The sequence below is a fragment of the Mirounga angustirostris genome, unplaced genomic scaffold (genome assembly GCF_029215605.1).
Source record: "Mirounga angustirostris isolate CCGP_5_RB_7025 unplaced genomic scaffold, mMirAng1.0.hap1 SCAF_15, whole genome shotgun sequence".
NCBI classification, from domain to species: Eukaryota; Metazoa; Chordata; class Mammalia; order Carnivora; family Phocidae; genus Mirounga; species Mirounga angustirostris.
In genome coordinates this window covers 58,447,790-58,572,298 of record NW_026991723.1, presented here as the reverse complement: position 1 = coordinate 58,572,298, position 124,509 = coordinate 58,447,790, and the positions used below count along the sequence as shown (strand labels likewise).

The window sequence follows — 124,509 nt, the reverse complement described above, 5'->3', positions numbered from 1 at the left end:
GCACATAGGATACTTATACAAGTCCTATGAGTGGTGTTAGAAAAAATAACCATTTTGAGGCAAAATAAGTCCTTCTATTGGCAATTTCAACAAGTGATTCTGTGTAGTGTTACTAAACTTCTCAGTGGGTCTGAATGTGAATATTATTTGAAAACTTCCCAATAATGATTGCTGGCATTTCCAGGTGTTCAAGTATTCACTACAGGCTACAGTTCTTTGTTAATATTCAATAAAAGAGATGTAAAAAGAGTACGAGGTGATTGCTTTTGTAGAACACCCCAACATGAAATCAGAAACCGCACGAAAATCTGAATTGGCAAGAGCAATATTGAATTCAACAGCAAAATCAAGACTAAGGCAAGCAGACAAAATTGTCATTAAAAAAGGAAATGAGGGGTGCCTGCGTGGTGCAGTCGGTTAAGCATCTGACTCAATTTCGACTCAGGTCATGATCTCAGGGTCATGGGATCGAGCCCCGCATCAGGCTCCATGCTCAGGGCAGAATCTGCTTGGGTTTCTCTCTCCCTCTGCCCCTCCCCCTTGTGCTCTCTCTCTTTCTCTCTCTAAAATAAATAAATAAATCTTAAAAAAAAAAAGGAAATGAACTTCTCTGAAGCAACATGTACCCTAATGCTCAACTTTTTTTAAAAAAAGATTTATTTATTTATTTGAGAGAGAGAGACACAGCAAGAGAGGGAACACAAGCAGGGGCAGTGGGAGAGGGAGAAGCAGGCTTCCTGCCGAGCAGAGAGCCCGACGTGGGGCTCGATCCCAGGACCCTGGGATCATGACCTGAGCCGAAGGCAGACGCTTAACGACTGAGCCACCCAGGCACCCCCCTAATGCCCAACTTGAAGATGTTTGGGGCAGGCTCTCAATTCAACCAACATTAGTGCAAAATGAAAGAAAGTGTTCTACATCTGGAATGCTTGTTGCAAAGCAAATATCAAAACTATCAGATGGACTAATTCATGCTTTTTTTTTTAAGTTCATTTTGTAAATCATAACTTTTATATATCAAATATTTGCACTGTTCTTTCCATTTTAAGAGATTTTATCTGGCATCTATTTTGTGTTACCATTCCCTTCCTTTTATCATTTTCTATATCCAGAATCTGCATCAGGTAGAGATCCGTTTCACATGCTCTTTAAATAACCTTGTCACAGTATATTGGCTCATGAGGATAATAATAATATAAAACGGTATTATTTGCTGAAACCCTTAGTATCGTATGACCAGAAAAATTATTCACTGTTTATTATTATGGTCTCTCATTTAAAAGCATGTAAATAAGTATTATGAAAGATGCAAAATGATTTACAATGTCAGGAAGCTTGAGAATTCCCAGAAATTCCAATTTGTCATTCCCAGCTGTTGATATTAGTATCAGTTGGAAATTTGGAAACATTACTCCGGATCACTGATTTTCAAACTTTTTAAAGCAGCCAACCGTTAGTATCAAAGTTCACCTTGGAAACAGAGGACACAAAAGATATAAAAGGAAGCTCTGGCTGAAGGAGACAGAATTAGGAGCTGGGATTCTGTCCCCAACGTTGCAACCAAATTGCTGAGTGACTTGGGGCCCGGCACTTAAGTGTCTCTGTCTTGGTTTCCTCACTTTAAATTGCAACTGACGCTGCTCCTACCGGGCCCCTGGCTTATTGTGGGAGGCAGCTGAGACGTGGCTCAGAAGGACTTTGCAAACTCGGACGCCTCGGACAGGGTTAGGTGCCAGACAGATAACGGACGTCCACACACCTGATACAACTGTTGTAATGTGAGCCCAACGGGGAGAGCAAAGACTGGAACCCAAGACGCCATCCATCCTGGCCACTTTTCTAGACTCTCTGCCAGTGCCTGTCCCTTTTAAGAGCTGGAGCTTCAAGCTATAAACAAGACCTTGAGTGTAAAGTGGAATCATTCTACACCTAGTTGGAATCAGGCAGTAGAACACAGAAAATTGTACTCCTCACACAAAGTGATGGATTATAGAAAGGGGAGTGTGAATTGTGTGCAAGTTGCAAGTTCACCGAAATGGGAGTCAGGAAGTTGCATTTTAGTCTGGAACTGCTATAGAATGTAGAGGAATACGTCATTTCCCCTGCCCGAACTTCAGATCTTCAGAACTATTACATCTGTAAAAGGCCAGGGGGGCCTGGATGACTCCACATTTCCACAAGGATTCATGCTGCCCCATTCCCCAGCTGAGCTCACACAGAAACAGGAATCTGTTTTGTTCATTTGCGTCCGGAATGTTCTTGCTAAGTGGAGCTCTGGCATTCCTCAGCCCAGAGAGCTTTTTGCAAATAACAGCTATTTTCTAAACAGTAGCAGTAAAGTTTGCTTTTCTTAACCTTTGCACCATCTTTAAAAAAATATTGTTACATGTACTGAAAAGCAACACATGCTTGCTAAAATAAAGTCAAACAATGCAGAAGTACACAAAGTCAAAAGTAAGTTTCCTCCTCCCTGCAAGCCTATCCCCCAGTGGTAATCATATCCTTCCAGACTTTCCAGGTGTATATGTATACATATACACAAATGAGTAATTTAGGAGTTTTTTGGTTTTGCTTTGTTTTCTTAGGGAGAAGGACTGTTTATTTGCTCCCCCACCCTCACCCCGTTTCATGGGACCATTCTGTAACTTGCTGTTTTTTCTCTATTTATAGTGGGCAGTTTCCAAGTCAGTACATTTTTGTAGTGGTTATTATTCCATTTTGTGGATTTACCATAATAATTTCAATAGGGACACATATGTTTCCCTATTGTTGGATACTTTGGTCTTTACAATGTTTTCGCTATTCAAAACAATCCTCTAAAAAATAGTAATCCTGTAAGAACAGCCCTGGACATATATGTTTGCACACATGTGCGGGTATTTCCGTGTATTGGGATTGCAGGAGAAGCACATTGCCCAACGCCTACGAGAGCCTGACAACCCACAGTGCCACTCTTAGCCTGTTCCCAGCAGCATCTGTAAAGTGTGATTTCTACCTCCACGTCCCTCTCTGTAGGGTACTGCAATCCCCTGAGCCCGACAGCTTTCTTCAGCTCTTCAGATGCCACCTTACTCAGCCAGGACTGGGATTAGCTAGAGGAGCAAATTCTAGCCTAAGTCTTGGTGAGCAATGATGGTTAAGCCAAGGATACTTTGCTGTTGTAACCACAAACTCAGTGGCTTAAAACAACACATGTACTATAACAAATTTGTTATAGATAACAAATGTATTGTCTTACAGTTCTGGAGGTCAGAGTCCAAACTGGGACTCAGTGGGCTCGAGTCAAGGTGAAGGCAGGGCTGGGTTCCCATCTGCAAGCTCTTGGGGAGAATCTGTTTCCTTGCTTTTTCCTCTCCAGCTCCTAGAGGCTGCCCACATTCCTTGGCTGGTGGCCCCTTCTCTCTCCAAGTCTGTCGCTGACCTCTCTTGCTTCCCTCTTCCACATCTAAGAACCCTTTTGATTGTACTGGGCCCACCTGGATGATCCAGGCTAACCTTATTTTGGGGTCATTTGGTTTTCGACTGTGATTCCACCTGCAAGAGTAATTCCCCTTTGGATATAATATGACATATTCACAGGTCCTGGGGATTAGGAGGTGGACATCTTTGGGAGACCATTATTATGCCTAGCACAGATACCAAGAGCCTGAAGTTGAGAACAGAGCCCACATAGGAGACTTCTAAGGAGTTTAGATGTATGTCTGAGAAAGATTCTTCTCAGGGCCAGGTGGGCGGTGGTGGGGTAAGGACAGGGAGGTCAGTCGGAGGATATTACAGGGGTAAAGCTCACGCAAGGACAGCAACAATGAAGCTTTGTTCACATGTGGATTTCCCTGGATCTCTGACTTTGAGGAAAAAAGGGGTCTTTGCCATACCCAGTCCTAATGAGCAGCCCATGAAGCCTCACCCTGATAAACATCAAGAGCGGAACCTCAGCCGAGTGAGCCCACCACAGCCTCCCTGAAGCTTCGCACCTGCTGAGGAACAGGATTCTGTCCTGTTTTGTCTAGAGGATGTCTGAGAGCGGGAAGATCCTCTAAACCCAGCCGTCAGGAGGGGCTCGCCCCTGCCCTGCTTCTCCTCCACATTCTTGGCCCTGCAACCAGGGAGGTGTTTCTCTCTGGGACAGGCTGGATTCTGGAGTCAGTAGGCCATGAAACAACATGTTTTCCAGAAAAGTACCTTCCTTAAAGAAAACCACTCATTCCAAGGAGTAGAAAAGGGTCATTGTGCCTTGCCAGGCCCCCACTCTCCTCAGGACATGGCACAAAGCTCCTGTCCAGGGAAACACAGGGCACATCAGATCCCCAGGTGCTCTGGCCTTCCCTTCATTCTAAGATAGGAAACGGGTCTGCTGAGAGGTCGCTGGAGGCGGACCCCATTTATGGATGAAAAGGACAATTGAGCTTTGTGCCTGTAGGTTCTTACGACAGCAGGGCTGTAAGGCATTTAGTCCAAAGTGCCTCACAGTGAGCAGCTGGGTTCCTCAGCTACAAAATAGAGGGGATGGGTGGCTGTGAGCTCTGAGGAGAAGATCTATAGAAAGCATTTAGCTCTGTGCATAGGAGAAGTCTAATGAATAGGAACTGGTAACAGCAGGAGGACCGGGGAGAAGGCTGGATTTGGAAACCGGGTTCAAGGGAGGCTCCGCCCCAGATTTCTTGGGTGACCTTGAGCAGCCCCTTCCCTTGCTGCCCCCAGATAAACACTCCTGGCTCTGCTGGCATTCTAGTGTCTCTCTCCTGGCCGCCCCTTCCTCCCCAGCGAGGCAGGGGCGCTTGCGGCCGGCCTGTTCCAGAGCCCCCCCCTCTTCTCACGCAGCGGGCCGCGCTGGGCTGCAGGGCAGGAGCATCTGGGCACCACACAACACCCTCCTCACGCACATCACACACACACTCCCCCCTCACGCCACAGACCCCACGCATACTCTTGCACCCACACACTCCACATACATAAGGAAAGTAGGATTGTAGGAGCTGCTCATCCCTTCTCTGGGCCATCCCTCCAGACTTTCCTTAATCCCAGCTACCCCATACCCAGCTTCCAGCAGATGCTCCTGCTTCGCTGAGAAAACGGACCTTCCGGCGTGACATGCTCCTCTCTCTTCTGCCCCCGACAGGCAAGCACGCAGGCTTTACCTGCACCGCCGAACATCCTTCCCAGCAGCATTGCTGCACCCATACGCCACCATCCGGGCCTGACCCCCAGGCCCATCCTGGGGACCCCTCTGGGGTCTCTTCCTTGCTAGAGTACTGTTAGGGTCTCCCTCCCCAGTCCTCCTTGCTCAACACATGCTCAGCCTCCCTCCCGTTCCTAAAAATAATAATCACCTCTCCCTCAGCATGGTGCCGTTCTGGTCAAAGTACATGGCCCTTCTCCCCTTCAAATTATCTTCAACGGCAACCTCCCCTTCCTCAGCTCCCACTGATTCAACTGCCCTTGCACACACACACCCCCACACGCCCCCTTCACACACATGCTCGTGCACACCACCATAGGGCCACTCCCTTCACTCCACTCAAACTCTTCTCACCAAGGTCATTGTCAACCCTCATGTTGCAAAATCCAAGGTCTCTGCTCTGTGCTCACCGTCGCCAGCCCCCCTGATGCTTTCAACTGGCTGACTCGTCCTCTCTGAGAACCACTTTCTCCCTTGCAAGGTTGCCAGATAAAATATAGGGCACCAGTTAAAATAGACTCTCAGATAGACAACAAATAATGTTTTAGTATAAGTCTGTCCCAAATAGTGCATGGGACATACTTATATTAAATACTATTTTTTTTTGGTCTATCTGAAGTTAAAATAACTAGATGTCCTGCATTTTTATTTGCTAAATCTGGCAACCCTACTCCCTGCTTCTCTGTCCCATGTGCTCCCCACCCTCCTGTCTCTTCTTCAGCTGCTCCTCCTCAGCCTCCTCCTTCTGTCGGCCTGCTCCAGGGTGCTGGCCTTGCCTACCTTCCCTTCTCAAACTCCCTGATCTCTGGGGCAGCTTCTCCCACATCCTTGAGCCCAGCTCCACTTGAGGCTGGCCTTGCCCAGAGTCTCCAAAGACCTTCTCTCTAGCTCCTTTGTAGCAATAGCAGATTGCAATGCTGGTGTGTGTGTGTGCGCTTGGAAAGACTGCTTGTCCGGCCCAACAAGCAAGGCTGCCTCTTTGTTGCCTTCATCATCTATTGTCCAGAAACGTGCTGGCCAGATGTGGAAGCATCTGGAACCATTCCAGATGTGGAAGTAAGAAGTGCTTCCCTGGGGAGCTGGCTGTGGTCCAGCCTCATCTCCTCCCACTGAACTGCCTACTCCCTGCCCCCACATGTTCTCTGAATCACCACTCACGCTGCTCCCTCTGGAACACCCTCTCCCAAACTCTTCCTGCTGAAGTGCCCTCTTTTCTTCAGGTCTAGCTCAAGGGCCACCTCCTCCCCGGTTTCCTTGGGTCTCCCAGCTCTCCCTCCCCTGAGCACCTGAGTGTGTTATGTGCAGCCTTGTCCAGGTCACTAAATTGGGAGTTCACCAAGTGCTGGGACCATGTCTGGTTGACTCTCATGTTCCCTGGGCAGAGCCTGGTACACAGTCGGTGCTCAGTCAGTGTGTATTGATAGAGGAGTGAATGACTAAATAAGAGAACAGGTGACAGAATAAATGAACAAATGCTTGAGGAAAGAAGGAAGACTCGGTGAGTAGATGGATGGATAGATGGATGGATCGATGGATGGATGGATGAGTGGGTGAATGGGTGGATGGATGGATAGAAGGATGGATGGATGGATGGATGGATGAGCGGGTGAATGGGTGGGTGAGTGGATGAATGGATGGATGGATGGGCAGATAAGTGGGTGGATTAGCAAGTGAACAAATGAGGAAACCTCAGGACTTGACAGACTGCCCATCACCTACAGTGTGAGGTCAGGCTCCTTGCCATCACTTTGTTTTCAGAGTCATGTGATTCCAGCCTGCACACTCTGCTTCCACGGACCCAAGGAGGTTGTGACCATGCAGCACAGAGACAGAGCTCTAGGCCTGGGGTCCTGATACTTGGGTCCGGCTGAAAGGCACCTGACCTGGACTGGAGCTGACTTTGCTCTCCCCTCCCAGACCTTGCACTTCTTTTTTTTTTTTAAAGATTTTTATTTATTTATTTGAGACAGAGAGAATGAGATACAGAGAGCATGAGAGGGAGGAGGGTCAGAGGGAGAAGCAGACTCCCTGCCGAGCAGGGAGCCCGATGCGGGACTCGATCCCGGGACTCCAGGATCATGACCTGAGCCGAAGGCAGTCGCTTAACCAACTGAGCCACCCAGGCGCCCCAGACCTTGCACTTCTATCTCTGCCCATCTGGAGCTTCCATGCCCAGGTATTTCTTTGTGTCTAGACATGCTCCCCTACCTCTGATGTCTGGGCACCCCTGAGAACAGGTCCCTGCTGAGTTCTGAGAAAGGCACCACCCAGGACCCCTTCAAGGAAGGACTTCAGGGGCAGCCTCAGCTGCAGAGCTGCTTTGCCAGAGGTCAGACCTTGGGGGACAGGGAACGGGGGTGGGCCGCACTCAGAGACTGAGCAAAGGTAGGAGGTGGGTATTAAGGGTCTGCATCATAATCTGATTTGCTCTTCATCTAATCCTGCTTTCTCCTCGTTCCGCTCACAGATGTTGACCCCTATAAACATCTTGCACCCCAAACTTTGTCTCAGTGATCATTTGTGGAGAATGCAACCTGCAACCGTTTCCTTCCACGTGCATCTAGGAAAGCCCTGTTTGGGGGCTTTCAGGTCCAGAGTGACCACAACAAGCTCCCAGGAACTCCTGTCCCTGGGCCGTGCCTCTCCCTTCCCCATGCTCCCCTACTCCATCCCTCTCTGCCAGCCTGACACTCTCCCTGGCCCCTTCCCCCCTCTCCACCTCTGCAGCCGCAAGCCTCTCTCTGAGAGTCCTTCCTGTGGCCAAGATGGCCTGTCTGGGTACCCGTAGAGGCCAGACCCCTGGCAGGGTCAGTTTTGCCCCCTACAATAGGCGGGTCCTAGGAGAGCCATCCATTCAGGGCTGAATGGAGACATATGAGCCAGGAGACCCAGAAGTTTGCACCCTTCAAACTATATTCTAAATATGGCACAGGAGGGGCACCTGGGTGGCTCAGTCGTTAAGCGCCTGCCTTTGGCTCAGGTCATGATCCCAGGGTCCTGGGATCAAGCCCCGCATCGGGCTCCCTGCTCGGCGGGAAGCCTGCTTCTCCCTCTCCCACTCCCCCTGCTTGTGTTCCCTCTCTCACTGTGTCTCTCTCTGTCAAATAAATAAATAAAATCTTTTAAAAAATTAAAAAATTAAAAGAAATAAATATGGCACAGGATTTATTTCCTGGTACAGAAAAAAAAATCAGATTTTCTATTAATAAAAACTGAGCATCTCTTTATTTGTGACAAAAACAAGAGCTTTGTTACATGCTCTCGATGTAACATAACATTTTAACTTATTTGGAATTATCTTTCAGTTCATGATTTTTCTATCATTCCCAAGTGACGCAATTCACTCACATTCTCTAAGAACAGAAGTGACCTATAAGAATATAGTAATAAAGTCTCATTCAAAATATGTTTCAAAGTCTTCTTTCTTGGCTTTCCCGTTAATCAAACAGCTTGTACTTTCTGTGACTATTTTTTTTTTCTCTTCTGTTTCCTTTTGTAGTTTTCAGCCCTGGTTCTTGAGAGACCTATATAAGGATATACATTTTCAATTATAAAATAAATGGCTTGTTCCCAAGGAAGCAGCCCTTTGGTTGCAGAATTGCAGGTCTGATTTCAGGCAACCGGTAGAGGACAGGTCTCAGGGTTGGATTCTGTGCTATGTGCCCTTGCAAGGAACCGAACCCATCAGAGGGGCAGATAAAAATGTAAAAATGTCCACTCGAGGGCGCTGTTTCTTCTGGTGGCAATAGAACCAGTTGTTCGGGCACGCTGGGCTAACCTGAGTGAACTAGCCCTCTGTTCCCAGTCAGCTCCGGTGATATTGCAGTCCCCGGTAAATCAGAAGAGCTGGTCTCCGTGCCATCTGACAGTGCCCAGTCAGTCACTCACTCTTCAGGCCTCTCCTAGGCCCCAGCCTGTGGGCAGGGTCCAGCTGAACTCTCAGGGCTCGGAGCTGAATTCCACCTGGTCCCAGCCCTGCGGATCTCCCAGGCTGGCGGGCACAGCAAGCTGGGCTGGGACGGGGAGTTCGCCCAAAGCAGACTTGGAGGAGTGGGACACCAGGGAAGGCTTACTGAGGGGTGAGTGGGTCTGACCCACCAGCAGAACAAATCCTGCGGACTGTGAGGCCTCACATGAAGGTCCAGAAGTCCCGGGCACCCGCCGCCGCCGGCTGGGCATGGTGACCCGGCCCCGTGAAGAGAGAAGCCTCCTGGCGAAACGTGGCCACTGTGAAGCTGCGGCCAGGGCCCCCCTGAGGATCCTGGGTCCTCGAGTCACAGCTGAAGCAGCAGAGGAGGCAGGTGATGGCTACGGTGACCACGAACAGCACGGCCACCATGCCAATCACTGCTGTTTCCATGGCCCTGCGTGGCAGCTGACCTGCTGAGCAACCGGGGCCAAGTCTTAGAGCCTCAGCTCCCCACCCAAAACAGGGGGCTCTGGGGGGTAGCAGGCGCCCCGCTCTTCCAGCCACACTCCTTGTGGGCTCCTAGCAGATGCCGGTCTGAGGCCCTGGGTCACGGCCCCACCAGGCCAGTGGGCACTCCGCATTGCGCCATCAGACCTCAGCTGCTCTCTGTTACTGTTTTCTAAGCCTCTGGCCAGGATCCCAAGAGCCGTGGTCAACTCCACTGGCAGCTTCTGGAAGAAGAGCTGTCCTGAAAGATGTGAGCTCAAGACTCCCTGGACTCGGAGGGGCTGAGGAAGAGGGAGCAGAAGACTTTGCTCAGAGAGAACCTTGCCAACCCGGCCCTCCGGTGCCGCCTACCCATTTCGAGAGAGTTTGTCTGCTTGGACACAAGACAAAATACTCCCCCTCCTGGGGATCCAGGATGAGCCTGGGCTCCTCCCCTGGAAGAACCTTGGGCCAGTCCTTGAGTCAGCCTATCTGCTGCCTCCTGAGCTCCTGGCCGTGGGCAGGGGGCAGGAACGCAGGTGGGCAGGAAGGCAATGCCAGCCCTGGGCAAGGTCGGGCTGGGGCCACTGCAGGGGAACCACGAGGGCCATGGGGCCTTCGGCAGGGGCTGCGGTCCCTTTCACTCGGCCTCGTTTTCTACACAGGGCTGGGAGGGTGCTGTTTAGAGAGGGCAGGGTATGCTCCCGCCAGGACCTGAACCCCTTCAGCGACTTCCGACGGGGCTCCTTTGCCATGTGGTTCCCGTCCCCGAGAAGCCCTCTTCGGCATGGCCTCCCCCCAGCCCTCACACCTGCCACCCACGCTCAGGTGCTATGACAACTTACCCCGGGCTTCCCCGAGTGACAGCGCTGGCTGTACGCGGTGCCATGGCCTCCTGACCTGGGGGCCACCCCACGGGCCAGGCCATGGCCCACTCATCCCTAGGTGCTGCAGCCTTTGTCCTGCTTCGGACAAGGCTCCGAGATGTCTGAGTAGCTGTGAGCACTTCCTGAATTCCTTCCTCCAATTGTGAGTGTGGGCCCAGGACCTGCACAGCTGCCTGCCCCCTTGGTGACTGCACTTACCCCACCCCCACACACACCCGCGCCGTTCCAGCCCTGCGCAGTCGGGGCTCCACTTGGCCGCTCCGGGTGAGGCCGAGCCAGGCCAGGCCGCTGAGTAAGTCCGCCAGAAGGGCTGCATCCTCTCACTCAGTCGCGGCTCTTCCACACCTAACCCCCTGACACCACCCCACTTCCAGAAAGGAGGTTTTACCCAAACTATGAGGAATGGAGTGGAGAGAAACAATGCTCCCAGGTACCAGACACAGCCAGGCATTATCTCATATAATGGCTCCAGCAACCCCGGGAAGTGATACTGTCTCCATTTTACAGACAAAATGCATACAGTCGGAAGTTAAACGACCTGCCTGTAGCCTACTGCTAATTAGTCGTAGTGATAACAAGAGCACCAAATGGCTGAAGGGGTGGGGGGGCTTCCCTCCTTTCCCTCCTAGCTCAATGCTCTTCCCGGGTACCATGGGGAGTACAGGGCAATCACCTCTTTCTGCAGTTTTACTGATCGGAGTGCAAAGGCCCAGAGAGGGCAAAGGGCCAGCCTGACGTCACACAGCCTGGGTCCTTTGCAAGCTCTCCAAGGCCCCAGTGAATTTTCTTTAGTACCAGTTTTAGGAGGCTGCTTAAGCACAGAATGAGTGACTATTTGGACTACATGAAGCCTGTCAAATTCTCACACTTCCCTTTTCCAGCATGAGCTCAGGGCTCTTCCTCTGCATGAGCAGCCCCGGGCAAGCTGAGCCCGTGGCAGTAAGCTGGACACCTCCAATTACTAGTATTTTTTTTTTTTAAAGATTTTATTTATTTAAGAGAGAGAGAGCATGAGAAGGGGGAGGGTCAGAGGGAGAAGCAGACTCCCCGCCGAGCAGGGAGCCCGATGCGGGACTCGATCCCGGGACTCCAGGATCATGACCTGAGCCGAAGGTAGTCGCTTAACCAACTGAGCCACCCAGGCGCCCTCCAATTACTAGTATTAACCGGGGCAACCAGAGCAGAGCGAAGGAAACATGATGAGCCAATTCAGGAGGTAGAAGGCACCAGAAGAACTGGGTTTCAAGCTGTTATTTGTTCTCTGACTTCTGGTTTGCCTGTTCTTTGTGGATGCATAGAGTTGGAGGCCACCTATGGTAGATGTTCGCTTTTCAGCAGTTTTTTTTTTTTTTAAAGATTTTATTTATTTATTTGACAGAGAGATAGAGAGCGAGCACAAGTAGGCAGAGAGGCAGGCAGAGGGAGAGGGAGAAGCAGGCTTCCCGCCGAGCAGGGAGCCCGACGCGAGGCTCGATCCCAGGACCCTGAGATCATGACCTGAGCCGAAGGCAGCCGCTTAACCGACTGAGCCACCCAGGCGCCCCTTTTCAGCAGTTTTAAACTAGAACAAAGGGCGACTGCTCAGCCCTCTTATCTTCTGCCTTGTATCGGTTTCCTTATCTGATTCTGAGATTTGGGGGCCCTTCCTTGATTCATCAGTAAAATAGGCCTTCTGGTCCGTTCTCACAACAGGCATTCAGTATCTGAATGGACGCTGCGTGGCACCATGCGAGGGCCCTGGCTTATGTTGTGAGGACAGGTGCAGTCTGCTCTGAGGGCCCCGCGGGGTTTCACGTCACATGGGCAGTCTGCCACATGGAACGGCCAACACAGCATCTCAAGCCCAGGGCAAAAGGAGCAAGTCTGATAAAGATGGACGAAGGCAGATGCCTTCACCACGGTGCACGTTCAGTCCAGGATCCTTGCCCTCGACCATTCCCCCCGCAGCCCTGTCCTGTGACGAGTGGCAGCAGCAGGATCAGGCAAGTTGAAAAGATCAAGACAGCCACACCTGTTTGCCCACAGCTCAGAGACGTTTGTACTAAGGGATTTTTCTGGGTATCTTCTCTTCTTCTTGTGACTATTGTCATCCTGTGATATACAGCCCCTGCGCATGGACCCCAGATGCCATGGGACTCCCCAAGATAACTATCACTTAGATACGTATGTGTCCTCCCATATCCACCATCATCAACTGATCAGAAAAAGACCACATCCCACACTTTCCTTTACATTAGGAAAGGCAAAGATGGTGGCAGACATCCTAGAACAGAGAGAATAGCAGTCTCCCAGAGACTCCAGGCCACACTGAGGAGAAGCAGGCCATCCAAGTCTGACATGGGGCTCCACAGAGAGATGAGGGAGAGGAGACATCCAAGCCAGCAGGCCACACACATCCATCTGTTAAATGTTTCCCACTTCTCAGATCCCCAACACCAGGGATGGAATGGGAACCCGAGCCCCCTCAGCAAGGCCCCAGGAGCTCAGAGGCCTCATCCTCTCGGGGCCCTACTGCTATACTTGGTGTCCCACAAGCCCCAAATTTCTGGTAGGGGTTATTCCAATCATATTTACTTTTCCAGAGAGTATGAGGTTCCGATAATTTTTCCTGAGCATCTGTTGTGTTGGCTGGTTCTGCACTGGGGGCAGGGAGCCCTCAAAGGTTCTCAGACCTAGGAGGGCAGGGGTCCCTGAATCCTGCCATAAATCTCGGGGGAAGGAGACAATGTAATTGTGTTCCAACAGAAATACAAAAATAAATCTTGTAACAAATTGGAAACCTATAGGAGGGAGCAACAAATTCTTCTTGAGCAAAGACCCAGAGAGGGGAAGGTACGAGGTGTTTTCTGGGGCCAATGACGACGAAGCAGTATGGACAGGAGAAAAGGGGCAAGGGGCAGGAACCAGATCGGGGGCCTTGAATAGCCAACCGAGAGGCAGAGACTTTCCCCCTAGGGTGATGAGGCATTTCGGCAGATCCCTCAGGCCACGGAGAGATGCTTCAGAAAGGGCAGGGTTGGAGGTGGGCAGGAATCCAGGCTGGGGGGACAAGCTAGGGCAAACATGGGAATGCGGGATGGGAGGAGGATTTGAAGGACCCAGCAGAGATAAAATCAGCAATACATACTGACCCATGGCCCACTTTCCCAGCCCAGAAATCTAATGTGGTTGTCAGTGTGAATTCGCCTCCCTCTCCCCATCACACCCCCCAGGCCTCATGGAGAATCCACTGGGAAATAGAAAAGAAACAGGATGTTCTGTTCCAATGAGTCACCAGGCCTCTGACTTTCTGGCTTATTCTCGAGTCACCCCACCACCACCACCACCTCTCCTGGCCCCCAAGGATCTCCTCCCTCCACTTCCCACCCAAGCACAGGCTAAAGGCCTCAGAACAAGATTTCCTTCCTCCCTGTGGAATTCTGCCAGCTATTCATGGGATATTTGGAACATGTCTCCAGGCTTTGGCTAGAAGGAGTCTCCGCTATCTATCACATTTTAGGGAAGAGGAAACTCAGATCTCGAGGAGGCAAGCACTCTCCCAAGGCCACCCAGCACCACCTCCTCCAGTTTAAAGAATCTCTCCACCCCTCTGGTATACACAGGCACCCGTGAGCACGGGGAGCTGAAGACTCAAGGCTTGGATAAGAAACCCTGACCCAGTTACCAAGGAAATACTGAATTCAACACAGCCCACAGAGTGGGGCTTCTGCAGGTCCCAGAGCCCCGTCTGCCCTGGAGATGGGCTGGGAAAAGCGCTGGAGGCAGCGCCCTTGGGGGCCAGCCTGTGTGGCCTCATCCCCCTTCTCCCTGAGCCCCTGGACTGTCCCACAGAGGCCCAGAGCCCCCTGGTACACGGACAGCCCTCTCTGGGCAGGGCTGCGTGCAAACCCTAAATCCTCCCTCAGAGCCTGCGTCCCGAGCGTTCCTTCCCTGCTGCCCTCGGAGCACCTCAGGGCCGGCCACGGTGCCCTCCAGCCCACAGGCAGAGGGCGCCAGGGCCAGCATTCACTCCCCGGCCGAGAGGAAGGCCCCAGGGCAGTGCGGACACACGCCTGGCTGCTCCCTCTCCCACCTGAGTTACAATCAAGAGCCTCTTCACAAAAGCTTCTTAGCGGTTTTTATTTTCTTGCATCAAGGCACAAGTGAGTGGACCTTGCAGCCTCGCACTGCCTTCTCCAGATACGAGGGCGTTGCCGGCCCCCCCAGGAGCCCCCGGGCCATCGGAAGACAGCACTTCCAGGAGCGCGGCGCGTCGTCTGGGCGTCCACGTGCGCCGCCGTCCGCTGGGAGTTAAGTCACAAGGCGGCTCCATCCCCGAAGGGCCTCGCCTGCTCCCACCGCGTCACCCTTCGGTGTGCGCAGGGCCACCCCCGGTGCCCCTCGGTTCTCCGGGGCGTAGTGTGCGGAAGCAGCCCGGCGGGGCGGGCACAGTACCCGGCGTTTACCACCCAGAGGCGCCCCTCTGCACGGGAGCACGGGCGTCCACGAGTGCCCGCGACGGAAGGGCAGGCAGTGGGTGCCATTCACGGGCGTCAGCGGCGGCCTCGGGGTGCGTGGTGGTGCCGGCGGCCCGCATGGTGCGTGCCAGCCACGTGGCCAGGATGATGGACACAGTGAGGGCGGCCCCGGCGCGGGAAGAAGCAAGGCTGCGCCCACCGGACCCGGTCTGTCCTCGCAGCCGGGCGGTTCCTCTCCACATCGCGGTCCTGCCGGCCGCGGCACAGGCAGGCGGCCAGCAGCAGCGCCCGCGATCAAGCCCACGAGGCCTAGCATCCGGGGGGAGCTGGACGGTCCTTCCACTCGGCGCCTCCTTGCTGCTTCCTCCCCTTCGGCCGCCTCTGCTCAGCCCTCACGGTCCCTGGACCTTGTTGTCTCAGCTCCTGCGGGCTGGAGAGCAGCCAGGGAATGTGGGCGCAGCCTCTCTGGGCGGGAGCTGCCTGCCAAGCGCCAGGCCGGGCGACTGTTAACTCTGGGGAGGTCCATGGGGAGGCTGGGTGGGGACAGAGGCGCTGTCAGCCAGGGCTGTGGAAGGAAGAGCCCTGAGGTTGGGGTCAAGAAGTCCAGCCCCCCCATCTCTGCCACCTGGCCAAGTGACCAGGCCAGCCCCTTCCCCTCCCTGGCCTCAGCTCCCTCCACTCTTAGACAGTAGAACTTAGCGAGTAAGAATGTGGATTCTGGAACAACACAACTCACTAGCTCTGTGACTGTGCACGAGTTACTTAACTTCTCTGTGCCTCAATTTCCTCATCGGCAAAATGGCCAATAAGAGTACTTTCCCGCATACATAGGGTTTTCTAAGGATTCAAGGAGTTAAGATTTATAAAGCACTTAAACTAGTCCCTGACACACATTTGCCATCAATATTATTGCAGTGGAGTGTGGACCGGAGAGACCTCAGCATTTGAGAGTCTCTGGCTCCCTGTCCTGCCACCCGAGTCCTCCGGGACAGGGACAGGCCCTGTGGAATGAATTGTCCCATGCTTCAGGAGCTCAGTGAGGTACCAAGGGCAGATTTTCATCATTAGGGAAGCTGAATCCTGTCTCTAGGTCCTCGGTCCCACCTGGTCTGGGTGTTAGCCCATGCTCAGGAGGCAGGAAGGAGGCTCTGAGCTCAGAAAGGCCAGACCCTATCCCAGCCTCCCAGTTCCCTGTTCAACAGTCTCGACTGGCCATAAATGGCAGGCTTTTGGCTCCATCCCACACCTTCTGCACAGCAGGAGTGACATGCTATTCCTTCCTGGTGAAGAACTTACAGAGCAAGCAGGACCTGAGCAGTCAGACTCCCCTGCCCCTCCTAGTCCCGAATCCCCTCTGTGCATCCTAAACAAGCACTGTCCATCCAGCTCACATGCCTCAGGGCCGGGCACCCACTATCTCCCTGGGGAACCCTTCCTGCTGTGGGCTTGTCAGGCCGTCCTCAAAGCTCCTCTGCACACGCAGCTCTCCATCTCACTCCACAAGACCGCAGATGCCCAGGGGCCCTCCACAGTGAGGCCCCCCACCCTCCCTACCTTTCCCTGGTGCTGCTCATTGCCCTGCCCCCTGGAGGAATGTTTTCAGCAGCCAGCCTCCTTGTGTCCTTAGGCAAGCCCCTCCCCTGACCCAGCCCTGTTCCTCCTCTGGAAAAGTGGCAGGGCAAGAAGTGACTTCTGGGGACTTTTCCTCTCAGACCTCAATGAGATGAGCTCTCTCAGGGAGGCCCCAAACCTTCTCTGGATGAAAACGCCAAATGTTCCCTTCAACCAAATTGGACTCAGGGGCAGCAGCTCTAATGAATCCAGGGGCTTTCACCCTCAGAGGGTGAAACTTTTAATGATGCCGGAGTGAGAACTTCCTCCTATGGCCTCTGGGGCCCTGGGAACCCAGCTGCCTTCTCTCAGGGCCTGTTAAGGAGGGAAGTCTGCTGGAAAGAAGAGGAGAAAGGCAAACAGAACTTTCTCCTTCTTCTCTAAGGAGACTGCCATTCCACACCAGCCACGGGATGGGGGCAGGACCCTGCAAACTGCAGACATGCAGGGCTTCAGTCAACACAAAGGACCTCTGGGAATCACCCAGACCCAGCCGTCACTGAAGAGTTAGAGAAACTGAGGCCAGAGAAGAGAAGCAACTTGCTTAAGTTTTCCCAGCTTTGTGGGTTATTCTGTACAGCAGGTAATGAAGACAGCACTATTCCTGGAGTGAGGGGGGCATCCAGAGTGAGAGTCTGAGATCAGCTGGGGACTTTCTACAGAGATAACAGGGACATCGATGGCAGATGTGGACACTAGACGCTCCACCCCTCTCACACACATACACGTGACATTTGTTTTCTTAAGTGCAGAGTCACTTCCCATCTGGACAGAAGATAGGATCCCAGGGTGGGTATTTGATGAGACGCTTTGAGCACCTGGGGGAAGGTATAGAGACCACAGTCCTCTGGGACTGCAGAAGTGACTGAGACCTTCTTGGAGTCCTGACTGGCTAGATGACTTTAGAGGAATGTGTGGTTGTGTCAGAAAAGCTGTTCTGTAGCATTGTGATTGTATTTCTCCCATAGGGTTTGGTCTTCTGCACACTCCACAGGCTGCCTTCCTAGCTGAGGGACTGGAGTTTCAGACCATACAGCTGATAGGTCAGCCTTTTGGAGTTCCTATCATTTAGCTTCATGCCCATACTTTCCAGGGCGCAGACTTATGCATGCACTTACATGCCTGTGGGCCCTTGTAAACTGCTCTGTGGGTAAACTCCTGCACCAAGAATTGTGTGCGCACACACTCGTGCACATATGCACAAGTGCATACAAGTTCCATACAAGCTCACAAAATTGTGCTTGTTCTAGATACAAATGGTTCGTGGTTGTCCCACGATCCAACCGTTGTTTTCAGTAATTGGTGGCACCACCTAGTGGTGAAACTGTAAAAATCAGTTTCGTATTCTGACCTGCCAAAAATTAGTCTCCAGATCTTCGTTTATAGATCATAATTTGAACCCATGCACTTAAATCCTCTCTGTTACAAATTCTGGTCGGGAAAATTTAAGGGATTTCTACAAGATATAGTGCAAATTAAACCATATTGATGGATGCATTGACTAAGGAAGGGCGTCTCCGGGAGGTAGTAGAGGGTACGCCCCCCAGAGCCTCCCTAAGCCCTATGATAGACAGCCAGGACTAGGAATAAGGGTGAGGTGGGCACAGGCAGGAAACAAGTTGAGTGACTTTAGGAACACAAGTGTCTGCTCTCAGAGGAAAGGCCAAGACAGCCCATCTTTTGTTTTGCACAGAAAAGCAGGGATAATGATCAGCAGGTTCCTAACCTGGGTGCTCATGCCAGTTAGAGGAGGGAGATAGTCCTTTGCCTAACCTTGGGCTGCCTCCGTAAATATTGAAAAGAAGTTGCCCAGAACAGCAGCAAACTTCTCTCTTCTTCTCAGGAGTTCTTCCTGCTCTAATCATGGCGGAGTAGAGCACCACCCTACGCCCACTCCACTACACCATGAACAACCAGGTTTTCTTCTTTCTCCACTGTCTGAAGCCAACATGCTTGAAACTAAGCTACATAATTTTTATAGAACCATTTCTTTTTTTTTTTAAGATTTTATTTATTTATTTATTTATTTATTTATTTATTTATTTATTTGACAGAGAGAGACACAGAGAGAGAGGGAACACAAGCAGGGGGAGCGGGAGAGGGAGAAGCAGGCTTTCCGCTGAGCAGGGAGCCCCGATGCGGGGCTCGATCCCAGGACCCTGGCATCATGACCTGAGCTGAAGGCAGACGCTTAACGACGAAGCCACCCAGGCGCCCCTAGAACCATTTCAATTACAATACCAAACAAACATAGATCTAGGTCCCTCTTTAAAGTGAACAAATAGGGTGCCTGGGTGGCTCAGTTGGTTGGGCGACTGCCTTCGGCTCAGGTCATGATCCTGGAGTCCCAGGATTGAGTCCCGCATCGGGCTCCCTGCTCAGCAGGGAGTCTGCTTCTCCCTCTGACCCTCCCCCCTCTCATGCTCTCTCTCTCTATCTCATTCTCTCTCAAATAAATAAATTTTTTAAAAAAATCTTAAAAAAAAATATTTTAAAGTGAACAAATAGAGAAAAATTGCTAGACATATGTAAAAAGATATCAAGTATTGTACCTTATTACCAGGGTTACTAGAATCTAAAAAATGGAAAAATAGTAAAATCCCAAAATTTATTCTATTTAAATAATATTCAAAAGTCAATCCATACATGAATTTGAGGAAATTATGCAAAGCAGGAAATTTACTTTCAGATTAAAAATCAAATCAGGAAAGGCCACTTTGAGAACCTATCTCATAAGTCTGGAGGAAAAAAAGAATAGAGAGAGAGGGGAAATGCCCAGGAACTCAAATACGCTTATATAATAGACATTTTAGAAGTAGAGAGCAGAGCCCATGGAGAAATAATCATTAAAGAAATAAAGAAAATTTCCTGAGCTGAAGAATTGAGTGTTTAGATGAAAAGTCACACTGAGTACTAGGCAAACTATTTAGAGAGGCCAGAGCAGACCATCTAGGTATACCCAGGTGAAATTTTAACATTAAAAATATTATGTAAAAATATATAGAAAGGAACTCAAACGGTACAGCTATATAGAAACAGTCTGGCAGTTTCTTACAAAACTAAACACATTCTACTATATTATCCAGGAATCACACTTCTTGGTATTAACACAAGTAGTTTAAAACTTATGTTCACACAAAACCTGCACATAGATGTTTACAGCAGTTTTATTCTTAATTGCCAAAACTTAGAAGCAACCAAGATGCCCTTCCATAGGTGAATGAATAAATAAACCAAAGTACATTAAGACAATGGACTGTTTCTCAGCACTAAGAAGAAATGAGCTATCAAGGCATTAAAAAACATGGAGGAATCTTAAATGCATCTTAGTAAGAGACAGAATACAATCTGAAAAAGCTACATACTGTATGATTCCAACCATATGACATTCTGGAAAAGGCAAAACTCTGGGGACAAAAGAATCAGTGGTTGCCAGGGGCCAGAGATGAAAGAAGAATGAACAGGTGGGGCACAGAGGATTTTTAGGGCAGTGAAACTATTTCCCAGGACACTATCATGTTGGATACATGTCATTATACATTTGTCAAAGCCCTTACAGTGTACAACACAAGAGTTAACCCTAATGTAAACTATGTACTTTGGTTGACTCTGATGTATCAATGGAGGTTCATGGATTATAACAAAGGTACCGTCGTGGTGCCAGATGATAGCGGGGACAGGATGTACACGGGAAATCCCCAGGATGTACATGGGAAATCCCTGTACATTCCACTCAATTTTGCTGTGAAACTAAAACTGATCTAAAAAAATAGTCTATTCTAAAAAAGTAAAAGGATTAAGAAATGATCCTACAAACAACTGGAGCTGTTCAAACTATCTCAAAGAATAGAGAAAGGTAGGAACTTTCCTTTATTTTTTAATTTACAAAATTTATTTTCTAAAACTAGCATAACCCTGATACCAACCCTGACAACTATCGCATAAAAACACAACAGATATCAAAATTCTAAAAAATAAATAACATATTTATATCCCTAGCAGAACATTGAAAGACTAATAATGCTCCATAAACAAATATAGCTTATTCTAGGAATGTGAGGGTGGTTTGATACTTTTAGAAATCTATTGTTGTGATTAGTTATATACATAAGTAAAAAGAATAAGACCATATAATCACCTCAATGGGGGGCAGAAAGGCATTTGATAAAATTCATTATTCATTCCTGATAAATATACAAATGAACAAAAAAAAAATAAGTGCAGTATTAGAAGGATACTCTCTTCACGTGATTAAAAAGAAAAATATTTCAAACCAGTAGCCAACATCATGACTGTTGGTAAGAAAACATGTTCCCATGAAAACCAGGGATAAGTGAGAATGCTCACTCTTACCACTTTCACTTAGCACAGTTTAAAAAGAGCATAAAATAAAAGGTAAAAATAATGTATTATGTAATTACATATCTAGAAAGCTTAAGAGATTATGCTGAAAACTATTCACACTAATGAGTTTAATAAAGAAGATTATTTTTAAAAAATACAAAAAGTAGTGACTTTCCTACATAATGGTAATAATTAATTTAAAAACACAACAGAGCAAAAATATCATTGAAATTGGCAGCCAAAAATATAAAATCTCTAGGAATAAATTAAGCAAGAATACTAATGGTGGGGGCTAGCGGGGGTGGGGGAGACAACATTTTGCTCAGGAAGGAAATATGTGGGCTTCTTCCTTGGGGGCCCAGAGCATCTGTCTGGGGGAAGATTTGAATTATTACAGAAAGAATACAAAGAGAAGGAATGAATATGCAATCTTTGACATTCAGAGCAGGCCTCTTCCTTATAAGTCAAGCCATTGTCCTGAGAGTGTTTTTTGAAGTTGCCTTTCAGCACACTGAATCAAGAACCAAGCCCCCAGAGCTCCCCCATAATGCCCATAGTGCAGAAAGCTCCCCACTTTCCCCTGTGACCGCCGAGTAGCAGAGGTTTGAAGCTCTAAGGTAGAGGGGGGCCATGATAACCAGGGCCAGGGGAAGCCTAGTCTCTTCTGGCCCCAAGTGATGATGGAAAAGAGAAGAGAGACAGAAGAAAGAGACGTGAAGTATAAACTCCATTAGGCAGCCCCTAGGGAATTCCAAAAATAAGTGGCAAGACCGGGAAGATGGGGGTACACACTGACATTATGTGGATAAAAAATACAGTCTACAAAATCTGGGAACTCATAAAAATGTGACCTCAGTTGGCCATACAGGGCAGTTAGGGCTGGGAATGTTCTAGTTGTAACCTTATAAATGTATGCACAGATGGGAGCTGGAGAGCTATACCATGTGATATTAACAGTGCTTCTCACTGAGTGGTGGGGTTACCAGTGATTGAATTTTATTTTGGCAATCTATATTTTTAACATTTGACAACAAACACCTTATTTGTATATTAATGAATGCAACAAAAGTTGTAGCAGCTTTAGAAAAGATATTCAGGGGGCACCTGGGTGGTACAATCAGTTAAGCGACCAACTCTTGGTTTCCGCTCAAGTCGTGACCTCAGGGTCTTGACCCGTATCAGGTTCTGCGTTCAGCGTGGAGTTGTCTTGAGTTTCTCTCTCCCTCTCCTTTTGCCCCTTCCCCCGCCCCGTGCTCTCTAGCACTCGCTCGCGCTCCCTCTCTCCCTTAATTAAATAAATAAATATTCAGAAACCATGCCCACCCAAATAGAATAGCCCTGAATCCCAGCCAAGCCATCCACCTCATTCACCAAAGGTAAGAACAGCCAGACTCCAGAATCATAAACTCAACTGGTATCAGCTTAAAGAAGCCAAAAAATGTAAGAAGTATACCAGATTGGCTGTCCTCAGGAATGTGAGGGAGCTGATTAATCCAAGAGGACTGCTCTTCCCCAACCCTCCTGGATGGTGTGTCCATGGGCATTTAGCCACACATACTCAGGTAAACATAGTAAATTTTCTTGAGCCTCACTTTCCCCTAATGCACAATGAAGGAAAGACTGATGACAGATTAAATGTGTACAGTCTAAGTTGCCTTCCTTTCTGACTTTTCAAGTTTCTATAACTTTCTGAAACTACCATTAAAAGATAACTGGGATACTTAGAACTCTATTCATTTATTTAACTAATATCTATTTAACCAGGCCCTGCATTTGGTGCTAAGGCTAGGGAGAAGACACAGTCTTTGCCCTCCAGGAGCTTTTTACCTTGGATAGGAGACAGAATAGAAATGATTACAATGTGGGCGCCTGGGTGGCTCAGTTGGTTAAGTGACTGCCTTCGGCTCAGGTCATGATCCTGGAGTTCCTGGATCGAGTCCGCATCGGGCTCCCTGCTCGGCAGGGAGTCTGCTTCTCCCTCTGACCCTCCTCCCTCTCATGCTCTCTGTCTCTCATTCTCTGTCATAAATAAATAAAATCTTTTAAAAAATAAATAAATAAATAAATAAATAAATAAATAAATAAGAAATGATTACAATGTACCAGGTAAATTCTGGGACCTAAGTGTTCACAAGGCCCCAGCAAAGTGCAAAAGAGAGGGTTACTCATAAGCAATAAACTTCTCTCCCTTTTCTCCCCAACCTACTATTTTAATAATTGCTAGAATAATTACACTTTACAAATTGATCTCACTTAAACCTCCCACAACTCAATTATCCTCGTGTTACATATAGGCACACAGCTAGAGAGTGCCAGGGCCAGAATGGAGCCCGGGCCTGCCTGGCCACAAAGCCTACCTCTAACCTAGTGCTAGAATGAGAGAGGGAACTGAATGAGGCAAGAGCCACCCCCACCCCCCACCCCCCCCGCCCCTTGGAAAGAGAAGCTGTGTCTCTGGGAATCCACAGAGAGGAAAAAGAGACTATGGGAGGATAATGGAGAGAAAAAGAGAAGAGTCTTTCAAGACCTCTGCCCTGAAAATTTGAAAAACTCTGATTAGACTTGTGTAGAATAATGTTCAAAGAGATAACAGTTTCCTGAGTGTCTTTCCAACCTATCCTCCGCCAAAGAGAAAAGTCTTCTTATTTTTTTTTTATTTAAAGATTTTTATTTATTTATTTGGCAGAAAGAGACACAGCAAGAGAGGAAACACAAGCAGGGGGAGAGGGAGAGGGAGAAGTAGGCTTCCCGCGGAGGGCCCCCGGGGATCATGACCTGAACCAAAGGCAGATGCTTAACAACTGAGCCACCCAGGCACCCCAAGAAAAGTCTTCTTAAAGTAGAAAATAATCAAAAAATAAGACGGTATAGATGAATTCATATGTGATAATGCAAATAGCAAATGGTTAACAATTGTCGAAATTAGATTTTAAGTATGTGGCTATTCACACTACAATTTTTCCAGCCTTTCTATATGTTTGAAAATTTTCGCATACACACCCACCACCACCACCACCCACACACACGCACAATGTTGTAGGCAGGGGCAAATAAGCAATAGTTGGGCAGGGAAGTAAGAGAATAGAGTTTTCTAGTGCTGTCCCATATGGTAGCGTTAGCCACATGGCGACTGAGCACATGAAATGTGGCTAATCGGAGTTGAGGGGTTCTGTATATGTAATAGAGACTCCAGATTTCAAAACTTGTACACAAAAGAATGGAATATATCTCATTAATAATTTTTATCCTACTCACAGGTTGAAATGATAATTTTTTGGTTTTTGGATTAAATAAAATATATTATTTAAATTAATTTCACCTGCTTCTTTTTACTTTTTTAAAGTGGCTACACATGTAACTTACATGCACACACCCTGTATAGCATTTCTACTGAACAGTGTCACCTACAGCATCCAGTCACCACAGATCCTATTCCTTTGCTCATTCACACCTGCTCTGGACCAAGTCCTGTGCCAGGGCAGGCAGGGATGAATCACAGTCACAGCCTCAGACAGCTGAAGGTCTAGGTCCGGGAGACAAGCCAAGACAGAACTGAAGACATGATAGGATTTCAGCATCTAGGTAATCTCAGTGACTTTCTTGCTTGTGAGTGTCCATGTGGTACCTTTCTGATTAGACTGAGGGCAGAACTTTTCTAGAGCACATTTAGACATATGTGGGGGTGTTTGAAGAGGTCAGAACTGGGGGCCAGCATTTCACATGCAAGAGCCAGGGAAGGTAAGCATCCCACATTAAAGACAGTCCTACATGAGTAAGAATTATCCTGTCCAAAACTGCAATAGTGTACCTGTTGAGAAACCTAGTACAGGAAGAATGTCACACCTGTTTCTACCTGCTGGATAAGGACTCTGAGGCCTGTTCCCTAACCCACACAGAGGTAGCACCAATATTTCTATGCAGGCAAGAACAAGGAGCTTCCTGGGGTACTGAATCACATAACCCAATTCTATATCTCCTTAAAGGTAGGAAAACTACCCTGGGACAGTTAAGGACACCCAAGGGTTTGGCTCCCAGCGGGAAACCTGTCTGATTATGAAGACTGCCCAAGGCAGCGTTCAATTAGCCCAGCCTAATTAACCATCTGGGAGCCTATACCCAGAGCTCAGGGACCACTCTCCAGCATCAGGCTCCAAAATGCCACAGGAACAGCCCACTTCTGGAGGTGGTGACCAGTGAAAACGAGCCAACCCTTTGCTCTGATCTCAGGGGCTGGAGCTATGGGAGATGAGGAGTGTGGATGGGTGTCCTACATAACTTCAGCTAAAGGACAAGTCCTCAAACTCCACAGATCCCCAGAAGGCCTTAGGTGAGCTCCAGGTAAGGTGTAAGGACTCTGATAGGTGAGTATCACTGCTAGCCTGTGAAAGGATCAGCAATCCCTTCCTAGAACAAGGTGCAGGCAAGACATGATAAGTGCCTGCATCACAACAGTATCTGGGAGAAAAGCAGGTGGAACAGACTTAAAATATATTGTTGAGATGGCATTAAGAGGACTTTCTGACACATTTGATAAGGAGAATTAAGGGATCTGGAATGAACAACTAAATGATAGAATAGGCAGGAATAACTTCTCGAGAAACTTGTCAGTGAAGGGGAGAAGAGAGATGAGGCAGCAGCTGCAAGAGGAAATTACATCAAAGAAGGTTTTATTTTAAAGATGTAAGAAGATGGAGCCCTATATTCCATGGGAATCCCCAAGGGAGGGGAGTGACTCATGGAATGATATTCCTGTGGAGGAGAGAGGGATTAGGGTCAGGAATAGGGGTGGAGTGGGATATTTTGAGACTGACTCCCTGTTTCAGTTCCTGGTATCATGAGTCTCCAGCCAACTAGGTACTTGAAGTGACCTCCTTGGGCCTCATTCCTTTTCCTTCCTGCTCAGTTTTTTAAAAAATTAAGCTATATGCTATTTACTACAAAAGTTTTAAAAAAGGTGATAGAGGGGCGCCTGGGTGGCTCAGTTGGTTAAGCGACTGCCTTCGGCTCAGGTCATGATCTTGGAGTCCCGGGATCGAGTCCCGCATCGGGCTCCCTGCTCAGCAGGGAGTCTGCTTCTCCCTCTGACCCTCCCCCCTCTCATGTGCTCTCTCTCATTCTTTCTCTCTCAAATAAATAAATAAAATCTTTGGAAAAAAATAAATAAAAATAAAAAAGGTGATAGAGAAATTGAAAGCAGAAAGATAGAAAAGATATGTTAAGCAAATACTAGCAAAAGAAAGCTGGTATAATGATAAACAAAATAAATTTTAGGGCAAAAAAATTTTCTAGAGATAAAGAGGATCCATATATAAACATAAAATATCATTTTTCACCAGCAGGATATACCAATGATAGTGCTGTATGCTCCTAATAACATAGTATGAAAGTATATAAAACAAAAATTTCTAGAACTATAAGGAAAAACTGACAAATTCACAATAAAGAAAAGGATTCTAACACATATCTTTACATTATTGAGAGGTCAAGCAGACAAAACAATCAGTAAGAATTTAGATTTGAACAAAGTTAACTGTGAAGCTTGATAAAATGGACACATATAGAATCAATGCCCTCAGCGGAGAAGACACATTCTTTTCAAGCACACAGATACTATTGATGAAAAATTGCCAGAAAATAGGTCATAAAGCAAGTCTCAACAAATTTAAAAGATGGGTATCATACAGACCACAGTCTCTGACTACAATGAAGTTAAATTAGAAATCAAGCTGAGATAATCTTAAAGGTTTATCCAACAACCTCCATTTGTTTGGGAATTAAGAAATATACTTCTATAATAACTAAAAGGAATAATAGTGGAAATTACAAATTATTTAGAACAAGACAGATTTAGAAATAGAACATATTAAAATATGTGGAGTGAGGGGTGCCTGGGTGACTCAGTCAGTTAAGCGGCTGCCTTCGGCTCAGGTCATGATCCTGGGGTCCTGGGATGGAGCCCCACGTCTGGCTCCCTGCTCAGCAGAGAGCCTGCTTCTCCCTCTCCCTCTGCCTGCCACTCTGCCTACTTGTGCTCTCTCTCTATCTCTCTGTCAAATAAACAAATAAAATCTTTAAAAAAATAAAAATAAAAAAACAAAATATGTGGAGTGAAATTAAAAAAGCATTTTTATTAGAAAAAATAAAGTCTGAAATTTAATGAGCTTAAAAATTGAGAAAAAGAAAGCCAAGGTTAGCAGAAAAAGAGAAAATAATAAAGATTAGACCAGATATAAATCAAATAAGGAATAGAGAAACAATTGAAAAAAATCAACAAAATCAAGAGGTTTAAAAAAAAAATACAATTGGCAAATCCTGAGCTAGACTAATAGAAAAAAGAGCAAAGACTCAAATAAATAGAATCAGAAAGATGAGACACTACAACAAATGATTTTTTCTTTAATTAAGAAATTAAAAAGAACATAAGAATTACTATAAACAATTACATACCAACAAATTGCATAATTTAGAAATGGATAGATTCTTAGAAGAATGGATAAATTAGAAAGAAGAAATTTCTTCTAAATTCTTAGGAGAAATGGATAAATTCTTAGAAACCCACAACCTACCCAAACTGAATCAAGAAGAAATAAAAAGCCTGAACAGACCAATAACAAATAAAGAGATTGAATCAGTAACCAAAAACCTCCCATCAAAGACAGACTAGGACCAGATGGCTTCACAGGTGAATTCTACCAAACACCCAAAGAATTAAAACCAATCCTTCTTAAACTCTCCCAAAATATAGAACAAGAGGGAACACTTGCAAATTCATTTTATGAAGCTAGCATCACCCTGATACCAAATCCAAATAAAGCCGCCATGAGAAAAAACAAAAACTACAAGCCAATAACCCTGATGAACATAGATGCAAAAATCCTCAATAAAAATCCTAAAAAACTGAATTCAACATCACATTAAAAGGATTATATACTGCGACAAGGCAGATTTATTCCTGAAATGCAAGGATAGTTCAACATAAAAAAAATCAATGTCATACACTACATCAACAAAATAAAAGACAAACATCATCTCAGTTGATACAGGAGAAGCATTTGACAAAATTCAACACCCTTTCATTGTAAAAACTCTCAACAAAATAAAAACAGAAGGAAACTACTTCAACATAATAAAACTCATATATGAAAAAGCCACAGCAAACATCATACTCAGTTGTGAAAGACTGAAAGCCTTTCCTCTAAGATCAGAAACAAGGCAAGGATGACCCCCTTTCAGCATAGTACTGAAAGTTCCAGCCACAGCAATTAGGAAATAAAAGAAATAAAGGCATCTTTTTTTTTTAAGATTTTATTTATTTATTTGACATAGAGAGATACAGCAAGAGAGGGAACATAAGCAGGGAGAGTGGGAGAGAGAGAAGCATGTTTCCCGTAGAGCAGGGAGCCCGATGCGGGGCTCGATCCCAGTACCCTGGGATCATGACCTGAGCCAAAGGCAGACACTTAACTACTGAGCCACCCAGGTGCCCCAGAAATAAAGGCATCTTAATTGGAAAGCAAGAAGTGAAATTATCTCTATTGGCAGATATAATCTTATATTTAGAAAATCCTAAAGACTCCACAAAAAAGCCATTAGCACTATAAATGAACTCATCAACATAGCAGGATACTACACACAGAAGTCAACACACAAAAATCAGTTGCATTTCTTTTTTTTTTTTAAAGATTTTATTTATTTATTTATTTATTAGAGAGTGAGCGAGAGAGAAACAACATGAGAGAGGAGAGGGTCAGAGGGAGAAGCAGGCTCCCCGCTGAGCCGGGAGCCCGATGTGGGACTCGATCCCAGGACCCTGGGATCATGACCTGAGCCGAAGGCAGTCGCTTAACCAACTGAGCCACCCAGGCGCCCCTCAGTTGCATTTCTATACATGAACAATCTGAAAGGAAATCACAAAAACAAGTCCATTTACAACAGCATCATAAAGAATAAAATACTTAGGAATTAACTTAACCAAGGAAGTGAAAGACTTGTACAACAAAATCTACAAAAATTGCTGAAAGAAATTCAAACAGACATAAATAAATAGAAACACTTCCCATGTTCCTGGATTGGAAAACTTAACATACTTTAAATATCAAAACTACCCAGGGACGTCTGGGTGGCTCAGTCACTTAAGCATCTGCCTTCGGCTCAGGTCATGATCCCAGGGTCCTGGGATCGAGTCCCACATCAGGCTCCTTGCCCCATGGGGAGCCTGCTTCTCCCTCTGCCTGTTCTGCCTGTTCTGCCTATCACTCCCCCTGCTTGTGTTCTCTCTCTCTGACAAGTAAATAATAAAATCTTTAAAAGAAAAAAAAAAAAAACTGCCCAAAGTGCCCTATAGACTCAATGCAATCCTTAAGAAAATCCCAATGACATGTTTCACAGAAATAGAAGAATTCATCCTAAAATTCAATGGAATCTCAAAGAATGGCAAGTAACCAAAACAATCCTGAAAAAGAAAAGAACAAAACTGGAAGATACACACTTCCTGATTCCAAAACTCACTACAAAGTTACAGCAATCCAGGGTGCCTGGGTGGCTCAATCGGTTAAGTGGCTGCCTTTGGCTCAGGTCATGATCCCAAGGTCCCAGGATCGAGCTCTGCATCGGGCTCCCTGCTCAGCGAGAGCCTGCTTCTCCCTCTCCATCTGCCTGCCACTCTGCCTACTTGTGCGCTCTCTCTGTCTCTCTGTCAAATAAATAAATAATATCTTTTTTTTTAAGATTTTATTTATTTATTTGACAGAGAGAGACACAGCGAGAGAGGGAACACAAGCAGGGGGAGTGGGAGAGGGAGAAGCAGGCTCCCCGCAGAGCAGGGAGCCCGATGCGGGACTCGATCCCAGGACCCTGGGATCATGACCTGAGCCGAAGGCAGTCGCTTAACCGACTGAGCCACCCAGGCGCCCATAAATAAATAATATCTTTAAAAAAAAAAAAAGTTACAGCAATCAAAACAGTATGGCACTGGCAAAAAAAGAGATCTATAGACCAATAGAATAAAATAGAGTGCAGAAATAAATCCCCACACATATGATCAAATGACTATTGACAAGGGTGCCAAGACCATTCAATGGGGAAAGGATAGTCTTTTCAACAAATGGTACTGGAAAAACTGGGTATCTACAAGAAAAGAATGAAGTTAAACCCTTACCTAAAACCATATTCAAAAATTAACTCAAAATGGATCAAAGACCTAAATGTAAGACCTGAAACAATAAAACTCTTAAAAGAAAACATAGGACAGAAGTTTCATGACATTGTATGTGGCAATGATTTCTTAGAGAGGACACCAAGGACATAGATAACAAAAAAAACATTAGACAAACTGGACCCCATGAGAATTTTAAAACTTTGTGTACCGAAAAAACACTATCTACAGAGTATAAAGGCAGCCTACAAAATGGGAGGAAATATTTGCAAATCATATATCTGATAAGGAATTAATATCTAGAATCTCTAGAGATCTTCTAAAACTCAACAACAACAAAAAAACAAACAATTTAATTTAAAAACGGACATGGACATATTCATCAAAGGATGAATACCTACCATTTGCAGCAACATGGATGGAACTGGAGGGGATTATGGTAAGTGAAATAAGTCAAGCAGAGAAAGACAATTATCATATGGTTTCACTCATATGTGGAACATAACAGATAGCATGGAGGACCATAGGGGATGGAAGGGAAAACTGAATGGGAAGAAATCAGAGAGAGAGACAAACCATGAGAGACTCTGGACTCCGGAAAACAAACTGAGGGTTACAGAAGGAAGGGGGCTTGGGGGTTGGGGGAGCTGGGTGATGGGTATTAAGGAGGGCACATGTTGTGATGAGCACTGGGTGTTATACACAACTAATGCATCGTTGAACACTACATCAAAAACTAATGATGTACTATATGTTGGCTAACTGAACATAATAAAAAAAAAGAAGCTATTCCTCAAAAAATAATAATAATAAATAAATAAAATAAAAAAATAAAAATGGGCAGAGGACTTGTACCAACATTTCTACAAGATGACATATGAATGGCCAATAAGCACATGAAAAGATGCTCAATATCACGAATCATTAGGGAAATGTAAACCAAAACCACAATGAGATACCACCTCACGCCCATTATGATGGCTACTATTAAGGAAAAAATGAAAATTAACAAGTGTTGGCAAGCATGTGGAGAAATTGGAACTCTTGCATACTGTTGATGGGAGTGTAAGATAATAGTGCTGCCATTGTAGAAAATAGTTGAGGCTCCTCAAAATTTTGGAGGTTCCTCAAAAATTTTAAAAAGAAATGCGATACCAGCCAGCAACTCCACTTTGGGTATATACCCCCAAAAAATTGTAAGTAGGGTTAACGTTAGCATAACAGCATTGTTCACAGCAGCTAAAACGTGGGAGCAACCCAAGTTTCCATCAGCTGGTGAATGTATAAGCAAAAAGTGGTATGTCCTTACAATGGAATACAATGGCGACAACATGGATGAACCTTGAAGGCATTATGCTAATTGAAATAAGCCAGTCACAAAAAAGATAAATACCGTATATAACGCCACATGGTATTATAGGCTTGTCTTCTTATTTACAATTCCCTATTGCCTTGTCTATGAACTCAGTTTCCATTTACCACCTCCAGGAATGATGATTGAAGGGCTGAAGAAGTTACTGAGAGGATGTCAGTTGGGCTTGGTGGCTCCCCATTCCTCCCAGGACTTCTCTGTGTGTCTCTGGTTCAAGCACTGACACTTACTGACTCAGTTTGAGGGCACGTATCTCCCGTGCCCACTATCTGGACCTGCCTGCTTGCTGATAGAGTCCCTTACCAGTCATCCTGATGGTTCCCTCAGGCCCTTCCTCCTGCTCCTTGTAACCACTGCCTGTGAGCCGAGAACCCCCAAAACCACTGTCCTTATTGCAGTAATCCGTTCCTTACTTTGTTTGGCTGTGGTTTCTTCTAATAATCCAATCTCATTGGCTTCTCATTTCTCAGCAATTCTCAACATTTCTGGTCTGCTGGTAGCACTCTCCCTGATTTTTCAGGGCTGTTAAGAATTTATTTTTATTTAAACATGGACAAGTTCTATCTTCTACAACTTTTTGGTAAGACCTCCACACATGTATTGAGTCTCCAAACTTGGCTGGTGCCAAGGACTCAGGATCTTACTTTCTGGACCAAAGATGAAACACAGTTTTCTGATTTATAAATTTATTGATATGAAAGGCCATCCAGATTCATAAAAGTGAAAGTATATTTGAGGTTTTGGCCTCATTGGAAATGACATAAAGATAATTACAAAGCTTAGAGAAAGGACATGTTAGTGAATCAACTGCTGGATTCTGAGAGAATAGATTCTTTGAATACAGATTTAATCTCTTCCCTCAGGGTCTCCTAGCAGTTAGAAGCTAGTAGAGAATACACAGCCACATAACTGGGGCACACAGATTTTATGTCCCCCAGAGCCCTCGATCTGTCATCCTGCTGCCAGAGTGATCTCCCTAGGCCTGAGCCCTGGAATTCAGAGCCTCATGGCTGTTCCAACCACCTCCTCCCACCTCCCCAAAGGTCATCAAGAATGGACTGATGTCCACCAGTTGGAGCCCAGGAGCTAGACATCAGCTCACCCCCCAAATCAATCTTGCACCTATGACAAGAATAAAACACCAAGAGGGTTTATCCAGAAATACAAGGAGAATTTGACATTGGGGAAAATATATATATTGATGGAAATCACTTCATGAACCTATTAGAAGAACAGCTATATGACCAGGACATAGTAAAAGACCTGGATTGATGGAGAGACAATGTTCCTGGATAAGAAAACTTGATTTTACAATGATGTCAATTCTGCCGCCCAGATTCGTCAATGAATTAAAGGCAAAATCCCAGAAGAGATGTCATGAAATTTGACAACTGACTGCAAAACTTTTCTGGAAAAGGAAATGTGCTAGAATAACGAAGACACTATTGAAGAAGGCTAGTAAGAGGGAATCTGACCTAGCAGATATCAATATCAATATGCACTAGTAATCTACAGTAATTATAAGAGTGTGGTATGAGGACTGTGAGAAACAATAAAATTTATTTTAAACCTAACGTCATGTCTAGAAAGAAATCCATATATATATTAAAATAAGTATTGATAAACAGGGCTGCAACAAATATAATGCTAGAAAATGCAAGTGATCTAGTCACAGAAAACACATCCGAGGTGGCCTGGTTGGGGGGAGGGAGGACTGGATTACACCGGGGCATGAGGAAACTTTGGGGATGACAGATAAATTCTCAGCCTTGATTGTGTTGATGGTTTCACGACTGTACACTTATGTTAAAATCCATCAAATTATGTGATTTAAATATATGCAACTGTTCATCACTTATCGTCAATGAGACTGCAACAAGAAAGCATGCTTAAAAGCCATACTTACATATAATTACAAAATCAATCTTTCTGTGTAGATATGCATATCTATCTAGATATAGATATGACCATATTTGATAACGAGGCCCTCAAGCCCCACCCAAGCATGGACTTTGAGAACTGGAAGGAACCTCAAGGAGCCACCATCAGGATGCTTGTGCTGAGCATGGAGAGGAGGAGTCAGGTGCAGTGAGAGCACCCAGTCACTACCTGACCTGGGCAGACCTGCTTGGCATTGACCGAGGGTGATGCATTCAAGAGCGGACACATCAGCGTCACAGAGCAAACCCAGGACCCTGAGCCAGCCGCTCCGCCTCCCTAGAGCAGTTTTCCTGTCCATCCAATGAGGGTGTGCCAGGATGGTAGATACGGACTCCCATGCTCTGATATTCTGTAATTCTCTCTGTCTCTCTTCACCCAGTTCCCTCCCCGTTATACTCTTTCCAAATCTTGCATTTTCTTGAGATCCCTATGAAAGTTGGCAGGACCTCTAACTCCTGGAAAGCACCTCTGCCTCCCATTTGTGTTCTCAGCCGTTCATCAGTTTTTTTTTAATTTATTCACCAAAAAGTGTTTATGCATTTATTCAATTATTCATCCCTCCACTCATTTACTCATTCTGTACACGTGCACAAGCCACACTGATTGGGGGCTGACCTATGAGTGTGGATCCTGACCCTGAGTCACTTTCTCCAACTTTTTCACACCAATTAAGATTTCCAACTAGACTCTGTGTAATTGGGTCTTTGGGACATCATCCCTGAAGCACCCCAAAGTTTCTAAGCAGGGCGCATTTCCCCTTCTCCCTCTAAATTGCCTTGGGGATTGCACAGTCCCTTGGCACATAGGGAGCTTTGAAAAGTGCCTACTCCATTTGGCCTGCCTACTTCCTGGGAGGCTGTCAGTCACGATGGAGCTGGAAGCTGCCCAGGTCAGGGAGACCCTGGCTGCCCACAGTAAGCTACTGAGGACCCTGCGCAGCCTTGAGCATGTCAGCATTTCCTAATTCCACCAAACCTGACACCCTTTAGAGAACCTCCACTGAATTCTGAGTACTTTGCCTAATTCCACCCCGTTCTAAAAGCTCCACTTAATTCTATCAAGTTGCAAATACTTCCCTAAATTCTGCACAAATCTAGGCATGTGTTCTTAGTTTGGGAAGCTGGGTCAGTGTGAAACCCTCTGTCCTGCCCACCTGGGTTCCCTGTGCACCCGCTTCTTTCAACTGTGTTCTCCGAGCTGGAGCCAAAGAAGGCTCCTGGTCTCTGAATTATCTTCTGGGAAACAGGAAACATGGGTCTGGAAGAGCCTCAAGGTAAGTAAAAAAGTGGAGATGTGGGGACAGGGGAAGGGGCCTTGGCTGGGAGTCAAGAGCCCCAAGGAATTACTGGAGCCTTGGCTTCCCCCCAACTCAGTGTGTGATGATGCTGGGCAAGCCCCTTCTCCTCTCTGGGTCTCAGTTTCCATATGTAAAAAGAGGGTGGTCTCCATGAGCTGCAAGACCCTCCGGGCTCTGCCAGGCTGTCTTCCAGATTAGGAACAGTTCATGATTGTCACCCAGCTGCTCACTCCCAATTTGTCTTAGCCCCATGAAGTCCCAGCAAGACAGGAAGAAGTTGGCTGTGGTCAGGCTGGGGACTTCAACTTGGCCTTCAGAACCTGGGTGAGGAGGGGAAGGAGGTGGCATCCCTATGGGCTGGCAGGGTAGGCAAGAGGCAAAGAGTGAGTGAGAGAGGTGAGCACCACCTTGGAAATGCCAACACAGGGCTGTGGTGCACAAAGGAGAGAGGGTTCAAGCTGGCCTGGGAGAAATAAAACAAGGCTTCCTGGGGGAGGTGGCATCTGAACTGTTTTTTTTTAAGTTGCCTATGTCCAGGAGTGAGGCGAAGGCAGAAAGGACACTGTGGGCTCTGCAGACAAAGCTTCCTAGCCCTGCTTTGGGAACCAGAGTTCCCCAGCATCCAGCCACATTTTTGGCCCCTCTTCCTATAGGCCCCCATCCCCCAGCTGAAGGAGAGACAGCAGAGCAGGGAAACCCAGCAACTCAGCACTCAGGCTAGAAAGCAGACAAGACATTGAGCTGGTACCGTGACCATGTCCCTGCTCTGATGTTTCTTTCTCCTCCTGGTTCAACCCAGACAAAGTATGCTCCCCACCCCAAGGGCTATTCCTTCTCTCCTGGCACTTCCATGGCCCCTGCTTGGTCTCCACTCATCCTAGTCATCCTGCTTGGTCCTCTGAAGCCCTGGCCACAAGTCCAAATGTCTGCACTACTGGTGTGTGCGTGTGTGTGTGTGTGTGTGAGAGAGAGAGAGAGAGAGAGAGAGCTAGTGCACAAAAAAGTGAGAGTGCCTGCCACACATGTGCACACCTTCACATGAACGACCGTACAGGGACACACATGAGCCGATATGCGGCACGTATTCACACAGGCACATCTGTGTGTACGTGGGGCTCAAACAGTTGTTTGTGCATACACTTGTAGTTGGGGGCCATATGTGGGGACATGATGTAGCTGTGTGTATATTGCAACAGAGAGCCAATGGCCGCCCACGTTTGCTAGTGACTTTAGGGTATAGATTATAGTATGTGTAACTGTGCGAAGAGGAAGCTATGCATGACCTGACTAATGGGGCTGCACACAATGCCACCTCTCTGCCACCCATGCCCCTGGCACAACGTCTACTGTACTGACACTCGGTTAAATAGAGGTGCCCCTCCAGGAGCCCAGTCTCAGGTTTCCCAGCGGCATCTTGGAGGGAGCTTGCAGATCACGCTCCCCTGACCCCACAATGTCTCTAGACACAGTCAAGCAGAGGCAAGACCTTCTACCTGAGGTCCAAAGGCTAGGGCAGAGCTCTCCCTGCTGCAGAAAGGGCCCTTCAACCCTGTGCCTGGCCCAGCACCCAGCACGCTGTGTTTGTTCTGTGTGAGAGGGAAGTGTCCACAGGGGCCACTCAGCCTGCACCCTGCTGGATGGTGTAGGCCCAGTAACGCTCAAAGACTCCATATCAGGAAGGATTTTTGTGACCCTTAGCATGGCTTGACAGAAAGAGAAAAAAAAAGGGGGGGGGGAAGTATGTCCATGGGAGAAACAGGCTCCTTATCACTAAGGGCCTGCAGACAGAAGCAGGATGAGGCTAGCCACAGAAATTGGAAAGGATTTCTCCCTAGGAATGGTTTGAATTTAGTAGTCTGGGAGCACGTATGTCTTCATTCGTTCCCCTAATGCCTAGCACGGTGCCTGGTGTGTGGTAGAAACTCAATCTCTTCTTCATTCTGGAACGGATAAATGCAGGACGAATAAAAGGGAACTATCTCATGCAAGTGAGGTGCTCACAAGAATTGGGGCTCCCTCCAGACCCAGGTGTGGACAGCGTGTCCCATGGGTTTACTGACATCAATGCCAGGTGCCCAAAACACTAAGGAAAAGTTGACTTATGTTCATTACCTGGTGGGAAGATTGGGGGAGAATGTGGGAGAAAGATGTTCACCCAGTATGATAAAAGGACCACCAACATTTGGCCCTTGACAGAAGCAAACATCTGCTGTGAGCATGTTGTAGGTGTCACGCAGTTGGGAGGACTGGATTCTAGACTCACCTTGCCACGGACCCACGACATGATCTCAGTTTCCTATCTTCAGTGAGATCTAACAGGTTCGCCTCTCAGGGAGCTTTCCACGCTGATGCCCTACAAGTTCATGGGGGCAAAGTGGCTCTGGCTCCGACCCAGAGAAAATAGGAGTTTGGGGGCCAGTCCAGCTACTCCTTCAAATTGCAGCTCAAAAGCCCACGATGAAGGCAGATTCTGAAGGTCAATCCGCACACAGTAGCTGACAAACAGGCCCTGTGGAGGGACAGGTGGATGAGCCTGCTGAGAGGCTCAGAGTTCAGCAGCCCCTCCGAGGAGAGGCATGCCTCATGCATGGAGACCAGAGCCAAGCTGAAGACACAACCAGACGTCTGCAGGTTGAGAAATAAAGGAGAAGGGCATTCCCAACAGTCAGAAGAGTGTAAAGCAGCTCAGAGGCTTCCTGAAAGCCAGGAGAACCCTCAGGAACCATCTAGCCCAGGGATTCTCAAGTGTGGCCAGCAGAAGCAGCGTCACCCACACAAACTGAGTCAGAAGCTCTGGGGATGGAGCCCAGCAATCTGTGTTTTAACAAACTTTCCAGGTGATTCTGCTACACATTAAGATTTGAGGACCTCTGATTTTCCCCCAAACTATGTTAGTAGAACACTTATCTGCTGTAGGGGTGTCAGGGTGACTCTTGGTTTCAGCTCAGGTCATGATCTCAGGGTTGTGAGCTGAGCCCTGTGTCCAGCTATGCTCAGCAGGAAGTCTGCTGGAGATTCTCTCTCTCCCTTTGCCCCTCCCCTCTTGTGCACATACTCTCTCTCACTCTCAAATAAATAAGTAAATAAATCTTAAAAAAAAAAAAAAAAAGAGGGCGCCTGGGTGGCTCAGTTGGTTAAGCGACTGCCTTTGGCTCAGGTCATGATCCTGGAGTCCCGGGATCGAGTCCCACATCGGGCTCCCTGCTCAGCGGGGGGTCTGCTTCTCCCTCTGACCCTCTTCCCTCTCGTGCTCTCTGTCTTTCATTCTCTCTCTCAAATAAATAAATAAAATCTTAAAAAAAAAATTTATAAAAAAAAAAGAATACTTATCTGCTGTAGATTAATATAAAAAGAGGACCCATGGTCAAGTAAGTTTGGGAATTACTTGCCCTATACCACTTTTGGAAGGTCACAAATCACATTGGCATATAAGAAGTCCTGCAGTAAAGGGCTTTGTTTACTTTCAATTAATTTAATGTTGTCTCAAATTAATTTTTCAGATTGCCTACTTACATTTTCATTAACACTCTCTCAGGGAAATGCTGATCCAGATCAATGCTCACTTTTCACATGGATGAATTGCAGCCCAGAAGTGCACAGATTGCCCAAACTCAAGAACAGAGTGTGTGTAAGAACTGGAAAAGGCCCTAGCAACATACCCCCACCCAAAAGAGGCTCTGTGGGCTCTCCCACCACCCTGCACCCTCTTTCCCTCCATCCCAGCCATGTGCCCCCTTGAGCACAGCAATATGGAGCGGGTCAATAGGACAGAGATCTCTGAGTTCTTTCTGAAAGGATTTTCTGGTTACCCAGCCCTGGAGCACCTGCTCTTCCCTCTGTGCTCAACCACGTACCTGGTGACCCTGCTGGGGAACACAGCCATCGTGGCAGTGAGTGTCCTGGATGTCCGCCTGCACACGCCCATGTACTTCTTCCTGGGCAACCTCTCTATCCTGGACATCTGCTACACGTCTACCTTTGTGCCTCTGATGCTGGTCCACCTCCTGTCAGCCCAGAAGACTATCTCCTTTACTGGTTGCGCAATCCAGACGTGTCTGAGCCTCTCCACAGGCTCCACAGAGTGTCTGCTTCTTGCCATCATGGCCTATGATCGCTACCTGGCCATTTGCCGGCCACTCAGGTACCCCGTGCTCATGAGCCCCCGGCTCTGCTTGTCGTTGGTGGGAACCGCTTGGGTCCTGTGTCTCTTCAAGTCAGTGACTGAGACAGTCATTGCCATGAGGCTGTCCTTCTGCGGCCACGATGTGGTTAGTCACTTCACCTGTGAGATCCTGGCAGTGCTGAAGCTGGCATTCAGTGACACCTCTGTCAGTGAGGTCTTCCTGCTGGTGGGGGCCATCCTGCTGCTGCCTATACCCTGGCATTCGTCTGCCTGTCCTACACACTTATCCTGGCCACCGTCCTGAGAGTGCCCTCGGCTGCCGGACGCCGCAAAGCCTTCTCCACCTGCTCGGCGCACCTGGCTGTGGTGATGCTTTTCTACGGCACCGTCATATTCATGTACCTGAAACCCAAGAGCAAGGAGGCCCGCATCTCTGATGAGGTCTTCACGGTCCTCTATGCCGTGGTCACGCCCATGCTGAACCCTGTCATCTATAGCTTGAGGAACAAGGAGGTGAGGGAGGCTGCCACGAAAGTGTGGGGTAGGAGTTGGACGTCCCAGTGAGGGAGGCCTGGGATCTTCAGATTAGTAGGTGAGGCCTTCATAGTCCTACAGTGAGGACAGGTGGGGTGCAGGGCTGAGTCTGGAATCTTCATCCCAGAAAGGCAGCACCGAGTCCCACTGATGCTGCACGAGAATTGCTCACAAAGCACCCTCAGCTCCTTCCCTGGCATCACCCTGGCCGGCTCTCCACATCACTTCCTGTACTTTCACGCCAGCTCCTGGCTGGCCTCAAGACCACACTCCTAGTGGTCCTTCCACTCTATCCTCCCTGGGGCATCCAGAGGGACCTCTGTGAAAGGCAAATGTGATCACATCCTCTCCTGATTGAAGCCCCCAAAAGCTCCCCCTACTCTCAGGACAAAGTGTAAGCTCCTCCGTGGGGCATTCTAGGCCTTCACAAGCTGGCCCTGCTGGTCCTGACTAACCCCCAACCTTCTGCCCCACATTCTCCCACCTGCCCAGCCAGGTGTGAGCCCCAGTGTTGCCCAGCCCTGCCCAGCTCTGTGCTTGCCACAAGGCAGCCACACCCAGCACACACCTCCAGGATGGCCGGACCCTCGAGGCCCAGCTCAAATGCCACCTCCCCCAGGAAGCCTCCTCACTGAGCTCCTCCTGTTTTATTTTCAGTGTTACTGTAAAAGCAGGGATGGTCAGAATCTACTCTGTCCCAAGGTCCAGCCCTGCCCAACCGTAGGCCCCCCATAGGTTTTGTAAATAAATACATGAACACAACAGTGTAGGGGAGATGGTGGCAGAGCCTGGCGTCCTTCCTGAACCTGAGCAGAGCGGAGACAGAGTTCAAAGATGACAGGCATGGCCTGGTGCCCTGGAAGGTGACAGTAGAGGCAGTGATGAGGTCCAGAGTCCATGATCCCCAGAGTGGTCCAGCCACGGGGGTACCAGTCACGCTGAGCAGCCCAGGACCTGTGTTCCCAACATCGGTCTTGAGCAGGAACAGCAGCTGTTGCCATGCCTCCCAGCCCAGCATCCAGGCCTCACCTCGCTTTGGGGAGACTTGCTTTACCCTTCCGTACCTCATCACAGGGATCCTGCCAGAGCTGCCCCTTCCTGGTGCTCAGCCTCTTCCCAGCTTTCCTTTCTGACAACTCAGCGAGCACACAGTAGAAACGGATGCAGATTCACAGAGTAACTCCTTCCCTGCCTGCCCCCACCCTGCCTCAGTTGCACCATCTATATGATGGGGACACGGGCCTCGGCCTCCAAGAAGCAGTCCAGCTCTCCTGCCCTCTGCCACGGGGAAGCCCAGTCCTTGACAGGACCCTCAGTTCCGCTCCAGTCCCTCTTTCTGCTTCCCATGTTGGTAGGAGAGAAGCCCAGCCTGGCCCCTGAAGCTCTACCCTCTCTGACCAAGCCACACTGAAGCCTACCCACCAAGATGTCCAGCTTTGAGGCCACGACAGGAGTTTGGACGTTATCATGTGGGCACTGGGGTTTACAATCACATTTTTTTTTTTTAAAGATTTTATTTATTTATTTGACAGAGAGACACAGCGAGAGGGGGAACACAAGCAGGGGGAGTGGGAGAGGGAGAAGCAGGCTTCCTGCTGAGCAGGGAGCCCGATGCGGGGCTCGATCCCAGGACCCTGGGATCCTGACCTGAGCTGAAGGCAGACGCTTAACGACTGAGCCACCCAGGCGCCCCAATCACATTTACTTTTAAATAGCTCACTGATTAGATACCATTTTCCACCCATGAAATTGGTGAAGAATTTTTTAAATTTCTGTTGGTAATGAAGGTGCAGTGAAGAAGTAATGCCCTACGCTGCTGGTGGGGATGGCAATAAGTTAATATAAACTTCCTGAAAGGTCAGTTGGAAGTATGATCCAAAAGACTTTAAAAATTGCTAGACTCTATGACCTAACCCATCTACTTCTAAGAACTGGTCTAATATGATCATTAGAAGCATAAAGATTTATGAACAAGGATATGTATGAGGACATCAATCATAGCATTATTTATAGTAACAAAAAGTTGTAAGAATCTTAACATCCGATCATAGAAGAATGTCCAATAAATACTGGTGGTGTCCAATGATAGAATGTGATACAGCCTTCAAAAAATTCTTATTTTCTGAAGAATATTTGATAATGAGAAATGCTCACAATGTAATTAATAGAAAATGATCCCAATGTTATTTTTTAAAGTATTTTTGTTATGGATTTATGAGTTAGTATATATGCAAAAAATCCTGGGAAACCAGAACAAAATATTAAGAGTTGTTTCCACTGGGTGGTGGGGTTAAATAGGATTGATCGGTTAGAGCCAATTGTTTTCTTATTTAACTAATGCCAATATTTCCCATATTTATATAATATGAACATGACTTTGAACTTAAAAGTCATGTTCTAGTTTTGAATTTAAAAATAAGGTGATACATTTTTAAGAAATGCAAGATCACCTGGTTCCAGAATAGAGCACTGATGAGAAGGCCTCCAGCCCGAGAGGCAGGAAGTGAGGAAGCTGCTGCCCTATTCCAGGCTCTCACGGTGGGGATGAGAATAAGTCAGGGGCAACCTGACCCACTGGGCAACCAAGCAGAGAGAGGGCAGCTGAGAAATACTTGGGATACGCAGATGACTGCAGAGCTGGAAGACGGAGAGAGAGGCCTGTGAGGTGCAGCCTGTGTTTCTGGCTTATTTGCCGCCCGCTGAGACAGAGATGGGGAAGATGAGAGATGCAGGGGGATGGTGTTGAGTTCCAGGTGTCCACGGGTGGCAAGAGGGCACTATTCCACGAGCACGGAGAAAACAAGTGGTAATAGTCTTCGAATGTTTGACTTTGACCTGGGATCTTGATAAAGATTCAGAAGGACAAATCATAGTATAAGGGAAAACTCTGTCGCTGCTGCTGATTTATTTAAGGCTGTGTTGTAGTCTTTACAACAACTGTGTTGGTTGTTAGTCTTTATGAAGGGAAGGGAGAGGAAACCTGTAGAGACCCATGCACCTGACTGAATCCCTGACTTAAAGTCCCTCACAAGTGCTCGTGGCCTCATACTCTATACAGCAATGCGCTTTCCGGAACTTTCATGAGTCCCGATCCTCACAACATTCTCGAATGGAGACACCCCTTCTCACAGACCAAGACACCCATGCCTAGGACAGGGGGCCCCAGACTTCAATCCTCGGATTCAAGTGGCAGGGTGGCACCGAGACCCGATCAGATTCTGTCCAGTGTTTCTCCTGCACCCATCTCACCGCAGCCAGGCCCTCCCAGGGAAGCACAAGAATCCTGGGGTCTCTGAGCCCCACAGCTGCCAAACCCACAAACTTGCGTAGTTCCAGAGTCTGAACTTTAAATTGGGCAGGGACTGAGAGGTTCCCCAGGGCACGGAGCAGAGAGCTATGTGGCAGGGGACCAGGAGGCTTGTCCTTGAGGCTTTGGCCCTGGTCCATCCCAGCACAGTGTGTCTGCCGGTAATGAGCTCAGCACTTGCGGGCTCTGCTCTCCCAAGCCCTGGGTCAGGACACCTGGCAGCCTGCTCCAGCTACCTGCATGTGCTCATGCCACTGGGCAATAGGTACGATGAGGTAAGGACAATCCATCTAGCCTGTGGACTATTCTCATGAAATCTTCTTTAAACATATGAAAACTAGAATATCTGCTTGTGAAAGAGGACATAATGATATAAGCGGTACTGGTTACCACGTACTGATTACTTACCATGTGCCAGGCTCTGTGCTAAGAGCTCTGCACGCCTCATCTCACTGGATCCTCAAAACAACCCCACAAGGAAACACTATGCTTATCCCTACTTTACAGGTAAGGGAGGTGAGGCTGGGAAAACTGCTAGCAAGTGGCAGCTCTGGGACTTGAGCCCTGGTGGGTCTGACTCCAAAGCCCACACTCACCTGCTCTGCCATCCAGCAAGGAAGTGGTCAAGCGGGAATCCTAGATCCAGGCATGTCTGGGAAATTGCAACAGAAGCTTCGGTCCTTTTATGCCCATCCCCTTTCTTTTAAAATAATTTGTGAAGCCTAAAATAAAATATTAAATGGTTCAAACTAGATTCGCCAGCCAATGAAATTGATATAATATTTACCTTGCAGAGTAACCCTGGGTCTGTCAGACTTCAGGGTTGGAAGTTGCTAGACAGAGTGAGGAAATGTTTTAGAGGTGACAGGGTACTAGAGGTCACCTAATTGAGTGGTTCCATTCACAGGAGAAATCTGACCAAGGTCATACAGCAGAATCGGAACAAAGGCAACAATCAAACCTGGATCCCTCACTCCTGTCCCACGGCTCCCAGTCCTGGTTCATGGCATCACCCTACCTTTCAGGAGGTCTAAAACTGGGGTGTGGAATTCGACAATTATTCTCAGAGACACTCGGTTTGCTATCTCACGTGTGAGACACTGGCGGATAGAAGTTAGAGTGGTTTTCCGAGTGTATTGGGAAACCACCTCATACCCAAATATTCAGGAGATTTCAGGTTTTCCTTCTCCTGGCGTGTGGTAGGATCACCCAGGGCCAGTGGGGTGTGGGCGGATGTGACCCATGCCACTTCTGGGGCGGGGCATGTAACTGCTGGTATGAACACCTAGTGTGTCCTTCCCCAGCCATAACAGCTGGTGACGTCGGGATGGCGGAGGCTCCCTCAGCCAGGGTCTCTGAGCAGCTCGACATGGAACAGAGACCCCTGAAAAGCTACAAAGGACATGGAGCATGAGAAAGAAAGAAACCGTCGTCATGGTAAGCCACTAAGATGATGTGTGTTACTGCAGCAAAACCTAGTTCATCGTCACTGACGCACCCAGGGAACAGCAGCTGCTCCCTGACGTCCCCTCCCATGCCCAGGGTGCAGAGTCAAAGCTGTCGGTTACCCGGAAGCATGGTATTTCCTAGACACAGACTTGTTTCTTTGGGGCCATAAGCCTGTGGCTCCATGAGCGGGTTCTAATTTCCATGAATGTGTGATGATCAGACTCTTAAATTGTCAGGAGACCCACTCCTCTCTGAGTAGCTCCTCTGAAAGAGCAGGGAGAAGCCCGGTACCCCCACCCCCACCCCCCCTGCTCTTCTCCAGCAATGACAACAGCTGCTTCCTCGCTTGCTGTGTGTGCTGGTGGGGGAGGTGCTCTCAAGGCGAGACGTCTGGGACTGGGCTGTGGGGGGGGGCGGATTTAGGGCAGCGGAACAGTACGGGATCTCAATGGCAGCAGTGATGGATCGGACACAAGCCTCTGATTACGAGAGCTCAGTCTATTGAGAGAGAGACCACACACTACCATGCAAGGCAGAATGCGATTACCCTGTGCTTAGAGCTGTGAGCATCGTGTTGTTGGGCTGGTCAGTCCTACGAGGGCATCTGAGCAGACTGCAGAGAAGGGGTGTGAGAGCCGAGCCTCGAAGGATGAGTGGAAGGGAAAGGCCGCTCCAGGCTGAGGAAAGAACATGAGAAGAGGGACGAGACAGGAGTGTGTGGGTTTGACCATTAATGGGAGGTGGTCTGGTGAGGTTGGAGCAGGTGTACGTGAAGGGATGGAAGGGAGATGAGGCAAGGGGGCAGGCCGGAGCCTGTTCTCAAAAGCCCTTAAATGCCTCTGCCATTCCGTCTTGGTCTTTTTGTTAGAGACAAGGGCAAGGAAGAGAAATATGGAGACAGGTGGTTTCCCACCTCTCACCTACTTGAGACCTACCCCCCCCTCACACACACACACCCCTATGTCAGGTGTCAGAATTCGAGGTTAATATAGGTCATTTTGTAATAACACACCCAATAAGGATCAAACCCTTATACTTGCATCTGAAATGCTGTGGGCATAATCTAGACACATGAAGTCCTAACCTAGAAAAGGTGCTTCCTTTTAACTTCTTTACAGATCTCAAGTTTTACTTTGTCTTTGAATCCCAAGTTCTCAAAGAGAACCTCCAGTTTCTAAAGTCCAGAGAGAGAAAGGGACGTGTCCAAGTTCACCTAGCATGAGGGAATGAGTGTAAACTCCGTTAGGGCGGAAACCACATCTGCTTCTGCTGTATTCCCACCTCCTAGCACAGGGCCTGGCACATTGTAAGTGTCCCACAACTATTTGTTTAATGAGTGAATGAATGAACCACCATCACACTCAGGCAATTCTCTTTTTGCCAAACCTCAGCAAGAGAAACCTTACCCTTAGTTGTTCGCGTGTTTAAGATTTAAAGTCAGGTGCTAACCCAGATTAATCCGCGGCCCCCGTACACTCCAGAAACCCCCTTAATAATCCCCCTGATTCAGGCCGGAGGAGGGGAAAGTGACAGGCTCTGGGGATGGAGGGGGTCATGACAGAAGCTGGAGCTTGTGGGGAGGTGGCAAGCGCAGATCCAGCAGGAGCCCTGTGGCTGAAGATATGCAGTCTTTGCTCAGGATCCTCAGACAACAGGTAGTGCTGGGCGGCTCACAAGCACCTTTGCGGGTGTGTCTCCTCTGAGCTACACAGCACTTCCATTTTTCAAAGGGACACTGAGTCTCAGAGAAGCCACGTGACTTAGTCAACCTCACACAGCTAATTAGTACTGTCACTGACACTGGGGTGCAAAGCTTGAGTATCTGTTGAGTGACTGCTCTTGGCAGCACGCACTGTGGGAGTGTGGGAAGGAAGGAGACAGGGTCCTGCTCTCAAGTGTAGTAGAGGAGATGGTCACACAGCACACAGTAGATGAACACAGGGACAGCCAAGGGCTAAGGGAGTGCAAGAAGGGAGCAGGTAACCCCTCAAGGAGCAGGAGGGAGAGGGGAGACAGAGAGATGGAACTGTGCTCTGAGGGACGAGCAGGAAGCCCCCACGGGGGTAAGGAAGGGAGGACATGCCTCTAAAAGGGCACTTCTTGGGGCACCTGGGTGGCTCAGCCAGTTAAGGTGGTGACTCTTGATTTCAGCTCAGGTCATGATCTCAGGGTCCTGGGATCGAGCCTCGAGTTGGGCTCCACGCTCAGCAGGGAGTCTGCTTCAGGATTCTCTTTCTCCCTCTGCCCCTCCCCCTGCTTGCTCGTTCTTTCTCTCTGTAAAATAAATAAACTTTAAAACAAAACAAAATAAAAGGGAACTTCTTGGGCAAGATGTAGCACTGGGAAAAGACAAGGTTTATTCAGCAGAGGGTGAGGCCACCAGCCCCTAACAAATGCTAGATGCACCGGAGAGGAGGAACGAGGAGGAAAATCTAGCCCTAAAGGACAGACAGGGCTCCAGTGCTGTCACAGGACATCAGCCTCTCAGCCGACCCAGGAATGAGGAGGTGACTGTATCTTCTGTATGTTAAATTTCATACTCAGCTCCTGTTTCTGCTTTAGACCAGGGGTCACCCGGTCCATAAGACAGCCTTCCTGCCTAACAAGACTGCCGTGCCTTGGGGACATTAGGGCCCCTCCGGTGACTGCCTGACACTGGCATTTCCCCAGGAGGCAGTGAGACCAGCTCAGAAGAGCAATGAAAGCCACCTGGGAGAAAACTGAGGCCCTCCCTGACTCCCCCTTCTTTTTAAAACTAGTCACTGACTGTCAGTGCCCCTGCCAGATTAGAACCTGGTTTTCCCTCCTCCTGTGACATCACTGCCAATATCATTTATCCCACAAGGCAATATGGAGGCCAAGAAGGGAGTCATTTGGCTTGCATGACCACTGGAATATATATGTTCTTGTAGGTTCTTTTAAAAATCAACAGATGAGGGCGCTGCCTGAGTGGCTCAGTCGGTTAAGAGTCTGACTCTTGATTTCGGCTCAGGTCATGATCTCAGGATCCTGTAATCGAGCCCCACATTGGGCTCCCCGCTCAGTGGGGAGTCTGCTTGTCTCTCTCTCCCTCTGCCCCTCCCCCTGCTCATGTTCTGTCTCTCTAAAATAAATAAATAAATCTTTAAAAAAAAAATCAACAGATGAGGGAAAGGGAAAAAAAATCAACAATGGTCTTGCACTTCAAGCTTACACATCCTGTGGAGTGAGGATGATTGATCCTTAATGCCCAAAAGAACCACCAGGTAAGCATCATCCATCACCCATGGGCCGGCAAGAGCTCATATCACCTAGTTCAGGGAAGGGACGACAGCCTTATGATAGGTATGGTATGTTTCTGTCCACTTATTTTTCTTACTGCTGTACCCCAGCACCTAAACAAGATCTAGCACAGAATAAGTATTCAAAGCACATTCAGCAAATGAATGAATCTAAAAGACCATGAGCATAATTCAGCCATATGGAGTCATAACCTAGAAAAGAAGCTTCCTTTAACAGCCAAGAACTCTTTAGATTACAACAGCATGTGCCAAACATGAGTCCTCCTCTCCTGTCTCCCCTGCCCCCACCATGGGGAGAACAATGAGGATCCTAGGGGGCTAGAATGCGTCTCATCTCCCTAAGTTACATCAGAGCTGCAGAGCTGAGAGGGCCAGCTTGCAGGCCTGAAGTCCAATCCTCTCATTATTCAGATGGTGAAACTTAATCGCAGAGGCAGAGATGACCTGCCCCAGGTCAGGTTGCTTGGTTTCCAGGCCAGCAAGAGCTTTTTCTGACACCTGTGTGGTCTAGACAGGAAGGAGGGAAAATGAGATGGCAAACTGGACGGCTGTGACCGAATACGTCTTGCTAGGACTCCGCGAGCACCATAACCTCGAGATGGTCCTGTTTGTGCTCTGCCTGGCCATCTATTCCGTGAATGTGCTGGGGAACTCCCTCCTCATAGGGCTGAGCGTGCTGGACCCCCGCCTGCACAGCCCCATGTACTTCTTTCTCAGCAACCTGTCCCTCATGGACATCTGTGGCACATCCTCCTTTGTGCCTCTCATGCTGGTCGACTTCCTGGAAGCCCGGAAGACCATCTCCTTCCCTGGTTGTGCCCTGCAGATGTACCTGACCCTGGCGCTGGGTTCCACGGAGTGCCTGCTCCTGGCCGTGATGGCATATGACCGTTATGTGGCTATCTGCCAGCCGCTTGGGTACCCAGAGATCATGAGAGGGCAGACATGTGTGCGGATGGCAGTGCTGAGCTGGGGGACAGGCTCTGCCAACTCACTGCTGCAGTCCCTTCTCACCTGGAGCCTCCCCTTCTGTGGCCACAATATCATCAACCACTTCTTCTGTGAGATCTTGGCAGTGCTGAAACTGGCCTGTGGGGACATCTCTCTCAACGCACTGATGTTAATGGTGGCCACAGCGGTCCTGACGCTGGCCCCGCTCCTGCTCATCTGCCTGTCCTACATTTTCATCCTTGCTACCATCCTTAGGGTGCCCCCTGCTGCAGGCCGGCCCAAAGCCTTCTCCACCTGCTCTGCCCACATCACAGTGGTGGTGGTTTTCTATGGAACCATCTCCTTCATGTATTTCAAGCCCAAGGCCAAGAACCCTGACCTGGATAAGATTATTGCATTGTTCTATGGGGTCGTGACACCCTCACTGAACCCCATCATCTACAGCCTGAGGAACGCAGAGGTGAAAGCGGCTGCCATAGCCCTGCTGTGCGGAGACCTGCTCTCCAGGAAAATGTCCCACCCTCCCTGTTGCTCTTCAGCTCTATAATGCACAGCAGGCTAGGTCCATCATGGTAATGCCTTCAAATTGCAGGGGCTGAAACCCACAAGGGTTTATTTCTCATTCTCACTGCAGGTCCATTAGCAGTTGACTGGGTGGGTGGGGTCTGCTCTGAATCACTGTCCTCATCCCTGGGGCGTCAGGATGATAAGCAGCCACCATCTGGAACATTACTGGTCACCATAACAAAGCCTGCACTGGCTCTCTGAGCTTCACTTCCACCTCTACTTCATCCGCCAACACAAGCACGTACCACAGCCAACATCAAGGGGCAGGCGAAGCACGGTCACATTTGTCAGGAAGGAGCAGGAAGACTGAGAAATGTGTGAATGGTCTAATGGCTGCCACACTATCCTACAGTCAACCCAAGAGCCACAAGAGATTTGCCTTCCTTTTCTCGGACCATCACCGCCCCACACATCCAGTCAGTCATGAGAATCCTAAATGGGTCCCCTCCTTTCTACTGACACTGCCTCCTCAAGAAGCTCTCCCTCTCTCTCTCTCTAATACTGCAACAGCTATGTCACCGCACTTTGATCCTGCAAACTCCCTTCAGAATCCACCCTCTGCACAGGCCGTCAAAACGCCAATCAGAAAAAAATCCAAAAAACAAAACACCAATCAGATCATGCCACTCTCCTGCTTAAATCCTTTCAATGGCTCATTTCCCATGGGATAAAAACCAGACCCCACCTCTCCATCCAACCTCAGCCCAGCTGCTTGCCTCAGGCCTACTCCACCCACACTCACTCTCTGGGTCCAGGGCCCCCCGAACTATTCCCAGTTCCCCAGCAAGTATCAGTCTTTCCTGCCTCTGTCTCCCCCTTGCTCTTCCCTCTCATGTCCAGATGCTTCTTGACCTTTAGCTAATATGTACTGGACCACAGACCAGGCCAAGCATTATTCTGTGTCCTAAGTGCTTTACTGACTGGGGACCACTTGGAATGAGAGAAATCTCAGTGGATGAATACAATATGGACAGGGTGACCAGAGAGAACCCTCTCCCAACATCTTGGCATTACAGAAACTCATTCAATCCTTACTCAAATCTGCCCCCCTCTTCCAGAAAACCCTTCTGACCCCTCCTAGCAGGGTGAGGTCTGTCCCAGCTCTATGTCCCTCCTTAGTGCCTTCTGTACTCTGCTGACTCTGTCCTGAATCCCAGCTATTTGGGTTTATGCATCCTAGTGACCTGACTCTATACATCCTAATATGAAGGACTAATATTTCTGATGCCAGAACAAACACCAAACCCACACCTCCTGGCTCACCATTCAGTCGGCCACATCACTCTGCTCAGGGCCCCAAGGAAGAGACAGAATTGCAGAAAGCAGAGAACAAAGGGATTTTTCCTGGCTTTTGAGCTTCAAAAGCCTAGGTTCTGAAGTCTTAACAGGAGAGGCTGAAGGCCCAGATAAGATTTGGGAAAAAACCTAAGTAAAAGGGAGGTTTCCCCACCTCCAGATTAATGCTCTAAGCTAGGGAAAAGGAGAGGAGGGGATGCAATAAGAGCACTAGCACAGAAGGGCCCCAAGAAGAAGGGGCCCTGAGCCCCACTCCCTACGCCAAACCCCTGGACAGGTTTGTAGGACTGAAAGATGGAGCAATTCACGCCTTGCTGGCCAAGTAACACCCAGAGCAGGCCGCCAGAGTAGAAATGGCTTCAAGGTGTGTCTGGGCAGCCCAGGCCTCACAGGTCTTTGTGGGTAGCACAGAAGTCGGGGAGGGCCTCAGCACTGAAAATGGTTATGCAGACAGGAACAAGAAAGCACTCTGGGATGGCCTGCCTACGCCGCTGACTGGGGACCAGGTGGAATGATGGAACTCTCAGGAGATAGGTGCAGTGTGGACCCCAGTAACCAGAAAACAACCTCCCAACATCTTCCCATTATCTAAGATCCTCAAGACTCAGCTGTGACCCTTGTAGAAAGAGAAGAAATCCCAAATGACAAAGGATGTCTCTCAGGCAAAAAAGATGACACTCAGGCAAAACGGGGGCTCAAAATAGAAGCTACATTCTTGCGATATTTCTTGCATATTTGTGACTTGTACCTGCTAGTCCAATTTCCTGAGACCTCAGCTTCCTTTCCTGTTGGGTGTGGGCACAAGGGAGGTCTGTCTTACTAACTTAAATCCTCCCAGCACGTACACACACACAGACACACACATATACACACACACAACTCCCTACTCCCAGGGGCTGCAGCCTGCCGTGATGGGGCAAAAGACTCCGGCAAAAGCTCTAGCAGCTCATTCCAGCTGGGCTCCCACCACCCCCGCTGATTTCCTCAGACCCTCTCTTTCCCTCTCCTCCCCACACCCTTGGCCCCAGGAAAAAAGGCAGCACAGAACCAGCAAATACTTCATTGGAGACACACCAGACTCCACCTGCATCAACTCAGGATACCATCAACCCAGCCCCAGCCCCAGCCGTCCTCCAATCCCCCTCCCAGCACAGCACAGCATGGCACGGCACGGCCCAGATGCTGCCTTGGGAAGAAAGCCTGAGGCCAGAGTTGCTGAGATGCTGGGAAGATCTGGAGACTCAGTTTCCCCAAGATGGACTCCATTTCCTCGAGAATGATGCCACGTCCTGAGAGGGCTTTGTCTCCCTAGGAAGGAATCCATGTCCTTAGGGGGGCTCCACATCCCTGGGAAGGACTCCACACCCCTAGGAGGGACACCTTGGTCCTGAGGGGCTCTAGGGGCCTGCACAGGCTCCAGTCCTTAAGAAGGACTCCATGGATGCAGGAAGACTCCAGGCCTTCAGGAAGTGCGCCAGGTCCCTAGAAGAGCTCCACGTCCTTAAGAAAGACACCATGTCCTCAAAAATACAACCTGTCTCTTATCCAGGGAGGGTTCCACACTCCCAGGAAGGGCTCTCTGCCCCTAGGAAGGGTTCATGTTCCCCAAGGGCCAGGCCCAAAGCCCCTCTCAGCTGGAACAGATGCTGCTGACAGTGGCCCCCCCTGGGCCCACAAGGCCCAGCTCCTCCTGCTCATTGATGCACAGCTGGTAACCGCAGCCCCGGGCCCGGGCTCCAGATGGGACCCGGTGGTCAGTCTTGGCACGTGGGGGCAGCAAGAAGCCCACACTGCCAGCGATGAGCATATGCCAAATGCTGTGAATGTAGAAGTAGTTGTCTCGGGTCTCCACAAAAGCATAGAGTAGGACAGCACTGCCTGCAATAAGGCTGCCAGGACACAGGTAGAAAAGCCAGCGGCGCCACGTGGGTGGGTAGCAGTGCCGGCGGCGGACGCTGCGTACTGTCTGGGGGAAGCAGAGAAGTGGGACTCAGGAATACAAGGCCTTGGAACCCAAGCCAGAACTGGTTATTCTCAGGCTTCCCTGGAGCCCTGGTCATGACCTGAAGGCACCTGCCAAGTCTGGAGTGGGCACCACGAACAGCACAGTGATGATGACAAGGTCCAAGCCCATCTTAAACTGGGGACCAGATCCTTAGGGCCCTGCACCCAAGTCCTGTCGGGACGCCCCCCTCCCGAAGCCCTCCCAACCTTACCCAGGCTGTGGCCAAGATCCCCAGGGCGAAGAGACTGGGTCCGAGCAGGTTCCAGAGTCCATGCCGGTCAAGCTGTAGAGCCATAGACAGCAGCATAGCCCCCAGCAAATACAGCACCTGGAGAAAGAGGACTCCAGGGTCTGGGCCGGGTGGGCGGGAAGCACTTGGCAATGCCCCCAGGGAGAGGTGGGAGTGAATTTCAAGTAGACTTTGCCTACAGTTGTCCCCCAGGGCCCACTCTGGACTGACCTGCTTGACCACAGGCTGTAAACGAGCCATGGCAATGACAGTGACCCACACGGACATTAAGGAGCCCAGGAAATCACAGAACTGCAGCACATCGTAGTCCATGATGCAGAAAACCACAATGCCTGGCTGGTCACAGGCATGGTAAAACTGGAGGAAGAAATGACAGGCATTGAGAGAACTTGGGTCAACAGTCCAGTCCATGGAACAGGAGAGAGAGGTCACGAGGGTGGTGTGCCTGCTGTCAGAAAAGCAGAGGTCAGAGGTCACAGGCTGAGCATAACTGGGACATGCCTGACTCCCTGCTCCTGAGAAGAATGTGGTAGGGAAGCCTGGTCTGCCTCACAAGCCCTACGTATCTGCCAGCCCTGACCCTGTCCTTACCTTCCTGATTTTCCTGCTTATGGAATGTACTATGGAGAGCACCAGGCCAGTGGGGATTCCAGGTCCATCAAACTGAGGCCAATCTTCCCCTACTTCTCATGCTCACCATGGGTCCCACTATAATGCCCATCCCTGGCCCAAGCTATGGGGCTAGACGCTGCTCTTTTGGCCAACCCAGACCCTAAGCCTCCCCTGCATATCCCAGTCTCCCCTGATAGCTCAGACTCTAAGTTAGGATTCATCTTCAGGCCTTACACTAACTGGCCCTCTTCATCCCCTCCCACCCAATGTCATGGGTGGAGGCGTGGGGGGGGAGGGAAGTAAGAAAAAAGGCAGTCTCTGGGCCATGGAGAAAAGCATGTCACTTTACAGCATGGAGAAGAAACTAGGGAAGGGAGAATGCCCACCTATCCTCCACTGTGGGAAAGACGGTAAAGAAGAGCTACAAAGGAGGCACAGGGGACACAGGTGGGATTGGATGAGACTATAGTGGGCACCCCAATTAAGGAACCAAGGTCTGCAGTCAGCCCCCCTTGGTCTGTGGTCTCAACTCCTGTGCCTCTCTGGACAATGCTATCATGGCCTCGAGCATCCTGTGTTCCCTTACTTGTAAAAGGGGCTACCCAAAAATGACCTGAGTTCTTTTTACCTTAGAACATTTGCTGTCACCTTTCTCTGAACTGCTGTGTAGAATTTATGTGATTTTTTTATTGATGGCAAACACTAAGAACATGTATGGTTTTAAGACTATCTTTGGTGTGAAGATGACAGGATCATGTATCCCTATGAGCCCACCCCAAGACAAGATACTGGGTAAGACCTATGAGGACAAACAACTCCAGACCAAGAACAAACATCACAGTGGCATGCTCACTCCCCCCATCACCTGATATTGCCCCTGCTCCATGTCAGGAAGAACAGACTGTTATAGTGATGAAAAAAAGAAAATTAAAATGCTATAATGGGAGAGAAAAGGTTTTTGACCTATATAAACTTGGTGAAAATCTACTCATTGGAGCTGACCTTGAGACATACCAGCAGATTTTACAGGATCAAAAAAGTTTCTTAAGATCCTGTGACTCAATCTGCTTTATCTCTGTCCCCTGCGTGTTACACCTGGTCCTTAGAGAGCCATGGCTGCTGAGGGCATCTCTTGATAGCAGGAACAAGCTGCTGGAGTTGCCACGGTTGGACTGAAGTTCATCAGACTGAACTGAAACCGGGGCAGGAAGGCTACGTGTTGTACCACCCAAACATGGCGTTGGAAGTGGCTTGATGCTTGACTGAAGGGAGCCTTTAGGTACTATTTCAGCCCAGGTCAATTTCTTCATCATTCTATTGAAAAGCAACCCTAAGTCACGGGGGCTCTGAGTCCAGAAGAGAGATGGCCTTACAGACCTCAGTGAGACAGGCAGCCCGGCGCTCCAGAGGCGTATCCTTAACTGTGGGTGGAGGGCAGGGAGATCTAGCCCACAGCGAAGGAAAGAGGTAGCTGAGCAATATCACAGGTCATTCACGTCTGGCAGCAAGGGTCTCTGTAACTTTGGGGAAGAATGGAAATGGGAGAACCTGGTCTGTTTGGATGTATTACTGCTGAGAATGAGAAGGTAGAGGTGAGGTCAGGAAGATGAGTTCAGGGAAAAGGAGCATTCTATCCTGAACTCAAATCACAAATCATGACACCCCAACCTTAATCAAACAGCATCCCCCTTAGAAAAAAGCAGGTGGGAAACTGAAGCAAGTCTGTCGTGAAAACTAGCAGAATCCAGTCCAGGAGCTGAGCTGCCAACAACAAAGTGGGAAAGCAGACTCGAAAGTTCAGTCTCTAGAGACAAAGGATGAGAAAGAAATTGCTAAGTTTCTTTTGAACCTGTTGAAGAGTTTATCCAGTCATTCAAATTGCAAAATTTGTAACTTTGGAAAAGGCGAATAACATAAGAACAGGGAGAAGCTAGGAGTTTAGAAAAAGAAAAAAAAAGAAAAAGAAAACTTAGGGATATTAATTGGCATTGGGAAACCTTGGGTTTGAGTCCTTCAAATTTTAAAGTCTTAAGCTTGTGTACCTATCCTCTGTCTTTCCCTTCACTTTGGAGGTAAAGAATGCTGTCCCTTCAGGAAGAGACTGCTTTGGAATGATCAGGTTTTGAGTACTCCAAGCTTCTGAAAGGGCTTGCAAGTTTAGCAACCATGGCTCCCTCTTACATATTATTAAATTGAGAAAGTAAGCTCTTACTGGGAAACTGAGAGACTTTTCATGGGAGTTCACATCTGCATTAGAATTAGTATCTGAACACACCTAAAAGATTGAGTTTTTTCAATTCTTTCTTTCTCTTGTATGTGCTGATCAATTGATGGGAGTTAATTTAGTTTCTAGGCAAATCAATATTTTGGTCTTTTGCTATTTTAGCTATTGGATATTGACTATCCTCTACGTCTAAAATCAGATATAAGTACTATAGCTACTAAAGTACCCATTACTATTTTCTGATTTGGATTTTATTTTGTTTAAAGATTTTATTTATTTATTTGACAGAGAGAGAGATAGCGAGAGCAGGAACACAAGCAGGGGGAGCGGGAGAGGGAGAAGCAGGCTTCCCGCCGAGCAGGGAGCCTGATGTGGGGCTCGATCCCAGGACCCTGGGATCATGACCTGAGCCGAAGGCAGACACTTAACGACTGAGCCACCCAGGCGCCCCTTGGATTTTATTTTAAAACATTAATTTTACATTTCAGCCTTCACCAAGCTTGCTCCATCTGCCTGACTTTCAAGTATATAAAAGGAAATGTCCAAACATTTCTGGAAGAGGGACTTGTAATAAATCCTTCAATCTCAGGTAAGAGAAGATCTATATCAGAAAAAAAGCAAAGCTAAATCACCTAATATCAAAGACACATATAAGGGAATAATTAATTGAAGGCTGATTGTCCTCCTAGGAATTTCTCTGCAATGAAAAAAGAGCAGGGGATAATGGAGAGATTGTCCCTGGAATAGAGAGGTTTGGGGAGAAATCACTGCACTAGTATTCTATGACTGATTATTGTCGAAGCATACTAAAAGGTCAGAGAGATTTTTAAGGTTGTAGAAAACCTACAGGAGTAGAGTTAAGTTAAAATTGCAGTGTGAGGTGAACAAGATGATGGACCTTTCACCAATCCTGATGTGGCTATGGTCGTTGCTGAATGTCTAAAAACATCACTGGTGAAGTCCACCACTGACTCCTTCATGGGGCTCAATCCACTAGGGAAACCAACCAACACCCTGTGTCAGCTGACTTCACTGAAACTTCTCAACCTGGAGAAGACAGCATCTTATCATCATATATTCTGGGTATATATTTGTCCCTTCTACCTGCAGTGCTTCCTCCTGCTTTATTATTCATGGAGCAGAATCCACTCTCCATTGCCCCGGCACCCCACTCATTACCACCTTTAACCAGGAGATACAACTGACAGTAAACAAAGTAAAGCAAATCACTCACCACCAGAATTCACTGGTGTAAACACACTGCCCAACACCTAGGAGCAACCAGCGGAAGGAAACACTGGAATGGCCTACTGAAGGCTCAGTTATGGTGTCACCTGGGAGACTCTACTCTGTAAGTCTGTAATACTCTCCTATATGTTTGGTGCAGTGTGTGCCAAATATATAGAAGAGTAAGCTTACCAAAGCTAAAGTAAGCTTTAGTCATCTCATACTTTATGCCATGTATGCTCATGAGAGAACATCCCTACACTAATAAACTTTCCTCCATGCAGAAGCAAAGACAGAAACTTGCAACATTATCGATCCACTGAAAATTATGGGCTGATTTTTACATTGGTATTCCTTTTGTCAACAGAAATAAAAAGAAGTGATAGAAATAACACAAAGATTGGGAAATTTAAAAAAACAAATTTAGACTACAAACTAGCTTCTGTTAATATAATTTTAATCTAATTTGACACCTCCCTCAGCTTTGGACATTTATGAGGTAATTTTTAAAAAATTAACCTAAATTGTTTTCTGTGAGATTTCATATTTTTATAACATAACTATATAGTTCATCTAATGCTTCAAAATGGAGTATCCAGGCACTACAGAATGTAAAACTAGAAATGCAAATACATTCAATCTACGCAGTGGCTGGAATATTTGCACTCAGGATATAATGGAATTTATGGCTATTTCCTTATTATCTGCCTCCATTTCCTCTTGGAAACAGTCATGGGATATTGCCAGGGGCCACTAAGAATTACTTGCAAGGTGTGCTTGTAGCCAGGATGTCAGCAATCAGTGAGAAAGGCCCTGTTACATATTATGCAACATATTTTGCATTTTAAATATTTTACATATTTACACTCTAAACTCTTGAAGAACAAACCTACTGCCTGCTCCCATGCCCTGGATAGGAATCGATGCACCACTCCAGCTGTAGACTGTCCTGGCTTTGAAGACAGGGAAGAAGACTGTCATCTACACCCTGGTACTGTTACCTGCAGTATGACCAGTGGGTCCTTAAATGGAGACTGTTGAGGAATGAAGGAAGTCTAAACTAAGTAAAGAATCAGAAAGGAAGAGCAATGGGGAACCTGCCCAGGAAAGTAGCTCTACACTTTGGCCCATGTGGAAAAAGAAGAGCAGTTAGAGCAAGACTTCAGGCAATATCGCAGAGCCAGCATCTTTTCCTTGATCTTTTGATTATCCTATTCTTTTTCTTAAGTTAGCTCCACACCCGGGCGCCTGGGTGGCTCAGTTGGTTAAGCGACTGCCTTCAGCTCAGGTCATGATCCTGGAGTTCTGGGATCGAGTCCCACATCGGGCTCCCTGCTCAGCAGGGAGTCTGCCTCTCTCTCTGACCCTCCCCCCTCTCATGCTCTCTATCTCATTCTCTCTCTCAAATAAATAAATAAAATCTTTAAAAAAAAAAAAAAGTTAGCTCCACACCCAACATGGGGCTTGAACTCACAAGCCCAAGATTAAGAGTCGCATGCTCTACTGACTAAGCCAGCCAGGTGCTCTGCTTATTATCCTCGTTAAGAAAGTGGAAGCTCTGTATGTGACGTCAGCCACTGTAGCCCGCTCCTCTGGTGTTCCAACTGGGGAAAAGGTCTTTTCTTTCAAGGACGGTTTGCCGTTGTATCCAGAATATAAGGAGTCATCTGGTACTAAACACTCTAGAGCCAACGTCCAGGATGCTTATGCAAAGTGCAGGAGAACGAACATACTCTCCCCACATGTTCCAGGCTCCTGATACACTTAGGTACTGTTACTGATTGTGACTCCTATTAGATCTGCATGCAGCCAAGAGTAGGCTGGTGGAGCAGCTGTTGCTAGAGGATTTGGTGAGCCACAGTATAAAGGGCATCTGGCAGTTAAAAAAAAAAAAAGGAGAGAGAGAGAAACAGTGTCTGCTATAAAAATAGAATGAAGCACTGTCAAAGCAGGTCTAAAAAAGGGGGCAGCCAAGCAAAATTAGAGTGTGCTCTTCTCACCCAGCTAAAGAGAAGGTCTCTCTACACAGCATGGTTCTAGCCTCCTCTTCCTCACCTGTGCATGAACATCCTGGAGGACCTGACAACATGCCCCTCAGTTTCAGAGCATTCATCCCCCTCCACTTTCTGCTAAATGATAAGTAGGATTTTTGTAATTTGGACATATGTCTGATCCATTAATGCTGAACAAAAGGGAAGCACATATTGGTTTTTGTGATATTCTTGTTGCCAAGACATGAAGAAAGTCTGAGTCCATCTAAGATTTTTTCAGGGCTCATAGGCAGGCACTGTATATCATGAGATGCCAAGAGCCCAGAGATGAGCTGAAAAGATCCCTAGATGCAGCATCTCAAGGGGAGACTCTACACGGGGGTTAAGTCACATTAGCAGACTCACTCCTCTACCTTTTCCTTATACTATTTATGAAGCTTGCTGGTTAATATGAACTTTTCTGATTATGGAGGAGTGGGAAAATACAGAGAAGGGACTGTGGACATTCTGTAATGGGAAGGGAAGAATTTAAAACTATATTAAGCTTCATTAAAATATGTTCCTTTGAGCTGGAATTTTATATCACACTGCCACTTCCCATGTTGTCTCAGGACATAGTTGAGTCCATAAAATGTCTTAGGATCCCAAGAGCCAGAATGTTCTATAAATTACCCAGTTACAGAGATCCTCTCTGTCTTCCAAAAGTCCCCATAAGAAATCAAGGAGGCCATGGTGACTGAATGGGGAGACACCTTTTCATACCATAAGAAAGAAGAAGCTAAAGATACAGAAATGCCCAGTACAATGAAGAACACGGGCACAGTATAGCTAGCCCTCACATCATGAGAGATGAAAGTGGAGACTCCATACAGAGACACAGGAGAAAGTACAGATCTCTTGTCACCATAAGGAGGAGAAAAGGGGAAGTTGTAGACACCATTCCATACTGTAGGACAGCCAGTATATTGAGGTAAAGGTCCCCGTGGCCCTCAGTGTGTGAGACAGCCGGAGACCACACACTATTTCAAGCGGCTGTTGGTTATCTTAAGTTACAAACAGCCCTGTTCATTTAGCCTGATGTGCCTTACAAAAATTACCATATTCTAGGCGTGCCGTGACCCTGCTGTAGAAGACATTGTGAGGAGGGAGACATCCTCATGTAATGAAGGCGTAGACATCCCCAAACCCGTGGAAAACACGGTGGAATGCAGACCCTCACCCATCACCATAAGGACTCGGTGAAGACACAGATGCACCGCATACCGTGGAGAAGAACATGGTGAAGGTGTAGACAGCAGCTTCCAGCACATATCGGCTCCGAATGGCCAGGACCACGGGTGGCAAAAACATGAGGTTGCTCAGGCAGAGCAGTAGCGTAGACAGCAGCTGGAATCCATAGGTGAGCGCATCGGCACTGTCGGTGCAGCCCCAGCCCCTCCACCCTGCGAGTGGGGAGGGCACAAGGTGGAAGGTGGAAGAGGGCCCAAGGCAGCCACAGGTTCGTCACTCCTGCTGGCGGCCTCTCGCCAGGCCCTAGACCTTGCCAGGGAAGGGTGGTCTCCGCCCTCCCATTCTCTCCAAACCCATCCTCAATTCAAGGTGCCTCCGCCCGTCCAGGCCGCCGCTCCAACCCAGGAAGCCCGCCCACGACTCCCTCACCAGCCCAGCCCGCTCACCGGCCTTGCACTCGCAGGCCGCGTACAGGTAGTTGTGCGTGCGCAGCAGCTTGCACTGGCCGTAGGGCCCGCAGTCGTCCACGCAGGGGGAGAGGAAAGTGCGCAGCCGCACCTCGGCCGTCGCGTTCCGGCACCGCACGTACCTGCGCGCACACACACCGGGCCGTCAGCGGGGTCCCAAGCCGCTCCTTCCCCAGCCCGGCCCCGCCCGGCCCCGCCCCGCTCACCGAGGCCCCACCCCGCACAGGGAGCGCAGGGTCAGGAACCAGGTCCCAGTCTGTGGGAAAGGGATTCGCAGCCTGGCCACTCTGGAAGTGGCACTGACGGACAGGAGGAAGCCAGCCAGGGACTCTTAGGGGAGAAGGGAGAAGAGGGGGTATCAGCGAGAGGGAGGAGGAGTCAGTGTGGGGTCAAGACCTAAAGAACCTTCACCCACCTGACCACATTTCCCTAGCCCATCCTTCCTCCATACCATCCCCCACTGGCCCCAGCCCCAGAGTTAAAGCCTCCTCTGCTTCCCCCATTCCTCACCCCCACCTTTAGAACAGGTCACCGCTGCATCCCCCAGGCTCAAGGGCACCTCGTGAGTCAGGCATCCAAACACCGTCACATTCTCCTGGAGCAGGGAGCTCTGCGAGGGCAGGTATGAAAACGAAGAGGTCACACCCTCCAGACCCTACCACCACCCCCACCGCCCCCAGACTCCTACACCTGTTAACACCTCTCCAGAAACCCCTCCGGGAGCTCACTGGACATCCCATTCCTGCAGGAATCCCATTCCTCCTCCCTCCGGGAGCTCACAGGACATCCCATTCCTCCACACCAAAGCCTGCCTTTCTCTTTCTCCCTCTTTCTCTTTCTCTGTCCTTCTCTCTTTTCTCCCTCTCTCACCCCTATTCTTAGAACAGAAAAACTGGAGAACACCAGATCCTCCACAGCAGAGATCTTTCAAAGACTGATGAGAAGGCAAGGCCCAGTTCTGAACATTGTCATTGAGCAGAATTGTTTAAACTCTGTCCAGACAAGAGAGAACACCCTGTTTCAGTCCCATCTAGCTTACTGAGGGGGGAGTGAGAGGGGGGCTGTTGCTGGATGTAGAAACTAGTTGTGAACAAAGGAAACTGTAAGGTTTTCAATCATCTTCACTTGGGTCTGAAGGCAGGAGGAGTGTAAAGAAATGTACTCTTCCCCAGGTAAAATGATCCTAGGTACTGAACAGCGGTAATAGAACACCTGGGGGGTTAGTGTATCAACCTGTCTGGGATTTAAAGAAACCAGATATCCACAGGAGTAAATGTAAGGAGTGTCTACAAGAATAAAAGTAACAGAATGCCATAAGCTCACCTCATTCAAAAAGGATTTGAGGTAGCTTATTAAATGCATATAATAGGATAAAATAAATGCATGAGGGAAATTTAAAAATCAAGATAAAAAAATAAAGTCTGTCCTTAGATGTGAGCCATATATTTGATGCTAACTTCCAAGCAACCAAAGCAAAAAAAGGAAACATAATGAGTTACCAGATTTTATCTTACGAGTCCATAAGATAAAATTTAATTAGAGTCTCAAGAGAAGCACAGCATCCAAACCGGTGGTTCTCAGGAAAATTCTCATCAAAGAAGCACTGTGTTCTGTCATGCATCCTGTCCTCAACCACAAGAGTGAATTTCATACAACTTGTTTATAACTTCCCTCAATGCAAGCCAGGGTAATATACCCAAGTATTATACCATAAAAGTCATTCTAGTTGGAAGCCAAAGGGGGAGAAATGTCCTCTAGGTATGCAGTTCTCTGATCCAAATGTTCAGTTCTTGATTCCAAGGGGAAAGATCAAAATACTCGGAGGGAAAAGTCAGAGTAGATGAGCCAATATATCTTTCAGAATAAATAAAATAGGCTGTTTGAGGTGTGTAACAAGTGTCATGGCATGCAGATGGGTGTAATATATGCAGATGAATGCACAAAGGGACAGGGTGAGAGGCTGCAGGGAGGTTGGGCCTCTACTCTCAAGATACTGAGGAAGAACAAGTATGGGTCTTACTGGTCTCTGAAACAGGCTCTATAGTTTCAAGGTCAAATCAAGACTTCACTGTCACTGCCCAAAGGCAAGAAGAGTCACAGAGAATTTAAGTATGAAAATAAGGAATGTCTTTGGGCTTAAGAATCTGATCTGTCCTGACCAGCAGGAGGACTAAAAAGTTCTGAGCCATGTCCTACAAAAGACCACATCTAGCCACAGACCAGGTCTCAGGTTGGCTGGTAGGGAAATGGTGCCTGCTCCCCAGAGCTGGGGAATAGTACATAAATTATTGGATCAATGTCAATTTAAGACAGTCACTAATGGCCTGACACAGGGCTCTGCCCTAAGCCCAGTCTTATTTAATGCTGAAAATAATAACTAAGAGATACAGAAGGCTGGCTTTTCAAGTGTGAATTACATAAAGCAGGGAAGACCCAAGACCCAAACTAGTACTAGGCAATGCCTCAAAGATGGACATGAATTCTTTCACTGAAGTTAAAAAGTTCACCGCAAAAATATGAGGTGGGAATTGGCAGGAGTTCACATGAACCAGCTCAGGGCACAAAAATGTGTGTGTCCCTTAGTGACGAGTAGATAAACATAGAAGTTAATGTGAAAAAGGACTGAGAACACACACAGTTTTAGGTCTTCTTCAATTTTCCAAAGTTTTTACATGTGATCCTATTACTCTTATAATAAAAAAGTAAATGTACACAACTGGTTTGAAAAAAAGAAAAAGAAAAAAGGAAAAGACTCCGAAATCTTAGTTCACCACAACCCCAGGTGATCCCCCAGTGTGATGTGGCAGCTCAAAGAGGGAACCTGACCTCAGGCTGCACAAACACCACCTGCCACGCTGGTCAGACCCCCTTGGATCACTTATCTCAGAGACACTAGGACCAGAGGAGACAGCAGAGGATGAGGAGAGGTCTAAGATGCTGAGGTTGTTCAGCTTTGGGGAGATGAGGGGCATCTGAAGGACTACTTAACAGGATAGGAATGTAACAACTGTACCACACAGAAGATGTAAAATAATAGGGGAAACTGTGCAGGGAAAGAGGGGGGATATGGAGGGTGCCTGGGTGGCTCAGTTGTTAAGCATCTGCCTTTGGCTCAGGTCATGATCCCAGGGTCCTGGGATCGAGGCCCGCATCGGGCTCTCTGCTCCGCGGGAAGCCTGCTTCTCCTTCTCCAACTCCCCCTGCTTGTGTTCCCTCTCTTACTGTATCTCTCTGTCAAATAAATAAATAAAATCTTTAAAAAAAAAAAAAGAGGGGGGATATGGGAACTCCCTGTACTTTCTGCCCAATTTTTCTGTAAGCTTAAAACTGCTCTGAAAAAATCAAGTCTATTAATTTAAAAAAAGAAAAGAAAAAAAAGGACAAGGATAGATTTACTGGATATAGCTTCTGGGGCAAAACAAAGATTGGTGGGTAGAAATCCTGGAGGCAGATTTTCATGGAATGTCACGACTTCCTTTAGCAATCAGAGCTGTCTAAATATGGACCGCATGGCCTCAAGAGGTGGTGAACTCCCCATCACAGAAGATATGCAAGAAAAGTGAACACCTGCCACAGAAGCCCTTGGGAAGTAGAAGGTTAGCCTATAAAACTGGGATAACTTAGCCCACTGTGAGTCGCCCTGGCTGACCTAGCCCTATCTGTAGTAGAGTCAACACTCAGGGGAATGTCTGTATCTTTATTGATCAGACTTGGGCTGAGACATTGTCCCTAATCATAAAGCGGGCCCAAAGCAACCCTGACATCTTCTCCTTCAAGCTCCCCTCCAGGGCAACCCCCCCCCCCCCCCGCCTCCCCATTTTCCACCAAGAGTACCACATTGAGCTGGAGCTCCAGGCTGAGGACGCCTCCACTGTCCAGCACTGGCAGCAGCCTCAGGGCAAACACTGCGGGGCGCTCAGGGGGCAGGGCCACGCTGGGGCCAAAGAAGATGTAGAAGTGGACAGAGAAGGTGTCCAGCTCATTGCGCAGTGTCGGGCGCACTGGCCAGCAGTGCTCTGGTGGGGATGTGGCCCCAGGCCCCTCCGCAGAAGCCCCCAGGGATGGCGGCTCTGGGGACAGTGGCTGGTTGCCCAGTGACTGGGGCATGTTCATGGCAGCTCCAGGGACGAGGACACGGGACAGGCTGGGCTGTGGGCACTCTGTGGGCAGAGGAAATCAGTGCTGGGGACTGCCGCCCTCACAAGCCCTGCAGCCCCACCACAAACCAGACCTGAGCCAGACAGGAATTAGCAAAGAGTAGGGAGGGATGAGAACTAGAATCAAATGTCCTTTGGAAGTATGGGGCATCCAGGGGTCACAAGATAGGGCCCAGGGGGTTCCTAGTGGTCACAACCAACGGAATGTCATGTGGAGGGAATCAAGGTCATCTCTCCCTCCCCAAGGACAGTGAAGACACTGTAGAAACAGATGATGGGCTCTCTCACTGATTTGCATGGGCTTTGGCAAGGACAGTGTCCCAGAGGTTTTAGATGCCCCTGCCTACCCCCAGGAAACTGAACGAGATTAAATCAAGGACAGTAATGAGGTCCCTTAGTTAGCCCCAGTCAAATGCAAAAAATTATCTAAAGGCCTTCCACTGAATCGAAGCTTCAAGTGGAAGGGCTTTGGGGAGTGTGAAGGAGCCTGGGGGGTTAGGGAGATTATAGGGCCATGGCAGAGGGTCAGCTGAACACAACCACCTGGCTGCCTCTTCCCAGCCACAGATGTCGGCACAGGCTGAGTGGCCAAGGCAGATGTGGGGCTTCTGACCTTGCAACCGCACACAGAGCTGGAAGCGGATGGTCCTGCCAGGACCCCGGGATGGGATCTCCACACGCACGTAGACCCAGTGCCCCCAGGGGGGCAGTGCCAGCTCCAGCTGGCACACCGAGGCACCTCCACAGGACAAAGAGCTTGAGTTGTGCAGGGGTGGGGCCTTGGGGCGCAGGCGCAACGTCAGGGGGCAGGCTGATGCCCCGCGGCTCCCCACACACGCCAGCTGTGCTGAAACCCTGTAAGTAAAGCTGGGCACAAAGACCCTGGGCAGAGGGGAGGTTGGGGGTAAGAAAGGACAGGCGAGAGGTTGAGAGGGACACCAGACTGAGGCAAACACTCAGGAAGAAGGCGGCATGGAGGGACAGGGGAAACAGGAGAACAGGAGGCCTTTTTGCTTCCTCCCCTCTGTGCCGGGGGAGAGGGAGGCAGGGGTCCAACCCCCGCCCCGGGGGCTCTGGGTGGCCCCGTAGCCCAGGTTGGCCAGTGGAAAAGTAGGAACAGGTAGACAGGCTGAGAAGCCAAAAGAACCCTGTTCCCTGTTTGAAGCCAAGGAAGGAAGAGGGAAAGGGTCAGGTTTGGGGGAGTATTCGACTTACTTGTACAGGGCTGAGCGATTGTGGGCCGAGAGGGTTTGCTCTGAGGGACGGCCAGGCACCAGCACAGCAACGTCCAGCAAACGCCGGACAATCAGCTGTGGTTGAAGGAGGTACTGACACTCATCCTGGAGACCCTGAGACAAAAGCAGGAGTGGTGGGAGGAGAGACAGCAAGGGCGCTACTAAAGCAAGGCAAACAGAATCTGCCAAAGGGTGGGGGACAAAGCTCCCAGGGCTAGGACTGAGGTCTCTCTAAGCTCCGGGTCCCTCCTGCCTGGTCTCCACTTCTGTCTTTCTGGGTGCATAGGATCTACTCCGATCCTCCGCACTGGCTGACGTCTGGGGACTCGAAGCCACGCCCCCCAGGCAATCAGGCCTGCACCTCCTCCACTCTAACCCCTCCCCCTGGACACTCCCAGACAGCCCCTCGAGGTAATTTCAAAACACCCCATTTCCCCTCCAAGCCCTCAAGAACTTAGAACACTGGCTCTCTTTTGGGGTTAGAAAGCTCCCTGAGGCCTCTAGTCCAAACAAACCCAGCCTTCCTAATCTGAATCTTTCATTTCCTTTATTCCCTACTCGGCCCTCCCAAGTGTTTGTCCAGCCTCTGCATTAACACCCCCCGGGGAAGGGCCACTCTACCTTCTAGGCAATCTCCAGACTGTAGGCAACTTGAAAACAGGAACCTTGTCTTATTTTATTTTTGCTCCCCAAGACATGAAGCCTAATCATGCCTCACAGATGAACATCGGCTGAATAAATGAATGAATAAACGAATCAACACAGCTGTGGGCAGCTCTGATGTTTATGAAGCCAGAGCCTGTTTTCTGTCTCCCCTCCCACTGCTCTGTCTCAGGGGACCCACAGATACATCTGCTCCTTCTGAATCAAGCTGGGTTTCTTCCATTACTGGACACGACAGCCACATCTAAGCTGCTCTTCTGGGTGAGATCCCTGACCCTTGTCGACTGAGTTAGCACCGCCCTGGCACGCACAGCCTCCTCACTCCTCTGTGGGCACAGTCCCTTCTGGCCCCTCCTCTGCAGCATCTGCAGCTACCTAAGCCCTCTGATCCCAGCAGGTCAGAGGAGGACAGGGCTCCTGATGAGGCTTCTCAGTTCTTCTGGACAAATGGCCTTATGCTGGCCCAAGAAACTGAAGGCCACTGTTTACTTATGTGGTTTTTCTGACCGAGACAAACCTCTAAACCTCATTCTGACAGAAGTTCCAGGCTCTGACATCCCTCTGGGTTCCATACCGTGGACGAGCCAGCCAAGGCACTGACTTCCAGCAAAGCACCCCAAGGCTGGAAGCAGGGAGGCCTTGATGAGGCCAGGCCAAAGACCTCACTACCCTCTGCCTGGAATTCTTCTGTGCCTTTTGCACCACTGCATCCCCAATGCCCAGCACACTACCTGGCAAATACTAGGCACTAAGAAAATATCTGTTCAGTTAAAGAGTGGGTGACAAAAAGAGGGTCCTTTCAGAGAGCTCTTCAACCTACCTAGTTGCTCGAAGACCTCCATCTCTGATACCCAAAGCAGATGTCCTTCATTTTTGGTGTCAAACCCTAAGGACCAGAAGTACTACCACAAGTCATCTCATCAACCCCACTTCCTACGGGAGCAGTCACCACCACAATAACCTTGCAGTAAGCGAGCCCCAAAGGTGGGGGCTCACATGCAGGAGGTGGCCCATTTCCTTGCTGGATGGACAATCCAGGGGGAAGAAACACTTTGCTCTACATCTTTCTTGTTGTTGGCTTAACTGAAGGATCAATGGACATGACCTCAATGGTTAAAATGTGCTCCTTCCTTAAACTGTATAATGCGCACATCCCTTACTGCGGAGGGAAGCATTCAATCAGTGGAGAGCAGGGAAGGTGCAGAGATGCAGCAGCCTTCACCCTTGATAGGGCCAGAGAAAGGGCACCAGAAGCCAGGTCTTCAGGAGCTGCCAAGGCATAAGCCAAGTGAGAGAGTCCAAACTGAGCCAACATCAGCAGTCACGTAAGGAATGGGGTCAAAGCAAGGACACTTGAGAAACCAGGAGGGCCAAAGTGAGAAGTAGAGTGGGAACTAGTCTGAAAGGAGCTAGGGAGGAAGGCCTTTGACTGAACCCCAGACTGTCCTCAGCAAGGCTGAGTTTCCTGTGGAAGGCCTCAGCAGGGTGGCCAGTGCCAGACTCTGGATAGGGCTTATGGACTAAGATGCCCAAAGACGCTTGCCCTTCCCTGTAGGAATATCCCAATACCCAGGACAGCCCCTGGCCCAAAGTCAGTCAGCACCAATCAACACAGAAGAGTGCTGGACAGCCTGCAGGGGACAAGAGTGCAAGCAGAGAGATGACTGGGAGGCTAGTGCGGTGGCCCTGGAGAAAGCTCAGGGAAGGTTTGCTCAGAATGGAAAGAGAGAAGCAGATGCATTCAGAGCATACTTTAGAAGTAGAATCAACAAGACTTTTTCTTTACGGACTAGCTATAGAGAAATAAAGGGAAAAGAAGAATCAAGTATGACACCTAAATTGGGGGCTTAAGCAAATGGAGAATGGCAGTGCCACTGACTGAGAAGAAGACGAGAGAGAAGAGGCTTGGGCTGGGAGAAGTAAAATGAGAATCAGTGAGATTTTCACTTTGGGCTCTGCTTTGATTTGTACATGCTAAGTTTGAGACATTTCTTGGACATCCAATCAGAGATACCAAGCCATTAAATATAAAGTCTGAGATTTAAAGAAATTAGGACTCATGGAATACACTTGGAAAATATAACTTATAGGTGGTATTTAAAACTGGAGACACCTAGCAAGAGAATGGAGAAATAAAAAGGAATAAAAGGAACTGTCTCAGGACCAAACATTGGGGCCCCACAAAATGCACCAAGCAGAGGAGACACCAAGAAAGGAGACAGAGAAAGAGTGGTGGGTAGGAGGAAAATCAGGACAGTTCTATAAAGTCATAAAGGCCACAAGGAGAAAGTGTTTTAAGAAGGAACTCGTTAATAGCTAGTTACTACTTAACTCTGGAGAGAGGAAGTAGGGACTGGAAGGAGTGAAGGGAAGAGGAAGACTTACTTTTCACTGTATGCCTTTTGTACCTTTCGAATGCTGTACCACGTGCATATATTACCTATTCGAGACACAAATATAATAATTTAGAAGGAGGAGGAAGAGCAGAATGAGCACTGTTAGCAGATTTTAATCTCTTCAAGTTGAGATACAGAGCTATACTTGGTCTGGTTGATGGATTCAGTCAGATCCTTTCTTCCCTACCATCTGCTTCTTTGCTTTCCTTATCCTTCTTTTCATTACGTTACCTGCTTTCATTTACTTTCAAATCTTGGAGCTGGAAAGAGGAAGCATTTGAGGAGAACTCTGCTCCAGAAATTTGGAAAACTTTCCCCTAATGAGCCAGGTGGTACCAGATGTTACCTATAATCCAAAGGTCAGTCCCTCAGGGCAGACTGGGCACCACAGAATGAACACATGCTCCAAGACAGGGAGGGCAAGGCAATGGAGGGCATGGGTCAAGACAGAAGAGGTTGACAGGGAAAAGGGGAAAAGGAAAGGAGAAGTGAGATCAGTTTGGGACCCTATGAATTTGAGAAGATAGCAGAAGAACAATGAAAATTGGCCATGCCGCCGCTGTGTGCCAGGCTCTGTGCCAGGTGCTAGGAATACAGTAGCCAGTGCCACAGACACAGGAGCTTGCAGACGTGTGTGACCAGAGCGCAGGAGAACGGCATGGATCAGGTAAGTCACTGCCCTTCTTCAACCTCTTAAAGGTCCCAATCACTCTCAGGATAAAGTTCAAACTTCTAGGTCCTTCGTGATCTGGCCTCTGCTCACCCGCCCAGTTCCCTTACCCAATCCAACAAGCACTCCACACTGAACCGCTTCAGTTCTCCCCTCTGCGCCTTAGCCCATGCTACTCCCACCACCTGGAATGGCTTCCCTTGCTTTTTCAACATCAGGTCTCCCCTCCTGTTTCCTAAAACCACCTCTCCCATATTACCAGACTGAGTTAGCCATCTCTCCTTTGTCCTCTTAAAACATCTCCTGTATCTCACTAATATACATCTTATTTATCTGTGTCCCTCACACCCAAGGTCTGGGACAAAGCAGGTGCCCAAGGACTAAGGTCTAAAGGGAGGTCTGAGCTCATCCCCAAAGCTGAGGAGGACCGTAGAAACAGTGCTGCCTTCTTATGGTTGGGACTCTTCAGTCCCCACCTGAGGCCAAGCCTCACAGGAAGTCAGGACAGCAGTATGAGGAGAAAGTAAGTCAAGAAGATGGAGCCCTGGAGGAATGCTCTGGACAATTAATTCACAGGCTGGAGTCTAGGGAATTAACCAGAGAAGAAGAATCCTTAGAGGCCCATATAAGATTCCAAAAGATAATCAAATTCTTAGAGAAACCACAAGGATGATTTCTTGCCCGTCCCTCACCCCCAAGCCTCTAGAAGACGCCTTAACTAAAGATCTATATCTCTCATGGTATTCAGGCCTGCTGTCATTCATGGGCAAGGTGTAACAGTGTCCCCTTGTCTCTGATATCGCCATACCTCAGGAGTTCTGCCAGTTAGCCCTCCAGCTTGCAGTTCCAAGTCCCAGACCCCACTTGCTATATCTAGATGCAAATGGCTACATCAAGGCTGGTTCTGACCTCTCCTCACCAGGCCCCCAGTTCCTCCTACTCATCCAGAAAGGTTTCTGGATAACTAGAGCAGGGCTTCAGAAAGATTTTCCCTGTCAGTTCTCACAAAGAGAATCAAGGATCGAAGTTACAATCAGGAATGTGCTCTTTGGGATTTGGCCAAAGACCTAAGGCATTCCTTGGAATAGAATAACCCCTAGTTCTGATGAGAGTCAAGATCTACCTAGAACCCAGAGCCATTTCCAGGTGAGTTCCCAACATGCTGTCATCCACAGGGCTCTCAGGCCTTGACAGGAAATTCTCTGGTACAACACTCTCAGGAAAGATAGGCCTATCACTGAGGCCTCAAGTTGCTTTCTCAGCCATAGTTCCCATCGCTGACAACAGCAGACCAGTGCACCTGTCCCTGTATAATTCTCAACTCGTTCAAAAGCATCATAACACCTTCTCTGAGCACTGCACTATAGCAGGAGGAGGAGAGGTGAGTCTGGCGTGGACAAAGAGCCACTGCCCTCAAGGAACTCAGCCTGGAGAGATACAGCTGAGTCAAATCTTCCCAACTGGAAATTTCTCAATGGCCAAGTCCCACTAGCTTTCGTGTTCCTCAGCATCCTGTTCTTTAAATCCTTGCTCTGCTTATGCTCAGTCCTTCACCCTTACCACTGGCCCCACACATGTGGCCATCCCACTCTGCCAAGGGCCAGCTTATCATACCCTCCCTTCCTGCCAATGGACAAGAGTAAGAAACCTATAGATCCTCTCACTACAAGGAGGATATGTGGCCTGTACCTGGGAGGGGCAGGAAAACTTTGTGGCATTTCTTTCCCCTCCAAATCAGAATGGAGAAGGATACTGACCTTTGAACCTACACTTCAGACTTTAAAAACCTCTGTTCTATGAAATCAGAGCTGACATTTGGAGAAAAGGAAGCAACAGTTGGGATGGACACCAGCTGCCCAAGGCCTCCTTTTAACAGGAAAGGGCTTCCCTGCCCCCAAGTGTTCTCCTATGGTCTTCCAGAGGGTGTAGGGAGCTGAAATTATGATAGAAGAGGAATGTTTTCTCCCAGATGGACCAACAACTGGGCTGGAGCCTATGAGAGTCTGCAGGGCTATCCCCAATCAAGATGTAGAACAAGACCAGTCTTGGGTTTGTGCAGCAGCATATGACCAGTCCGTGGCCGGCTTCTGATCACCTTGAATAACCCTCACACCTTCTAACAGGGACACTACTCCACAGTGCCAGGGCCTCTGACCGATTCCAGACTCTGCACTTTCCCTTCAGCTACCTGCACCCACTATGTCCTCCTAAGGCTCCCAAATTGCCTCCTACAGATCATGACCTCTGGCCCACCTGCCAGCCTCTAGCTACACCCCACCCTCGCCACCCTTATGCTGTTGCCCACCCTGGAACAAGGCTGGTATGCCAGGTAGCCTGAGGGGGATTCTGCAGGCATGGAGAAGCAGCTTTGGCCCCTCCTACCCTGGGCAGCATCAACCCACCTTGACAGAGATGTGGCCATGGGCCTGGGGAAGGTGGGCAGCCAAGAACCAGTCCCCAGGTAAGGGGCTGCTGACGTTAAAGATGCCTGAGGTGCGGTTGGGCAGTGTCCAGCTGAGGGTCAGTGAGAAAACCCCAGGCACAGCCGTGTCCCCTGGGAAGTGTGTGTGCAGGGGATTGATGACAGGGGGTGCCCCGGACCGGAAATACCTGGGGGACCAGAATGAGGAGAGGAAGACAACAGGCAATGGGGTGGGAGATGGGAAATGGGGAAAAGAAAGAACTGTCACTCATCACCAATAACACAAGTGAATTCCCTATACTGATACATACAGCAAAGTGGTTCCAGGTCAGGAGTCAGGGCATAAAGAGTAAGTCAGCTCAGGCTCTCACACAGTCAAACAGGAGTCAGGAGCCAGAGGTCCCTCACTTAGTCATACTTCAATCTGGACATAGGTGAGGGGTTGGGTCAGTTTAGATACTCATACAGTCACACTTTAGTTTGGAAAGTGCTCTGGAGTTGGAGGTGGGGGTCAGGATGTTAACTCGGACACTCACACAGTCACACTTTGGTCTGGGCAGTGGTCCCCAAAGGTTCCCCCCTGCTCCTTGAAGATGATGAGGTTCCAAACAGCCAGGAATGTGTCCTCAGGAACATGGAAGTGGAAGAGCTCGGTGCTGGCAAAGGAGCGGAAGGGACTCAGCTTGCGGGGTGAGCAGGTGGAGTAGTCAGTCAGGAAGAGGCCTCCTGGGGAGCAGGCAAGAGAGAAAGGAGCAGGGTAGGACACAGGGCACGTTCGTTAAGCAACAGGAATAGCACCAACTCAACAAATATTCTCCTCTGAGCCAAGAGCTGGGGCTCATGCTGCCCTAGCCATCTGCTTTACTCCTTATAATGACCTTGGGAAAAATGACCTGTTTTTACAGATAAGGAAACTGAGGCTCAAACCTAGACCAACTGAGGATTCAAACTTAGATCTATCTACATCCCAAACCAGGACCCTTTATATGCCCCCACAGCTGTCCCTCACTGAGGAGTCATTGTTCTCTTCTTAGCAAGCTTAACAAAACAGAGGTGTGAATGGCGTGTGCTGGGGTGGGGGTGGGGGACATGGGCTCTTTGGCCACTGAGCAGGCTAGAACTCCACCTGTGGAGCTTGGGAGTCAGCACTGAATGTGTAACTTCCTTGTTTATTTTCTTCCCCTTTCTGTTCCCCTGTGGTTCCAGGAGCAGTAAAAACCCTCAGAAGCTTCACAAAAGCTGTCTGTATACTGGCTCAGGGAGGGGGAAGGGGAAAGTGTGGTGAGGATGCAAGGGGCCTGCTTGGGTGGCAGAGGCAAGAACAGGAGCTGGTAGGCCACCATGAGAACTCCCAGGAGAGGAGGGGAGTCATCAGGCCCTGTAGGATTCAGAATGAGCAATCAGAGGGCGTTTCCCCAGAGGGAGGCCCGGTGAGGCAGTCAGCTGGCGACTCAGGAGAAGATCAAACCACTTGGAAATATTCACACTTGGGGTTGGGGGCACTGGTTATCTCTAACTGAAGCGCCAAGATACAAGTACCTGATCATGGTTGTTCAGAGCAGAGCCAAGGTGAGCAAAAAAGTCTGGTGTCAGCAGCTCTCCAGGCAAATGCATGGGCACTAGGACTGCCGTGACAGTGAAAATAACCCAGTAGCTCAGCTGCATAGAAGAGTGTCCCCGATGGCAGGCAAAGTTCTGGAGAATCTGACTGCTCTGGAGACCTAAGATCAGCCCTAGAGAAGCACAGAAGGATGCCCCCAGGACAGATGAGAAGGCTGGGAACTCCAGCAGCTTCAGGACAGAGCAGGGGGTAGAGGGAAGACTGTGGAGGGGAGCTTTCAGCCAAACAGGAAATACACACAGGGCTTACCTAGTCTGACAATCTCCCTTCCAGAAATGGGAGCTATAACTCAAGATGAGGTATTTGAAATAAGAGAGAAAGAGGCATCTGGGAAAGGGAGCCTGCTGAAGGAGGGAACACAGGTAAGGAAGGCACCACTGAACTTCAAGGTCACCCTGCAGGGAGCTGCCCTAAGTATGTAGAGGCCACGGGCCCTAGACGGGCCTATGCTCATCTTCAAAGCCATGGCTAGACCCAAGGACTAGTCAGTACAGTTCAGACCACATGATGAGCCTCAACAGTCAGCAAGGAAAACCTGCCACCTTTGCGAGCTGAGCACTGATAATGGAGGCAGAAAGCCAAGAGCTGAATAGCCTGGCCGCTACTGTTTACAAGAAAGTGGAGCTCTGGAGCACCCTTTACTGGGGTTAGGGGAGAGCTTCTCCTCCCCAAAGCTGGTACCAGGTCATCGGATGGGCCACTGCTATTGTGAGGAAGAAATGTTGGCCAGTCCCCCAGTGCAGACCCTCCGAGAACTGGTGGTGAAAAGCAGCTAATGACTTTTGGAAAAAAATGGATAAGTACAAAGTACAAAAGTACAAGTACAAAAACCCCTTGTGATTCAAAGGAACATGGCATGGCCTGGAGAACTGGGAAACTGGTTAAGCCACCCGAAAAGTGGCCAGGGGCTACAGAGGTCACAGAATGGGCTGGTGGGAAAGGGAGTGAGCAGCAACTGACATGGTGGGAGGAGCCTAGAAGTTCTAAGGGCAGATGCTTGAGAAAGTGTCTACAGCCCCATTCACTCCAAGCTTTGGTTTGGCATTTCACAACGGCCTACAGAGCTGTGTCCCAGAGGAAGCATGAGTAAAGCCCTAGTCAAGCCCAGAGGAACCCGTCCTGGATGCTCCATACTTCCACATGAAGCTAGGGTGATTTTCCACCACCGTCTGAAACACACACGCACACGCACACATGCAAATACACATACAGGCAGAGGCTGGCCCTGCTAGTGATAGCACTAGGTGGAACAAAAGGCGACTTCCTGGGATGGCAAGGCACCCCTGGGCTATGCAACTATAGTCAGCTGAGCCCAAGGAAAAGACCCAAGGATTGGGGTAGACCAGGAGACCCAGGAGGTACCTTCCATTCCTGAAATGAGACTAAAGCCAACAATAAGCATTCATTAAGACTACGCTATGCGCTCTGATATGCTCTGATGGTCCTGTGACACTGCCAGCCTCTTCTCAGGTGAAACCTGTCACCACCACCAGGTCACAGAGCACCCCTGCGGGCCAGGCCACAGCCACCAAGGCAGGGATTATTAACAACACCAAGAGCAGCCTTTAGTAGAGCCTATTCAGAGCTCTTTTCCAACTTCATTACAATTCTCCCCGAAGCACCTGAACCTGCTTCTGGACAATCATCTTTTAATCCACATCTTTCAGCTTCCTACAGTTCTGTGGCTGTCAGCCACCCTCCTCCCCTAGCCAGCCCAGGCTTGCTCAGTGGGCTTGTGAACAAAGAAGCCATGGTGGCAGGGATGGATGCTACGAATTGGGCTCAACAGTAGATTCTCCCTCACCTAAACTGAAAAACTGGCCTGGCTATTACCTGGCTATTACCAAATTAGGCTATTGCCTAATTTGCCAGCAGCATTCATCAACACTGAGCTCCTCTATACCTCCTTCCTTCAAAGAGTCAGGCTAGGGGCACATGGATTATCCTATATGTTGTGGGAGGCAGCAAACACTGCCTCCAACTAAGAAATCCATTTGGAAGGTGACACTTCGGTGATCTGTCTATAGGAGGAGCAAGAATTGCTGAAGAGGAACATGTGTGGCCACAACATGTACTCTCCCCCTCACGTAATCACATAGGCACTCAGAGGACACGCAGGGGTTCCCATGCATGCCACAGAACATACTAACACATAAGCATGTATACGCACTGCACATGACAAGCATTCCCCCAGACCCCTCAGGTACACAAACACATAGGTACTCAGATGCCAGTGAACATACATATAGAGCTTGGACACCTCTGCAGTGGCATGACCTTTGGCATGTACCGATCTCCTCAAGTTTATACACTGAACTAGGCCCCCAAAGCTCACTGAAACCCAACTCCCACCCCAGTTGCTCTGTTATTATTGCCAAAGACTCCCTTAGGTATATCTCCATCTTATCTAGAGTGCCAGAGGGGACTGGGGGCTGAGGCTGTGAAGACCACAGTCATCTCCTTAAGATGGGGCCAACTTTATGGCATATCTCCTACAGCCAGGAACCCCGCCTGCTCCCACATTCCACCCATTAAGAAGTTGGACCTCGGGCGCCTGGGTGGCTCAGTTGGTTAAGCGACTGCCTTCGGCTCAGGTCATGATCCTGGAGTCCCGGTATCGAGTCCCGCATCGGGCTCCCTGCTCAGCAGGGGGTCTGCTTCTCCCTCTGACCCTCTTCCCTCTCGTGCCCTCTGTCTCTCATTCTCTCTCTCAAATAAATAAATAAAATCTTAAAAAAAAAAAAAAAAAGGAAGTTGGACCTCCCCCTCTCCGAATCACTTCCTCCCTGGATGGTGGTCCTAGGCTGACAACTGGCAAATGTGGAAGCCCCACTGTGGGCAGACATGGGAGAGGATAGGTTGTGCTTTGAGTCTTCTCTCAACTGGGTCTATTTTCCTATTAGGCATATGTTGCAGTGAAAAAAAAAAAAAACTAGTATAAAACAGGAACTAGGAAACTTTTTTTAGCCCCAGTACTGCCATTTACAAGCTGTATGACCTTGGGAAAACTGCCCCCCAACTGAGCCTCAGTTTCCCCATCTTTAAAATGGCCCTCTATATTTCAAGATTGCTCTAAAAGTGTCAGGAATTATTCCTAAGCAAAACAAACTTATCTGGAACAAGACTCATTACAAGAAGAAAACTAACCCATGTCCAACTGTTTGCTACATTGTTCTCAAAACTGTTTTCTTAACCCTGTTTTAATGCATGCCCAATATCTCAAAGTTTAGGCCAGAACTTCCCACACTGGACTAGAGGCTCTCTGATATAGGATTATGTCTCCCCCATCAAACTTCCCTTGCAGAAGTTCCAAGTTTCCTTCCTTGGAAAAGCAAGAGTCAAAGCGGGGTCAGGATGGCCACCAGGAAAGAAAACCTTGGAGTCTCTGTCCTGGGGATTATTAGGCACCTGCTGAGCCTCAAGCCCTCGGTTTCCTCTCTTCTGACCCTCCCAATTTCTCTCAATTGTGTAAGACCTCTCTCCTCCCTATTTCTCCGGACTTCTTCCCCAGTGATCTAGTTGCCCAGGACCCGCCTCTCCTGAATCCCTCCAGTCCACCCCTCCCTGCCTCAGTGCTTCCTGCTTCTGCACTCACCAGCCCCCGGGCCAAGGACCGAGAACAGCAACAGCAGCAATAAGGCTGGCGGCAGCTGGAGCCCAGACCTGAGTCGAGGCTGGGAGAGGGGCAGGGTATGAGAGAGGGGGGTGGATAGTGGGAGAGACTTGGGTAAACACAGAGATGAGGGCAAAGGCTGAGATAATGGATTGGGCTGTGCTGGGCACTGGGGCTTGAACAAGGGCAGGGAATGGGATTGAAGGAGGGGCTGTAATGGGGACTGGGGCAAGGGCAGGGTTTGGGCACCGGGTTTAAGCAAACACTGGGAATGGGGTTGGGACAGGGTTTCGGCTGGGATTTGTGACAGGAGGTGGAACAAGGGCAGAGGAGGGGTTGGGGGCCAGGACAGGCACAGGGACTGGGACTGGGACTGGAGGGGGGGCCTGGGTTGGGACTCGGATCTGGGCATTCGCTGGGACCCAGGCCGGGGCAGGGGCCGATTTGGGAAGCGGGGCGAGGGCGGGGCTGGGGGCCAAGGGCTGGGTGAGGATAGGACGAGGGGCCGGGACCAGGGCTGGGCCATGGCCCGGGGCGGGGGCGGGGCCGGACAGGTCAGCGCGGGGTGCGCTCAGAGCTGACCCACGGCTCCGCTCCCCACCCCCAAGGGGGTGGCTTTCGGTGTCCTCGTGGGCCCGGGGCCGGGGTCAGGCCGGCTAAGGCCGGGCCGGGGACCTGGGTAGGAGTTCAGGCCTGGGCGACTCCGGGCTGCGCTGGACCGGCGATAACCAGGCCCCGCGGCTGCGGCCTCTGTCTGACGTAGTTATGACGCTCCGCCCATCTATCACCTCGATTGGTTCTTGTCAGTAGAGCCCACCCTCTGCCCTATGCTATTGGTCTCCAACTTGATTCTGCGGGCCTCCGAGGACAGACTCCGCCCCAGCCCCAGCTCCTCGATCCCCTGCCTTTCTCACCCCAACCTCGGAGCCCCGATGCCAACCTCAGATGCTCACAGCCCCCACTGATAGAGCCACACACATCTCATAGGAACCCTCACAAACCCAGACACCTACGGACGTCCCCACAGACGTCCGCAGACTACCCGAACACTCTCACAGAGATCCCGCAAAACCCCTTTAAAAGTGAGCCCTCTAGGCTCGTCCCCTCTGGGTCCAATGCAGCCTCATTTGGAGACCAGTGCTGTTGCCACGGAGACTCCTGGGCGTCTGGTTGCCCTGGTGACGGATCCCTCCTCTCCCGGCTGGGGTTCCAGAGGTTTCAGTCAAGCTCCTCCCTCATCCGCCGCGGAACCCCTCGTCCCTTCCCCTCCCACCCTCCCCCAGATCTGGCCAGAGTTCCTTTGCGAATTTCTGCAGGTGTCCAACTTCCCTCCCCAAGTGGTAGACTTGAAGGCAAGGCCTCTCATTACATAACAACTGCAAGGCGAGTCTCATCCAAGAGCCTTCCATCCTTCTCTAACATTTCCCCTTCCCAGCTTCAGACGAGATCGTGACCTAAGGACTTGTAATAGCCAAGCCAAAGCCCAGAGGTATGTGGTTTCTCCAAAGGTTCCTCCTCCAAACTCTCATCTCATTTCGCTCCTAACACCTTCTGCCCCTTCCCACCTCAGTCGAAACCCCTCCCATTCTCTACTTTTCATCCTTACACTCCCCCTCCACCACGCTTCTCCACCCAGTTCCCTCTTCCCCTTCTTTTTATCCTTCTTCTCCTCCCATCCTTGGTTCTCCACCTTCAAGTATCTTTTTCCTCTTGCTGAATGTCTGGTCAGATTCCTATCATCCTACCTCTCTCTCTACTTCTTGTCCCAAACTTCCCTTTTGCAAAGACTCTCATGAATGTTAAGTGACGTGTTTAGCATCTCTGGAGCATGGGAAGAAAGTAGGGAGCACAGAAGGCTAAAGCTGGAATCCTTAGGCAGTGTTGCAAATAATGACAAGCCTTGAATGTCAGGGCCAAGAAATTTAGACTTAATCCTTAGGCTGACACAACTGAGTGTTTTTAAGCAAAGGAATGCCATTGTTAGGTTTACATTTTTAAAGAAAGATCTCCATTGGGTCATTATGGAGGACTGACTTCTTTTGGACATCCTTCCAAGACAAATTTGTCACACCCCACTCCACAGCATCCTAAGCTTACCCCAGCACACCACCAACTCATCTGTATTGTCATTTTGGTTAGCCTGGTCTCCTTCCCAGATTCTTTCAGCTGAGTCCAGTGCTTAGCACGGTGCCTGGGCAAAAGTGTAAGATTGGGTTGTTTATAAAAGTATAAGTTACATAAATCAATGAAAGAATGGCTGAATGGATTAATATGCTGGAGGAGGCAGAGGGGTGAAGTTACTACATAATCCAGGTAGAAAATGATGAGAACTTAAAATTAGAGAGAAAAGAAAGAAGAGAATGGATTTCGGGATTATTTAGAAGATAGGAAATATAGTCCTTGGTGCCTATTTGAAGATGAGGTTTGAGGGGAAAGGGAAGGCCAAAATAATTCCCAGAGTTCAGCTTTCATGCCCTGGGGGACATCCATTTAGCAATGTCCAGCAAGCAGTTGGGTATGACTGTTAAACACAGGGATTTAAAGAGGTCTGAACTGGAAATATGGATTTAGGAATCATCCGCATACCAGCTGGAAGTAACTGAAGCCTTGAACATGAGTGACATCATCAAGGGAGGGTGTATGTGGTCCCTAGACAAAACCAGACTGCAGTCAGGGCCCTGCCTAATGCATCATGGCGTTGTCCTGCACTCTTAGGAGCAAACCCCCACTTTGGCTTGGTATCCCAGTCTCTAGAACTCCACTGCCTGACCTCCATGGTCCTAAGGCCCAGGACCCTGCTCTTGGACTAGTCAAGTTGCTATGTTCAGGCTCCCTCCTGGGTCACGGTCCTCTGCTACCATCTACTGATGGGATTCTGACTGCTTCAGCCTTTCTGTCTTTAAGTTCCAGCTCCCTCACAATCTGTAGCCACATGTCACATGGGGTCTAGGCACACAGGTGAACCTCCTGGCACCATACCCTGACCCAAAGTTCATTTTGCTTCCTCCTTATATCTCAGGTGCACTGAAAACCTTATCCTAATTCCATAACCCCCAGTGAACTCTGACTTGCAGACCCTCCAGTCCCAACCTAATGAAGACTGTACCCTCTTCTACCACTAGATGGAAGCAGACAAGGTCACAGAAGCGCCTCATGCCACCATGGAAACAGAGAAGCACCCCTCTTCAAAGGACCCCTCCGCCGAGGACTCACAGGAGCCCCCTATCCCTGAAACAGGCTTTGAGCCTTCCATCTCTAAGACCCCTTTAGAGCCCCTTACCTCTGAAACCCTTTTGGAGCCTTCCATCTCTGAGACCCCTTTAGAGCCCCACACCTCTGAATCTCATCTAGATCCATCCACTTCCCAGGCCCCTTTAGAGAACCATGCCTCTGAAACCTCTTTGGAACCTTCCATCTCTGAGACCCCTTTAGAGGCCCACACCTCTGAATCTCATCTGGTTCCATCCACTTCCCAGGCCCCTTTAGAGACCCACACCTCTAAAACCCCTTTGGAACCTTCCATCTCTGAGACCCCTTTAGAGGCCCACACCTCTGAATCTCATATGCTTCCATCCACTTCCCTGGCTCCTTTAGAGACCTACCCCTCTGAATCCCTTTTGGAGCCCTGCATCTCTGCGATACCTATAGGATACTCTGAGATCCCTTTAGAAACCCTTATCCCTGAGACCCTGTTGGAAACTCACATCTTTAAGGTCCCAGAGAAACACCTCTCTTCTCCTACCCCATCACAAGACTATGTCCCTGTATCCTCCCCTGATACTCTGAAGGAAGACCTCTCTAAGTATTCTCCCAGTGAGGTCTCATGGTCAAGGAGGTCCATCCAGATCTCTGAGCCTGAGATCCTTCAAAAGCACTCCCTTTCAAGCCCTTCAGCCCCGGTCCACCTGGACACATCTGCAAAGGGAAAGGAAGAGGAAGGAGAAGACAAAGAGCGGGTGGATGCCACGGACAGCACCGCAGCCATGGCGCAGCCTGGACAACAGCTGGGCAAGACGAAGGAGAAAGGAGTTAGCCGTAATTGTGCCTGTGCTTTTCCCCGTTCCCATCACTGTCTTACACCTGCTCCAGGAGGAGGGGATTGGGTTACTCTTTAACCTGGCCTCTTCTCTTAGTTTTAGGGCCTCCTCACTTCCCCTTGGTTACTCAGCTTTTCCCTTCCCAGATTACACAGTCCACCCAGTGGTCCCTGCCAAGCGAGCAGAGCTGGTGGAAGTGGCTAAGACAATGCCCAGAGAGAAGTTTGGTGCTCAGGTGAATTATCTTTTCCAATGGGAGAAGAATGCAGCCCTAAGTACCATCCAGACAGGTGAGCCCAGAAAGCCCTTCAGAAGCCTGTGACAGGCCGGTGGCCATCCTCCAATCTGACTGGATCGGGGATCCTGACCTGATCAATGGATCACTGCCCCTTGTGGAAATGGCAATGCTAACTGCCTGTAATCTAGGAGGGGAGAAACCAGGTGGCCCAAAGTGGACAGCATGAGTACAGAAAAAAGTGGGGATATTCATATAAAGCCCAGGTAGGGACAGGCAGCTAAACTAAAGTTGTTAAAAGGAAAAAAAAAAAAAAAAGAAGGGTCATAGGCCAGCCCCACATCTAGGGCTCTGAGAGCCTGCACCAAACCGACCTTAAGGCAGAGATGGCCCAGGACCCTAGACAGTCCAGGAGACTTGTGGCTCTGACATGGCAAAAGACTTTGGTCCCCTTGGTGGAATGCCACTAAAAGGCTGTCACCCTGCATGCCAGACCATTATCACGTGGGTACCCAAAAGCTATGAGTCTCTTCGCCAAAGAGAAGCGTCATATCTTCAAGCCCTACTGATTCCAAGTCTCAGCCCAGAATTAGTACTCTTGCCAGCCCCATTAGTGGCACGCTATGCTTATCTGGGCCTGCATATAAAAGGTGTGCAGATGTACTATGTAAACCCGTGCCGTCCGGTGCGAGCATGTGTACCTGTGTTGCTGAACTTCATGTCTATAGCGAATACCTTCAGAAAGCAGGCCACCCTGACCTGCTCTGCAGATTCTGGGGGCTTCTAAACTAAATTCAGTAGACATCAGTGCATTTACTTTTGTCTTTTATACTTCCTTTTCCCCTTATGATAGGAAGAGAGTTATGTTGAAACTAGATGGGCCTAAGATATAAAGACAACCAGGCAATCCTATGTCCTCCCTTCTCCATGCAATTTACTTTCCTCATTCTCTTGCTGGGACCCTTCCCCTCCACCCCTGGCCAAGAAAGTCATAATGATCTCATTTGTTTCTCAGTCTCAATTCAGGCATTTAAATGGCTTTGTTTGCTTATTTTAACATCTTCTGTCACTCTTATTCTTCCTGCAAATACAGGGTCATTCAGTCCCTGATCTCCTTCTCAGAACCTCCTGCCTGCTCCCCACTCTTCAAGGCTGCTATACTTCTTCACATGGAACTTCTTCATTTTCCTGTTTAAACGGGCAGTTTTATGTAGTAATTTAAGTGTCATTCAATCCTGAAAAAGGTATTTAGGGTTCCCTAATATTGGGGATCTTGGGTCCCTAGAGAATCAGAATGTGTGCTGTGTAGAGAAGGATCAAGTGTAAGCTTTTCTTTTATTTATTCAGCATTTACTGAGCACCAACTGTGTGCCAGTCATTGAGCCAGATGTGGAGGCAGTGGCTGGTGGGATGTCAAAAACAAAATCTCTCAAGTAATTTGTACTCTAATGAGAGACACCAATAAGTAAAAGGATAATTATAATTCATTCTAATTGCTATGATTGAGGTCAGCCCACAGTGCTGCACGAGCAGAAAAAAAGGGCACCCAATCTTGGGGGCTCAGGGAATAAGCCTTGGAAGGGATGACTCCTCAGCTGAAATCTATAAGATGAGTAAAAAGAGGGGCACCTGGGTGGCTCAGTCAGTTAAGTGTCTGCCTTCAGCTCAGGTCCTGTGGGATCGAGCCCCACATCAGGCTCCCTGCTCTGCAGGGAGTCTGCCTCTCCCTCTACCCCCCCCCAACTTGTTCTCTCTCTCTCTCAATAAATAAACAAAATCTTAAAAAAAAGATGAGTAAAAAGAGGTGGCCAGGTAAAAAGTGGGATATATCCAGGTGAGATCTGACAGGGCAAGGCATCAGTAGGAAAGTGCAAGAAATGTTGGACAGGGCTCAGCTCTGGAAGGGCAGAACCGTACAGGCATTTCTGTGCAAAGCTCAAGAATTGGGATTATATCTAAGGGTAGCTGAGAGTCACTAAAAGATTTTAAGTGGGACAATAACATGAACAAATTTGTGTTTTTGAAAGACTGCTCTGGGGCGCCTGGGTGGCTCAGTCGTTAAGCGTCTGCCTTCGGCTCAGGTCATGATCCCGGAGTCCTGGGATCGAGCCCCGCATTGGGCTCCCTGCTCCATGGGAAGCCTGCTTCTCCCTCTCCCACTCCCCCTGATTGTGTTCCTGCTCTCGCTATGTCTCTCTCTGTCAAAAAAATAAATAAAATCTTTAAAAAAAAAAAAAAAAAAGAAAGACTGCTCTGGCAGTATCGTACACTGGAGAAAGATAAGACTGGACATAGGAAGACTACATTGGTCACTGGTAATAATAATCCAGGTAAGAAGTAGATGGGTGGAGGTGGAGAGAAACAGGACGTTCAAGAAATGTTAAGAAGGTAAAACTGACTTTTGGATCTTTGGATGTATGGGATAAGAGAGAAGGACATGCCTGGAATGACCTCTAGGTTTTTGGCTTAGAGACTGATTTGATGATGTTACCATTAATGAATGCCTAAAACAGAGTAGATTCATGATAAGTATGTGTTGGATGAACAGAGGACAAAGGATGAGGGCCAGGTTTGAAAGGAATAATTGGCTGTACCACATTAGACGTGCTGGTGGAACATGCTGGTGAAAGAGTCTGGAGACAGCTGGCTATATGGGTCTGAAGCTCAGGAGAGAGGTCTGGACTGGAGACACCCTTCATGTAAAGACAACTGTATGTTGTATGGAGATGTTCTAAGCAAAAATAGATGTTATCATGCAAATGTGATTATATGACCATGGAATCGACTGTGTTGTACCCTGTCTGGTATTTTCAGAGTAAGCATCTGTGCTGTAGACACCTTTGCCACAAATAGGGAGCCACAAAATTAATTAACCATAAGGCAATTTGCCATAAAATATTTTTAAAAAGATTTTAAAAAAAGATAAACTAGTTGATAGTTTGGTCTGACAGTTTGTTGGTTTCATCAACTGGTTGACAGTTTGGCTTCATTTCTCTGTTGACACAGTACTCCCATTTGTATATTACATAGATCTTAGCCTTCATAATTGTCTACACAGTGACACAGAGTTTTGAACCCACACAACTTCCCATACAACTTTGGAACGTCTATCGATGGACATGTGACAATCTGCCAAGAAAAAACAGTAGTGTAGAAAGCTTTCACAACACAATACAAAGGTCAGTTACAAATATGTATCCTAATCCTAGTATTTGGAAACTGATACCTCTCTTAATGAAGGAAGAAATTTTAGCAAAAAAAGAGAAAGAGTGATGCCAAACAAGGAGATGAATCAACAAGCAAAACAAAACAAAAAACAAAAACGTGTAATACTATGAATTAAAGACTTTGAAGACAAGTGCTTAGGTACAATCCACAAAATAAAATCAGTTATTTGTACAGTATTGCCATGAAACTATTCTATACATTTTAAATTCAAATATATTGCATTTTGCAATAAAGCCATTTTTAATTTTGATATTCATTTTCCATTTTTCATTATGTCCTTTTTAATGAATGCCCTTTTATTTTTCATAATTTTTTCTTTTGTGGCAAAATTGTCTATGGCCAGTTAATCACGCAGTGAAAACGTCTGCAGTGAAAATGCTTGAGGCAAAGATTCTTAAGGCTTAACTACGTAGAATCACCTTATACAGAGTCAAAATGGCATCCCAGATAATGTCTCCTCACCCTGCCGGTCCTAAGAGTGTTTGGAATCAGAGCAGAGAGAAGAGGGTCCCACTCTGGACTACATGGCCTGATGTCAGTTGTCCCACTTTAAGACCACTGACACCTATAATGGAATCTGAGGTATAGTTGCTAGTCTGTCTAAACTCTAGTCTTCACCTGAGAGCTGGACACTGACTCCCATATCAGTGCTTGGACTTGACTCTCCCAGGCCCTCAGGCAGGACCTTGATCTATGGGCACTGACCCTCGTTCACCTCCACACCTCATCTGCTCAGCCTGTCCTGCTGCTCTGGACAGAGTTCAGAATTCCTCTAGTGGAATTCTGGCCCCCACTCACCTCCATTATGACTCTGCCTGTACTCTGCCCCTTTGACCAAGACTCGCTGGTGTGACGGGGCAGTCGTACTATAGGCTGTCAGTATCAAGACAGAAGTAGCAAAGCCAAAAGCCACATCTGGACGGGCTTTAGACCCTGAAAAACCATGGGTGAGGCAAGAAAACCCAGACTGACAATTAGGCACAAAATTGTGAATTGTGGCCCTGGCCAGAGTCAAAGACCAGAGGACACTAACGTCAGGGCTATGCCTGGAATACTGGGTCTGTCTTCCCTCCTGAAGGAACTTGCTCCTTCATTTCGGCAGTCAAGGAGTCTGTGCTCTCTGGGCACCTATTTTGGCCAGGCCCTAAGCTAGGACTAGAGATATAGGCGAAAAGACAGACCTTTCCTTGGAGGAACTTACGGTTTAAGAGGAACACAAGTGGAAAGTCCATTCTCGTGTATAGTACTGTGATAGGAGTAGCACAAGGAGTCAAAGAAAGAGAAGAGGCCCCTAAACAGACAGAGGAAGTCAGGGACAACTTTTTGGTGGAGGTAACACTTCACTGTAGCCTTTAAATGGGAATGGGTCCTACGGCGAAGATCCCACTCCATGAGGACTCATCTAGGATTCTTGCCTAGAAGTTGGAGTACTCTCAGGTCTCCTGAAGGGTGAGAAAATCTGAGTGGGATGTGCTCTCTGGTTCTCCTCCCACATTTACATGGCTCCACCCTTGCCTTTTAGAAAGGCTGACCATGAAGCCAGTTTCAGATCCCATGGCTGAAACCAGGCTCTTAAGGGTTGTGGTGTTTTGCTGGTGCCTGCTCTCAGGGATACTTCTTAGCCTCACAAGCTTCGATTTCTTGACCTTCACCACTCATGACTTCCGGCCTACCTCTTTCTCCTGATTCTTAGAGAACCATAGGCAGCCCTTCTCAAATTCATAGATAGCGTTCGTTCAGTAACACCAGGAACAAAGAAAGGAAATATGAAGGTGCGAACCTTGAAAAGTGAGGAAAGCCCTCCTCCTGGTCCCAGAGCTGCCCAACCTCCTCCTCCTCTGCCTCTGGTCCCATCAACAACCATGCTTCTCTTCTACCCCTAGCCAATCATCTTCCCTTCCCTCACCTTAGACTCTTCAAGGAAACAAAACAAAGTTGGTTTCTAATGTGGGAAGGGGAGGAGATGGGAATCTTCACAGTCACAGAGAACTTGGCGAGATTCGTGTTTATCTTCAAATAAAATTTCATTTATAATCTTGAAGACTGTCCTCAGTCATTTCTGACAGGCTAACAGAGATGGAGTGGATCCTGGGGTGGAAAAGGAACTGAAACACTTGTGGAACCCTGAGAAAACCTGGCGAGAAAATGTCTAAAGGGGTGGGGATGAGAACTCATGGGTGGAGGTGAATACACCTAGGGGGAGAGGTGAGAACGCCTTGGGTAGGAGGCGTAGGCTATTTTTCCTTCTCACTTTTCCTTGTTAATCCCTCCACACTCAGGTCTCTACATTGGCTGGCGCTGCCCCCATTACCTATGGGACTGTTTCCGGATTGGAGATGAGTCCAAATGCTTTTGTGGACACTTGTTGAAAGAGCACCAGATCATCTCAGGTAGGGAGAACTGACCAGCCCCTGCCAGCAGGGAGGGATAACTATACTCTGGCCATATGAGAGAAAGTGTGTGTGTTGGTATGAGGGAGGGGGTTGGCACGGGAAGGCCAGGCCCTACTAGGTGCCATTCTAATCCTCCATCTTTCCCCACTACCACAGACATATCTGTGCCCTGCAATGTGGGCCAGTGTCGCTGCCTCATGTTCTGCTTTATCCCATCACGCCCAGAGGAGGTGGGTGAGTTCTGGCTCAAAAGACGAACTACCTTTGACCCCAAGGCCTGGAGGGCCCAATGTCGCTGCAAACACAGCCATGAAGACCATGCAGCTACTGGGTCCCATCCCTGCAGGGTGAAAGGTAATTTCTAGGGTGAGGGGAGTACAGGGGTGGGCATGGGTAGGATGCAAATAGTTTGGGGATAAGGATAGGGGAACTGGTAGAAGAAACTCGGGTTTGTGGTTGGTACGGAAGAGATGAGAATACAGTCAGCCCATGAGGAAGCCCCAATTCCCTATACTTGTCTTGGCTTCCTCCTCGCCCTAGGCTGTTGCTGCAACTGCTTTGAGTCTAATTTCCTCTGTGCGGCCTGTGACCGGCGCTGGGAGGAACACGAGACTTTTTTTGAGACTGAGGAGACCCGGCGACGAGGAGGGAGGCCTCATGGTGAGGGGGCATGGTCATAGTCAGAAGGCTGGGCAGGAAGGTGCTCCCACCCTCAACCATCCCATCCAGGACTATCTCACCCTCTCACCTGCTGCACCCCATACTTGCCCTGGTTTCCACCCCCAGGAGCAGACTATGTGCCTTTTGCAGAGATGCCTACCCTCCGAGAAGCCATTGTCAGCAACTCTGACTCTGAGGCTCTACAGGAGCAGGGGCCCTCTGGCCGTCCTGGCTCCCACCCCAGGCCCCCTGGGCCTCCTGGCCCACACAGCCTCTGGCCTGACCCTGTGTCTGACCCCCATACCTGACCCTTTCACCTCTGCTTTTCCCTCCTCCAGGGACAGACAGTGTCAACACCTGGCGCAGGCCCCTTTGAACCTGGCTCAAATCAGCAATAAAAAGGAAGCCTCTGGAATCTGGCCTGGTTCTGTATGGGGCAGATAGATCCTAGCCCAGGGATAGACACCCTAGGACCTTAGAGTTGGCACCTAATGGGGCCAAGAGAGAGCACCACACAGGAGACAGGCTGGATCAAGCCACCTGCCTCCACCAAACCCACATTCAAGATGCTAGCTCTGGCATCAGCAGGACAGAGTGGCTTCAGGCAAGCCAAGGAGGGAGGGGGTTTCCAGAAGGATAGAGTGAACACTGATGTTAGATGCAGGTGGGGATGCCAGTAATAAAGACTGGAAAATGTCCATGGGATTTTATAATTAGGTCTTTGGGTACTTCAGATAATGTGGTTTCAGTGGTGCAGTGGAGGCAGAAACCAAACAGCAGTAAGTTTGAAAGAGTTTGTTTAGGAAGCTTGGATGAAAAGAGCAGGAGAGAAGTCAGACAATATCCAGAGGGAGATGTGGAGTCAAGGAAGCATTTTTTAGGAGGGAAAAAAGGGGAGGAACCAGTAGAGAAAAAGATCTTGAAGGATGCAGAAGAGAGAGAGATGCCTGGTGAGACATCCCAGAGATGGAGGGAAGGAATGAGATCAGGGCAGAGGTGAAGGGATTTGCTCTGGACAGGAGAAGTACCACCCCCTAAGACCAAGAGGAAGAGAGAAAGAAAATGATGGGCCTTCACGGAGCTGCAGGAAGCAGGATCTTGTGGAAGTTCCCCTGTGAAATAGGAGACAAGGTCAGTTGCTGGTTGTGAAGGAAAGGGGTAAGAGTGGGGAGTAGGAGATAGGAAGAGAGAGGAGAAGGCTTGGGAAGGCTAATGTGGGGAATCACAGAAAAACCTAATCAGTGGGTAGCTGAGGATTCGGGTACAGCTGGAAGCAGGAACCTAAAGAGGAAAAGAAACACAATAGTTAGATTGATGGTTGATGATGGGAGGGTGTCAGGGAGGATGATCAGGAAAAGAAAGCACAAAGAAGGCTTGAGAATGTGGAGAGAGTTGACCATACAAACGGAAAGAAAGTAAAGCCTGGAAGCAACTGACAAATTGAAAAAAAAAAGAACAAAGGAACAGAAGTCTCTAATGAGGTCCAGCAGCCAATGTAGCGGTGGGGATCAGTACTGGAGACAGTGGTCAGAGCCTCCAGAGAGCTGCAGCTCAGAGAGCAGCTGCCAGGTATCACAAAGGCTTGGAGTAAAGAACTGTGGGCGAGCAGCCAAAATCAGTGACTGTGGCTAAAATCAGGGAATCATAGTTATTTTTATGAGGAGTAGGAGATTCTGGCACTAATGGGCTCTGTGATCTTAGGCAAGTCACTCTCTGGGCCTCAGTTTCTGGCTCTGTAAAAGAATAATCTCTGTGCTATCTGCTCTCCCTGAGAACCCAAAGAAATAACCAGTTTCAAAGTGCTTTGTCGTCGTCTACCGTGCCTGGCCGGTTTCCTTCCCCTTCCTAGATGCCAGCTCCTCTTATCTCTTGCGCTTCTCCAGAGCAGCTCCATGTGGTCTCAGAGACACCACAGAGAACTGCATGTAGCCTCTGGGGCACAGAAAAGGCCAGTCTACATTTCCCCACATTTGGGGAAGCTGTCTATACTTCCAAAGGAAGGGATGCAATCTGGACTGCTAGAACTCCTAGGGGGAAATCACAGGGTCAAATGTCTGCCCTTTGGAGGGAAAAAGGACTTTCTAACAATAACATGGCTATAGCAAAGTTTGTTACTATCTCTGGAAGTAAAGAGTTGTTCTTGACGGGTGATATGCAATGAGCGCCATAATGACCATTCATTAAAATTAATTCAATAGTCAACAATAAAGGAATGGTTACTGTGATAAACTCACTCAAATAAATAATATGCAGAGGGTGCCTGGGTGGCTTAGTCAGTGGGCATCTACCTTGGGCTCAGGTTGTGACCTCCAGGTCTTGGGATGGAGCCCTGCATGGCATCAGGGCTTTCTGCTCAGTGGGGAGTCGGCTTCTCTCTCCCTCTCCCTCTACCCCATCCCACCGCTCATTCTCTCTCTCTCTCTCAAATAAAATCTTAAAAATAAATAAGTAAATAAATAAAATGCAGACATTACAAATATATTTACATAGGCTATGTAATAATGTGGAAAATTGATTGTAAGGGGCAGAATAAGAATATATATGCAATACATATGTATTACATATTATGAAAGCAAATGAAACACCAAATGTTATTCATTCCACAATCATTGAGCACCTATCTATGTCAAGGACCTGTGCTAAAAAAAAAAAAAAAAAAAAAAAACAACCAAAAAACCCTAAAGATACAGTGGTGGCTTCTGTCCTAAGTGTTAAATGTCGTACTAAAACTTAGCTGTGTGAGAATATTAGCATTTGGTGACCCCCGTTCCTCGGTCAAAAATATACATTCAAGCAAAACGAAATATACTTCTGACCTAGCCATGATGCATTTCCCTGGTCCTTCAAACCTACCTAAAAATGCCAGGCGCCAGGCTAACTGCATCGCACACCATTTCTGATAAGGAAAAAACACTGGATACCTATTACTTTGCTTATTAGTCGTGTGGCAAAGACAGGACACTGCCGCCGCACCCCCGTTTAAAAAGAAAGGGGGAAAATGCCCTGAAAACAAACTGCAGAATCTTCAATCTCGGAGTATGTACACAAGAACATAAACGAAGGAGGAACTGCCCTTAGATGAGTAAGTTAAAAATCTCTGAAATGCTCAAGGGCCTGAAATGCCCTTGTAGGGAAGAAGTTGGGCGTCCGTCCCACCAGTTAAAGAAAGGACCCCGTCCCAGTTCTCCTTCAGCCCACCCGCCTGGCGCCCCGCCCGGCCCCCCTCTGCGGCCTTGGCCCCCCGGGTTGCGGCGCTTCCCGGAGCCAGCCAGCGCCGAGCGCCCTCAGAACCGCCCTCCCCCCGGCCAGTGCCGGAGACGGTCTACGACCTTCGGGGCTCGGTGCCACACCAGTGTGGTGCAGCGGAGCCAACTGGAGGAAAATCCCACCTCTGGGTCTCTTAATCCTTCCAGTGGAGTGAGACACTCTCTTGGCGAAACTACTTAGGGGGCCCAATGGCGAAGGAACCGTCACTCTGACCAGAAGTCTAAGCCAATGGAGTGGAACGCTCGCCCTCCAGCTGGCAGAAGAAGCCAATGGGCTGAAAAGATTCCACCTCCACGGTGGCGGCGGAGCCGGAGCAGTGAACGGCGCCACCCTCTGGGCTAAAGGGCAGCAAGCGGGCTCCGTGGCAGCCCCACCTCGGCCTGGCGGCGCGGCCGGCGTACTGGCCCGGGGAGAGGTTCGGCGGCTGAGGGGCAAGATGGCGGCAGCCGCGGTGCTGGCTGCCGGGGTGCGCGTGGCGCGCAGGGCGGTGGCGGTGGCGGGGCCGCGGGGGGCACAGGTGAGAAGCGGCCGTAGGCGCGCGGAGGGCGTCCCGCGGGCTCGGCCGCCCTTCCGGGCCGGGGGATCGGCGTTCCTCCCCCAGGCGCGCGCGGCCCTGCGGCCTCGCGGGGACGGAGCCCGAACGCCGGGCAGGGAACGCCGCCCCTCCCGAGGTGCAAGCTCCGGGGCTGTGCGGTGAGATCGGGCTGGTGGGCGGCGGTGGCCGACGCCGTGCACCGCCTCGGGCGCCGAGGTCGCCGCGGGGTCAGTGCATTGGCTGCTGCCTTCTAAGCCTACCTGAAGCCCAGCTGACCGAACGCCTGCTCCGGGCAGCCTCCTCAGCGCCCCCTGCAGGAAGTGAGGTTTGTCTTGTCGGAGCCAGTCTCCAGCCTCTGTCAGGCCCCTGGCCTTCTGAGCACAAGTGTTAACCTCTCATCTTCCCCACTTGTCGGAGGGGTCAGGTTCATCCCAGCTCTTTCTCCCACAGTGTGACAGCACGGACTTCAGCCTTCTCTGAGCCCCTGGGAAACTGAGGCTTCCCTACCCACAATCCCCTGGGGCTGGGGGTGCTGAGTTCGCTTAATTCTTCCCTTCACTGATTTAAGGGACTGGAGGTAAAATTCACAGTAAGAGGTCGGATGTGACACCTAGACGTGCTGTGTCAAACCTGAATAAAACGGGTAACATAGCTTAAAGATCAGGCAACAAGTAATGGAAATTAGTGGAAACTTAGTAACAAGGTATGAGTAAATGGGAAGAGCTCCAGTCTTCTCAAAGGTGATACAGACCATTCTCTTTATTTTATATTTGAAGCCAAGAGGAGGGATTTATCTAAGGTAATTCAGTGGTAAAAGGAGAACTGGGACCTAAGTTTCCAGTTCTCATCCTGTGTCCTTTCCTCTGAACAGCAACTAAATTTACTAGACACATTAGGAACAGGAATCACTTGCACTGCTGAGTCCTGCATTGTAATACAGCCTTTATCTAACCAAGCTCAGCACTTTCTGACCCTACTCTCCGCTACTGATGCTCTGAAATTGAGGAACTTTTCTTTTGGATAAGAACCACAAATAGGTTCTTAGAAGGATGAAGTTAATGACTAACAGAGCCCAGCTTCTGCCAGCCCCGACTCACTATATGGGATAGGTAGTGTCAGCCCCCTCCCTTGGGTATGTCTGACCCACCTTCAGGTCCGAGGAGCTGCAGGTGTGACTGACGGAAATGAAGTGGCCAAGGCCCAGCAGACAGCTCCTAGGGGAGCAGCCCCAACTGTCTTCTCCCGGATCCTGGATCGAAGTCTCCCAGCTGACATTCTATATGAGGACCAGCAGGTGGGGTGCCCTTAGGACTCATCCCCTTAGGAACTGCTGAGATACCATCAGCCTGTTGAAGTAACATGGTGGCCTCTGGCCTGTCACTACTCCCAGTGTCTCGTATTCCGTGATGTGGCCCCTCAAGCTCCTGTGCATTTCCTGGTCATTCCTAAGAAGCCCATTCCTCGGATTAGCCAGGCTGAAGAAGAGGACCAGCAGGTGGGAAGAGCAGGGCCAAGGTTTGGCTTCGGGGGGTGGAGCTAGAGGTTTTGCTCCCTGTGAATGAAGCCACCTGTCTCCAACCCCTTTCCCTGTAGCTTCTAGGACACCTTCTCCTTGTGGCCAAGAAGACAGCAAAGGCTGAGGGCCTGGGAGATGGATACCGACTTGGTGAGTGACTTTTGGACCTTGAGCCCCTCACGTATAAATTCTCAAAACTACCCCTCAGTATGATCTTTAATCTTTGACCTTTTCCATGATCCTGACCTCCTAACCCCAAGTTCTCTTTCAGTGATCAATGACGGGAAGCTGGGCGCACAGTCTGTGTATCATCTGCACATTCATGTACTTGGGGGCCGACAGCTCCAGTGGCCTCCAGGTTGAACCTACCAACTGACCAAGAACCTCAGACCTGGATGCTTGGAGGGTGGGGGGAAAGGGACCCTATGATGCTAATAAACTTACTCTCCCTCGATTTTGGATCACTGTCTTAAATATATAAAGATACCACAAATAGGAAAGAAAACTGATTAAAGATAATCATCTCTCTTGACTATGGTCAGTGAGAGACATTAAGGAGGCCCATCCTGCAGTTAAAGAAGCATTTGCCTATAGATCTGTGAGTCCTCATGACTAATGGTCCACCTGGATCAAGCTTCTAGAAAAGTAGCAGTAGGAATAAGCTTGTGTGAGTAGGAAGAGACTGAAACCCAGGAGTGAGCCTTGCTCAATCCTCGCACTCACTCAGATGCCAAGCCAAGTGCTAAGGGAGTCTGAGAGGAGGATGGTCAATGTGAGGGCCTTTTACTGAAGGAGAACTAATTACACCAAAAAAGGCCTCTACCCTTTGACAGATCCCCATGTCTCACCATTTTGCTTTTGAGTTGTTTGATGTATTTTCAACCTTAAATATTTTAAAAAGACTCCCTCCACTTTTGAGAATGAACTAAGGGGAAGTTACTGTTGCCCCTACACAAGCACACCAGGTATGCTTTACTCTGATACCCCAGCCCTGTGCTTGTCTCCAACACAAAGAACCACCTTAGAAAGCCTCAAAAGAACCATGCTGGGGGCGCCTGGGAGGCTCAGTTGTTAAGCGTCTGCCTTTGGCTCGGGTCATGGTCCCAGGATCCTGGGATCGAGCCCCACATCGGGCTCCCTGCTCGGCAGGAAGCCTGCTTCTCCCTCTCCCTCTCCCCCTGCTTGTGTTCCCTCTCTCGCTGTCTCTCCCTGTCAAATAAATAAATAAAATCTTAAAAAAAAAAAAAGAACCATGCTTACGCGTAGAAGGCAGGGCCCTAGGCCAGCGGAACCTTAAAAGCTGGGCTGAGGCGGAACGGAGTCTGAACGGAAAGCAAACGTCCCAGACAGCGGCAGGTTGAAGACTTCCGCCCCGCAGAGAATCTGCCTCCACCCCCACCCAACACTTCCGCCCAACTCTAGTTCTGCGCAGTCTCCTGGAATTATTTGCCGTCTCTATGGCAACCCGGTAGCTGGTGCCCGAAGATGGAGACCACCGAGTCTACCAAGGGATCGCGGTCTCGGTGAGAGCGGCAGCTTTGGCTGCAGGTGTAAACAAGAAGGGTCAGAGGACTTACTGGGCTGCGCTTTTGAGGACTTTGACGCATTCGCTTTCTTTTAGATCTTTGGACATACAGCCTGGTGCTGGAGGGCTCAGGTCGGCTTCAGAACCGTTTCCTTCGGATGGCCGTCCCGGGTCGGTCTTGGCAGCCGCCATCACTGCAGCTGCAGCCGCCTCCACCGCCAAAACTGATGCGTTATCTACGAAGACCCTAGCGCGCTACTCTGAGCCCAGCGTTCTCCTGGACCGCTCCTCTGACAGTCTTCCTGGGGAGCCCTGCACTGGAGCCAGCTTTACCCACAAGACAGGCCATAGGAGACTTGGCTTTGAGCCTGTCTATGTTTCCCGTTTCACCCAGGATCCCTGTACTACAAATGACCTTAGCTCTAGTCCTGGCCCTGCTCCTGGCTCCGGTTCTGGTCCTGGCCATGGCTCTGGCCCTGGCTGTGACTCTGGTCAAGGCACTGGTCCTGGTTCTGGCCCTGGTCCTGCCACTGACTCTGGGCCTAGTCCAGACGGTGGTCATGACCCTGAGCTCAGCCCCTCCAATCTCCCAAGCTTCAGAAACCTCAGGGCAGAGCTGGTCCCTAATTATGCCTCCTGGAATCACTACTGCCACTGGGAACCTCGGAAACAACCCTGGAAATTTTTGCAAGTCTCAGAACCTGGTGCCCGAGGGCAATGGAAGACCCCCCAGGTTGAAGGGAACTGTAAGGTTCTCAGTGAAACATTGCCACGGGGCCACTGCCTTCTCTACAACTGGGAGGAGGAGGTATTGTTTTGACCTGCTCCCTTTTCCTGAAGACTGCCCCCAGTTTCTTGGGGGAGGCAGTAGTTTATGATGAGGGTGGGTACCATAAAGGATATCATGGTCACTCAACTTGGGGCCCACAGAGAGCCACCAACCACCTGGATCAAGTTCCAAGTATGCAGGATGGCTCTGAGAGTTTCTTCTTCCGACATGGACACCAGGGACTGCTGACCCTGCAGCCACAGTCACCCATGTCCTTCAGCACCACCCAGAAAGACTCATACCAGCCCCCACGAAACTACTATCAGCCAATTCGAGGTGGGAAGCATGAGAGAACGGGCCAGCATGAGCCCATTAGAGAAAAGAGAGAGGAAGGAATTTCTAGTAGGACTATGGATTGTCCAATGGGTATAAGGGTAAAACCCCATGATTTTTCTTCCTTTTCTCACATTTGTTTCTTCTGGGCCTGCTTCTTAACCAGACTCCCCCATTCTGTCCCCTCCCTGCCCTCCCACAGGAAAGCGTGAAGCCATGATGGAGATGCTCCTGCACCATCAGATCTGGTGAGAGGCTGGGGGAAGGGTAAAGGGGAGGGGGAAGACAAATCTGGGAAGAATGGCTCTGATGCCCCCCAGAACTGTATAGTAAAGAGGTGCAGGCAGAGCAGGAACCCACAAGGAAGCACTTTGAGGTCGAGTCTGTGACACACCGTGACTACCGAAAGGAGCTGGTACATGCCGGGCCTCCTGCCCCAACCAAGGTGAGAGCTTATCCCATCCCATTTGTACAGCTGGGCCCTAATGGGCTGTGGGAAAGTAGTAGAGGTTAAGAGAGGGAGATTCAAACCAAGCGCTTTTCATGTTTTCTCCCTTACAGCCTCACGACTACCGTCAGGAGCAGCCTGAAACCTTCTGGATGCAGAGGGCCCCACAGCTACCGGTGTGTGAGGGTGTTGGGAGTGCGGGAGAAGAAGGAGGGGAAGAGGCTCTTCTGTTCCAGCTTGGCGCAGAGCAGGATCTGTCCTCATTCTGGCCCTCCTCCAGGGTGTCAGTAACATCAAGACACTGGACACGCCATTCCGGAAGAACTGCAGTTTCTCAACACCAGTGCCTTTGTCTCTGGGGCAGCCTTTGCCCTATGAACCTGAGAATTATTCCCACCAACTGGGAGAAAGATCTTCCCTTGCCTGTCAGGGAGAATAGGGTGGTGAAATGCGTAGAACCACTATCTAAGGGTTGAGGAGGGAAGAGGGATGTGGAATATGGAATCTATTTCCATCTGTACTGGAGAGGTGGGAAGGAAGTACATTCTGTCTGTACTTGGTGAAGGGGCTTTCCATAAAGGGTTCTCTCTTGTCCTGAGATTGCGATTTCAGTTATTCTAGGCGTTACCATGTTCACACCCCATCACCTTTCCTTGGACTTGCCCCTAACCCAGACTCTGACACCATGAAATTTTTTGTTGTTTTATATTTGGCCAAAATATTCTGGTTTAGATACAGATATTTACAGAAGATAAGGAAGAAGGGGACCAGGCCAGAGCGAAGCAGGTATATGTACAAGGCTGAGCTGCAAAGAGCAACAATTTCCATATAAGGTCGGGTTTTTGTGCACGTTGGTTTCCATCTTACACGACAATGTCCATTTCTGGTGTGTGGAGAGATGGTGACCACTACCCACCCAGGTCCCAGCAGCAGGAGACTGTCTGATTTGGGAAGAAGTAGGGTTTACAGGAGTCCAGGGGGTACTTTCTGCTCTCCTAGGAGCCAGTAAGTTCGCATCTTTCCTTTTCCCTAGAAGTGGGGGAGTGAAGATAATTCAAATTCTTTGATGTTATTCTCTTTATCTCTCTCTTTTCCCCATGGTCCCCATAATTGCTTTCATCCTCCCTTTCCATGACCCCTCCCCATGGCCTGCCATCACCTTCATCTCCACATCCCCCCGAAGCTCTAGCTGGAAGCATCCTAGCTCATCCAGGGCATCCTTGGTGGTAGAGGAGACATGGATCTTCAGGGCTGGGGGTGGGATGAGGTTGCAGGGATGGTGGGAAGATGAATCAAAGAAAAGACAATAGAAGAATTGGCGGTATCGGAGAGAGCTTTACCAAACCACCACCCCTCAGGAGGCTCTCAGTCTTCCCAGGGCATGCACTAGAACCAAAATATGTCCAAGGATGGGGCAGTCAGGAACTGTGATCTCTCAGATTGAGAGATTTGGAGGAACTCTGAAAAGAAGAAAAGGACAACACACATTGAGGCTGAGGCTGGGGTTGAGGGCTAATGTTTTACCTTGACCGTTAGACTCCATGCGGGAAGCAGTGTTCACCGTGTCTCCGAAAAGACAATAGCGGGGCATCTTCAGGCCAACAACCCCAGCACAGACGGGCCCTAGGAGAAGAAACAGGTTGGGAAAGCCTGGGAAAAGCAGACACAAGGGCTGGAGTGAGAGTCAGCCTTACCCGTGTGGACCCCTATGCGTAGCCTCAGCTGGTCATGGGGTCGGTGGCGGATGCGGAAGGAAGAAACTGCATCCAGTAATGCTAGGGCCATACGAGCAATTTCTGGGGCATGGCGTTGACCATTTCGGCCTGGGAGGCCAGACACCACCATGTAGGCATCTCCAATCGTTTCTACCTGATTGAGATGGGGATGAAAATGTCACCTCTATGTGGATCAGTGGGAATGGGGAAGCGTAGGAGATAAGCTGAACACCACTATGAGTCATCCTAACAGCCTGGGAGGCCAGAACATTGACTAGAAAGTAAGTGCCATGGTCCTGAGAATTGGCGGAGGGGGGAGGGGGGAGAGGTGCAATTAAGGGAATCTTTAAATCCTCCTACCCCACCCCTGTACCTGGCAAACACCCAGTAAACATTTGCTGAATGAATGGATACCCTGTCTACAACAACACATGGACAAATAGGTTCTGCTGTCAGGAAACGGGAAGCAAGAAAACAGGGCTGACCTGAAGAGCACAGACGCTAGTGAGGAGGGCAGGCAGGCCCACTGAACTAGGCCTCAGACAGCCTGAACTGTGCAAGGTAAGAAAGCAGCCGCTTGGCTTTGTTAATTGTGCTGAAGCTATACAAAAGAATGGCCTATTTTTAGGAACCAGACACCGAACCGTTTAGGGATAAAGGGGCACCGTGCCTGCAACTTACTCTCAAATAGTCCAGAAAATAATTACATAGATACATAGATTTTTTTTTAAATAAAGCAAGTGGGGTGAATATAAATAACTGGTGAATCTGGTAAAGGGTTTATGGTAGCTCTATGTTATAGCAACAACAGACATGGTAGAGTAAGTCCAAAGGAAAGAGACAGGAATAGTATTATCTGTGCAATGTGCACTTTCCACAATAAATCTATTATTCCCAACTTACAGGTAAAATATCTGAGGCTCAAGGAGCTTTCCAGTTACTTGCCCAAGGCCACACAATTAGTCACAAAATCAACACCTAAATCCCAATGGTTTTTACTCTGAAGTGCAATAAAGCCCACTCTGTGCCAACTCAATGACGTAACAAAATCTTTTACAAGGTAGCATGTCCCTCACCCTTATAAATCATTCTGTACCGACATCCCATATGATTCTTCCACGTCTAGAAGGGATGGAGAGATGAGAAAAAATGGATAGGCTGTGTTTATACTCCTAGGCAAAAAGTGGCGGATAGGGGCTAAATTCTGTAATGGTTCTGATTAGGGCAGCCTCAGATTCACAAGAAATCAGACTGAAAGATACAATAAGAGTGCCAGAGCCTCATTTGTCTACAAAGGGCCCCCAGGAGGGCAAACTGACCATTGAGCGGGGTAAGGCATGTAGGGTTCAGGGAGACTGGGTTTTCAAGGTGGTCTCAGGAGAAGGGTAGCCCCAGCTCTCACCTTGTAGACGTCAAAGTTGTCAATTATGGCATCAAAGCAGGTATACAGGTCATTGAGAAGTGTCACCACCTAACAAGGATGGGAAAGTAGAGCCCCTGAGACTTGAGCCTAACTTTCTAAGAATTCTTAACCCATAAGCCCTAACAAAATATGGGAACTCCAGAACAAATGAATCTCCCCTACTATCAAGGCTCCCTATGCCCCAACGAAGCTCCCCCAGATCCCTATCCCACCCCCTACTTCTCACTTCTGGTTCTCACCTGCATGGGGGTGCTCTCTGCTGACAAAGCTGTGAAGCCAACAATGTCACTGAAGTAGATGGTAACACTGTCAAAGGCCTCAGCCTGTACAGTCTCTCCCCGTTTTAACTGCTCTGCCACTGAACTAGGAAGCAAGGGCCAAACTCAGAGAGAGAGGATGGGTGGAGGAGAGAGGCAAGGAGTGCATGGCTGGAGCAGAGATGCGTTGTAACATGAAAGCTAAGCCGGGTAGAAGAGAAGGAAGGTGACTGGGACTAGCTCAAGGTAAAGTATTTAAGTGGTGGGGGGTTGCAAGGGGACCCCTAGGGATGGGGGCTAAATGTCTCAAGTTGGGAGTGTTCTACATCCACTTGCTAGAGCAAAGGCACGGTAGAGCCGTGTCCTAAAAGGAAGGGTTGGGAAGCCAGGAAGAAGGCAGCATAGCTCATTTGGAGACAGAATGAAAACACACGGTCTATAGCCAGAAAGGCTCACTGTGTCAAGGTGAAACAAAACAGGGTTCTAAGAGTTGGAAAGTGAGTTCTCAGGAGCTTGATCTGGGAGAACCCAATAGAGTAGAATACTAAAGGAAAATTTGGGAAGGTGACCAAAGTCTCACTGGGGTAGAATTTGGTAGAGCAGAGCTTCAGCCTTGCGCTTCTCCTCCAGATAGGCCTGTGTGCGCTCCTCCACCAGCTTCTCCAGGTTATTGGCATACTGCTCCATGCGCAACAGCAGGTTGTCCAATATGCTTGTGCCGCCCTCCCTGGAGGGAGGCCAGGATATGGTACCTGCTCCCAGACTCTCAAGACTCCCAGGACTTCCTACCCAACCCACCCTCTTGGCCCCACCAGCCCCACCTCATCCACCAACACTGATGAGGCTTCTATCCCTGGGGAGCCCTCGCCCCTTAGTGCCCTCTCACTTGTTAAAGCGGCGAATGAAGCCCTTAATTTGTCCAAAGTCTGGCCGCTCAGCTGGTTCCTGGGCCCAACATCGCTCCATCAGCAATACTAACTCTTCATTCAGTTGGGTCCGGTCAATGCTTGGCCGGAAATATGGCCGCTGACCATTTCGGACCTTTTGGACAATCTCTGAGGGTGATAAAGGCTTTGGATGAAGAACAGGGTCCCCCAGGTAGAGGAGTCTATGGGCAGTAGATTGACTCTTACCTTTGGGGCTGAGGTCCAGGCCCTCCAAGTAGAAAGGGCCACTGCGAAGTGCTATCTCCTGTAAGATGATCCCAAAGCTGTAGACATCAGCCTTCTGCATGCCTGTGGTTGGCAGTGGGTTCCCACCAAGCAGTTCTGGGGCAGTCCACAGCTTCTCTGAAAAGAGGGAAAAGGCTGGCCAAGTCCTCAAAAAGAGTATCCCCAAGCCCATAATGCTCCCCATATTACTGTCATTCCATCTCCCTCTCCCACCCTCCCTAGGTGGAAATGATCAAGGCCAGAGGCGAAATATAAAAGGGGGTTGTGGGGGAAGGCCTCACTGGCATAGAGGGCGTGGCTGTCATCGGATTCAGCAGCTGAACGGAAGCTGGCCAGGCCATAGTCTGTGATTTTGAGCACAAAACGACTATCCACCACACAGTTGGAGGACTTGAGACTCCCATGGGATGCAATAATGCTGTTATGGAGAAAGGCCATGCCCTGCAGGATACAGATCAAGTCATGGGTTTGGATTATATCCGGCTTAAGCTACCCCCCTCTCCATGAGATGGGCATTAGCTAGCTGTCTAAAGATCTCGGGACCATAAAAACAATAAGCTACTTTTGGAAGGCATCCTTTACAGTAAGTTCCTACCCAAAGAAGCAGGCAGAATAGGAGAGTCCTCCCTTCTTGGTACCATAAACAGTATATTGGCACCATGGCACCAGGGACAGGAGAAATGTTTAAGGGGAGGGACAAGGGGAGGACTGGAAAGGGCAGTCAGTCTTCTGAGTAGTAAACAGAACTATGAGGGTGAACCCCAAAAATGATATGTCTGACATCCATGATGGCCTCAAATGTATGGCCACTACTTAGGAAGACATGGCTAGAGACCCAGGTATCAAGAGTACCTAGATGCACCAAAGAAGACTAGCCAGTTGTAAACTTTAACATATAGCCATGTGTAGGCAGGCGAGTCAGCATGGAGGAGGAAAGCAATCTACTAGAGAAAATGCTAGGCCAGAGAGAAAGTGGAAAAAATAGTAAATTAGTAAAGCCCTGGACAATGGAAAAAATGGGAGACAGCTGCCAAGCCAATGCAGAGCCAGAAGAGAAAAACCTTTGCCTATGAGGGACTATCAGGCAGGTCCCAAGAAGGCAGAGTGGTGCTTCCCAAAATGAAACCCTGGGCACCCGCCCCAGTCAATTCAGGTGGAACAGAAAAAGGATGCAGTGATCTGTATGCTAACCAAAACACCTCTGTCTAAATATTTAGCTCTGGACCTAAAAAATCATAACTCTAGTCTCTGTGAACTCCTCCTTTTTATTCCTTTTGATATCAACAAATTTGGGAATCACCAAATTTGTGAATACAGAAAGGATTAGGCTTCTGGCTTTTTCCTAAATCACTTTTCCATCAAATCATGGTACTCTCAAGAGTCCTGTTTTTCTTATATTTATCATCACAGTCAGCCACCACATCAACTTTACCTAATATTTTATCTCTCACTTGATGGCAAATTTTCACGCACACACACACAAAATTTTTTAAATAACCTCATGAGAATTAAACAGAAAAACCAAAGCCAGCTTCAGGTGTGGTACAAGTGATCCACTAGGCTAGCTCACTGGCCATAAGAATTGCTCTAAACACTTGCCCAATCCTTCCAAGATTCAAACTCATACCTCTGCAAATCCATGCACCACTGGGTCACCTGAAAATAGCTAAAAACTAATATATGGGAAGATACCAAAGGTCTAGTATAATTTTCCTTCATTTCTCTTAGTTTTACTAGTAAATGTTCTTTTTTTAAATTTCAGTTTGTTTGGAGACCCCATTCATCTTTTTCCTGCTGAGAAATCTTAATATAAACTCTTAGAGATTAAAAAAAAAAAAGATGATGGTGAGAGATCTGAGATATCTAGGGCAGGATGACAAAAATTCTTTGTCAGGACTCTTTGTGGCAGATAAATCTCCCCCAGTTAAAAACTCCAGACCCTTTACCCATTATTACCCAACCACAGGAATAAGGGGAACTGGAGAGAACAGGACTTTCACAGGACTAGAAGGAGAAATTGAAAGCAAAGATCAAGAAACAAAGGCATTTTAGGGGTGCCTGGGTGGCTAGGTCAGTTAAGCATCTGCCGTCAGCTCAGGTCGTGATCCCAGGGTCCTGGGATGGAGCCCCACATCGGGCTCCCTGCTCAGCGAGAAGTCTTTCTCCCTCTGCCCCTCCCCGCCCCGTTCGTGCACATGTGCACTCTCTCTCTAATAGATAAATAAAACCTTAAAAAAAAAAAAAAGAAAGGCATTTTAAAGCAAATGAACTCTTATGGAAGAGCAGGGAAGACTCACCTTAACAAGGTCATTAATGAGGGAATAACGAAACATCCAGTCCAAGTTGATGCTGTCATTTTCCAGAATATCCTGGTAGTGACACGGAATAGATTATAGGACTATTCCAGTCCCACTAGCTATCACATGCTTATCTGCCCTATCCCTAGAATCTCCACCTTTCCCTTACCTGTAAACTCCCCCGAGGACAATACTCAGTCACGATGCAAATGTTGGGGGGGTCAATGCAGGCACCGATGAAGCGAGTGAGATGGTTGAACTGAACATCTCTCATCTAAGAACAACAACAAAAGGTGGGAAAGGAAAAAAGAATTTAAGGAGATTAAAAATCAGATACAGAAATAACACACTGCATGACAGGACCTTTCTCTTAATTGTACCTACAACTTAAAATCCCTTATAAATAGGCCCCTTGCCTCCCTAGCCAATTTTACTATTCCCCTCTCCTCTTCTCCATCCCTATCTACCCCTCACCCTTAATCCATACAACATTACATACGTGTTTGAGCTCAAACAGAACCTGCCGGGTCAGCTCAATGCGCTTCTTATTCACATGTTTGATGGCAACAACATTTCCCTGATGGTGGGAGTGAAAGAGGAAAAGGGAAGTTAGTATCAGGAGTTCCCAGGTGCTAGGAAATCCTGGAGAAGCATGGGAACATCCAGGAGCTCAGCTAGACACAGAAAGGAAGGTTATGAGGGGCAGAGGTTCATGGCAAGAGGTGACATATGGGGATGAGAGAGGATGAAATGGTGGGGACCAGAACAAGCGGATGACTGTTCACCTTGAAGTGACCGGTGTTGGCAAAGATCTGGTATTTCCCATGGGCTGTCATGAGCGAGCCGTAACTGGATCCCCGCTGGGGCCAAGGGCAACATGGAGGCGGAAGGATGAAAGGAACATTAGATGATGGTGGCAGTGCAAGGGCTATCATTACAAGCCAATGTGCTGGGAAAGGTCCAGGGCACGAAAGGACAGGCACTCAGAGGGAAGCAGAGGGACAGCTGAGACCAGAGCTCACCAGCGACAGTGTGAGGCGACTGCCTGCACCTTTATGATATCGTTCTGAATTGCCAAATTGCAGTTCTTCCCAGCGAATGCGCCACAACATGCTAGCCAGCTCCTTCTCCAGCATCAGCTTTCTGTAAGGACTGCACACCTCAGTTGACTGGCAAGCCCGATCCTACCACCCCGGGAGCCAACAGTGGGGTTGCGGGGGGCTTCCCTGCAGCGCCAGAAGCTGCAACCATTACACTCGAGGTGGGACTCGGTGCAGGACTGCCTGAGGAGGATGCATTCTCTACACGTGGGATATGTGCCCTGTGCTCATTTGAAAACACAGAGGCTGAAGGCAAAAGTTCTTTCTTAAAATGGTAGCATTCATGGAAAATTCACCTTTGCCCTTAGAAGACCCCACGTGAAACCTGTCGTTAGGACACCCAGGCTTGGACCAAAAGTGGGAAAACTACACCTAGGCTAAAAGCTTAACGAGAAAGGCTAGAGAGGAAGGTGTTAGGCCTAAGAGACAACCATCAAACTAAGAATCCCGCTAACCTCCAGAAGGCCTGAGCGGTGGGAGGGAAGGGGGTAGGTCAGTGGGAAGCCCAGGACTCACCGGAAAATGAGGAAGCTGGAAACACCAAACATGATGAAGGTGATTCCTGTTCCCAGTGCCACAATGGCCAGAGTTGAAAGTGGAGCTGAAGGAGAGAGGGGACCCTGAGAAAGACTGTGTGGAGTTGTGGACCGGGAGGGGGCAGTGCTCAGGGTGCAGGGAGCAGACAGATATCTTGAGGGAAAGGAGTGAGGAGGGGGTCTGCAAGTAGAGGAGGAAACAGAGCTAAGGGTGGGGAGTCAGGGAGAGGAGATGAAAGGATGGAAGTTAGGGGAGGAAGGGTGACTCCCAGCCCCCGCACACACCCACTTTTATCACAGGATGGGTCGTCCAAGTCAAAGGCACAGGGGGGATTGTCCAAGGGGGGCGCCCCCTTCACCCAGGGAATAGGCCGTCCTGTCCACCAAATCTGCTTCTCAGCTCCTGAGTAGTGGGCTGCAGGCTGTGAGGAAGGAGAAAACTGGGCCCGCGGGCCTGCTCCCACCAGCCTCTCCCCCAGACCCCCGCTATTTGGCTGCTTTTCTCCCCAGCCTACCACCCACCCAGGATAGAGGTCCAGCAAATAAGTCCCTGCCTCTAGTACCTTTGATTCTGCCCCACCAAACCCTTGAAAGCTGGATATTCAGGGCCCACAGTCTCCTCCCTGCCTCCTCCCCCATTACCTGGAAGTCCCCAGAATCCAGGTCTCCCATGGCCCACAGGACAAAGTCAGTCTCTCGGTCATTGTTCTTGTCCATAACAACCAGTCCAGTTACACCTAAGATAGAAAAGAGCAGCCCTTACTTTGAGATCTACCCTCGGCCCCTCTCCTGTGCCCCGATTCCTCCGATTACCTCAGATCCCTCCTGCCCCTGTTCTTAATACACGTCCACCTCCACCATGTTCTCTGACCCCTCCTAACTCTTCCTCTGCCCCTGGCATCTGTATTTTCTTCTGCCTACTCCGCTCGCAGGCCCATCAGCAGCGCTCTGGCCCCTGCCTGACCCTCTCCATTACCATGGTATCTTCGTCCCTGCATCTTCTCCACAATTCGAAGTCCGTCTTCCCGGGTGCCTCCCTCCTGGATTGTCTCGTTCAGGACTTCAGCATACAGCAGGATCCCATCGTAGAAGCAGCCAGCAATGAGGTTCATCTAGGGGTGGCAACTTCAGTAGGGGTCTCCAAATGTCCTGCCAGGCCCCTCCCCAGCCCCCTTTCCCGTCTCTGGGGTCTCCTTCTACCTCTTCTCTCTCTTCTGGTTTGCTTCCTTCCCTCCTGTCATTCCTAATATGCCATCCCTACTTCCATTGGACAGAAGAGCAGAAGGAAAAAGCCTGGATGACAGCAGACAGTCCCCAAATTGGGCTGGCTCCGAGGCCAAGGCTTGATGCTGAGTTAGGGAGAAGAGCCTTTCCTCAAAGCCTGGCCCGACTCTCAGGAAAGAGAGATCTACTTACCAGGGAGGGGGCCAGCTCCACACCAAAATCTTCCCGGGCTCTTATCAGCAGACGATTCTGGAATTCCTGATACTCGGGATTTGGGGGTTCTCGGTAAGTGATCACCAATACTGCCTGCACCAACAGCACATGGGGAGAGTGAACAGGATTCAAGATAGGCGTTGGGCAAGAGAGGAAGCAGGACAGGGAAGCTCGGTGAAATACTCATGATACAAAATATACACAGATGAGTCTGAAGGCTGAAAGGACACTAAGCTCTGTGTTGTGCGTGCACCTGTGTGTGTGAGGGGTCCGTGCGGTGCACGTTTACTACATCTGGGAAGAGGGGAGTGGCACCCGCCATGAAAAGGGCACGGTTCTGGGAAGGCGGAGCCTGGGAAATAGAGAGATCAGCTCCATCCCCCAAACCTGTGCCCTTGTCTTCCCTGCCCCCTCCCCCTTCCAGGCGGCCACGGCACTCACAGCTGCTCTGTCCCATCCTTTCTGGGGACATACTCACTATCAAGGACAACATGGATCAACAGCTCCTCTCTGAGGTGTTAATTACTGTTAAGGTGATCAGTAAAGTATTGATATTTTCCTCTGGGCCACTTGGACACAGTGCCTCCACCCAGTGAATTAAACAGATTTCAGGACACCTGAGGGAAACACTTGGAGACAATGAGTCCATCAGTGAAAAGTTGTGGGGCCCATTCACTGAACGTGTGTGGAATACCCACCCTAAGCAGCACTGTCCTGCATACGGGCATGGTCCTATACGTCACTAAGTAATAGACACGTGTCACAGAGAAAACACATAGACACATGCCCACACACATTTCATAGCTACGCAAATGACACACGTGATCTCAGCCAGGCCCACATCACTGGCCTTGGGTCAGCACATCTTTGTCTCTCTCTGCGATGCCCTCCTGGCGCCTACTGACCTCACACATTTCCCCTTGCTTTGCTGATGGACATATTGGCCTCTGTCTACACCTCAGGCCTGCACAGTGACTGAGACCAGCCTTTGCCTTGGATGGGAAACTGGCGTCGCAACTTCAGGGCAAGACTTCATTCAGATCAATGCATTTTGTGAAATGATAGATTAAAATCTACTCACTTCTACCAGTTTTGTTCATTCCTGTCACTGAAAGTACGTATGGACATGGAGATACTAGATAAATCACATATATGTGATTTACTTTGTATTAACTCATTCTAGGTAGGAAATAATAAAGTTAATCTCTAATATGTAGTCATTACATTAGACTAGCGTTTGCTTCATAATGTAATTATTCTTTCTGGAGCATTTGGGTCCTTGATCACGCGCTTGTAATACTCTCCCACCCTCAGGTAAAATTTAAAAGGAGAAGGGGGCTGAGGATGGGGTTGGAAGGGTTTGTTCAGTAACACCTATTTCAAGAATAAAAGAAAAATAGAAGGGTAGGATATTGCTGACAATGTTAAAAAATCAGTAAAAGAGCTCAAAAAGATCGTGCTTAACACAATTTATATCTCAATATAAAGGCTGGTAACAGGTTTTTAATGCTTTTTAGACACTTCATAATTCTCTAGGCTTCTCTGTTTGCTAGCCTAGCAGTTCTCAAACTTTTTGATTTCATGACCCCCTTTACACTACTAAAAATTACTGAGGACCACAAAGAGCTTTTGATTACACGGATTATATCTATCAATATTTACATTTTAGAAATTAAAACTGACAAATATTTAGAACACAAGAATACACAAGTACACCTTCTCCAGCTGCCAGGCTGACAAGAGCATCACATGTCATGTAGCCTCTGGAAAACTCCACTGTACAATCGCGGAGGGATAAGAGTGAGGAGGCAAATAAACATCTTAGTATTATGTTTTAAATAGTTTTGACCTCACGGTCCTTCTGAAAGGATTTCAGAGGCCCCCAGGGTTCCAAGACCACATTTTGAAAACTGCTATGCTAGACTGTTTTTGCTGTGGTTACTAGCTATGTAAAAAAAGGAAAAGAAAAGAAAAAAGAAGAACCTCCAAAGAATTTCTGTGCTTGCTCAGGGCTACATAGAGAGAAGAAGGTAAAGGTAAGTAATGATGGCCCTTTTCACAGTGGACCCCAGGTGAGAAGAAAAACAAGCAAAGGCTGCCAAAAACGTGTTTAGCCATCGTTTGCTTACTTAGTTCTATTGTATCCACTTATTCTTCCCTATCCTGGTTGATCACCTTGGTTTACGGTACCTGCTAGCCCTACTCCTCGGTAAATGAATTCCTAGTCCTCTCCCCACTTCTCCCCAACACGCACCTTAATGCAGTTTAGTAAGTCCATGCTAGGCACGTAGAATACAAAACTGAGCATGATCACGCAGCTATGGCTTAATGAGAGAAAAGTCATATCAATATACTTAATTTCAGAGCCCTCTCCCCCCAGTAGGCCAGGTATCTCTGGGGTAAGGGCTCTCTGCTCTTTCACCCTTGGTTGTAGCTGACCACCCACCTTCCCTCACCCCCTGCCCTGCTCCAGCATTGGAACAGGATAAGTAGCTTTTCCAGAGAACACCTCGTTACCCCCTTACCTTCACCCCACCCCAAAGCCTTGATTCCCCCCTCAGCATATTCTTGATTGCTGATTCCCCCCTTCTCTTGTGTCCCAGCAAAATCTCCCTATGTTTTTCTATCTGAATAATTCCTGTAGTGAGTGTGAAAACTGAGAATTAATTTATCTAACTGTCAGCTGACTAGATCTCATTTCCCCCACCTGAAGTGCTGGGGCCCCTTGACTGGTAGGAATTCCCAGATGAGAAAGAAAGGTATTCCTTCCACCAAAAAAAATACAGCCCAAAAGGCTCTGGAGTCATCCCATTTAGGAGCCCATAGAGATCTTCCTCGACCACACTAGCTAAAGTACAATTCCCTCGTTATTCCCTTCACATGAGAGGCCTTGGTTTTGTTTTGATCTTCGTTTTTGTGGGTTTTTTAAGTAACACTCATCGCAAGTTGCTCTATGTTTGTATTTATTTGCTTATTAAGTGTCTGTCCACCCTATTAAATGTAAGTTCCAGGCAAGGACTACATCTGTTACGTTCTCCACTGTATACCAGAACCTAGCAGAGTGACCGGGACATAAGAGGTACTCGATAGATACTAATAGAATGAGTCAATCTTCAAATGAATCAAATATTGACCGAATAATGTGGTAAATTCTACAGGAGACAGAGTTAAGCACAAGAACAGGAAATTCAGTCCAACCTGGGGATTCGAGGATTGTTTCCTCAAAGGGAAAATAACTCATCTGAGTCTTAGAGAATACGCACACATTATCCAGACAGACAAAGGTGAGAAGGTCGTTTCAGGCAAAAGTTACAGCATAAACGAAACCTGTCCTGCCACTGCCCATGTTCAAGTGTGACAGTCACGGACTCAGACCCAGACATGTCATTCACAGTCAGATACAACCAAATATATAATGACAGCCACATAAAACTTTACTCACTGGAGATGATGACCACCAAAGTCCAGCCCTTATACACATCTACTGAATTTCAGACTCAAAGAATCCCAGGTGAAAAGACCTTAAAGTTGGGCACCTGGGTGGCTCAGTCATTAAGCGTCTGCCTTCGGCTCAGGTCATGATCTCAGGGTCCTGGGATCGAGCCCCGCATCGGGCTCCCTGCTCAGCGGGAAGCCTGCTTCTCCCTCACCCACTCCCCCTGCTTGTGTTCCTGCTCTCACTATCTCTGTCAAATAAATAAATAAAATCTTTAAAAAAAAAAAAAAGAAAAAAAGAAAAGACCTTAAAGTTATCCCATAGGCCACCTCAAATCCTTTTCAGGAAAAGGAGAGATATGGATAAATAAATAAGAAACACATATAGGGGCGCCTGGGTGGCTCAGTTGTTAAGCGGCTGCCTTTGGCTCAGGTCATGATCCCAGGGTCCCGGGATCGAGCCCCGCGTCGGGCTCCCTGCTCAGCGGGAAGCCTGCTTCTCCCTCTCCCACTTCCCCTGCTTGTGTTCCCTCTCTCGCTGTGTCTCTCTCTGTCAAATAAATAAAATCTTAAAAAAAAGAAAGAAAGAAAGAAACACATATACATAAATTAGTGAAAAATTGGTGAGAGAATCAGGGAACAGTTCATGGGTGTGATTTGAATAGGCAGAGATTTGGGACGAGGAAGGAAGAGCGTTCCAGAAAAAAAGGAGCAAAGAGCACAAAGGCAAGAGGACGGGGAGGCCCAGGGGTTGGGGAACTGAGAGAGGTCTGGTTGGCTGGAGTACAGGGTATGAGGGGCACCAGGAGGCAAGACTGAAAAACTGAGCTGAACACAGACCGTAGAAGGTCTGAAATGTCATGATAAGGAGTCAGGACTTTATTCTGTAGAAAGTAAGTCATTGACAGTTTTGAGCAGAGGAGTGAAATGAACAGAGTCATGTCAATTACCCCTACAAATTATTTCGTAAATTCATTTCTTTGCATTCCTACCACTGCCACTGGCATGGGAGCCCACATCACCTCACCCCATTCGAGACCCAAGTACTCCTCTCCTAATCCAACCTGAATTCTGTCTCTGTATTTCTCTTTGCAAAAAAATCTCAAGGACCTCACATTCAAGTCCAAGTACCTTAATCTTAGGTTCAGAGCTCTCCTTAATTTGATTATACCTCTGCAACATTATTTCCTATATCTGCCTCAAGCCAACCCTTCTTTCTTGGCAGGTCAGTATCTTCTTGGTCCCCCAAATATGCCCATTCCTATCTTTTTCTCTTTGCTCAGGCTGCCTGGATCCTGTCTCCCATTCAGACTAGGAATATGACATCTACCTTTCAAGTCACAACAGATTCTTATTCCTTTATAAAAAGGCTTTCCTAAACCCAGCTGACATTGATTCTCCCTCCTCTGAACCCCCTGAAGTTCTTAGTATCTGTTCCAGGACACATAATCATTTTCTTTCGCAGACTTGTAGTTAACTGCACCACAATCATGCCTCGCTTATCCAGAAAGGATGGAAGTCCTCTCGGGGTCTGGGACCAGGTCTTTCCTAGAACTTTTCTCCCTCACAGTATAGTCTACTAATGGGACTTTAGGAGGGTGTTCCAGGATCTTGGGAGGTAGCGCTGACACTCAGGACAGTCACAAAAGTGGAGAAGTAAGAAAGAACGATATGAAACTCAAAAAGCCTCTGTTCGTTTCCCTCCGTGTAGCTCATAATTCCTGCCCTGTTCCCGGGGTTTCTGTGGGTCTTATGAGAGAAAGAGAATCTTCAAAGAAGCTCCTCTTCCCCCTCCTCCAAGTTTGGCTCAACTGATACCTGAAAGGCCTCTCTGAGGGCCTGGGCCTGTTCCCGGGTGCGATTGTCTTGCCAGGGCCGGCCTGTTGAGCGTGTGGGGCTGGCACGGAGACTCTCCCCAAAGACGTCCAGGTAAAAGAAGACATAATCCCCATTGGTCAGGTTCTCCCTCTGGGCCTGAAGAAGGATCTCATGCAGCATCTCCAGAGGGCCACAGATATACACGACTGGGAACAGGTACAAGACAGAGGGGCATTCTGAGAAAGGATCCGGTCCCCACACAGCCTCCTCTCTGAACCATCTGCATTTCCATCTTTAGCAAGGAAGAGAGTGCCCTAACCTATCAACCACCCAACATATGCTCCCCATCCCTCCCCCTTGGAGTCTATGTCGTAAGTACCCTGGGGCCTTATGGACCATCTGGCAGAGGTCAGAGTCTGACTCCAGACCCCAGAGGAAGGGAGCTATCAGCTTTAAGCCCCTCCTCTTCCCAGAGCTCTGCTTGTTGCCCCCCACCCAGCCCTCCTCACTGCCCCACTCTGCCCTGCCTTTCCCTAGGCTCAAAGGCACTGACTACTCAGAATTTCTCTCAGTGTCAGCTTTACCCCGTCTTTCCCAAACAAATCTGCTGAACCCGAAAGTTCATTTATGGAGTCCTCACGATTTTTCTGCGACCAAGGGCTCTTGGTGCCCCAGTCTAAGAAGTCTCTGCTCACAGATGGATACACATTCACTACGCCAGGGCACTCGTTTCATATTGCTCCCCAAATTCAATTTCTGCCCAATCCCACATTCTTCCCTGACACAGGATTCGCTTCTCATTCTACCTGAAATCTCATCCCTGGTTTCCATCTGCCTGTGCCATCCGCGGGCTCCCCTAATACAACGCCCTCACCTTCGTCACAGGTGCTCTGTCCACAGGTGCCTCTTGACCCCAACCACCACGTCCATCCACCATTTATCTCCCAGGGCTGAGCTCCAGGGATGCGGCGACCCTCCTCCCCCTGACCCTAAGATAGCCTGGGCCACACTCACTGCGCCCGTTGGCCCGGATGAAGTGGGTGGCCTGCTCAGGGCCCCCCGGCTCACGGGCATACACCTGGTGCTGCACACTGAGGTTGCTGCCCTGCAGGGCCTCAAAGACGCCCTCGATGGTGAAGTAGTGAGGCCGGTCATCTGTGCGAGCGTCCAGATACAGCAAGGCAGCGCGGGCAGTCCAGTTGAAGTGCCCATGTAGGGTCACCACAAACTCCCCCAGCTTGGGAGCAGAGGGGCCAGTGCGCACCAGGGTACGATAATGCTCACTCTTAGCTGCGAAACCAGACGCCACGGCACCCGCAGTCAGCAGGGGAAGACGCCAGTGTGAGGCAAAGCGGGCCACGGAGGCAGCAGGGTACACGCAACCGGGGCCCAACAGAAGATCGGGGTCATGGTACAGCTTGAGGTCCACGGCGCGCAGCGGTGCCAGGTACTCAGAGCAGGCGCCATCTAGTTCGGAGCTGACAAACCGGAGGTCCACGGGCAGTGCCCGGCCCAGCGCCTCCACCGCCAGGGCCACGGCAGGACCCACCCGGGGCCAGGCCCAGGCGTAGCTCAGGTTGTGTTCTGGCAGCACCACCGCCAGTGTCAGGTTCCGCGCCCCGGGAGGACGCACCCCACCTGCCAGGGCCGCCACCACCAGCAGCAGTGATGGCAGTGCCATGGGGAGAAAGCAGCAGCCCCGCCACCCCCAGGCCCCGGCGCCACTCTGGCCTCCGGGGGAGGCACGAGCACCACCCAGCCTGGAACCTGGGGGGAAGATGGCTAGGAAGGGAAGTGCGGAGCAGCTAGGTAGGCTGGGGTACAGAGAGTGGTGGGGACGGGAGAGGAGGCGATGGGAGGAAGCCCCAGCGGTAGAGGCAGGGGGTGGGTCTACCAGCCTGGGGCAAGGACTGAGGGCTGAGTAGGGTGGCAGGAAAAGGGAGGCACCAAGGGGGCCTGCGCCTGGGATGGGGACAGTGAGAGGTGAAGGAGCCTGATAAAGCTGAGGAGGAAAGGGGGATCCGAGGCTGGGATGGGGTGGGGGTGGGGGGGAGGCTGGTACAAAGAAAAGGCCCGGGGGCACCTCGCCGCTGAAGGGACTAGGAGGGCTGAGAGCCGCAAAAAGGAGGACCAAGGGGGTAAGGTGGGAGGGGGCCCGCGCCGCGGAAGGACTGGGACCATGGGCGGGCGGGGAGCGAAGCGAGGCCTGGGCCGGAGGAGAGGGAAAGGCAGGGGTGAATCTCCCTGTGAAGGCTTCTCCTGAAGCTCCTGCTTGGACTAACGGGCCCAGGGCGCTGGTCCCATCCGGAGCTGCGGCGGCCCCGCCCGTGTCCCAGCTCCTCTCTGCTCCGCTCCTCCTGGGCCCGCGCGGCCGGCGCTGCCCGGCGCTTCCTCCCGCCCCCCGCCTGGGCCCCCAGGCGCGCCGCTCGTCCAGGTCAGGTCGCCGCGGCCGGGCCCGTCTCCGCTCGCTGCGCCGGCGGCGGCGGCCGAGTGTGACTCCCCGGGCAGGCCGCCCGCGCCCGCCCCCGCCCCGCGCCTTCCCCGCCCCCGCGGCCCCTCCTCCTCCCCCTCCGGCCCCACCCTCCGGCGCCTGCTGTCTCCCCCCACCCCCTTGCCTGGCGCCCAGGGACGTCCCAGGTCTCCTACCCACCCAGTGACAACTCGGGGGCTCCGCGCAAGGGCCTCTCAGGCCGGCGGGGTTCCTGGGCGTCCTCTCACTTTAAGGGCCTACCCCTATCTCCCCCAAGCCCCTGGCCCACTCCACCACTCTCTGCCCATCTTGCACAGTGCCACGAGCCCAGAACTTCTCCCCACTCGCGTATCCCGTTGTTCTTAGGGTCCCCTCTCTACTCCCCTGAGTCCCTCCAACACTCCAGTCTCCAGGAAGCAGTCAGGAATCCCCACATATTTGGTATCCTCACTAGTCCTCCACCTAGTAAACCATAGCACACTTCCCATTGCAGGAACCTCTCACTCCCTCACCAGGAAGACATGCCTGCTACCTGGAAGATTGACCCCTCCGGGACCAAGGGACTCCGATGACTGATTTTTCCTGAGTCCTTACAAAGTCCACGGGTGGGTCTCCTTCTTCCTTAGAACTCAACTCTCCAACCTCCCTCTTCCTTCCCCATGCTCCCTTCTGTAGGCTCCCAAGTCCTCAGAGGCCCTCCATAGCCTGCTAGGCCTCTACCACACCATCTGCTCCAGGGACCCAGGCCAGGAACAGCCTCTCCTCTTTTGTCTCCCTGCCCAGCCCAGGCTTGCACCTGATAACAGCTCATGGACTGACTAAGCAGAACATTCCCCCCTGGCAATGGAAGCCCGTTGTATCCCCCTTGGGTTCCACCCAGCTCCCAAGCCTCCAACCTAGAAGGCTCTCCCCAGATACCCCATATCTGGCATGCCAATCTGATCCTGAGAACAGCTTATGAGGGATGATATCATGGTTGCTGGGAGGGACTGCTATGGGACCTTGGGGAGTTTCTCTCAAACGGTCATAAAGGAGATGCATATAAATCCATTCTCCTCCCCCTCCTGAGCGCCACAGTTTGTCTCCCCCCTTCAAGCCTCTCCTCCAGAAATCACAGTGCCAAGAAGCTGAGAGCTCCAAAAGTAGAGGGAGGGGTGTAGGTGTGCAGGGAGAGAGGAGGGGCCTAGTTTCTCTGAGATGAAGGCGACACCTAGTGGTTTGGGGGGGAAATTAAGGACAATGACATTTTATTCTTAGGTGTGATTATTTCTTTATTGAACACTGGCTGACTTGCACAAGTTGTAGGGATGAATACAAGAAAAGCTGAATAACACAGCCCTTACCTTGGAGGAGCACGTAGTTGGAATCCATGGGGCACAGAGGCCAAAGGCAAGCCCCCAGCAACAACTTGCCCCAAGTGCAGTAGAAATGGAAGCCTTAGGACTTCTTTAACACAGAGGGATGATAACTCCAATTCCAGCTCCTGACACTGTTAGTAAAAGGAATTTCATCTTATCTGAGCAAGGAAGAGAAGGACAAAACAGTCAAAAGGGTGATGGGACAACCTGAAAAAGACAAGGTTCTAACTTCAGATCACATCAACCAAATATGTTTTAAGCAACTATACACAGCTTAATAAGAGAAGCAAATCTATAAAACAATCTTTGCCAGAATCACTGAATTTCAGGGCTAGGAGGAGTCTTATAAATACATCGTTCAAGGGCGCCTGGGTGGCTCAGTTGGTTAAGCGACTGCCTTCGGCTCAGGTCATGATCCCAGGGTCCTGGGATCGAACCCCGCATCGGGCTCCCTGATCTGTGGGGAGTCTGCTTCTCCCTCTCCCACTCCCCCCGCTTGTGTTCCCTCTCTCGCTGTGTCTCTCTCTGTCAAATAAATAAAATAAAATCTTTAAAAAAAAATACATCGTTCAATTCCCTTATTTAAAGATAACTGAAAACTGGGATCCCAGGCTGGCTCAATTGGTAGAGCATGTGACTCTCGATCTAGGAGTTATGAGTTCAAGCCCCAGGTTGGCCATAGAACCTACTAAAAAAAAAAAAAAAGTTAACAGAAAACTAAGTCCCAGAGAGGGAAACCACTCCTCCCCCAACCCTACATGGCTTTTTAATAGCAGAGACTGGAATCCAGGCAAGGCTCTATATAGATATTCTCTAAGGTGGGGCTCTGTATAGATACTGTGCTAACTCATGAACTTACGGTATGAAGCCATGCTTTTAGGATAATGGCCACCAAAGACCCAGACAAGTCTCTCTGGAACACCTGCAGACCCTAGTGAGCACCAACACCTCTGTTGCCTAGATTCCCACACAAGTTCAAGTACATGATAGGTCATTATTCTGAATATTAAGAACAACTCTTGATTATGTTAGGGATTAAACTTTCAATCATCTTGCCCTCTTCTTTCCAACTGGCCACTAATACTAGAAAGTGGGAAAGGGCAGGGAAATAAAAGTTAATTGCTTAATGCAGCTTCTTATTAACATCCAGTGAAAGGTTTTTGTTTTTTCATTTTTGAGGATAGGCTGAAAATATTATATAAATGAGAACTTTGGTTACCTATATATTCCCATTATCTAAGTTCCCATTATCTAAGTGATCACTGCTCTCATTGATGTGGACAAAAAGATTTTGGCTGTAATATTTGGTGACCCCACTGTAATTCATAGAAAACCTGAGAAATCTAAAGACACTGCTAGCCTGAGCAGCACCCAGCCAGGCTCCACCTTTCTCTCTATAGGGTTGGTATGGCCTTCCACTACTTCGCAGACACCACCTATAATTTCTTCTAGGATAGGACCAGCCCAAACACCTCTTTTCTCATTTAGAACTAAACTGCCGAGCATCAAATCAGCTAGCTGCTAGAAGCTGCTGTGTTTTCCAAAATGCCCAGTTCCTTAGCAGGAAAAAAAAAAAAAATCCTACCTCCAGTCACACTCAGGCCAAAGGAGGCTCAAGACCCTTGCTGAGTTCTGGGACCACCATGGGATTTGGGCTCATGCTAATCCTCTCCATGCCAGGGCCTGAGGCCCCAAACTGACTCCCAGTTCAGCACCGAACAGTTTTACAACTTACCTGATTTCACAGCTAACTCTGGACCACACCAGGTTTGCTCTACACCAGACCATGCCTCCAGACCTGAAGGATTCCAGCAAAACAAGAACAAAAACAAAACAAACAAAAAACAAAAACCACACACCTTCCAGTCTTCTCTCTGCTTGACTGACCTGATCTGCAGAAAAGGGCTTTAACTATTTGTGAACTTTCTCCTGCACACAAGACAGACAGGTCCAAAGGAACCTGCCAACAGAGGGCAGAGAACAGCCATGGAAAGTAGGATAAAGTAAAGGAGAAAAGATACATTTCAAATGCAGCATTTCAATAAAGGGAGGGGAGGAGGCAGTGTAAAAAGAGAAATACATACAAGTGAAACATACTGAAGGCAAAGAGAGACTTTTTTTTTCTTTTTAAAGATTTTATTTATTTATTTGAGAGAGAGAGAGAATGAGAGACAGAGAGCATGAGAGGGAGGAGGGTCAGAGGGAGAAGCAGGCTCCCTGCCAAGCAGGGAGCCCGATGCGGGACTCGATCCCGGGACTCCAGGATCATGACCTGAGCCGAAGGCAGTCGCTTAACCAACTGAGCCACCCAGGCGCCCGGCAAAGAGAGACTTTACAAAAATTCTGCATTGTTTCTTTTAGCCCCAGTAAAGGAGAGACAGAATCCTGAAAACAGGTCAAACCCCATTATTGCTCATGTAGCCCACTCCCCTCCACCTCCTTACTTCCCTCATGCTCTATACAGCAGTGCACAAGATGGCTCTAGACCCTGGGTCCAGTTCACCTTCTCATAATAGTCAATATCCTCCAAGAGCAGCTATTATTGTTTAAAGGATCAAGCGTTTTTACTTTGAATTCACACATCATTTTTTCTTTTATAAGTCGAAAAGGTTTTAAATTTAAAATATTTTCAAATCAGATCCCAGCTTCTAAGGTACCTGTCCCAATATGTATGCTGGAAGTTGAACTGGTACCATACTCTGAGGGCCAGAAATACTGGTTTTGTGAAAAGACAGTCCACATGGGTAGTTTTTCAAGGAATTCCTGAGAAGTTTAAGAATTGTCAGGAGAAGCAACTGTATATGTTTATCTTCATGATAATTCAAGCTCCAGGTGAACCCTATTTTTTACCCATCTACTCCATCAAAGCCTGGATCACCACCTCTACACATTCCCAGTGGTTTCCATTGTTCTTCCACACATGGCCTGTTTTCCCAGGTACATATACTGCTTCTCTATGTTCCTAATACCACCCTTCACCATTATTACCAACCCCAGTACTTACTTAGCACCCACTGGGAGCACCTGCTAACATAAAGCTTCAGATATAATATTCTCTGTTATATTTCTTTCTCCACTCCACTTAAAAGTCTACTTTCTTCATAAAGTCTTTCACTGAGAAAAAGAGGCATATGTTCCCTGCACCACAAATACGTCACATAAAAAGAAGTAATGGAGGGGCGCCTGGGTGGCTCAGTCGGTTAAGCATCCAACTCTTGGTTTCAGCTCAGGTTATGATCTCAGGGTCCTGGGAAGGAGCCCTATATTGGGCTCCGTGCTCTGTGGGGAGTCTGCTTGAGATTCTCTCTCTCTCCTTCTCCTTCTGTCCCTCCCCCTCCCACCACTCACTCTCTCTCTCTTTCTCTCTGTCTCTCATGAATAAATAAATCCTAAAAAAAAAAAAAAAAGAAGCAGCAAAGGAAACATGACTACAACAGCTTCTAGAGAATGGAAATGTATTAATCACTTTTTAAGTCTTTTGCTCTACTTAGAATTTCCTAGAGAAACCAAAGACTGGGAAGAGGAGGAGAAATCTGAAACAGGATCTGACAAAACTGTACTCTTTTTGCATGGCTACAATATGTCATGAAAAACAAAAAGAGTAGCTAGCTGTGGCAACATAGAATTGGTTGGGAGACAGACTAAAAGCAGGAAGACCATTCTGAGGCTCCTGGAGAAATCTGAGCATGAACTGCTAAGTGCCTGATTTAGGAAAATGGAAGAGTAATGGAGAGAGAATCAAATATGAGATAATGTGAAGGAAGAAACAACAGGACCTGGTGGCACACTAGATCCACAGGATGAAGAGGAAGGAGTCAAAAACTACTCTAAGGTCGGGGGCACACAGGCAAAGGCCAGGCAGAAAATGTAAATGTGAGCAGCAGCTGAGTAGGGGTTTGCAAACCGTGAAGCCCCTGCTCCATCTAATGTGGATGCCCCCACTCTGGGATGGAGCCCAGAGTTGTCAGCTGTTACAATTTTTCCTTAGGACTGTTTCGACAGCCTCTGGGACAACTCTCTGGGCCTCCAGTCTCACCTCCCTCCAAGCCATCCTCCACAATGTGCTCAGATGCCAAAGTGACCTTTTGCAACAGAAACCCAAGTATGTCGCTTCCCTGCTCAAAATCCTTAAATGGTTCTCCATGGAAGATGTGTTTTTCAAACTGTTATTTTTAGCATCGAAACTCTTCCTTCAAACGCAAACTTAAATGTAAAACAGAAATGAAGCACAGCGGTTCCAGATGCAATAGCAGGCCCAGACCCCCTCCCGCCTGCCCTTAGTGCCTTTTCACACACAGCCCCCAAGCCTCTGGGCCTCTACCCTTCAAACGGGCGGAGCACAGATTTTCCAAAGTGTATGTATGTAAGAAGGTTTCAAGGAATCCACTTCCAGATCCTCGTCTTCTAAATGTACTCTTTCCTAAAACTGACCTGCCAAAGAATGACCTTGCGCTCACAGAGACCTCCCACTTTACAAAAGAAAGCCATGTCCCTCGCTCATGCCACAGCTAATTATGAGGAGTTGTTCTGGGGTGTGAAAAATGCTGGGACACCAAGCAAAGGGATACATAAATGAAGACATTGACCTAGGAAAACTTTTAAAGATGAATCAAGGTGCCTTAAGTTGATAGGGCTTCCTGCCTTTTCCCTCCATACACATAATTCTGTAAAGGGTAAAAAAGCATTGAAAATGGCATGTTTAGGGGCGCCTGGGTGGTGCAGTTGGTTAAGTGTCCAACTCTTGGTTTCAGGTCAGTTCGTGATCTCAGTCAGAGTCATGATTGAGATCAAGCCCTACGTTGGGCTCCGCACTCAGTGCAGAGTCTGCTTAAGACTCTCTCTATCTCCCTCTGCCCCTCCCCCTCCAAATAAATAAATCTTAAAAAAAAAAAGGAAAGAGAAAGGAAATGGCATGTTTAGCCCAGGCTGGGATTCATTAGCCAAAAGAGGATACATTAGTGACATATTTTGTCTTAAAAGTAACTGAAATACACTAAAATAATCGGATATTACTATATATAAATTATACCCCAGTAACTTAACTTAAATAAACCAAAAAATTGTAACTGGAAAGTTCTGCAGGTCATCAAAAAATTCAGATACATTAAATAAAAACCACAGGTAAACAGTTAACTTATTTAGTATTTAGTGTGCTTTATTTATAAGATAGTTAAAAGTCTATCGAATTGCCATGAGATATCTGTTAAAATTACAGTCAATCCTCAGTTCATTCCAACTTGTAAAATGACGTTTTCCATCGCCTATTAACAATATATAAAGGTAAGCTTGGATTATAAATGTGAGATTTCAACTTTAAAATGTGTAAGGGGGTTATTATTATTTTAGGGAGCTACAAGCAAACAAGATGGAGGTCTGTGGCCCAAAATATCATCTGGCTGGCTCAGTCAGAAGAGCATGTGACTCGTGAGGTCAAGCCCCACATTGGGCATGGAGCCCACTTTAAAAAATAAAATAAAACAACACTTTGAAAATCAACAGCTACATTGACTCTTGATCCTATCAGATGTTAGTCTCTCTTCTGCTAATAAATATTTTAAATAACAGCAACTTACTAACCTAAAATGAAATTCATAGATAATATAAGCTATCTATACACATAATTTCAAACACCAATAAAATGTCCTAGCTGTAACAGAAAACAAATAAAAGACAATAACTGGTGGTAAAATAATAGGTATTTCAATACATAAGTGGTTGGACAGGACTATGATAGAACACTCAAGGAAGCACTCATATGTTTGCACCTAATTATAAGGAATGAGTAAATAAGGATTTAAGAGAAGATCAGAAGCCAACCCATTAAAAAAAAAAAAAAAAACCTAGATTAAACACCAGTGTTAGGATAAGTAATAACAGACCAAATTTATTTATATATGATACCCTACACAAATGTTTGGTGGAACAATTGCGAATCATACAGAACTCAGGAGATCTAAATCATGAAGAATCCAGGGCTTTTGACAACCAAAATATATTGCCAGTGTTGAAGTACAAAGATTGACAAGACAAAATTCCTTCTCTTGTGGAATGCATGACCTAGTAGCATAGCTAGAAAAGGAAATACCTGCTTTAAAACAATATTCTTACCGGGCGCCTGGGTGGCTCAGATGGTTAAGCGTCTGCCTTCGGCTCAGGTCATGATCCCAGGGTCCTAGGATCGAGTCCTGCATCGGACTCTCTGCTCCTTGGGAGCCTGCTTCTCCCTCTGCTTCTCTCTCTCTCTCTGTCTCTCATGAATAAATAAATAAAATCTTAAAACAAAACAAAAAAAACAATATTCTTACTTATGTGGATTTGCTCTCCCACTGAGGTCTAGCATCTGTGGCCCCAACTACTAAAAGGCCTGTAGCACCCACCTCCCATCACTATAGCAACGAAAAATGTCCCACCAATGTCCAAAATGCCCCTCCACGAGCAGTAGCACTGCTGTTATGAACTGCTGGCCTACAGGATAAAGAACAAGCTCATTAGCCCATCATTGTCTGGTGCCTGCTTTTCTTTCCAGCCTCCTCTGCAGCGAAAATGCCTTCGAAACATACAGAACTATCTGTAGTTCCCTAAGTGGGCCACACTAGTCCATGCCCACGGTTTTTCCAACAGCCTAAAAGGTCTTCTCTTTCCTTGCCTTCTGACTAACCGCTCATCTTTTGAGGCCTTTCAGACCACTTTTTGTAACACTGCCTACATTGTCTTTAAAGTAGGTAGTTACTTTCTACCTACCCCGCTAGACTGTGAATTCCATGAGGGAAATAATTCTGTCATGGTTAATCTTTGTACCTCAACATGAGCAAGACATTTTAGATGTCATAGAAATGTTTTATCAATGAATAAACAAGAGTACAGATAAAGGGATTCGCTTTATAAGAAAAGGAGTTATTTCCTCTGAGATGGCAGGGAAAGATGGGACAAGGGATTCAAGGATGGAATTAGTGATAGGCAGGTAAATTTAACTTCTTTGTTGAGCATTGAACTCAGTTGGGCATAAACATAACCTCCTACCCTATCACAGTCTTGATCTGTGCCATGACAAATGTCTCTCCTTCTCACTCACCTGCATGGACAGATTCTATAACTCTCTGTTCCCTTTTAGGTTTTGTAAAAACTCAATCCAATCCGACTGGTTTAAAAGCCCATCTCAGGTCCAGTGAGAACTCATCTCCTCCCTTCTTCCAGCCCAAGCTTGAGCTGTGGCTTATGGAACCTGAAGTTGGAAGGGGAGTATGGTCCCTTCTATGTCTTCTCCTCTTCTTCTTGTTCTCTAGAAGGTTCTCTAGGAAGGTTCTAGCTCTTCAGGGGTTGGGAACCAGGAGGAGAGCAGAAAGGAGAGAAGTAACTGTCTCTTTACTAAACGAGGTAGTTATTGCAAACCACTCCCGGCTGTGGATGACAGGCCATTCCAGCCTGTTGCTTGGCAGATATCAAAATACCAGATCTCTCATACAGTGAGTTCTTTATAAAGTCCCATGAGGACTCTCCACTGAGTTGTGCCCTAATGTAGACAATCCTGTTCCAAGTCATTTCCCTTAACCCTCCTAACTTCTGTCCAGTAGGCAGCCTCTTGTATGGGCTACCAGCAAGATGGATGAAGCGAGCTATCCTTCTCAGGTCCATTTGACCACAAGAAACACAAATAACCTTGCTAAGCCAAACAGAAGGAATAAAGGTTATTCCACTGCTAACCCCCCTCCCTGTCCTTCCACCTCTAATTGCCTTTCCTCTTCTCAGATAAATGCAGAGCTGAACAAATCCACTGTCCAAACAATCTAACCAGGAAATGAGAAATCAGTCTCTCCTTTATGCAGACTCTCTTTGACAGCTTCTTGCTTGGTCTGGGGGCTAAAGGAGGGGAAAGTATTCCCTGCTAGGGTCATGACTCCCTCCCCCTTGAGTCATCTTATATCTTATATAGACTGGGAATGAGGTGGGGTAATGAGGAATGGGTGGGGTTAGTGGTTGGAGGTACCAGGGCCAGTTCTGATACTTCTTTGTAAGCCCTCGAGAGGGTGACTGATCCCAATTACTAGCAACTCTCTCTAGAATGTGTGTTACTTAGTGTTTCTTTGTCCCCATCTTTGGACCCTAGTCACCAATTACAGGGCAAAAGGAAGGACTCAACTCAATATCTGCTACAATATGCCGAACTGAATGAAAGGTTGTATGAAATAAGCAGCTCAGCTGCATTCCTAAATAAGGAGGCAAGGTCATCTTCTGAGTGAGAGAAAGAACCAGGAGTTAAAAGTTCAGGCAGAATATGGGGTGCCCGGGTGGCTCAGTTGGTTACGCATCTGCCTTCAGCTCAGATCCCTCCTGGGATCGAGCCCCGAATCAGGCTCTCTGCAGGCTCTCTGCTTCTCTGTCTCCCCCACTTGTGCTCTCTAGCTCTCTCTCTCTGTCTCTCAAATAAATAAATAAAATCTTTAAGAAAAAAAAAAGTTCAGGCAGAATAAAGAAGACAGACACAGACTGTGGACAGAACATCAGATAAAAGCCATGGATAATTTTCCCCCAATTTTTTTTAAAGATTTTATTTATTCATTTGAGACACAGAGATAGAGAGAGAGAGAGAGCATGAGCACGGGGAGAGGCAGAGGGAGAGGGAGAAGCAGGCTCCCCGCTGAGTCAGGAGCCCGACGCAGGGTTCGATCCCAGGACCCCGGGATCATGACCTGGGCCAAAGGCAGGTGCTTAACCATCTGAGCCACCCAGGTGCCCCAATTTCCCCCCAATTAAAAAAATAAAGGCACATATACATATTACACACAAAATTTTGCATATCATTTCAGGGGCACATAGATCCAGGATCTCTAAAACATCTGAAGGGGCCAAAGGACCCCAGATAAACAAATTTTAGGCTAAGAGAAAGCAAGCAGGAAGGTAGCAGTTGATTGTTTGTATATGTAGGAGGAAGGAGTGGTATTTATGCAGGTAAAGTAATGCTAGAAGGTCAGACGTTTAGGGACATGCATACACCCAGAAGCAGTCCATGCCAGATGCCAGTTTTCTAAATGCAATGTTTAATCCAAACTATTCTGATTGCTTAACACTATTCAACTTACTTTTCAGTATCATGCCATGATGCAACCTTCTATATAGTAAATATAACAAATAATTGAGGGACTTCAGAAAAAGGACCAAGTATTTGATTATGCCTTAAAATATAGTTGTTAGGGGCGCCTGGGTGGCTCAGAATGTTAAGCATCTGCCTTTGGCTCAGGTCATGATCCCAGGGTCCTGGGATCGAGCCCCACATTAGGCTCCTGGCTCAGCGGAGAGCCTGCTTCTCCTTCTCCCTCTGCCTCTCTCCCTGCTCATGCTGTCTCTCTCTCTCTGTATCTGTGTCTCAAATGAATAAATAAAATCTTTAAAAAAATTAAAAAATTAAAAAAAATTAAATATAGTTGTTAGACTAGAAATCAGTAACACTGATTGCCTCCATGAGAGGAATGAGGTATCTAAGGGGCAAGAAGGGACAGATTTTTTTTTTATTATATATCATTTTGTATTTCTTTAATTTTGTAACATGTGCAAGTATTACTCAAAAACTTCAGTTGAAAATTAATATTAATCATAAACAAAAAATGTAAAAAATATAATG

The 124,509-nt window shown here is 48.5% G+C and overlaps 8 protein-coding genes across 39 annotated transcripts; 5 read left to right on the top strand and 3 right to left on the bottom strand.

The window, feature by feature from the left end:
• Window positions 1-9,263: 9,263 nt before the first annotated feature.
• Window positions 9,264-9,539, bottom strand: SPAAR (small regulatory polypeptide of amino acid response). Its single transcript, XM_045881981.3, has one exon. The coding sequence runs from the start codon at window positions 9,537-9,539 to the stop codon at window positions 9,309-9,311; it is 231 nt and encodes a 76-aa protein (XP_045737937.1). The 3' UTR covers window positions 9,264-9,308.
• A 5,508-nt stretch (window positions 9,540-15,047) lies between these two features.
• On the bottom strand, window positions 15,048-94,193 carry TMEM8B (transmembrane protein 8B). 17 transcript variants are annotated; one of them, XR_010407708.1, is made up of 14 exons: window positions 76,912-77,455; window positions 72,232-72,421; window positions 71,676-71,883; window positions 65,525-65,658; window positions 64,923-65,191; window positions 63,987-64,312; window positions 60,669-60,762; window positions 60,359-60,482; window positions 60,132-60,274; window positions 59,719-59,897; window positions 52,612-52,758; window positions 52,363-52,479; window positions 43,199-43,324; window positions 15,048-15,484 (listed from the first exon to the last, which is right to left on the bottom strand). XR_010407708.1 is itself a non-coding variant. In XM_064579427.1 (14 exons), exons 1-13 carry the CDS (start codon window positions 77,453-77,455, stop codon window positions 44,606-44,608), a joined length of 2,598 nt encoding a protein of 865 aa, XP_064435497.1. In that variant the 3' UTR covers window positions 40,969-43,324; window positions 44,599-44,605. The 17 variants fall into 17 exon arrangements, 15 of the variants coding, with proteins under 15 accessions (XP_064435497.1, XP_064435498.1, XP_064435499.1 ...); XR_010407707.1 differs by lacking the exon at window positions 15,048-15,484 and adding an exon at window positions 40,969-42,137; XM_064579427.1 differs by lacking the exon at window positions 15,048-15,484 and adding an exon at window positions 44,599-44,728 and having other exon boundaries at window positions 40,969-43,324.
• On the top strand, window positions 38,164-39,325 carry LOC123849378 (olfactory receptor 13J1-like). The gene is given in 2 exon segments (XM_045881980.3): window positions 38,164-39,015; window positions 39,018-39,325. Coding segments are annotated over 2 exon segments (960 nt in total). The 5' UTR covers window positions 38,164-38,363.
• On the top strand, window positions 47,865-48,832 carry LOC123849777 (olfactory receptor 13C7-like). Its single transcript, XM_045882673.1, has one exon. It carries the CDS (start codon window positions 47,865-47,867, stop codon window positions 48,828-48,830), a length of 966 nt encoding a protein of 321 aa, XP_045738629.1. The 3' UTR covers window positions 48,831-48,832.
• Window positions 76,880-89,945, top strand: FAM221B (family with sequence similarity 221 member B). Of its 3 annotated transcripts, XM_045882672.3 has the most exons (8): window positions 76,880-77,006; window positions 78,365-78,418; window positions 80,052-80,964; window positions 81,113-81,256; window positions 86,709-86,819; window positions 86,979-87,176; window positions 87,363-87,482; window positions 87,821-89,945. In XM_045882672.3, the coding sequence occupies exons 3-8, from the start codon at window positions 80,052-80,054 to the stop codon at window positions 87,856-87,858; spliced, it is 1,524 nt and encodes a 507-aa protein (XP_045738628.1). In that variant the 5' UTR covers window positions 76,880-77,006; window positions 78,365-78,418; the 3' UTR covers window positions 87,859-89,945. The 3 variants fall into 3 exon arrangements, with proteins under 3 accessions (XP_045738628.1, XP_054365278.1, XP_054365277.1); XM_054509303.2 differs by lacking the exon at window positions 78,365-78,418 and having other exon boundaries at window positions 76,925-77,006; XM_054509302.2 differs by lacking the exon at window positions 76,880-77,006 and having other exon boundaries at window positions 78,150-78,418.
• On the top strand, window positions 91,037-93,254 carry HINT2 (histidine triad nucleotide binding protein 2). The gene is made up of 5 exons (XM_045882674.3): window positions 91,037-91,266; window positions 92,438-92,578; window positions 92,675-92,779; window positions 92,878-92,950; window positions 93,072-93,254. Exons 1-5 carry the CDS (start codon window positions 91,186-91,188, stop codon window positions 93,161-93,163), a joined length of 492 nt encoding a protein of 163 aa, XP_045738630.1. The 5' UTR covers window positions 91,037-91,185; the 3' UTR covers window positions 93,164-93,254.
• Window position 94,194: 1 nt separating the features above from the next.
• SPAG8 (sperm associated antigen 8) lies at window positions 94,195-96,559 on the top strand. The gene is made up of 7 exons (XM_045882675.3): window positions 94,195-94,323; window positions 94,422-95,133; window positions 95,256-95,430; window positions 95,630-95,675; window positions 95,758-95,872; window positions 95,989-96,051; window positions 96,156-96,559. Exons 1-7 carry the CDS (start codon window positions 94,286-94,288, stop codon window positions 96,312-96,314), a joined length of 1,308 nt encoding a protein of 435 aa, XP_045738631.1. The 5' UTR covers window positions 94,195-94,285; the 3' UTR covers window positions 96,315-96,559.
• Window positions 96,560-96,563: 4 nt separating this feature from the next.
• On the bottom strand, window positions 96,564-113,572 carry NPR2 (natriuretic peptide receptor 2). 14 transcript variants are annotated; one of them, XM_045882659.3, is made up of 22 exons: window positions 112,080-113,570; window positions 111,066-111,271; window positions 105,792-105,905; window positions 105,352-105,487; window positions 105,018-105,112; window positions 104,665-104,815; window positions 104,356-104,440; window positions 103,762-103,891; window positions 103,525-103,599; window positions 103,239-103,316; window positions 102,909-103,013; window positions 102,740-102,811; window positions 100,724-100,883; window positions 100,404-100,559; window positions 100,157-100,325; window positions 99,851-99,997; window positions 99,253-99,376; window positions 98,993-99,061; window positions 97,570-97,744; window positions 97,400-97,498; window positions 97,035-97,126; window positions 96,564-96,904 (listed from the first exon to the last, which is right to left on the bottom strand). In XM_045882659.3, the coding sequence occupies exons 1-22, from the start codon at window positions 112,744-112,746 to the stop codon at window positions 96,839-96,841; spliced, it is 3,171 nt and encodes a 1,056-aa protein (XP_045738615.1). In that variant the 5' UTR covers window positions 112,747-113,570; the 3' UTR covers window positions 96,564-96,838. The 14 variants fall into 14 exon arrangements, 12 of the variants coding, with proteins under 12 accessions (XP_045738615.1, XP_045738617.1, XP_045738618.1 ...); XM_045882661.3 differs by having other exon boundaries at window positions 104,665-104,797; window positions 112,080-113,569; XM_045882662.3 differs by having other exon boundaries at window positions 103,762-103,882; window positions 104,665-104,797; window positions 112,080-113,569.
• Between the last annotated feature and the right edge of the window lie 10,937 nt (window positions 113,573-124,509).

Bases quoted from the DNA above. Each gene is read 5' to 3' on its own strand.
- FAM221B (XM_045882672.3), top strand. From the start codon at position 80,052: ATGGAAGCAGACAAGGTCACAGAAGCGCCTCATGCCACCATGGAAACA. The intron at 80,965-81,112 runs GTAATTGTGCCT...TTCCCTTCCCAG, and splicing joins GAAGGAGAAAGGAGTTAGCC to ATTACACAGTCCACCCAGTG. The intron at 86,820-86,978 runs GTAGGGAGAACT...CCACTACCACAG, and splicing joins AGAGCACCAGATCATCTCAG to ACATATCTGTGCCCTGCAAT.
- SPAAR (XM_045881981.3), bottom strand. From the start codon at position 9,539: ATGGAAACAGCAGTGATTGGCATGGTGGCCGTGCTGTTCGTGGTCACC.
- NPR2 (XM_054509285.2), bottom strand. From the start codon at position 112,746: ATGGCACTGCCATCACTGCTGCTGGTGGTGGCGGCCCTGGCAGGTGGG. The intron at 103,014-103,238 runs GTATGTAATGTT...TGTTGTTCTTAG, and splicing joins TTCTGTTTGAGCTCAAACAC to ATGAGAGATGTTCAGTTCAA. The intron at 99,998-100,156 runs GTGAGAGGGCAC...GCCTCCCTCCAG, and splicing joins TTCATTCGCCGCTTTAACAA to GGAGGGCGGCACAAGCATAT.
- TMEM8B (XM_045882665.3), bottom strand. From the start codon at position 77,455: ATGGCCCAGCCCTGGTCCCGGCCCCTCGTCCTATCCTCACCCAGCCCT. The intron at 64,313-64,922 runs GTCAGAAGCCCC...CTCTGCCCACAG, and splicing joins GCTCTGTGTGCGGTTGCAAG to AGTGCCCACAGCCCAGCCTG. The intron at 60,275-60,358 runs GTGAGCGGGGCG...GTGTGCGCGCAG, and splicing joins CTGTGCGGGGTGGGGCCTCG to GTACGTGCGGTGCCGGAACG.
- HINT2 (XM_045882674.3), top strand. From the start codon at position 91,186: ATGGCGGCAGCCGCGGTGCTGGCTGCCGGGGTGCGCGTGGCGCGCAGG. The intron at 92,579-92,674 runs GTGGGGTGCCCT...CACTACTCCCAG, and splicing joins TTCTATATGAGGACCAGCAG to TGTCTCGTATTCCGTGATGT. The intron at 92,951-93,071 runs GTGAGTGACTTT...GTTCTCTTTCAG, and splicing joins GGGAGATGGATACCGACTTG to TGATCAATGACGGGAAGCTG.
- LOC123849777 (XM_045882673.1), top strand. From the start codon at position 47,865: ATGGCAAACTGGACGGCTGTGACCGAATACGTCTTGCTAGGACTCCGC.
- SPAG8 (XM_045882675.3), top strand. From the start codon at position 94,286: ATGGAGACCACCGAGTCTACCAAGGGATCGCGGTCTCG. The intron at 94,324-94,421 runs GTGAGAGCGGCA...GCTTTCTTTTAG, and splicing joins ACCAAGGGATCGCGGTCTCG to ATCTTTGGACATACAGCCTG. The intron at 95,676-95,757 runs GTGAGAGGCTGG...AGAACTGTATAG, and splicing joins CTCCTGCACCATCAGATCTG to TAAAGAGGTGCAGGCAGAGC.